Source organism: Hemitrygon akajei, unplaced genomic scaffold (genome assembly GCF_048418815.1).
Source record: "Hemitrygon akajei unplaced genomic scaffold, sHemAka1.3 Scf000148, whole genome shotgun sequence".
NCBI classification, from domain to species: Eukaryota; Metazoa; Chordata; class Chondrichthyes; order Myliobatiformes; family Dasyatidae; genus Hemitrygon; species Hemitrygon akajei.
Genome location: NW_027332034.1, coordinates 119,248 through 263,426, shown reverse-complemented (window position 1 = coordinate 263,426; position 144,179 = coordinate 119,248). Strand labels below are relative to the sequence as shown.

The 144,179-nt window shown below is 47.1% G+C and overlaps 3 protein-coding genes across 4 annotated transcripts; all 3 read right to left on the bottom strand.

Annotated features, from left to right (window-relative positions):
* Window positions 1-27,793: 27,793 nt before the first annotated feature.
* Window positions 27,794-75,567, bottom strand: LOC140723928 (NACHT, LRR and PYD domains-containing protein 3-like). Of its 2 annotated transcripts, XM_073038470.1 has the most exons (10): window positions 75,409-75,567; window positions 51,282-51,378; window positions 48,623-48,789; window positions 46,275-46,446; window positions 46,113-46,178; window positions 37,143-38,880; window positions 35,928-36,014; window positions 35,602-35,772; window positions 28,691-28,858; window positions 27,794-28,528 (listed from the first exon to the last, which is right to left on the bottom strand). In XM_073038470.1, the coding sequence occupies exons 2-10, from the start codon at window positions 51,289-51,291 to the stop codon at window positions 28,441-28,443; spliced, it is 2,667 nt and encodes an 888-aa protein (XP_072894571.1). In that variant the 5' UTR covers window positions 51,292-51,378; window positions 75,409-75,567; the 3' UTR covers window positions 27,794-28,440. The 2 variants fall into 2 exon arrangements, with proteins under 2 accessions (XP_072894571.1, XP_072894572.1); XM_073038471.1 differs by lacking the exon at window positions 51,282-51,378.
* A 24,877-nt stretch (window positions 75,568-100,444) lies between these two features.
* LOC140723929 (NLR family CARD domain-containing protein 3-like) lies at window positions 100,445-107,150 on the bottom strand. The gene is made up of 4 exons (XM_073038472.1): window positions 106,207-107,150; window positions 105,016-105,102; window positions 101,367-101,534; window positions 100,445-101,202 (listed from the first exon to the last, which is right to left on the bottom strand). Exons 1-4 carry the CDS (start codon window positions 107,073-107,075, stop codon window positions 101,115-101,117), a joined length of 1,212 nt encoding a protein of 403 aa, XP_072894573.1. The 5' UTR covers window positions 107,076-107,150; the 3' UTR covers window positions 100,445-101,114.
* Window positions 107,151-114,087: 6,937 nt separating this feature from the next.
* On the bottom strand, window positions 114,088-136,902 carry LOC140723935 (uncharacterized). Its single transcript, XM_073038481.1, has 6 exons — window positions 136,838-136,902; window positions 127,796-127,923; window positions 127,517-127,672; window positions 115,337-115,503; window positions 114,288-114,459; window positions 114,088-114,187 (listed from the first exon to the last, which is right to left on the bottom strand). Exons 1-6 carry the CDS (start codon window positions 136,900-136,902, stop codon window positions 114,129-114,131), a joined length of 747 nt encoding a protein of 248 aa, XP_072894582.1. The 3' UTR covers window positions 114,088-114,128.
* Window positions 136,903-144,179: the final 7,277 nt, after the last annotated feature.

Below are 144,179 nucleotides of genomic sequence, written 5' to 3'. Positions count from 1 at the left end.
AAGGGTGACAGGCAGGAGGCAGCATGTGATAATACAAGGGCCTTTTCTGGTTTGCTATCGGCAAGTAGAGGGGCTCTTCAGAGGGTCATTATTGGGACCACTGTTATTCACGTTGTTTGTCAAAGATGATGGAATTGATGGCTTTGTGGTAAAGTTTGCGGATGATATGAAGATAGTTGGAATGGTAAGTCGTGCTGACGAAGCAATACGATTGCAGAAGGACTTTAAAAAATTGGAAGAATGGGCAAACAATTGGCAGTTGGAATACAGTGTTGGGAAATATATGAGAATGCATTTTGGTAAAAGGAACAATAGTGCAGACTATTATCTAAATGGGGAGAAATTTCAAACGTCATAATCGCAACGGGACTTATGAGTCCTCCTGCAATCGCATTGTTTCCTCTGTACGACTGACCCGTCCACCCAGCAAGACTCCCACACGGTGAACTTACAGGCTGAGTCTGTGGTAAGGAAGGAAAATCCAATGTTCTATTTATTTCCAGGAGTACATAATATGAAAACAAGGAGATATTGATGACACTTAGAAGACACTTGTTAGGCGGCACGTGGAGCATTGTCAACCGTTCTGGTCACCATATCTCAGAAAGGATGTGTTGTCAATGGGGAGGGTCAGGGCGAGCTTCCCGAGGAATGAGGGGGCTCGAACATGAGGAGCAGCTCGCAGATTTAGGCCATTACTCACTGAAATTTCGAAGAATGCGTGGGGATATCATTAAAACCTACCGGATGTTGAAAGAACTAGATAGGGTGGATTTGGGAAAGATTTCCCTCTGATGGACTTTTCCAAAACTAGAGGGCAATGCCTCAAAAATGAGGGGAGACCCCCTTTAGAACAGAGGTAAGGAGGATTTATTTTAGCCACAGAGCAAAATCATCTGGATTCCTGAGGTGCAGGCCAAGTCCGCATCTGTATTTAAGGAGGAAGCTGATTGTTCTCTGATCAGTCAGGGCACCAAATGATAGGAGGAGAAGTCAACTGTATGAGGTTAAGTGGGGCCCTAGATCAGCCACTATGGAATGTCAGAGTAGGTTGGATGGGTTAAATGGCCTAATTCTGTTCCCATGTCTTGTGGTCTTAAATGAGCTTACAGTCGATTTGGATCTGCGGGCATATCTGGGTCTGAAAACTGGATTTGGAGTTGGGAAAAGTGAAGGGTCTGAGGGCAGAGAGTTTTTACTGATCAGCAGTGGAGCGGTAAGGAATCTGTGTAATAGAATATTTTGGTTGTTATATTTATGATCTCACAGATCGTTACTGTGAAGAGGGGATTGTTGAGGAGGAGAGTGAGCAGGGAAGATACCCGGAGATGAGCAAGTCGGACAAGGTATCGGGAAAGTGACGTTGATGTGGTTTCCTGCGTCAAGGGTATAAGCAACCTTTGCAAGTGAGGAGTTTGCGTGTAGATGCAGCTTCCCTGGAGGTGGAGGAAAGAGGACACACCAACAGGTGGAACCAGCTGTGGGAAAACATGGTTTGCTGGTCTGAGAGCGACCTTAATATACCATAACCACGCAGAATCAGAAACCCATACTGAGGGGATTTGAAATGTCAGAAGCAGGGGTGATGTGATCACATGTGCAGAGGGCAGGGTTTCTGTCTCCATCAGAACGGAGTTACAAGTTACAATGTGCAGGGATGAAAGCACAGCGCTGGGGGTCCTGATTTTATCACTGATTCTGACACAGTGATGTGGTTAATTTTCCTGTAAGGAAGAAACATTAATTGAAGACATATAAAGTGCATCAATTTATCGGTATTTAACAGAAGTTACCAATCTCTAGGTTATCTTGACAGAAACAGATATTCGCAGTGGCGAGAAAGCGAAACAGACTGGTTTATTTCAGGTTGGAGGGCGGTGTGGAGTTTTGAAATAAATGCCTTTCGGTGGCACCATGGTTAATTTAGCATGTCCGGAGTGGTGGATCACATAGCACGGAATCAGACCTTTGGCCAGCCATACCTGTTTTGACCATCCACTCACTGTCTACACTGGTCCCATTTATCAGCACTTGGTTCATAGCCGACTGCATCTCGGCAGTTTCTATGCTCATCCATTTCGTAAAAGTCTGCCTCCACCACCACCTCTACTTTCTGAGTGAAAAATCTCTTCTCTGCTTGACCCGTTCATTGATTCTATACTTGTTACTATTGCATAGGTTTGCTGAGTATGTCCGCAGGAAAACGAATCTCAGAGTTGGATGTGTTACCATACAGGTACTCTGATAATAATATTTACTTCTAACTTTGACCATCGCTCCTAATTTACTTGAGAATGTTTCGGGCATGGGTAGCAAGTTCGCAGAAAGTAAGATCAAACACTTTGTGAAAGATGGCAAGTATAAACTCTACCTTTTGTTTCCCTCTCTGCACTCGGCCGCTTCTCCCCTTACTTCCTTCCCTCTCCGACCCATCTTCCCTTTCACCCCCTCATTCGACGCGTTATCTGTGAAAGGCGATGTATCTGAGGGGAATCTGAAGGGGAATTCTCCACTCAGAGGTTGGTGAGAGTGTGGAATGAGCTGCCAGTGGAAGTGGTGGATGCGGGTTCGATTTAGACACTAAAGATGAATGTGGGTAAGAGGTGTATGGATAAGGACATGGACAAGAGTTTTATGCAAGCTATGGTGCCGGGTATTGGAACTAGGCAGTAGAAACAAGAAAAAAGTTCGGCATTGACTAGAAGGGCCGAATGGCCTGTTTCAGTTTCGGTGTGCTCCGCGACGCTAATAATATTCTGATTTTCCTGCTACCTGTCCTACACCCCTCCCGCGGCGCTCCACCCTCCCCAATCTCATCATCCTTTCAATCCCGGCAGATTTACAAAGACACAAGAGGTGTTGCAGATACTAAAAGTCCAGAGCGAATCACAGAATGATATGTACATTAGCACACACAGTAGGCGTTTCGCATCAAGATCCCTTTTCATGACCGGAAAGGGAGCGGGAAAGACTGGAGAGGACGAGTTACAAGCTCGCTCTCCTCTCAACATTGACTCTTCAGTACGGTCTGGCTCTCTGGAAACAGATATGTGCCTACGACGTCTGCATAGTTCTCTATGTTTGAAGTAAATAGGCAACTCCACGTTTGGCTGTCGGGTGTGGGGGCTGGTATCGACACCGCTAGCCTCAACGAAGATCTTTAAATAGAAACGCAGAAAATGATCGAAGTGTTAAATGAAATCATCTCATCTGCATTTACTCCTAAGACCGACATAGTTTGTGAGTTCACGGGAGAGGACTGTGCTACCTGAGGCATATCAACATTAGAATGGATGAAGTGTTGGAGTTTTTCATGACTGCCCTCAGATCCTCGCCATCCTTATCCCAGGATATTATGGGAAGGAAGAGCACAGAATGTTGTGACGTTGGCAGAGATCTTTGTGCCTTCCTTATCAAAAAGTATCAAACCGAAATTCCAGGAGATAGCTAAGTTGTGCGGTAATATATGGGATGCTGAGACAAGCTAGGGATTCTCTGGGAGAATTCTCTGGGATTCTCTGGGAGATGAGATTTACACGGTGGCGAGTCAGCTAATGGATGGGTTTCAGACTGGCAGAATTTACCTGCAGAGACAAATTGTGTCGCCGGCAGGGTGTCAGTTTGACCGAGTGGACAAATAAGGGACAGGTGGAATACAATTTATGACCGTGTGGGGTATGCAATATGGTGACATCGATTAAAATCGAGAGAAGTTACCAACAGAGAAGAAAATTCAGAAATAAAAGATGTATATAGAGTTATGAGTCATTGTCTGGATTCCATGAAGGCTAACTTGCAGGTGAATTCGATGGTAACGTAGGCAAATTCAATGCTGACATTCATTTCAACGGGGGTCGAATTTAATGTGACAGAAGGTGCGGTGCACAAGCCATTGGATGTAGCGAAGCAAATGGTTGAAACGTTCTTGACTGGTGTCGGGGTTAATGGCTTCCAATAACAAGAAGGATATTGTGGTTGTGCAGGAGAACACACGACAAAGAAAGGCTGAAGAGTTCCCTGGAATGAATAGCCCAATCCCGCTCCTGTGTCCTGTCGACTTGACAGTCACCTCATGCTAAATGACCGTATGGCTTAACCATCGGGCCTTCGCATAAAATCTTACTTAAGTGGCTATGGACTGCTTCTACAGTCGGTGTTCGTTCAGATTCTTTGTTAGCTCCTATATATATATATATTTAAAAAACAAAGAAATGAGAAATAACGGCGCCTACCTCACAACGAGGGAGCTAGGGCTTTACTGTTTGGAGAGAAGGAGGATGAGAGGAGACATGATAGAGGTGCACAAGATATTAAGAGGAATAGACAGAGTGCACAGCCAGCGCCTTTTCCCCAGGGCACCACTGCTCAGTACAAGAGGACACGGCTTTAAGTTAAGGGTAGGGAAGTTCAATGGGGATATTAGAGGAAGGTTTTTCACTCAGAGAGTGGTTGGTGCGTGGAATGCACTGCCTGAGTCAATGGTGGAGGCAGATACACTAGTGAAGTTTAAGAGACTGCTAGACAGGTATATGGAGTAATTTAAGTTGGGGGTTATATGTGAGGCAGGGTTTGAGGGTCAGCACAACAGTGTTGGCCGAAGGGCCTGTAATGTGCTGTACTATTCTATGTTCTATGTCGCGGAAGCTACCTTGTTAAATAGACTTTCTGCAGAGAATAATTGGACCTTGTGCAGGCAAAACTATCAAAAAGTTGATACCAACTCATTGGAGTTGAAGGTAAGAGCTCTGTAAAAGTGAATGCAGTCTGGTCACAGCACGCTGAAGAACGTTCCGATGTTGGCTGTAATCAGCTAAATTAACTTGTAAAGCTGCCTACTCAAACCGAGCAGGAAACAGGGACGACCTGCTCTCCGCAGCACGCAGTGTGAATTCCGCCAGTTATCCTTGTGATCTCAATATTTTCCCGAGGAAATCCGTTTCCTCTTTGTTACCGAGAAGGAACGGCTTTCAGGTCTCCTGACCAATGAACAATCGCACTAGAGTGCGGGATTCATTGTGAAAATGGGGTGTGGGGGTCAGGAGAGAGGGCATATCGTGAGAAGGTAAACAATTGAAATGTAGGGTGAAAGGAGATGGAGGTCGCGGGCTGCGGGTGCTGAAGGATCTGTTTCCAAGCTGTGTCTCTATCCGGCTCTAAACCAAATTTTATCCTCGCCTCTGCCACGTTTCCTGATGACCGCCATTTCTGTTGTGTCCAAATGGAAAACACTGCGACAGCCTCTGAGAAGATCTCAGATATTTAGTTTATTAATTAGTTGAATAGTTGAAGTGAGCGGATATTTCGCTGCGCTGATGAACTGCTCTCTGAACTTGGACTGAGATACCCCATAAATAAACGTGTTTGTGCAGCAACTTAATATCATCAGCATGTCTCCGGTGTGTTGAAATATGTATTCCGAATCGATGTAATTATTTGGATCAACACTCACCGACCACAGGATGATGAAGCTTTCGGAGACGGTGAGAAGTAAGATCACAGACCTCCTCCTGCTCTCCATCTCCGGGTCACTGCGGTTCTCCGTCTGCCTCTGACCCCTCAGCCCCTTACGGACGCGACTAGTGACTAAAATGTGTCTGAATGTCAGAGCGTTCAACAGCAGTGTTAACACGAACGGGAGTAATGGCGTTGGAACGGTAGAAAACCAGTCATATCCCACCCACCCGGGATCCGTATAGTAACCCAGAAATCCATGGATGCCCGTGGACAAGATCAACAACAACAATCATGAAACCGAAAGGCGAGCCTGAGATTGTTTCACAACAACATTCACTGACTTCTCCAATCGTCATTTCTTCATCTTTGAGATGTTGCAATTTTGTGTCAAGCTATCCATACCTCATCACAATTGGGAGTTTACTTGAATGACATCATGTTTATTTTAACCCCAGCTTTTGCAAAATACCTCAGCCTTGTGTGACATTAAATAGTTCGTGTGATGGAGCGAGTATAAATGAAAGAGCGTGGAGATCCGTCAGCTCAGAGTTTCTCCAGCGAGATCGCGGACAGCTAGAAGACAGGGTGAATCTCAAACAGCATGCGTGAAACCTTTTACCGTGTGAGGAAGATATGGTACTTGGTCATTGCCGTGATCGGTGTTCCTGGTAAGAACACAAGCAAATTAACATTTTAAGTTTTGTGTGCGCGGTCCGTGGACTCGTTCAGTGACCGACAGCGCTGTGATGTCGGAGTGTCAGAGAGTGCGGTGTTCACATTGCGACCAATCTCTGCGTTCGTTCAGAAGTTCCCTTCCTTTTTAATTCATGGCTTCTGCTGGAAGTAAACCGGCAGCTGAAGCGGCCGTAGAGAGGAAGATCGGGTAGATGGATTCATGTTGTAGATTCATAGCAGGCAGTTGTGATTTATCAATGCAAAGTCGCTGTCAAGTAAACCCCGATAATCCAGCGCGCTCGCCACCTTTACGGCTATTTGGTTTAATACCGTTTCATTAGAGCAACGTGCTTCAAATTCAAAATTCAACGTATTGTGCTCTGATTAGAGAAATACCTGCAAATTTGAAGGGAACGCGGGAAGCGAATGGACTGTGAGATTCAAGGGAGAGTGGTCGATTGCATTTGTAAGTCAGACTCCGAATATAAGTCAAGTAAGGACCTGTGTGCGTGTTTTGTACCAGGGTTTATTACCACGCCCTGTTATCCGTGAAGTGAAGCAGGAGTTAAGAGCAAGCCCAGCGGTGTCCGTTAGCGGTCAGATGGGGTAAGGTGCACGCGATACTCCGCTCTTGTACAATGTGCTTCGGAACATTTAGAATAATGCTGAAGTAATTCGGAGCGGCCCCAAAGGAGACAGATCTTTTGGAGTACCGACACTGTCTTTGAGGATATAAGCACTAGCGCGCTAAATACTTTAAAGTTCAGCGGGTCAAGCATAAACCTCAAAAACGAAAATTGAAACTTTCTGATCGGATTCGTTGAGAGCGTGTGACGGAACCCCGGCCATGGGTAGTTGTGGAATTTAAAAGAAGCCATCCAAGCGGAGGTGCAGGGGTGGGGGGGAGCGGAGGTGTCTCCGGGTGATAAACGGGGAGTCAAGAAGGAGACGCAGGCATTGGAACGGTGGAAATGAATTTGCTTTGAACTTTGTAGATGGACAGAGGTGGAGGGAGCGGGACTTCGCTGCACAGTGAGAGTGCCAGGACATAGGTGACAGGAACTCGGTAATCAGCATCGCTGAGAAAGTTGCCGAGGTACCCAGGTTTTACACATCAGTCCAAAACCTGACGGGGGGAGATTTATATTGATCTCTCTCAAGCGCTCTCGGCGATCCGTTGATAACGCCTCCTTCCCAAACCCTGTTCCTTTTCCAGTATCGAATACCTTCTCCGTTCACCCCGCATGCATTCGTGAGAGGGATCTGAGATTCCCGCATTACTCCTTTTAAACCCCCAGAAATGAGTTGTCTGCACAGTTTTATTGTTCTCAATTTCCAGCTTGTCTCTGCCCTGAGACCCACTGATCGGTGAGACAGTAATTGACTCATTCTGTTTGCTGTTCCCCCAGTGAATTTAGTGGCGATTGTGATCCTGTCCCGGGGAAAGTGCGGCCTCTCCACCTGCACCACTCGCTACCTGGTGGCCATGGGAACGGCGGATCTACTAACCATCATCTTTCAGGTCATATTGTGGCGGGTCAGTTATTATTACTTCCCCGGGACTTTCCTGGACATCACCCCCGTGTGCAGTGTGATCTCTGTCCTGGGAAAGGCAGCCACTGACTGCTCTGTCTGGTTCACCGTCATGTTTTCATTTGATCGGTTTGTCGCCATCTGTTGTCAGAAGCGGAAAGCGAAGTATTGCACCGGGAAAACTGCGGCTGTGGTTCTAACAACAACCGGCGTTCTGTTTTGTGTTAAAAATGTGCCCATCTTCTTCATATATCACTCTGTGAAAGTGATTGACAATCTACCCCGGGACTGTTTTATAAAGCCGGGCTACTATACGGATCCCGGGTGGGTGGGATATGACTGGTTTGCCACAGTTCTAACGCCATTACTCCCTTTCCTGTTAATACTACTCTTCAACGCTCTGACAGTCAGACATATTTTGGTGACAAGTCGCGCCCGTAAGGGGCTGAGGGGTCAGAACAAGGCGGAGAACCGCAGTGACCCGGGGATGGAGAGCAGGAGGAGGTCTGTGATCTTACTTCGCACCATCTCTGGAAGCTTCATCATCCTGTGGTCGGTGTATGTTGCCGATTTCCTTTATTACACGATTTCCGGATTGGATCAGAATAATTACAACGATTCGGAATACATATTTCAACACACCGGATACATGCTGATGGTATTAAGTTGCTGCACAAACACGTTTATTTATGGGGTAACTCAGTCCAAGTTCAGAGAGCAGTTCATCAGCGCCGCGAAATATTCGCTCGCATCAATTATTCAAATAATTAATAAACAGAATATCTCAGTTCTTCTCAGAGGCGGTCTCACAGTTTTCCATCATATTACCACCGAACGGGCAGTCGTCAGAGAACGTGGCAGAGGCGAGGATAAACTTGGTTAGAGCCCGAGAGAGAAACAGCTCAGGAACAGATCCTTCAGCACCCGCAGCGGACAATCTATTTCTCAAGGTAGCTTCCCGACATTGTGAAGTAGATGCTTGTATTCCTCATTTCCCTGGGTATTTTATCGGAGGTTAACATTGAATTTTGACGAACACCAACTGTAGAAGCGTTCATATGCACATCAGTAAACTTCAGGCGGAGGCCTGGTGGTTAATTCAAATGGTTATATGGGATGACCTGACGATCAAATCAACAAGACACACGAGCAGAACTGGGCTCTTCATTCCACCGAGTTCCTCAGCCTTTCTTTGTCCTTTGTTCTGCTCCACAACCACAATATCCTTCTTTATCCCGAAAGCCGTTAACCCCCCACACCAATCAGGAACATTTCAAGCTTTTGCGTCACTACATCCAATGGCTTACGCTGTACCATTTCTGTGGCATCAAATTCGACTCCCCTTGAAATGAATGCCAGCATTGCATTTGCCTTCGTTACTGTCGAATTAACTCACAAGTTAGCCTTCAAGGAATCCAGTCAAAGACTCTTAAGTCCACATACATCTCTTATTTCCGAATTTTCTTCTCAGTTGGAAACTTCTCTGAACTTTAGTCGATCGTTCCAAAGTGCATACCCCACATCTCCATAAGTTCCATTCCTCCTGCCCCTTCTTTCCCACTCGGTCAAACTGACGCCCTACCGGAGACACTACTTGCCTCTGCAGCTAAATTCTGCCCATCTGAATCCCATCCATTAACTGACTCTCCACCGTTGTAAATCTCATCTACCACTCAGTCCCTGTCTGGTCTCAGTTTCCCATATAAAGGTACAACATTAGCTGTCTCCTGGCATTTCAAGTCATTGCTTCTTGATAAGGCAGACGCAAAGATCTCTGCCAAGGTGGCAACATCCTGCGCTCTTCTTTCTCATAATATCCTGGGATAAGGATGGCGAGGATCTGGGGGCATTCATGAAGAACTCCAGCACTTCATCCATTCTAACGTTGATATGCCTCAGACAGCACAGTTTCCTCCGGGGAACTCACAAACTATGTCCGTCTCAGGAGTAACTGTAGAAGAGATGTATTAATTTAACACTTCGATCATTTTTAGTGATTCTATACATTGATCTTCCTTAAGGCTAACGCTGTCTATTCCGCACCTACAGCCTACAGCCAAGCATGAAGACAAATCAGTTGTCTATGTACCCCAAGTATACAGTACTATGCAAACGTCATAGCCACATATATGTATCTAGAGTGTCAGAGACCTTCACAACGTGCGGAGTTGTCAACTTTGAGAGGAAAGCGAGTTTGTAACGCGTCATCTCCAGTCTTTCCCGCTGCGTGTCCAGTCCCGATGAAGGATCTCGGCCCGAAACGTCTGCTGTGTGTAGAAATGCACATACCATTGTGTGCATCGCTCTAGATTTCCAGCATCTGCAATACCTCTTGGTCTTTGTACATCTGTCGGGGTCAAAGGAGGATGGGAATCGGGAGGGTGGAGCGCAGCAGGAGGGGTGTAGGGCTGGTGGCAGGAAATCAGAATATTATTAGGCACACAGAGCACACCGGCACTGAAATAGGCCATTCGGCTCATCTAGTCTAACTTCCGTTAATGCCCCTCCTCCCCTTCTTACCCCATCCCTGACATATTTAGTTGTTTGCGTTTTTTTCTCTCTCTCTGCGTATCACTCTGCCTGTTCTCTATCTCCCTCGGGTGCTCCCCTCCCCTTTCTTTCTTTCTTTCTTTCTTTCTTTCTCCCTAGGCCTCCCGTCCCATGATCCTTTCCCTTCTCTAGCTCTGTATCACTGTTGCCAATAACCTTTCCAGCTCTCAGCTTCATCCCACCCCCTCCATTCTTCTCCTATCATTTCGTATTTCCCCCTCCCCCACTACTTTCAAATCTCAGTATTTTTCCTTTCAGTTAGTCCTGATGAAGGGTCTCGGCCCGAAACGTCGACAGTGCTTCTCCCTATAGATGCTGCCTGGCCTGCTGCGTTCCACCAGCATTTTGTATGTGTTGCTTGAATTTCCAGCATCTGCAGATTTCCTCGCGTCTGAACTTTTATTTGGTTTCTGCTGCCTCGGCTCTTTAGTGCCTAAATCAGACTGGCATCTACCACTACCGTGGGCAGCTCATTCCACACCCCACCGACCCCTGAGTGAAGAGTTCCCCTTCAAATTCCCCTAAACTCTATGACCTTTCAAACTTAACCAATGAGTACAATGAGGGAGGAGAGGGAAGGTAGTAAGGGGAAGGGAGGCCGAATGCAGAAAGAGAAACAAAGGGGAATGTTTATACTTACTGCCTTTAAAAAAAGTGTTTGATCTCACTTGCTGCAAACTTGCTAACTGTACCCTGTACCTTCTCAAGCAAAATATTGATCTACATGACAAGTAGCAATAGTCAAAGTAAATTTTATTATAAGAGTACATACATGACACACCGAGATTTATTGTCCTGCAGGCATATACTCAACAGGTCTTTAGAATAGTAACAATAACGGGATCGATGAAAGATCAAGTAGTGCATAGAAGAGATTTTTCACTCAAATGTAGTTAAACTCTGGATCATTCTGCCCAAGGTGGTCGTAGAGGCAGGTCCCTTCACAGCATTAACGCAGTGGATGAGCATTGAGACTGCCGAATGCTGATAAATGGGACGAGTCCAGACAGTGAGTGGATGGTCAGAAAAGGTATGACCAGCGGTGTGTGATTCACCACTCCGGATGTGCTCAATTAACAATGGTGGCGCTGAAAGTCATTGGTTTCAAAACTCCACACCCCTCTCCAGCCTGAAATAAACCGGAGTGCACCCCTTTGTCGCCACTACGAATATCTGTTTCTGTCAAGGTAACCTAGAGCTTGGTCACTTCTGCTCACAACTGACAATTGATGCAGTTTACATATCTTCAAATAATGCTGCATTCTTACAGAAAAAATTAAGCATCTCTAAACTAATTTGTAAGGGGGACGGGACCGGGAGCGATAGAGCAGTGGAAGAAGTGCATGGAGTAAAGTCAGATCTAACATATAGAGAGGCTTTGAGGAAAGAGAAGCAGAATAAAGGGTGTAAAGGTAGGAAGGTAGAAGGGCTAAAGTGTGTGTACTTCAATGCAAGAAGCATCAGTAACAAAGGTGATGAACTGAGAGCTTGGATACATACATGGACTCATGATGTAGGGGCCATTACAGAGACTTGGCTGGCACCAGGGCAGGAATGGATTCTCAATATTCCTGGATTTCAGTGCTTTAAAGGGGATAGAGAGGGGGGAAAGGGGAGGAGGGGTGACATTACTGCTCATACCAATATAACTTCCAATATAACTCGGAGTCCTGCCATGTGCAGAAGTTCGCTGATGACACGGCCATAGTGGGGTGTGTCAGGAATGGACAGGAGGAGGAGTATAGGAAACTGATACAGGACTTTGTGAGATGGTGCAACTCAAACTACCTGCGTCTCAATATCACCAAGATCAAGGAGATGGTGGTGGACTTTAGGAGATCTAGGCCTCATATGGAGCCAGTGATCATTAATGGAGAATGTGTGGAGCAGGTTAAGACCTACAAGTATCTGGGAGTACAGTTAGACAAGAAGCTAGACTGGACTGCCAACACAGATGCCTTGTGCAGGAAGGCACAGAGTCGACTGTACTTCCTAAGAAGGTTGGCGTCATTCAATGTCTGTAGTGAGATGCTGAAGATGTTCTATAGGTCAGTTGTGGAGAGCGCCCTCTTCTTTGTGGTGGCGTGTTGGGGAGGAAGCATTAAGAAGAGGGACGCCTCACGTCTTAATAAGCTGGTAAGGAAGGCGGGCTCTGTCGTGGGCAAAGTACTGGAGAGTTTAACATCGGTAGCTGAGCGAAGGGCGCTGAGTAGGCTACGGTCAATTATGGATAACTCTGAACATCCTCTACATAGCACCATCCAGAGACAGAGAAGCAGTTTCAGCGACAGGTTACTATCGATGCAATGCTCCTCAGACAGGATGAAGAGGTCAATACTCCCCAATGCCATTAGGCTTTACAATTCTACCGCCAGGACTTAAGAACTTTTTAAAAGCTATTATTAATGCTTTTTGAGATAGTGATTTAGATGCATATCATATTTTTTTTACTGAGTTAAGTATTGTATGTAAGTAGTTTTGCTACAACAAGTGTATGGGACATTGGAAAAAAAAGTTGAATTTCCCCATGGGGATGAATAAAGTATCTATCTATCTATCTATCTATCTATCTATCTATCTATCTATCTATCTATCTATCTATCTATCTATCTATCTATCTATCTATCTATCTATCTATCATACCCGGAGATTGCAGGATGACGTCATTCACCCGACACATTGACCTGGGGAATGAGAACTCCGTCACCGATGGGAGATGGATATACAGCGTCACGAGTCTGACTGTGAGCAGGTTTGTGCTTCGTTAGGGGGCTGCTCTGTTAATGAACCGGAGTACTGAAATGAACGGATATTTCACCGCGCTTTTCACCTGCTCTCGGAATCTGGACTGAGTGGCGGCGTAAATGAATGTGTTCGTAGAGCAGCTGAAATTCCTTAGCAAATAGCCGGCATAGGCGGAAATAATTTCCGAGTCATTCCCCTGTGTTCCTATCCCCGTGATGATAGTTGTAGATAAATTCTGTAACATTCGTCAGCCACTGGAGGATGAAGCTGCCGGAGAGGGTGAAGAGCAAATCCACAGACCCTCTTCCGGCTCTCCATCTCCCGGTCACTGCTGTTTCCCCCCTGGCTCTGACCCCTCAGCCCCTTGCGGACCCGACTGGCCACTAAAATGTGACTGACTGTCAGAGCGGTGAACAGCAGAATTACACCGAATGGGAGGAACGGAGTCAAAACGATGTCAAACCAGTCATACGCCACTCACGCCGGTTCAGTGTAGTAACTTGGCTTCGGATAACAGAACCATGGTACATTGTGAATGATCTCTCTGTAAGTGAAGTGGAGTGGGCCGTTTTTCAGATGGAACAGACCGCTAGATGGCGCTAGAACCACGGCCGCCGTTCTCCCCGTGCAGTACTTTGTTTTCAGTTTCTGACAGCAAATGGCAACAAACCGATCGAAGGTGAAAGTGACGGTGAACCAGACGGAACAGTTCACGGCAATGCGGGACAGGACACGGAGAACAGTGCACACAGAGGTGACGTTCAGGAAACAAACGGGAAAATAATGAAAATTGAGTTGATATAAAAACGACCTCAGTGATAATTAAAAACACAAAATGCTGACAGAACTCAGCAGGCCAGACAGCATCTATGGGAGGAGGTAGTGACGACGTATCGGGCCGAAACCCTTCATCAGGATGTTTCCTCCCATAGATCCTGTCTGACCTGCTGAGTTCTGCCAACATTTTGTGTTTTTATTTATTTCCAGCATCTGCAGATTCACTCGTGTTGCCTGAGTGATAATGAGCAGTAGATCCGCCGCTGCCATGGCAACCAGTTACCTAGTGGTGCAGGTAGAGAGGCCGCACTTTCCCCGGGACAAGATTACAATCGCCACTAAATTCACTGGAGAAAGAGAACGGAATGACATGAACATTATGATTCGTAGTCAGGAACCCCCAACTTAATTGCCCTCCACTACCCATCAAGGGTAAGGTTGAGTTATTGTTAACCTCAGATTCACTGCTATCGGATTCCAATGATTCTCCACTCACGAGCGGTAAAGAATTTCGCCTGATATCCGTTGTGAACAGTGTATTCATTTTTCTGAAATTTTGTCTCATCGGCCTCGACTGGACGGTACAGGATACATATTCCCTGCACCCAGACTGTCAATCATAGAATCATAGAAATCTACAGCGCATTACAGGCCCTTTGGCCCACGATGTTGTGCTGACCATGTAAACTCAGATGGAGATTATCTGCAATATTTGCAAATCATTCATCTTGCTCAGTGTGAATGAATGCACAAGTCATTGTTTGAATGAAGCAGCTTCGCGACGGAGCGTCCAGTCCACGTGATCCAATCCCCGTCACAGTACAGCCACGTCAGAAACCAAGATGGTGAACGTTCCTCTATTGCGAGTAGGTATTTCTTAAGCAAGGAACACAGGTTGCACGCGATACAATTTTCGCCTCATAATGTCGAGACGAAGTTGGAGTAGGAAAACATGACTCTGACAGGAGGATAAACATTGCTTGCTGAGAATATCAACTGACCATCTCTGAATTTAACTGGTTGCCCTATTTACACGTGAACAGTGAAGAGCATTCCAGGCGACCTGAGAATTGGCACTCCAGAAATCTCCAAAATAATATGCAAATCGCAATTTTGGAAGCACTTCGTTTTTAATTTTCCCCATACATTACACGTTATTTTTTAATTGCCATGAATTTTCACACACATTGAGATTCACTCAAAGAGACTGGATCATCCCGGTGTCCTCATAATTCTTCACATCGCCCAATTTCACCTCACCGGGTATAACAAACCCCGTCCTCGTTATTCTCCACAACACCCAATTTCACATCGCCGGGAATGTCAGAGAAAAATATAGCCCGTCTTCATAATTCCCCACATCGCCCAATTTCACCTCACCGGGTATAATAAATCCCGCTCTCATAATTCCCCACAACGCCCAATTTCACCACGCCGGGAACGCCAAATAAATATATCCCTTCCTCATAATTCCCCACATCGCCATATTTCACCTCGCCGGGAACGGCGGTAAAAATAAAACCCGTCCACATAATTCTCACATCACCCAATTTCGCCAGGAAAAAAAAGTTTGGCCATTGCGGACCACAGGCTGGAGGTGAACTGGGCGCCTCTGTCGGAGGTAATGTGGGCCGGTACACCAAAGCGAGATACCTAGGTGGCGAACAGTGCCCGTGCGCAAGATTCAGAGGTGGTGTCGGTGAGCGGGATCGCCTCTGACCATCTTGTGAACCGGTCCACGATAGTGAGGAGGTGCCGCGCTCCGCGCGACACTGGCAGGGGACCCACAATATCCACATGAATGTGGTCGAAACGCCGGTGGGTGGGGTGGAACTGCTGCGGCAGAGCTTTGCTGTGCCGCTGCACCTTGGCAGTTTGGCAGTGCATGCACGGTTTGGCCCATTGACTGACCAGCTTGCGTAATCCGTGCCAAACGAACCTGTTGGAGACCATCCGGACGGTAGTGCGGATGGAGGGGTGCGCTGCGTTATGAATGGAGTCGAAAACGCGCCGCCGCCAGGCTGCCGGGACGACGGGGCGGGGCTGGCCGGTGGTGACGTCACAGAGTAGGGTCCTCTCACCTGGGCCTACGGGGAGGTCCTGGAGCTGCAAACCGGGGACTGCGGTTCTGTAACTTGGGATCTCCTCGTCTGCCTGCTGCGCCTCCGCCAAGGCTTCATAGTCTACCCCTTGGGACAGGGTGTGAAAGGTATGGCGGGAGAGGGCGTCCGCCACGACATTGTCCTTTCCCGAGACATGCCGGACATCCGTCGTGTATTCGGAGATGTAGGACAGATGGCGCTGCTGGCGGCACGACCAGGGGTCAGATGCTTTCGTGAACGCAAAGGTAAGCTGTTTGTGGTCCGTGAACGCGGTGAAGGGCCTACCTTCCAAGAAGTACCTGAAATGCCGGATTGCCAGGTATAGCGCCAACAGCTCCCGGTCGAAAGCAATGTATTTGAGCTCGGGTGGCCGCAGGTGTTTGCTGAAAAACGCCAGGGGTTGCCAGCGACCCTCGATGAGCTGCTCCAGTACCCCACCGACTGCCGTGTTGGATGCGTCCACTGTGAGGGCTGTAGGAACGTCCATTCTGGGGTGCACTAGCATCGCGGCGTTTGCCAAGGCTTCTTTGGTTTTAATGAAAGCGGCGGCGGACTCCTCGTCCCACGGAATGTCCTTGCTCTTACCCGACATCAGGGTGAACAGGGGCCACATGATTCGGGCAGCTGAAGGTTGGAAGCGGTGGTAGAAATTTACCATACCCACGAATTCCTGAAGGCCTTTGATTGCGTTGGGTCGGGGGAAATGGCGGACTGCGTCTACCTTAGCGGGCAGAGGGGTTGCCCCGTCTTTAGTAATCCTGTGGCCCAGGAAGTCGATGGTGTCGAGCTCGAACTGGCATTTGGCCGGGTTGATTGTCAGGCCGTATTCACTCAGTCGGGCGTAGAGTTGTCGGAGGTGGGACAGATGCTCCTGACGACTGCTGCTTGCTATGAGGATGTCGTCCAAATAGATGAAAGCGAAGACCAGGTCGCGTCCCAGCGCGTCCATTAACCGCTGAAACGTCTGTGCGGCATTCTTCAGGCCGAACGGCATGCGGAGGAACTCGAAAAGGCCGAACGGGGTGATGAGAGCCGTTTTGGGGACGGCGTCCGGATGCATCGGGATTTGATGGTATCCCCGGACGAGGTCTACCTTGGAGAAGATCCGTGCACCGTGAAGGTTTGCTGCAAAGTCCTGAATGTGCGGCCAGGGTAGCGGTCCGGTGTTGTAGCCTCGTTCAGCCTGCGGCAGTCGTCGCATGGTCTCCAGCCCCCTGTCGCTTTGGGCACCATGTGCAGGGGGGAGGCCCATGGGCTGTTGGACCGCCGTATGATCCCGAATTCCTCCATCCTCTTGAACTCCTCCTTCGCCAGTCGGAGCTTGTCCGGGGGAAGCCTTCGAGCACGGGCGTGGAGTGGTGGTCCCTGTGTCGGGATGTGGTGCTGTACGCCGTGTCGGGGCATGGCTGCCGTGAACTGCGGTGCCAGAACCGATGGGAAATCCGCCAGGACTCTGGTGAAGTTGTTGTCGGTCAGCGTGATGGAGTCGAGGTGTGGGGCTAGCAACTGGGTTTCACCCAGGGAGAACGTCTGAAAGGTCTCGGCGTGCACCAGTCTCTGCCTCGGAAGGGCGACCAGTAGGCTGTGAGACCGCAAAAAATCCGCACCCAGAAGCGGTTGGGCTACGGCGGCCAGTGTGAAGTCCCACGTGAACTGGCTGGAGCCGAACCATAGCTGCACCTGACGGGTGCCATAAGTCCTTATTGTGCTGCCGCTCGCGGCCCTCGGGGGGACCCGGCGCCCTGCTGCGGGTGTCGTAACTCGTCGGAGGTAAGACGCTGATCTCGGCACCGGTGTCGACCAAAAAACAGCGTGCCGACCGCTTGTCCCACACATACAGGATGCTATCCCGATGGCCAGCCGCCGTAGCCATCAGCGGCGGCTGGCCCTGGCGTTTCCCGGGAACTTGCAGAGCGGGCTTCCGCGCCCCACCGCTGGTGGTAGAAGCACCATTGTTCGTTGGTCTCCTCACCCTTGCCTCTGGGGCTCGCGGGCTCTGCTGCCGGACCTGGTCTGGTTTGCTGCTGGGAGCGTGGCCTGGTGATCTGTGCGACGGCCGCACCACTCTCCTTCTTGGCTTTCCACAGCAAGTCCGCCCGGGCTGCCACCTTCCGGGGTTCGCTGAAATCCGCGTCGGACAGCAGCAGGCGTATGTCCTCGGGCAGCTGCTCCAGGAATGCCTGCTCAAACATGAGGCAGGGCTTGTGTCCTCCGGCCAGAGACAACATCTCATTCATCAAAGCCGATGGCGGTCTGTCTCCCAAACCATCCAGGTGCAGTAAGCGGGCAGCCCGCTCGCGCAGTGAGAGTCCGAAAGTCCTTATGAGCCGGGCTTTGAATTCCGTGTACTTGCCGTCCGCTGGGGGAGACTGTATGAACTCCTCAACCTGGGCCGCTGTGTCACCACTTAGTAGTAACGTGTGTCCTCCGAGGTTATCTGCCGAATGTGGAATTGGGCTTCTGCTTGCTGGAACCATAGGTGAGGTCGCAGCGTCCAGAAGCTTGGGAGTTTCAACGAAACTGCATGAACAGATGCGGCGTCGTTCATCTTCACGTCACGTAGTCGATGAACTGCAGTTACAAAAGAGATTTTATTCGAACTTCGCGGCCTCGCTTTAAAGCCTTCCTGATCCCGCCCTCCCCGGGCGGGGATGCTATAGGGGGCATGTATTCACAGTCCTGTCCCGCGCACGGGCTTTTCCCCTTGCTGGTGAAGCAGACGTGGCGCCCTTTTGCCGGCGCGCTGGCTATTTGTGAGCCGGTTGGAGTGCGCTAGGAAGTGGGTCGCCACAGTACATTGATAATGATCTTCTCTGTAAGTGAAGTAGAGTGGGCCGTTTTTCCAGACAGAACAGACCGCTAGATGGCGCTAGAACCACGGCCGCCGTTCTCCCCGTGCAGTACTTTGTTTTCAGTTTCTGACAGCAAATGGCAACAAACCGATCGAAGGTGAAAGTGACGGTGAACCAGACGGAACAGTTCACGGCAATGCGGGACAGGACACGGAGAACAGTGCACACAGAGGTGACGTTCAGGAAACAAACGGGAAAATAATGATAATTGAGTTGATACAAAACGACCTCAGTGATAATGACCAGTAGATCCGCCGCTGCCATGGCCACCAGGTACCGCGTGGTGCAGAAGGAGAGGCCGCACTTTCCCCGGGACAGGATGACAATCGCCACTAAATTCACTGGAGAAATAAAACGGAATGTCATAAACATTATGATTCGCAATTAGGCACATCCAACTCAATCGCCCTCCACTATCTATCACGGGTAAGGTTGAGTTACTGTTAACCTCAGATTCACTGCTGTCGGATTCCAATGATTCGCCATTCACGAGCGGTAAAGAATTTCATCTGATAACCGTCGTGGGCACTGTATTCATTCTTCTGAAATTTTGCCTCATAGGCCTCGACTGCACAGTACAGATACATATTCCCTGCACCCAGACTGTCAATCACAGAAATCTACAGCGCATTACAGGCCCTTCGGCCCACAATGTTGTGCCGACCATGTAATCTCAGATAGAGATTATCTGCAATGTTTGAAAATCATTCATCTTGCTCAGTGTGAATGAATGCACAGGTCATTGTTTGAATGAAGCAGCTTCGTGACGGAGCGTCCAGTCCACGTGATCCAATCCCCGTCACAGTACAGCCACGTCAGAAGCCAAGATGGTGAACATTCTTCTATTGCGAGTAGGTATTTCTTAAGCAAGGAGCACAAGTTGCACTCCATACAACAATTTTTGCCTCATAATGTCGAGACAAAGTTGGATTAGGAAAACATGACTCTGACAGAGGGGTAAATGTTACTTACTGAGAATATCAACTGACCATTTCTGACTTGAACTGGTTGCCCTATTTACACGTGAACAGTGAACAGTGTTCCAGGCGACCTGAGAATTGGCTCACGAGAAATTTCCAATATATTATGCAAATCGCTATTTTGGTAGCACTTCGCTTTTAATTTTCCCCAGTCATTACATTTATCCACGTTATTTATTTAATTGCCATGAATTTTCGCACACATCGAGATTCATTAAATGGCACTGAATCATCCCGGCGTCCTCACAATTCTCCACATCGCCCAATTTCACCTCGCTGGGAACGTCAGGAAAAAAAAAGATATTCTGTGTTCCTAATTCCTCACAACGCCCAAAATCACCTATATAACCACATAACCATATAACAATTACAGTACGGAAACAGGCCATCTCGGCCCTTCTACTCCGTGCCGAAAGCTTACTCTCACCTAGTCCTACCGACCTGCATTCAGCCCATAACCCTCCATTCCTTTCCTGTCCATATACCTATCCAATTTTACTTTAAATGACAATATCGAACCTGTCTCTACCACTTCTACTGGAAGCTCGTTTCACACAGCTACCACTCTCTGAGTAAAGAAGTTCACCCTCGTGTTACCCCTAAACTTTTGCCCCCTAACTCTCAACTTATGTCCTCTTGTTTGAATCTCCCCTACTCTCAATGGATAAAGCCTATCCACGTCAACTCTATCTATCCCCCTCATAATTTTAAATACCTTTATCAAGTCCCCACTCAACCTTCTACGTTCCAAAGAATAAAGACCTAACTTGTTTAACCTTTCTCTGTAACTTAGGTGCTGAAGCCCAGGTAACATTCTAGTAAATCGTCTTTGTACTCTCTCTATTTTGTTGACATCTTTCCTATAATTCGGTGACCAGAACTGTGCACAATACTCCAAATTTGGCCTCACCAATGCCAATGTCCATTTAGGAATCGGATGGCAGAGGGAAGAAGCTGCTCCTGAATCTCTGAGTGTGTGTCTTCAGGCTTCTGTACCTCCTACCTGATGGTAACAGTGAGAAAAGGGCATGTCCTGGGTGCTGGGGGTCCTTAATACTGGACGCTGCCTTTCTGAGACACCGCTCCCCGAAGATTTCCTGGGTAATTTGCAGGCTAATACACAAGATGGAGCCGACTAAATTCACAACACTCTGCAGCTTCTTTCGGTCCTGTGCAGAATCCCTTCCCCCCAATGCCAGACCGTGATGCAGGTGTCAGAACGCATCAGTACTCGCCGCTCTCCCATTCCAGTTTCTTTCTCCATCTGTCCCACTCTCTGCGTCTCCTCCGTCTCCATTTCCACCTCTTTCTCTCACCTCTTGCTCTGTCTCTCCTTCTCTGCTTTCTCTTCTCTGACTCCCTCTCTCTCTTTCCATTTTCTTCTTTCTCTCTGTTTTCCCCTCTCTCGCTCACCTCTCTCACTTTCCACTTTCTCTCTGACTCTCACCCTCTCCCTTTTCTCTCTCCCTCTCCCTGTCTCTCTGTCCTCGCTCTGTCTATCCTCCTCTCTCTTTCCTCTCTCATTTCCCTCTCATATCTTCTCCCTCGTCCCTTCTCTCTATCCCTCCTCCCTCTTACATTCCACTTTCACTCACCTCCATTTCCACCTTCCTTCTGCCCTTCTCCCATTCCAATTCCCCACATCCCCTAACCCCTCCCCTTTTGACTTTCTCCCTCTCTCCATTACTCTCTCTGTCTATCGCCTCTGTCTCTCATCTCTCTCTCTCACGCACATACCTTTCTCTCTCTCTGTCACCATCTCCACCCTCTAGTTCTCCCCCTCTCTCTATCCCGCCTCCCTCTCTTTCTACTTTCTGTCTCTCTCTCGATCTCTGCCCTTGCACCTTCTTCCTTTCGACCACCCTCTCTACCCACTCTCCCTTTCCACTTTCTCCCTCTCTCCATCCCCCACTCTGTCTCTACCCCATCCTCCCTTCCTTCTCTATCTCTCCCCGTCCCTCTCTCTCTCCTCTCACTCGCCCCCTCCACAATTCTCTATCTCTCCTCCACTCCTTTAAACCTTCTTTCTTCCTCGCTCACTTTCTCTCCCCCTCTCTCCCTCCCCTCCCTTGTCTCTCCCTCCCTCTCTCTCAGACCCCGCTCCTACACATTTCTCTCTTACTCCCCTCGCTCCTCCCCCTCCTTCCACATCCTCCCATCTCTGGCTTGCCCCCTCTTCCTCTCCTCCCTTTCGACATTCTTTCTCAGCCCCAACCCCAACAGGGAGCGAGCCATCCCTCAAGCCCCCAAACACAGAGATATCTACTCGGTCTTCATCCGCTCCCGCGGTGACATCCTCTCATCGCGGTAGTGCTCCCTCTCTCCACGCCTCTATCTCTTCTGCCAAGCTCCCTCCGAACCATCCCTCCCTTCTGTTATAGGGTCCCCTCTCTCCGCTCCTACTCCTCCCTCCCTCGACCTCTTCCTCTGGCAGCTCCTTCCATAGACGGGCAACCCTCTGGGTGAAAAGTTATTAAATTTCCTTTCCTCTCTCACCTTAAATTTGTGCCCTCTGGATCCTGATTCCCCGACCCTGTAGAAGCAGTTTGTGTTCATTCACCCAATCCGTACCCCTCGTGGTTTTACATACCTCTGTAAGGTCACCCCTACTCTCCAGGGAATGAAGTCCCTACCTGCCCGCCCTCTCTCCGTAACTCAGTCCCTCGAGTCCCGGAGATCCTCGTAACTCTCCCTCTGCGTTCTGTCAAGCTCAGTGTTATCTTTCCGAAAGGAGGGCGGCCAAACCCGAGCGCTGGTACTCCCAGTGCGGCGGCCTCGCCGACAACATGTACAATCGCGGCCTGAGATCCCGTCTCCTGGACGCGTCCCAAACGCCGCCTTCACCGCCCCGTTTACCTGTACATGGTTTCAGAGAAACAAATAGCAGAACTCGATGCGTCCCGTTAATCGAAAGCTACAATTCTGAGACAGAGATAACACAGATTTCTCTCCACTGACCCAACCCTCCACTTCAAAACACATTTCCCTCTCCCACACTCACCCCTCTTCTCCCAACGCTCCTTTTCCGTTTCCACGGTCTCTACCCACACCTTTCAACCCTATACCCCAAACGCTCCCCTTCCTCTTTCTTACTGGCCATCTCTCCCTCCCCCTCTTACTATCTTTTTCTCTTTCCCTCCTTCCTCTTTCTCCCTCTCTTTCCCTCCATCGGAATTCCCCCTCCTCTCACACTCTCTCTCCCCCTCTCCGTCCCTCACCCCTCTGTTTCCCCTCACTCGGAATTCCCCCACCTCTCGCTCACACTCTCAACTCGCCCCTTCTCTTCCACAATCTCCCCTCTCTGTCCGTTACCTCTCCTCCCTCTCTGCTCACCTTTATCTTTCATCTCCCTTTACCCCTCTCCGTCTCTCACCCTCTCACCACACTTTCCCACTCTCACCACTCTCCCACTCTCCGTTCAACCCTTTCTCCCACTCTTTCTCACCCCTCTCCCCTTCTCTGTCTCACACACCTCCCCATCTCTATCCCCTCTCGTTCTCTCTCTCCCCTCCTGTTTTCCACGTTCCTCTCCGAGGTCTCTCATCTCCTGCCTCTCACGTCCCCCCCCCACACACACCTTTCCCTGCTCCCTGTATTCCACTACAGTCTCTTCCTTCTTTGTCTCACCTCTCTCACACCTATCTCTCTCTCACACGAATCTCCCCTCTATCGCTGCGCTTCTCTACGCCCATCTCACTCCCACCCCTCCCCATTCTTCCTCAGCCATGCCCACTTTCTCTTCCTCCCGCCTCTGCCTCCGACCTCGCCTACCCCACACTTCCAGACCCAACTCTCCGCTCTCCCTCTCCTCCTTTCTGTCTCTCACCTCTCACTCTCCCTCTCCATCTTCCGCCCTTTCTCTCTTCCCCCCTCTCCCTCCATCTCTCTCTCTCTCTTTTGTGATGGGTACCATGGGTAACCGCTCTCCCAGCATCGCCGAATGAGTCGCACCTTTTTCCTCACCGTCCGTCTACTGTTCATTCAATCCCAACTTCCCATCCTTCCTCTCCTTTCCTTTGCTTCTCGCTCTCACAATTCTCCAGTTAACCGCCTGCCGACAGCCATTTTGTGACAATGTGAGACACTCGCTCCCACTTGGTCCACCACGAAGTGTGTCACTCCCTCACACTCACCATCTTGTCACTCTCCTTCCCATCCCATCACTCGCAAACCCCTTCCCTCCCTCCCCTTGCTTTCCTCTCCGCATCACCTCGATACTCTGCATCTTCTGCTGGTTGGCCGCTATTTTGCAATGCCAATTTTCGCCTCTCCTCATCGCCCCCTCTCTCTATGTTACCCAGTGAGTCACTCCCCCACACTCCCCATCCTGTTCCTCCCCACCCTGCCCAATCAGCGCCCTCCCTCCCCTTCCCATTACTTCCCCTCCCTTCAAGTTCAATCACTTCCTCTCCCTCCCCGTCCCATTATTCGCGCTCCCTTCCTGTCGTTTCACTCCTCCTTACCCTGTCTTTATCTTGTCTATGTCGGCCACCAGTTTGTGACAGGAACTTCTGCCCCTCCGCTTTCCGTCCCCTATTGAGTCAGTGACTTCGCCACGCTCACCGTCTCATCAGTCCACTCCTCGTCCCGTCACTCCTCTTCCTCCCAAACCCCTCCCCTCTCCTCCCCAAAACCCACATGTATTTGTGTGAATATCTGAGATATATACATTAGTTTATTCAATGACAACATCATTAGAATTAAAACATATATACAATACGCAAAACTACATAATACACTAATTAAAATACTGTTATTACAATCAATAACTCCCGATCCCGGGATTGTATCCATGGGCACCGCATGTTACTTCGCCATAGATTCTGTGTGTGACCGTGGCCATTGTAAGCCAGTGTCTCACTCTGTCCCGGGCGCCCACATTAACTAAGAATTCGCCCATTTTTCGCCATAACTCCCTCCCCGATGATAATTTTCAATCAGTGCGTCACCCCCACCCTGTCGGTCATTTTAACTCTGCCTGTCTCTCCCACTCTCTTGTCAGTGTATCACTCCCTCCCTGTCGGCCACGAGAAACAAGGTGACCACGGACATCTTAATTCCGCCCATCGCCCCCTCCCTGGCGCCCATTGTCACTCAGCCCATCACTTTCTCCCCGGAGACCATTTTCAGTCAACCTTTCACTCCCTCCCTAGCGACCATTCTAAATCCTTCTGTCGTTCCCTCCCTATTCACCATTTTCAATCAGGAGCCCCTCGCAGAACAGACACTCTCGACCACCCTCCACTCGATGGCGCAGACTGTTTATCACAAATAATAAATATATCGCAAACAATAGAGACCGATCTGACATCCTCATCTCCGGATCCTGTGCGTCATCACTCCGAGTGTCGTGGAGAGAGGAGGATACAGACACCAGGAAACGTGTGCGGTGATATTCCCGGTGTCGATACAGAGACCCGACACCGTGTGCGGTAAAACTCTCAGTGTGAAGACAGAGATCGGGAACCGTGCCTGGCAAAATTCCCAGTTTGGAATAAGGAGACCGGGAACCGTGCCCTGTATAACCTCCTGTGTGTTATGTGGACACCGGAAACAGGGCACAATGATCATCCGGCGTGGGGACACGGAAACCATAAACCTGTCACACACGCACCCCCCACCCCCTGCCAAGTTCAGGAAGGCGTTCCTTCAGTCCGATCATATCACGGTCTCCGCCAGGAGATAGAACCTCATCAGTTTTACAAAGTCGTCAACATCCACACGACCCCCGGCTTTCCTTGTAACTAATGAACCATTGGCGTTCTCGTCAGATTCCCTAAACGCAGCTCTGAGTTCTGTCAAACACGGAATTCAGTCATCGCCGCCAATTTCCAGGTTCACAGACTTGCTGGAAATGAACTGGAAGGGGACCCATTGGGAGGCAGATGGTGCGAGTGAATGGGAAGGGGTGGGATCCGTTGGGATTTCAGACGATAGGAGTGAATGGGAAGTCGTACACACGGTGGGGGTAAATTGGAAGGGGCGGGTCCCCATTGGCAGAAAAACAGTGGGAGTGAATGCGAAGGGGCGGGACTCACTGGGACGCAAACTGTGGGCGTGAATGGGAAGGGGTGGCGCCCATTGGAAGTTCGGATGATAGGAGTGAATGAGAAGCAGTGCAGGGGATAAATGGTAAGGGGCGTGCCCCCACTGGCAGGCCAACTGTGGGGGTGAATGGGAAGAGGTGGGGTCCGTTGGAAGTTTGGACGATGCAAGCGAATGGGAAGGGGTGCGTCACGTTAGGAATGCGCATGAGTGGAGTGAATGGGAAGGGGTGTGTCATTGGGAGTGCGGATGGAGGGAATGAATGGGAAAGATTGGCATTTGATTGGGATCGCGGACCGTGGGAGAGGACGAGAAGGGTTGGAGACCCGTTTTGTAAAATTATCCACAACTTCGATTTCATCCTGGGCTACTTCTCGACCCTAGAAGACAAATGTGATTGTTAACTGCTATGGTTATGATTCCGATCTGTACTCCCCTGCCCGTTTGTGCCCCCTCCCACCCTCTCCTCTGTGCTCACTGCATCCCTCCCCGTCTCTGTGACCTCTTCTACATATATTCATTTAGTGTGTGTTTGTGTGTGTGTGTGTGTGGTTCTCTGTGCTACAGTTTCAAGGTGAACACAATGAGAGTCTCCTCTGTAATCTGTTTCAACTCGAGAACTCAGTTGATATATCTCACACTAAAGACCTTCCCCTCCCTCCGTGTCTGTTCCCAGGAGTGTGTGATAGGACGGTGTAGGGGGAGCTTCATTCGGTGTCTGATGCCGGGTGTGTATGATGGGATGTTCTGGAGGGAACATCACACTGTGTCTTACCCCGGGAGTGTGTGATGGGACGGTGTGGAGGGAGATTCACCTTCTGTCTGACCCCGGGAGTGTGAGATGGGACGGTGTGGAGGGAGCTTCACTCTGTGTCTGACCCCGGGAGTGTGTGATGGGATGGTGTGGAGGGAGCTTCTCTCTGTGATTGACCCCGGGTGTGTGTGATGGGACAGTGCGGAGGAAGCTTCTCTCTGTATTATAGGAAAGATGTCAACAAAATAGAGAGAGTACAGAGAAGATTTACTACAGTGTTACCTGGGTTTCAGCACCTAAGTTACAGAGAAAGGCTGAACAAGTTGGTCTTTATTGTTTGGAGCGTAGAAGGTTGAGGGGGACTTGATAGAGGTATTTAAAATTATGAGGGGGATAGATATAGTTGACGTGGATAGGCTTTTCCACTGAGAGTAGGGGAGATTCAAACGAGAGGACATGATTTGAGAGTTAGGGGGCAAAAGTTTAAGGGTAACATGAGAGGAGATTTCTTTACTCAGAGAGTGGTAGCTGTGTGGAATGTGCTTCCAGTAGAAGTGGTAGAGGCAGGTTCGGTATTGTAATATAAAGTAAAATTGGATACGTATATAGACAGGAAAGGAATGGGGGGTTATGGCCTGAGTGCGGGTCAGTGGGATTCGGCACGGACTAGAAGGATCGAGATGGCCTGTTTCCGTGCTGTAAGTTTTATATTGTTATCTGTATATATGACCCCGGGAGTGTGTGATGGGATGGTGTGGAGGGAGATTCACTCTCTGTCTGACCCCGGGAGTGTGTGATGGGATGGTGTGGAAGGAGCTTCACTCTGTGTCTGACCCCGGGAGTGTGTGATTTGACTGTGCGGAGGGAGATTCACTCTGTGTCTGAGACAAGGAGTTTGTGTTGGGACAGTGTGGAGGGAGCTTCACACTGTGTCTGTCCCCGGGAGTGTGTGATGGGACGGTGCGGAGGGAGCTTCACACTGTGTCTGTCCCCCGGGAGTGTGTGATGTGACTGTGTGGAGGAAGCTTCACTCTGTGCTTTACGCCGGTTTTCTATCCCCATCCCTCTCGTACTCGGGACCTCAGTAGACTCACGGCGATTTTATCTGCGGGGAGGGGTGGGGGAGCAGGAGGAGGACAGTTAGCCAGGAAGGGGATTGTGTGGAGATGAGATCCTGGGCACCCAGACTCTGTCAGTCCGACCTCCCTCAGCCTGGAGCTGAGACGCTACTGTGTCAGTGTGAGGAGCTCCGACCCACTGTTGCAGTGCACAGGGTGCGGGGGGCAGCAGAAACCTCAAATAAAACTCGAGTCCGGCACCAGGACAGGAAGTTACAGCGGTTTATTGATTTCATCATGACAAATGTAAATTAAACAATGTGTGAGCTGCTGACGTGCGGGAGTAAATAAGCTGCTCCCGACTCACTCACAGTCACACACAATTAACCGACCAGCGACAACGAGTGACCGGTTGAATAATCAGTCCCGTTTCTCACTGTCACTCTGCATCGGGGAACCGATGATTATGAAATCACACTACAGGGCCATGTCCGAGATCGCTGCAGATCCAGGGTCACTGCCGAGGTATTTGTCAATTTAACTGACTGCCGAATGCACCGTCCTCAGCAAAGGGAACGGAAGGATTCTCTCCCCGGATAATCCCGCTCCAACACACTGGTGTCTCAGACTGTGTCCCGGCCCCCGGGCTCTGCCTGTCTGTAGAATTCCCTGGGGTCTCAAGAGAAGGAGTCTCGAGCACGAACGTCCGGCGGAAGCAGCGCCGCCGGACAGGAGGCGGAAATACATCACTCACAGGAGCTAGTTGCGTTAGAAGCGTTGAAAATTACACACAGAGCACGGCTATTAAAGGGGAGGGCGGAAGTTAAAGGGGAGGGCGGGGAGTTAAAGGGGAGGGCGGGGAATCGGCCAAAATGTTCCCACCCCGCGTGTGGGGATGTTCACACTTTCAGATGTTCACAGATCCACTGTCAGTTCGGGTCTGGGTTCCTGCAGAGATCTCAGTTCCTTCTCCCCGGTCCCACTGAACCGATTCTCCCCCAGCCTGAAACAGATGGGAGAATAAAGATGAAATAAACAGATTACACAACAGTGTCAGGAACAGGGGACCGGGGTTAATGTTTCAACAACACTCAGACAAAAATCACCAGAAAACCCGCGGATCCGCTGATATTTTATCACATTGAACATTCACGCAAACACTCACTGGATCAGCTTCAGACTCGGGAGGGTCAGTATGAGACGGCGGAGAGTGGGGACAGATCGGTCTGTCAGCGAGTTTAATTCCAGGTCCAGCACCGTCAGTGATCGATTTTTACTGAGAGCGGAGACGAGATCCTCGACACCAGAATCTGTGAGACCGACATCCCCCAGCCTGAAAATGAGAGAGTGTGAGGGTGAAGGACACAGAGAGACAGGAGACGGTACAAATCCCCAGTGTTTATCAGTAACACAATTACTGATCACATTAATGTTCAGTGTCAGACACACAGTGACTGTAAACTGTTACGAAAACCCCGTAACCAGGTAACTTACCAGCAAAGATAGATGGATCAGCTGAGTCGGATGCTACTATTTTCAAACGTTTTATTCAACAAGGGCACAAACGTATGGTTAATACAAAACATTCAGATCATACACGTCGTCAAAACTCAATCTAAAACACCGGTGTAACCATAATCAATCAGACATAAGCTCTACAGTTGTCTAGGGGGTAATACTGAGTCCAACGGAAGTATAAAGAGTCACTCAGAAGTTTGCAGGCATTTCCTTTCTGGGAACCCGCTGGGGTTTTTACGTTGTAGAGAGAAAGAGATGTTTTAGAAAAGATGAACACTTGCCCGTCGTCTTGGCAGAGCAAATCCTTGGAATCAGGGGAGCAGACTTCCCCGTTGTTATTTAAAAGCAGTCTTTCGTTGGTTTTAGCCACAGATTCAAATTCGGAATCTAACGCACGTGGCTTCCTTCAAAATGGCGTCCCGCTCCCACGGGAATCGATATCGTGTTTCCTTGGTGTCTCCTGGGTGCGTCTGAGGGTTCTCCCCCCCTCAAACCCGCCTTTATACTTCTTCACGGGATCGCAGGTGTCAATCAAGTTGCAGGTAATGCGATCTCTCTCTCAGCCAGCCCACTTTGCCCGAGGGCTTTTCACGTGGTCTCCATGAGACAATAGTCAATGTCACCTTCATTCTGCTTCTTGGGAGAACATGGTCTCTCTCTCTTTTTGGGTCAGTTGACCCCCCCCCCCCCCTTAACTAGGGTTCTTGTGATTCTCACAAAGGAGGGGGCCAACGGCATAACACCTCCCCCCATAACGGGTTTTTAACCAGCGGTTAAAAACAGGTTGGTACAGGATTTTTTTTTAAATCTACATACTACACAAGCTTTTCTCTTCACAGAGTACTACTGTTATACATTCAAGTCAGGATCTAAAGAGGTAACAAGTACAGTGCCCCTTTTCTTTAATACCTTACCCTACCGTGCCATACATCGTATATTTAATTCAGCACCTGGATAAACAATCCGCTAGCACATTATCACTCCCCTTTATGTGCTGGATCTTAATATCAAATTCCTGCAGCATCAGACTCCAGCTTAATAACCTTCTGTTTTTATTTTTCATATTGTCCAAGAATACCAGCGGGTTGTGATCGGTATAGACCACTAGCGGTCTTTGCGCCGGACAAATGTACACTTCGAAATGTTGTATCGCTAACACAAGCGCTAACAATTCCTTTTCCACGGTAGAGTAATTCCTCTGGTGTCTATTGAACTTCCGAGAGAAATATGCTACCGGGTGCTCCACTCCATCCCCCGCTTGCTGCAATAGGACTGCTCCTGCCGCCTCGTCGCTGGCGTCCGTGGCCAAGGAGAAGGGGGTTAACAGATCGGGCGCTTTTAACACCGGGTCATGGCACAGTACGGCTTTTAACTTTTCAAAGGCATTCTGACAAGAATGACCCCACTCAAATTTTTCCTCCTTCTGCAGTAATTTTGTAAGGGGGAGCGCAATGTCCGCGAAATTTTTACAGAATTTCCGATAGTATCCCACCATGCCCAGAAACCTCCTCAGGGCCCTTTTATTGTAGGGTACAGGGACCTCAGAAATAGCCCGGACCTTCGCCTGCACAGGGGCCAACTGCCCGTCTCCCACGACATACCCCAGATAGGTGATCGTGGCATGACCAAACTCACTCTTGGCGAGGTTTACTGTAAGGTGGGCTGCCGACATTCGGGTAAACAAACTTTCTACAGCCCCCAGATGCTCCTCCCAGGTGTCATTCCAAACTACCACATCGTCAAGATAAGCCTTGGTGTGGGTTAACCCCTTTATCACAGCGTCTATCATCCGCTGAAATGTCCCTGGGGCATTTTTCATCCCAAACGGCATAACGTTGCACTCGTACAACCCGGACGGGGTGACAAAGGCTGAAATCTCTCGAGCCCTGTCCGTTAAAGGAACGCACCAGTACCCCTTTAGCAAGTCAATTTTTGTGATGTACCTTGCCTTCCCCAGTTGATCAATGCAATCATCCACCCGGGGAAGAGGGTAAGCATCGGTCTGGGTAACCGCGTTGACCTTCCGATAATCGGTACAGAATCTTATGGTCCCGTCCGGCTTTGGGACAACCACGCAAGGAGAAGCCCACGCGGAAGAGGATTCGCAGATTATCCCAGCAGCTAGCATATGTTCAATCTCCTTCTCTACCAGCTGGCTCTTTTCAGGATTCATCCGATAAGGGGCTTGTTTAATAGGTTGGGTTGAGGTAGCTATCACATCATGTTGCGTTCCCTTACACCTTCGGGGGACATCTGGGCATAAGTCTGCATGCCGGTTAACGAGCTGTATTACCTGCTCCCGCTGTTCAGGCTTTAAGTGGCCAACTTTACCCGCAAGATTCGCCAATACGACAGAGTTCTCTAATCTGGTAGGGACTATACCTATCTTGTCGAACCGTTCTGGTTCCTCCTTACCATCCCCCTCTACCTCATCGGCTTTCATGGCCGCGCCAACAACCGTGGGGGTGGGTTCGTGATACCCTTTTATCATGTTCACGTGAACTAACTGGGTCGGCTTTCGCCGGTCGGGGGTTTCGATCACGTAATTCAGCGAGTCTATTTTCTTACGCACTGTATATGGTCCTTGAAACCTCGCCCCCAGGGGGTGAGTAGCTACCGGGAATAGGACCAGGACCCGGTCGCCCACGTGAAACTCTCGTTCTCTCGCTCTCCGGTTATACCACTGACCCATTTTTTCCTGAGAGGCTTTAAGGTTTTCGTTTGCCAAGGCGCATACTTGACGCAGCCTTTCCCGGAATTTCAGCACATAGTCGACCACACTGACTTGGGCGGTCGGGTTAGACCATTTTTCTTTCAGTAGGGTTAGGGGTCCCCTGGGCCTGTGACCGAAAACCAGCTCGAACGGACTGAACCCCAGGGAGCACTGCACTGTATCTCGTACGGCAAATAACAAAAGGGGTAAAGCCTCATCCCAGTCTCGAACGTTCTCCTGGCAATAAGCTTTAAGCATGGTCTTTAGGGTAGCGTGGAACCTTTCCAACGCTCCCTGTGACTCCGGGTGGTACGCAGAGGCCATAATCTGCTTCACCCCTAGCTGGGTCATCATCTGCCGAAATGCGCTCGACGTGAATGTACTTCCCTGGTCTGATTGTATCTCCTTGGGTAGCCCCACGGTGGTAAAGAATTTGATAAGGGCCTTCACCACCGCAGAGGTCCTAATACTACCCAGAGGCACGGCCTCGGGAAATCGTGTAGCGGCACACATCAGGGTCATGATATACTGCCGCCCACTCGCAGTTTTAGGTAAGGGTCCCACAAAATCCACAATGACTCGGGAGAAAGGCTCCTCACATGCGGGAATAGGTCGGAGGGGGGCCTTAGGGATAACTTGATTCGGCTTACCCACCACCTGGCAGGTATGACATCTTTTACAATACTCAGTAACATCTTTTCTCAGATTGGGCCAATAGAACTCTCTCTGAACCCACTCCACGGTCTTCTTTATTCCTAATTGCCCGCCTAAAGGTCCCTTATGGGCTAAGTCAAGAATGTCGTCCCGATATACTTTCGGGACTACTATCTGATGTAGCACCGCCCAGTCCTCATCGGCCTGCACCGCAGGGGGTCTCCACTTCCTCATCAACACCCCCTCCTGGAGATAATAACCCTCTGGCTCTGCCTCCAGTTCAGTCTCAGAGAGAACCGACTCTCTCAAGGCTACCAGCTCCTCGTCACCATTCTGTTCCCGTACAAACTCTCTTCTGGCTAAGGACCGGTCTACCTCTTCCCGATTTCCCACTCGGTCCTCCCTACTCTCCGTTTTCCTTTCCTCGGACTCTCGTTGGTACAGAGTCGGTAAAAAAGTTTCGGCCAAATCAAAACTGGCCAGATTCCACCCGCTCTCGGTCTCAGCGGCCCTTTTCGACATGCTGCGAGTGACCGCACATGCGGGATAGAATTTTTTTTATGAGGGAGGGTCTTCAACTCTCACGGGCTGGGTGGTCAGCTTCACGGCGGCACCCATCTTCCCACCCGCTAGGTCGTTACCCAGAAGGACGTCCACTCCTTCTCCCGGCAACTCCGGCAGGACCCCCAGATCTACTGGTCCCGACACCAACTCACAATCTAGAAGGACCCTATGCAAAGGCACGACCTCGGTTCGGTTCCCGATACCTGTCAGGGCTACCTCCCCCGTGCGAGGGCCGAATTTTAACACATTACGGCTAATTAACGATAGTTCCGCCCCCGTGTCTCTCCAAATTCGTACGGGAATTGGGGGGTCCCCTTCCTTCAAAGCTACGGTTCCTTCGGACCTAAATGTCTCCCGCCCCTCCTGTATTCCATCTGTCTGGGGCCTGCTTGTCGATTTTCGGATCGACGCAACACAGCCTATGGAAATAGCTGCTTTCCCTCGTTCCGACTCCTTCCTCGGAGCAGGGCATTTTGATGCAATATGTCCCACCTTTCCACAATTAAAATCTCCAGGTCTCCTGTCTGTTATCCTCACTTTTTGTGCTAGCTCCCGGCGGAGTTTCTCCCTTAGCCGGCGGACTTTCCCTACCATTCCGACGGTCTCTCAGGTAACTTTTTGGCGAGGAAAACTTTGTCTTGTGGGTTAGGGCATATTCATCTGCGACCCTAGCCATCTCTGAGATGGACTGATTCGTCCTCTCATTTAAATACATTCGGATCTCTTCCGGAACGCAACCTTTAAATTCCTCAATCAAAACTAACTCCCTGAGACGCCCATATTTCTCGGCCACCTTTTCAGCTGTGCACCAACGGTCCAAGAGCACGCCCTTCTCATGGGCTAGCTCGGTATACGTTTGATTCCACCCTCTTCTTAAATTTCGGAACCTTTGTCTATACGCCTCAGGTACTAACTCGTAACCTCGGAGAATGGCCTCCTTTACTTGAGCATAATTTCCGTCCCTTTCTGGGGGCAGCGCGGTATATACCCGCTGTGCTTTTCCTCGTAACACACTTTGTAACAACGCCACCCACTGCTCTCTGGGCCACTGCTGATTCCCTGCCACCTTTTCAAAAAGCAAGAAATAACTATCAACATCCGTCTCCTCGAACGGGGGGACCAACCTCAACACCCGACTAATATCAAACCCCTCCTGTCTCTCTTCCCCTTGAGTTCTTCGCTCTTGCTTTCGCCTGTCCAGCTCCAATTCATGGCTCCTTTGTTTCTCTTTCTCTTCTGCTTCTACTTCTAGCTGCTTTAGCTGGAGCTCACGATCCCGTTCTATCTCTAATTCCTTTAGTTTGAACACATGCTCTCTTTCCACAGCCCTTTCCTTCTCAGCTCTCTCGGCTTCTTTTTCCCTCTCAGCTCTCTCTCTCTCTGCAGCCTTCTCAGCTGCTTCTACTTCTAGCTGCTTTACTTTAAGCTCATGTTCCAGCCTTGCTTTCCCCAACTCTGCCTGATCTGTCCCTCTCGCTAATCTCCTTTCGGGAATATTTTCCAAATCCTCAGCTGCAAACACCTTCTTCCCAACGTAATGCTGTTGTATGACCCTTCGCACTTCCTGCTTTTTCATTGCTGGCTTCACCGCTGTGAGGTCTAATGCCTGCGCCAAATTTACCAAGTCTGATTTTGTAGCCTTCCTTAGCGCCTCTACCGTCGGGTTTCTCCTAAATTCCTCCACATCCATCTTTGCTGGTTTCCCGTCTGGCTACGTGCGTAACCAGATTTAAGTTTGGACTTACAGCCCGATTCACTGACCCTCCCGTTTGGTTTCAAATCCCGGACGAGCCCCCACTTGTTACGAAAACCCCGTAACCAGGTAACTTACCAGCAAAGATAGATGGATCAGCTGAGTCGGATGCTACTATTTTCAAACGTTTTATTCAACAAGGGCACAAACGTATGGTTAATACAAAACATTCAGATCATACACGTCGTCAAAACTCAATCTAAAACACCGGTGTAACCATAATCAATTAGAAATAAGCTCTACAGTTGTCTAGGGGGTAATACTGAGTCCAACGGAAGTATAAAGAGTCACTCAGAAGTTTGCAGGCTTTTCCTTTCTGGGAACCCGCTGGGGTTTTTACGTTGTAGAGAGAAAGAGATGATTTAGAAAAGATGAACACTTGCCCGTCGTCTTGGCAGAGCAAATCCTTGGAATCAGGGGAGCAGACTTCCCCGTTGTTATTTAAAAGCAGTCTTTCATTGGTTTTAGCCACAGATTCAAATTCGGAATCTAACGCACGTGGCTTCCTTCAAAATGGCGTCCCGCTCCCACGGGAATCGATATCGTGTTTCCTTGGTGTCTCCTGGGTGCGTCTGAGGGTTCTCCCCCCCCTCAGACCCGCCTTTATACTTCTTCACTGGATCGCAGGTGTCAATCAAGTTGCAGGTAATGCGATCTCTCGCTCAACCAGCCGACTTTGCCCGAGGGCTTTTCACGTGGTCTCCATGAGACAATAGTCAATGTCACCTTCATTCTGCTTCTTGGGAGAACATGGTCTCTCTCTCTTTTTGGGTCAGTTGACCCCCCCCCCCCCTTAACTAGGGTTCTTGTGATTCTCACAAAGGAGGGGGACAACGGCATAACAAAACACAATCTCCCACAGTCTGGTACTTACTCCAGTTTCTGTATTTTACACTCCGGGTTCCTCAGAGCCGCAGACACCGATTTCACTCCTGAATCTCCCAGTTTATTGTTATTCAGACTCAGCTCCGTCAGTGATGGGTTTGTACTGAGAGCGGAGACGAGATCCTCGACACCAGAATCTGTGAGACCGACATAATTCAGCCTGGAGATGAGAGAGAGTGAGGGTGAAGGACACAAAGAGACAGGAGACGGTATAAATCCCCAGTGTTTATCAGTAACACAATTACTGATCACATTAATGTTCAGTGTCAGACACCCAGTGACTGTAAACACAATCTCCCACAGTCTGGTACTTACCAGAGTTTCTGTATTTTACACTCCGGGTTCCTCAGAGCCGCAGACACCAGTTTCACTCCTGAATCTCCCAGTTCATTCCTCCCAAGTCTAAACACAAACAGACAAGTTAATGAAAAAAGTAGTTGAAACCGTGGGCCTGAGGGAATTTCTCTTACTCGAATATTTCAGAAAACATTAAGCCCTTCAGTAAATCACTGATCTGAGTTCCCATCACTGTCAATGTGCCTCACTGACCAGCTCCAGCGTATTCACCAAATGACGGTGTTACCCTGTGATCTCCACATATTTTGTCCCATTCCCCGATGGAGAGAAAAGTGTTCCTGACGTGAGTGGGAAGATTTTTGATTGAGAAAGAGTCGAGGCGAGATGGTGGAAGGTCGTGGAAGGGGAAATGGGGAAGAGAGATCCCACAGGGTAAAGGTGGCAGAGAAGTGTGATCCAACCTCAGGAAGGAGAATGTGGAAGAGATATCCCACAGGAGGAAGGGAGATAGGGAAGAGAGATCCCATAGGAGGAAGGCAGTTGGGAAAGATTGATCCCACAGGAGGAAGGGGGATGGGGAAGAGAAATCCCACAGGAGGAAGGGAGATGGGGAGGAGCATTCTGACAGCAGAAGGGGGGTAGGGAAGAGAGATCGCACAGGAGCGAAGGGTGCTGAGGTAGGTCGTTTGTGAGCGGAAGATCTGAATTAGTGACCATATTCGGGAGAACATTTGCGGGCGTGTCGTGCATATTTTCCCACAGGTGGACTGATGGTGACAGTCACAAATGTGGCAGAGCAGAGGAAGGACAATCTCACAGAGGTAACACTCTCACTCTCACTGGGGCAGTCTGCTAACAGTCTCTTATCTCTCACCGGGAAGGAGGTGTGAATCTCTGACCCACCTGCTGCAGTCAGTGTCGGTCTGGGTGTCAGTAACAGTGAGAAGGAACATTGTCAATGGACGTGTCACAGGCAGCGAGAAACACGGCCATTCCTGTGATTTACTACCATTAAACCAATGGTCGTTGTTCACTGATCTGATGAAGTCTCCAACATCCCTTCACTAGGATCCACAGAACCCTCCCGTCCTTGGGGAATTACTGACCGATCCCCTGGCCATTTGTCACAATTCTTCACAATCTGATTTACTACAGTTTAACCCAAATTCCTTTACATTGAAGCAACACAATGAGACAGTTTCACAGTTCAGAGTGAGAGATAAATCAAGTTACCCCAACTCCTGGCACTTGTGCAGCCCGGGTCCCAGCCGCTGGATTCCTTCACATTCAATGTTGCAGACAGCCAGGTCGAGGTGTTTAATTGTATCACAGAGTCCGATGACATGAGACAGGACCGTGCAGTCAATCGGGGTCAGTGTCCTTCCACTGAATGAAAGTGTTTCCACAGATCCCAGTGAGGCCTGAGCCAGTCCACGATTCTGAGACTCAAACAGGTAGTGCAATGTGTTCAGGAGGCTCCTTTTACCAGCTTCACTCCATGTGTTTCCACTCTGGCGTTTAACCTCCTCCTTCACCCAGTCAATCACCCGGCAGGTTGTTTGATGAGGAAATGGACCCAGAAACTCCTCCAGGCCCCGAGCTGTCATTGGAGAGGAGAGACCAGCAACAAAACGGAGAAATACCTCAAATCGCCCATCTGTCGTGTTGTGGGCTTCAGTGAGGAATTTCAGGATATCCCCGGGATGTGGATTCAGGAATTGTGCGACTGCAGCTACAAACTCTTGGATGGTGAGGTGTGGGAATGCGTACACCACACACTGGACAGAATCCTGTCTCTCCAAAAGCTCCATCAGGAACCCGGACAGGAACTGGGAAGGCTGCAGATTGTAGTTGATCAAATCTCCATCTGTAAACACGATCTTCTTATCGAACACTCCTCTGAAGGCCATCTGACCAACCCTGAGTAACACATCACGGGGGCTCTCGATCTCACGGCCATGGTTTTTCAGGATGTTGTAAATATGGTAGGAGTACAGTTGGGTGATGGTCTTGGGAACTCGCTGTGGGTCCCTGACTCTTTGTGTGAAGAAGGGGCCCAGTGCCAGAGCGAGGATCCAGCAGTAGGAGGGGTTGTAGCTCATGGTGTACAGGATCTCGTTCTCCTTCACGTGTTTGAAAACAGCTGCTGCTACCGTCTGATCTTTAAAATGCCTGAAGAAATATTCCTTCCGTTTCTCACCAACAAATCCCAGGATTTCAGCCCAGACACTGATCTCTGCCTTTTCCAATAAATGTAACGCAGTGGGGCGGGTTGTCACCAGCACTGAACACCCTGGGAGCAGCTTGTGCTGGATTAAACTGTACACAATGTCAGACACCTTGCACTTGAATCCAGGATCTGTGCATGTGGACTGAGGTTCTGTGGCTCTCCGACTGTCAGCAAAATCAATTGCGTCATTGAATTCATCCAAGCCATCAAATATAAATAGCATTACCTCTGGATTTTTCCACAGTGTTTCCAGAAGATTCCTCAGGTAAGGATAAAAAAATAGCACCAGGTTCGAAAGGTTGATTATACAATCAATGGTGTTTAAATCTCGGAATTTGAAACTGAAGACAAACTGGAACTGTTGGTATAATTTCCCCGTGGCCCAGTCATAAACCATCTTTTGTACCATTGTTGTTTTCCCGATTCCCGGGACTCCAGCCACTGCTGCTGAACACCGAGATTTGTAGTTACTCCCGGAAAAGCTGCTCTGGAACAATTGTTCAGTCCGGATTTTTTCCAGCTCTTCCCGGAGATGTTTCTCTCTCCACTCCTCGTGGTCTCTGCCTCTTGCCAGCAGCTCATGTTCCACCAGTCTCCGATCTCGAACAGTAGAAATGACCGTGAGCTCAGCGTATCGATCAACCAGTTGGAAAACCTTCACCTTCTCCGTCATCAGGATTGTGTTCACTCTCAGTGTTTCAGTTTGTGCCCGCAGAGTCTCCTTGTGTTTTTGTTGAACATCTTTGATGGGAACAGAGAACATTGTCAAAATGTTAAATGGCTCAACTGACAAAGAACTTTATAACTGCATTTCTACATTCAGTGATTGAGATTACATGGATTAATTTTATACTTCCAAAGATATTAGGATAAAATAAAATTCTGTTCACAGACACCGGAATTGACAATGATGAAAGTCCCAGAAAATGTCCAATCCTCATATTCTGACACTAATGACTTGTGAAGGTAAACATTCCCCTGATATCCTATTGCAATCCTGACTGCACTACGTTACAACAACATTTCACTATGTTTAAAGAACCCCTTGCATTCTTAACAGACGATGTTAATGTTGATCTGGTGTGGACATACGGAGAGCAGGACACTGCATTTTGGCAAAGCTGTACACTGGGGAGTCACAGGTGTCCACTGCTCTTGCATCAAAACAGGAGCAGAATATGCGGGAAATACTCAAATCAGGCAGCATCTGGGGGAGAATCACAGTGAATTTGCGGATCGAGAACCCATCGGAATGACAAGAAAGAAAATGGGTAGTTTTCAATCGCAGTAATGGAGGGTTGGTGGAAAGGTGAAATCTCTGTTAATGGAAGAAGCCAGAAGCGTCTGTCTCAGTGATGTACATCGTGTTTGTGGGAAAGGATGGTGAAGTCTTGGCAACTGCTACTCCTCAGTCTTGTTGTGGGGGTGTGGGGCGCTCTCTTATGAGGCCTCCGTCTGTCAGAGTCGACCATGGATGTCCCGCCCCTACAACCCGGGACACTACGTAATGGAGAGGAAGCTTTGCCGATGTAGCAAGCTCCCTCTCTCCATGCATCTGATGTACACAAAGGAACGGATGAGACTGACACAGCTTGGGACCAGAGGTGTCGCAGGATATGCCAGTCTGCGTTGGACTCCATTTAAGATCGCCTTAGGGCCTCCCGGTCAAGAATTTTCCCACTGGGTTTTCTCCCAAAGTCTTCCCCATGAGGGGTACATTTGCAAGGCAGTGGAGTTTTGAGATCAGAGTTTTCCTGCTCCTGGGTGAGCTGCCAATCACAGCCGATGAGCCCCATCTGTCCAAAGCGACTGGTTGTAAGGCACCAGTTACCCGCCTCTGCCCCTTCTCCTGTCAGAAGGAACGCTTCCACCGGGCATAGTGACTAAACCACACGTGAAGACCTGGAGCTGGACTTGAATGTCAGAGGCTATTTGAGTCGCACGCCACTGGGAGCATTTAATAGGTCTTGGGAGCTTATCCCCTCTACCACCTCCCGGGTATGACAATCTTAAGCAACCAAGGGGCGCTGTATTATTGACAACAATGAATCGATAAATTGGTTTATTAATGTCACATGCACCACGGAAAATGGAAAACTTTTCTGCATGTGATCCAAATAGATCATTACATCACATTGGTGCAATGAGGTCGTAAAATGAAAAATGGAACAGAATAGTTCAGGGAAACAGTGTTACAGTTGCTGAGAAAATGCAGTGCAGGCAGTACAAAAGGTAGGAGGCCAAAGGATCATTGGAAGATCAGGGTTTTGTCTTTTGGAACTATGCTCCTAAACTGTAAAATTCAAAACCTAACATTACAGTACTGTACAGGTCTGAGGTGTATATTAGGACTGACAACATTTTGTCTTTTATTTTCTAGTTCGCACTTTATCCCGTTGTGATGTGGTTTGAACAACATCGTCTGGATTATTACTATTGTTATTTTCTTAGCCTAAACTGCTAAAACTTGAAGTACGGGCACAGCCAAGCACACTCATGTCTGAATTGATAGGGAATTTCAGACTGTTCTCGTGGTGTATAGTATTGTATGTTTTCGAAGATTTACAGAAATATTGCCATGTGGGCCTAATTTATTAATACTATTATGTAAAGCCTTTGGGGTGATACCAGTTATCCATATTACGATTCGGATATTGAATACCCTGTTCGTGTTCCATAGTCTTTCATTTTCCCCTTTAGTTCAGCATGTTTCTGGTGATTTTCACTAACTCATTTCTGTAAGTTATGTGTGGTTGGAATGGCTATATATATTTGAAAGTTTTTTTTTCCTTGCTTATTCTGTAAAATTATATCCGAGCGGTTATCATGGATTATCCTATCTGAAATAATGATCGGTCACAAATGATATGAAGGACTCTAACTCTAAAAGTGGAGCAGGCTTGTACTTATAGCAAGTTATGGTGTTCTTCGTCAGTTGTAGTTTAAGCAAGATTTTTGTAAATGTTGTCCACCACTTGATTGTGCCTGTGCAAGTAATGAGATTCAGTTAAACTGCTGCAGGATCCTGGAAAGTGTTGGATTGTTTCTGGTTTCTCTTGTAATTTTCAGCATTTATCGTCTTGGACCTATAGGTCTTTTATTCTGTATTATTGATAACTACATGTGTTAACAACCTTGTCCTGTATTGCTACAATGATCCCTTCGGTTTCTGGGAAAAGGTCTCCAACTCTGACCCAGGGGCTCGATGCTTCCTTGTCGAAATCTAGTGCGCTCAGATCATGTGGATGTCTTCCGTGGGGAGTCAGACTCTTCCATTGGTTAACGTTTTCTACTATTATGATACTTTCTTCATTTTTATGGGTTATACTTTCATTTCCGTTCAGTGATGTGTACCCTTCATCAGAATTGCATAAGCGTGTATGGGGTGCTGAATCCTCCTTGTGTTGTTGCAAATATATCCTCAGAGCTTATTGTGGATTTCAGAAAAGGCAAGATGAGGGAACACAACACACCCATCCTCATAGAGGGATCTGATGTGGAAAGAGTGAGCAATTTCAAATTCCTGGTTGTCAATGTCTCCGAGTATCTAACCTGGACCCAATATATCGATAAAACTAAAAAGAAGGCACAACAGTGGCTATATTTCTTCAGGAGTTTCCAACATCACTCGAATATTTCTGCACATGTAACTTGGAGAGCATTGTGACTGGCTGCCTCACTGTCTGGTTCATGGGGACTACTGCACAGGATCGGAGTAAAGCGCACACTCAACGATTCAGAAGAACTTCTCCTCTGCCATGCAGTTTCTGAATAGACATTGAACCCCTCGATAGTGCCTCATTAATCTTTTATTTTTTTCATTTCTATTTCTGCACAGCTTATTTAATTTAATATTTCATATAATCACGCAGACATGCATAGCTCTATATGCTCAACTTCCAGGCCCTGAAGCCATTTTACTGCTCAGCCAGCTCCACTGGACATGCCTCGTGTCTCGCATGGACAGCTCCAGGATACCGAAAGCAGTACTCCACGGAGAACTCTCTCAGGGCAAGAGAGATCGTGGTGCCCCGCGCAAGAGGTACAAGGACCAAATTAAGCAGCAGCTCTCTCAGGCAAATATGGAGGTCAATGAGGGGCAGCCGCTGATCCACGGAAAAGCCAGGAATTTTGAGGAACCCAGAAGACCGACTGCTGAAAATAAGAGAAGATGCAGGAAGGATCCAACTACCCAAGTGCCCATATCCGCGTTGTCCCTGTGTCCCAACTGCTCCCAGGTCCACAGATCCAGAATTGGCCCCTACATTCACCAACAATTGTGCCGTCGCTCCAGCATCATACCGACGTCCTTTCAGACCTGATGTTACTTTAATTTAATTTTCTAATTTTATTCTGAGACACAAATTTTGATTAGATCACATGGATAACAGAGCGACTCTCTTCCATTGCCAGATCTGCAACAATACACAGATCACCCAAAAACAAACCTTCACGAAGATCTGCTGGTTAAATTACGCGATCTCATCTTGCAGAGGGGATTGGGCCTACAGCCCTGGGAGTCGCCTGATGCTGGTGGCCGGAGGTGGGGACGTCGTAAGCGATGTGCGAGGAAGCGGAAACAAGGCAAGCGGGCACGGGTCCGTGCCAGGCAAAAAGCGAACCCTAGCCGGCCGGCTCTCCCGTCCATTCTGCTCTCCAGTGTCCATTCCCTGGAAAATAAATTGGACTACATCCGACTCCAAAGGAATAATCGCCGGGATACAGAGTCTGAAGTGCGTATGTTTTCGCAGACACATGGCTCACTGATGGAATTCCGGACGCCGCTGTTCAGCTGGATGGACTCGCCTTGTTTCAAGCAAACAGGGAAGCAGTTCTTTCCGGTAAACTCACGATGGAGGCTTGTGTGTTTAAATCAATACAGAATGGTGCAAGAACTCTGTGCTGGTTTCCAGACACTGCTCATCGTTAGTGGAGTTTGTGACTGTTCGATGCAGACCATTTTATTTGCCACGGGAATTCACCTCTGTCCTTATATTCGGTGTGTACATTCCCCCAGCGCTAATGCTAAGGAGGCGCTCTGTGAACTGTACGGGGCTATTAGCGAACTGCAGAACGCACACCCTGATGGGCTGTTTATTGTCGTCGGAGATTTTAACCACGCGAACCTCAAGTCAGTGCTCCCCAAATTCCATCAGTATGTGGACTTTGCAACACGTTGGACCTGGTTTACACAGGGGCAGAGCACTGCCCCCACCTCGGTTACACAGACCACATCTCTGTTATGCTAATGCCAGCATATAGACCGTTTGTCAAGCGCTCCAGACCAGTTCAGAAGCAGGTGAAAACCTGGCCAGCAGGAGCCATCTCTGCTCTTCAAGACTGCTTTGAGCACACTGACTGGCACATGTTCAGAGAGGCTGCAACCGATGGCGACTCTACCAACTTAGAGGAGTACACAGCATCAGTGACTAGCTACATCAGCAAGTGCATTGATGATGTTACTCTGTCCAAGACTATCACTATATGTGCCAACCAGAAGTCGTGGATGGCCGCGGAGGTGCGTGCCCTGCTGAGGACCAGCGACTCCGCCTTCAGAGCAGGCGACAAGGCAACCCTAACAACAGCAAAAGACCAAACTGTCTCGGGCCATCAACTACAGGACAACATCGCCTGACTATGCGGGCGATGCTTCCCTCCCAGGCACGCTGAATAACTTGCATGCTAGATTTGTGGCGGAAAATGATGTGGCGGCGAGGACATCCACCCCTCCTCCAAATGACCAGGTGCTGTGTCTCACCGTGGCCGATGTGAGAAGAACCCTGCGCAGGGTCAACCCAAGGAAGGTTGCAGAACCAGACAATATTCCTGGCAGAGTGCTTAGAGAATGTGGAGACCAGCTGGCAGATGTTCTTACTGACATCTACAACATTTCCCTGAGCAGCGCTACCGTTCCAACATGCTTCAAGGCCGCCACCATCATCCCCCTGCTAAAGAAATCTTCAGTGTCCCGCCTAAATGACTACCGTCCCTTTGCACTCACATCCAACATCATGAGGTGTTTCGAGAGGCTCGTCATGAGGCATATCAAGACCCTGCTGCCCCCCTCACTGGACCCCCTGCAGTTTGCGTACCGTCCCAACCGCTCAACAGACTACGCCATTGCCACCAACATCCACCTGGCCCTAACCCACCTGGACAAAAAGGACATGTACGTTCGAATGCTGTTCATAGATTTCAGTTCAGCATTCAACACAATCATCCCTCAGAAACTGATTGGAAGATGACCCTACTGGGCCTGAACACCTCCCTCTGCAACTGGATCCTATACTTCCTGACTGGGAGACCTCAGTCAGTCCGGATCGGGAGCAGCATCTCCAACTCCATCACACTGAGCACGGGGGCTCCCCAGGGCTGTGTGCTCAGTCCACTGCTGTTCACTCTGCTGACCCACGACTGTGCTGCAACACACAGCTCGAACCATATAATCAAGTTCGCCGATGACACAACCGTGGTGTGTCTCATCAGCAAGAACGACGAGTCAGCTTACAGAGAGGAGGTGCAGCGGCTAACGGACTGGTGCAGAGCCAACAACCTGTCTCTGAATGTGAACAAAACAAAAGAGATGGTTGTTGACTTCAGGAGGGCACGGAGCGACCACTCCCCGCTGAACATCGACGGCTCCTAGGTAGAGATCGTTAAGAGCACCGAATTTCTTGGTGTCCGGCTGGCGGAGAATCTCACCTGGTCCCTCAACACCAGCTCCATAGCAAAGAAAGCCCAGCAGCGTCTCTACTTGCTGCGAAGGCTGAGGAAAGTCCATCTCTCACCCCCCATCCTCATCACATTCTACAGGGGTTGTATTGAGAGCACCTGAGCAGCTGCATCACTGCCTGGTTCGGAAATTGCACCATCTCGGATCGCAAGACCTTACAGCGGATAGTGAGGTCAGCTGAGAAGATCATCGGGGTCTCTCTTCTCGCTATTACGGACATTTACACTACACACTGCATCCGCAAAGCAAACAGCATTATGGAGGACCCCACGCACCCCTCATACAAACTCTTCTCCCTCCTGCCGTCAGGGAAAAGGCTCCGAAGCATTCGGGCTCTCATGACCAGACTATGTAATAGTTTCTTTCCCCCAAGCTATCAGATTCCTCAATACCCAGAGACTGGACTGACACCAACTTACTGCTCTCTACTGTGCCTATTGTCTTGTCTAAAAAAAAGTGACTTGACTTGACATAGGACATAGGAATTCTGCCCTCCTGATCTTCGCAAGGAAAGAAACATTCATCCATACCGCAAGCGCACGCAACACACACACACACACACACACACACACACACACACACACACACACACACACACACACACACACACACACACACACACACACACACACACACACACACACACACACACACACACACACACACAAAAATATAAGACAGGATACCAAAGTTCTTTTTTTTCTTTCCCAGATACGTGAAGAGTAAAAAAAGGGAGGAGGGTGGATATCGGACGCTGAAACATTATGTTGTAGATTTAATAACGGGAGAAAAGGAAATGCGAGACAAACTCTGTGGAAGTCACTGGCTGAATTCCAAAATGTAAAAAGCATCAGCGGACAGAATTGAGTGCAGCTGCTATTACGAAGAAGAAAGTGCTTTAAAATCTGAAAGGTCTGAAGATAGAAAAGTCACTTCGACTGGGTCATACGGTGCATCAGGAGCGTGCCTGGGTTGTGTGAGAATTCCCAGTGCAGTAGGAACGCGAGTGAGGGGTTCAGCAGACCCAACAGCTGGATTAATACATTTAAAGCTGAAACAACTGGATTAACAGCTGGAAAAATACATTTTAAAATACTCAGGCTGCAACGACTGATCATCTGAATTTTAACCTGAAACCAGAGATCAGCGAATGATTAATGGTGAATTTTCATTCCTAGATTCTGCCAAGTCACAGTCTAACATTTGGGATGTGATTTGAACTCTGCATTTTATCACTCACCTATCAGTTCAGTGGGTAACTCAGATAACCCTTGGGCGATGTTCATGTATTCCTGTGGATCAGGACCTGTTTAAATAAACAAAGTTTATGAAAACAGAACTAAAATAATTAAAACTATTTATTTCAATGTGCCTTTGTGTTCAGATCGTGTTTTTAACATACCGAGCTCCTGTATTTCCCTCAGTATTCTGTCCAACTTCGGTAACTCAGTCCTCCATGTCACAAAGGATTCCCACATCGCCCTCCGGGCCCGGGAGCCTTTGCCATTCACCAAACTGAGGAAGAGTCTGGAACTCTCTGTCCGATTTCCCTTCTCTGTCAGTTCAGTAACTTTCTATAAAAAGGAAACAATATATTTATTGTGGAGCAGACAGACAGACATGGAGAATGTGGAGGAAAATGTCTGTTCATGGCCCCAGTAGCTTCAGAACAGATGCAGTCACTGGGCTGCTGCCTCATCCTCCCTGGGTTCAGTCATTAACAGAGAAACAGTAACTGAAGGAAATTCTAAATCAATAGTGTGAAAGAGTAAGGATTTACTGACTGTGCAGTATATTAAAGGTGATTAATTCACTTGTCCGTCAATGTGCAACATTACGTCAAAAAATGTGACAAGAAGAGCGGAAGAGAGGGGTGAGCGAGAGAGGAAAGAAATGCATGGTGGGCATCACTGAATCATGGCTGAAAGATCATATTTTGGTGCTTATCCAAGGATAAATATTTAATGGAAAGGACAAGCAGGTGGGTTAGAGGGTTGGGTTGACTCTGTTGTCATGGAAAAATGAAATGTCCTTATAAAGAGTTGATATCGGATTGGATGATGTAGATGTTAAGAAACTGCATAGGAAAAATGACCCTGATGGAAATTATATACAGGCCCCTTAACAATAACCAGGATGTGGGCTGCAAATTCCAGTGGGAGAGAGAAGAGGCATGTAAAGAGGTCAATGTTAAAATAGTCATGGGGAAATTCAACATGGAGGCAGCTTTGGAAAATCAGGTCAGTGCTTAATCCCAAGTGAGAAAATTTATAGACTGCCTATGAGAGAAGCTTTTGAGAGAAGCCTATGGTTGAGCCTACCGTAAGAAAGGCGGATCTGGATTTTGTGTTCTGTATTGCACCAGGTTTGATTGGGGAGCTTAAGTTAAATAAACCCTTAAGAGGCAGTGATCATCAAATAGCAGAACTCACACTGCAGTTTGAGAGGGAGAAGGTAAAGTTAGATGTATCAGTATTACAGTGGAATAAAGGAATTACAGATGCATAAGAGAGGAGCTGGGCAAAAGTAAATCGGAAGAAGACACTAGCAGAGACAACAGCAAAGCAGGAATAGATGATCATTCTGGGAGCGATTCGGAAAGCGCAGGTAGAGGTAGATAACCCCAAAGATGAAAAATTATACCAGAGGGAGGATGATCAACCATGGCAGACGAAGAAATCAATGCAGCACAAAAGCAAAGGAGAGGGCATAGAATATAGCTGGAGGACTGGGAAGCTTTCACTAACCAGCAGAAACAACTAAAAAGCTGTAAGTAGAGGAAATATGAAATATGAAGTTAGGCTAGCGAATAATGTGAAATAGCTCACCAAAAGGTCTGTCTGATATATAATGTACGGTATATATATATCCAATTAGGACAAACTGTTGATTAGAAAGGGTGCGGAGGAGATTTAAAAGGATGACCGAGTTAGGAAGCATGCCATGAGAATAGGTTGAGTAAACTCAGCCTTTTCTCCTTGGACTGACGGAGGGTGAGATGTGACCTGATAGAGGTGTACAAGATGATGAGAGGCATTGATCTTGTGGATAGTCAGAGGCTTTTTCTCGGGGCTGAAATGGTTGCCACAAGAGGACACAGGTTTAAGGTGCTGGGGAGTAGGTACAGAGGAGATGTCAAGGGTAAGTCTTTTACTCAGAGAGTGGTGAGTGCGTGGATGGGCTGCCGGCAATGGTGGTGGAGGTGGATCCAATAGGGTCTTTCAAGAGACTTTTGGATATATACATAGAGCTTAGAAAAATAGAGGGCTATAGGTAAGCCTAGTAATTTCTAAGGTAGGGACATGTTCGGCACAACCCAGTGGGCTGAAGGGCCTGTATTGTGCTGTAGCTTTTCTATGTTTCCTCCCCTCAAGTACTGCAGTAAAACCAGTTGGCCCAATTTATAATCTGACAGTTTAATATTTATCCTGGGTTAGTGAGCTCAGTTGAACTTGACTGACGGCCCTGATAATTAGTTTTGGACTGAATGCTTGCTCAACAGTCAAAATGTGCAGCCACTGCTCTAATATCACACTGATAAATACAGCAGGTGTGAGAGGAAAAGGTGACGCTGAACCTGTAGTTCCCAGTGTTCCCCATCTTAACAGCTGAAACCAGATCTGCTGGAGACAAGTCAGAGATCAAAGTCTCCATTGCTGTGTAGAATTCCTAGAACGTGCAGGAGATGAATATTGATCACTATTCCCTCTGATACCAGCAGTTCAGTGAGAATACCCTAAATACACTCACCTCATTTTCTTCTCTACTGAAATGCCCCTCCTTTGTCAACATCCAACCGAGTCTTTCAACCTTTTCTTCAATCGCTTGTTTGAGTCTGTCTCTGTAGAACTTTGTCAGTTGGTACAGTCGATACTCCTCCCCCTCTGCCAGGAGGTCGGAGATTGTAAACTCTGACTCTGTGAATATAAAAAGAATATGTAGACACGAACTCAAATCTCTCTTGGCTCCAACGCTGTCACTCAAATCAACAAGAAAATAAAGTCTTGAGCCTCAGAGTTCACCTGCCTTCAGCTGGAAAGATGGATTTTGTCCTAATCTCCAGCACTGGCCTTAAAACCGACCCAACAATGTTCTGGGCATTACGTTACCAGAAGGACCTCATTTAATATAAACCATCCTGGCAAATACACTTTCCTTAATTCATATCCTTGAAATACTCTCTTCATCTGGAATGTAGCATTTCCTCCAATGCACAGCCTGGAAATCATCAGAGCAGGTAGTACATTTCCTATAGTTTGGTAACGGCTGACCACTACACCACATGTACCACACCCACACATTCCCCCCCTCGACTGACCAACCCTCCAACAAGGAATCACATTTTCCATTCTCCCTACCACATTCTTTGAAATCATCCTCCTTGTTGGGGACTTGTCAATTCCATGTTCAATGAGCTTCCGAGCTACCAGGCAGTCGCCTCACTTGTGTCGGTTCCAGGGTCCTGATCGGTGTCTCTGACGTCACTGTCTCTGGGCTGACAGACAGTCGCCTCACTAGTGCTAGTTCCAGGGTCTTGATGAGTGTCTCTGACGTCACTGTCTCTGGGCTGAATTTGCTCCTCCTCCTCTGCGGCTGGACCACATTCCATTGGGACGTTGCTCTCAATCTGACCCTGCTTTGGTACCTTGCTTCCCGTGTCCCGATCATCTTCCCTCGATGATCCGCCTGGTAAAAACCTCTTCAGTCGTTTCCATTTCCCACCCGAAATAAATTACGGATTTCAGGTTATGCTACAGTGATTTAGAGCTGAGCAGAACTGATTGAGACTGGGTGGGTGCAATGGAGCCGAGGCTCTAGCTGACCAGATTTGGAGAGGGACTGCTAGTGAACGTCAACCGCACTTCCTGTCAGGTGACCATCCCGATGAGCCGGTGAGTGGACACATCCACTCCCAGAAAAAGAACTGTAATAGCACCTGTCACACGATGTCCAGTCCCCTGGGTCGCAGACAGACCATTACCTTGACATCTATGCTGCCCTGTCCCCTGGTTCCCATCTTATCCCCTGCATGGTGATCGCTTGTGCAGATCATTGTCAGAGTCTCACTTGGAGAGCTTTGTGTGTAGTTGCGGTTGCTAATCAGCTGATTCAGCTGGAAAGAGTGTAGTGGAGAATGACCAGCATGTCACTGGACTAGGGTGTTGGGTTTTCTGTTATGTGGTTAAGCTGGGAAAGTTTGTCCTGAAGTATGGGAGCTGGAAGGGTGACCTTACACACGTACATAAAATAATCAGGGGCATAGATAGGGTAGATGGTCACAGTCTTTTTCCCAGGTTAGCGGAGTCTAAGACTTGAGGGCAGAAATTTAAAAGGGACCGAAGTGGCATTCTTTCACGTGGCGGGTGATGGGTAGAAATTGCATGCAGTCAGAGGAGGCTGCAAACACAAATAAAATTACAAAGTTTAGAAGGTATGGGCAGGAAAAAAGGATGGAAGAAGTCTATAAAGGAAATTTAGAAAAAGCTGTGCGAAAATGGAGCAAGCTCAATAGACATTTAGATCAGCATGAATTAGTTGGGCCGAAGGGCATGTTTCCAGGCTATAATCTCTGTTTTATTCCATCTGGGATTACAGAGTTGAGCACAATCACAATTCCTACAGGAGCCAGCGACAGATGGTCATTGGTTATACCGGGTTTCCCATCAGAGATCCTGGGAATTTTAAATCCTGGTAGCAGATCATCTCAATAGGGAAATATCGAGAACTCACATTCACCATTTTTCCACAGCCCAGACATGGATTCGGGTATTAAAACACCAAGCAAACCGCATATTTATCTACAATGAGCTGTCATCTGATCCTCAACCATTTCCAATGCAATGGCGATGTTCTCAGCTCGTCTGCAGAAAGCAGATTTCAGAAACTCCCCTCATCTCCTTTCCGCAGTAGAGGAGAAAACCAGGAGGGAGTTGGAAGCTACCGTTCCAAAACCTGAAATGCTCTGTTAGCACACAATCTCTGAATTCCTGGAAATGCTCCTTCCATCTGGCGTTGAGATTTATAAATGGAATTTGGAGACGTCTTACACACCAGGGCCTGTCTAGAGGTGAAACAGACCCTGACCCTGGACACTTACACAACCCACAAGACAGTTGTCACATCCCTGTCTGTGTTTCACACACATCCACCTGATTCAGGGGTCATTTGATACTTTCATTCAGGTGAAGCTTTGCATGGTGAGCGCAGTGATTCGACCATTACCAGTGTCAGGTCCCTGCAATGGAACTGTCAGATTGATCTATTACTCAAGGCCGCTTTGCCAGTGGGATCAATAACCGTGCATGATGAAAGATTTGTGTAGCCAGTTAACATCTGTGTTAGATTCTTCATTGTAATAGTGTGCGCCAGCAGTACAGATGTTTAATTATAAAGATCCGAGTGATCATACCTGTAGCCATTATAACTGTGACGGACGATTGTTGCTTGTCGTCATTTTGTTTACAATTTGGTCCCGGTACAGGGAAGCGCCACCTGCTGGTGATGCCCTAAATTACAGACAAGCGGACAGTGAGTCAGAGTAAGAACGTTTACTTTGTAAATATGCCAGTACGTCCATCCCCTGTATCAGAGCAGCAGTTGGCTTAGGGACAAAACATTCCCTGTTAGTATCAACTCCCACACCATGTCTGTATGTCTGTCCGGTGCATCTACTGTTAGAATTACAGAGCACAGATACAGACCTTTCAGCCCATCGAGACAATGCTGACCACAGTGCTCACCGAGATGGTCCCAATTTCCTGTGACGGCCCATTTTCCCGCGCCCTCTTCACTCCATCCACAAATCCAAACTGCTTCTGGAATTATACAATTGTGCCTACCTCATCCACTTCCTCTGGCAGGTCCCTCCACATAATCACCAACCTCCGCTGCTCGTGTTGGTTTTGGAATCTATTTACCATTCCTCTGCCCGTTTAGATCCCCGTATAATCTACGATACTCTTCACCATAAAGAGCATCTACTAATTTTGTACGAAATTTTGAGCGACAACGGACCTGGGTCAGTGTGCTTAACCTGTGTGGTTAGTTCAGTCTGAGATGTGGCATAAATTGACATTTTTTGTCACCAATGGGAGCTAAATAACTCATATGCATCCTAACGGCCGCACAAGGTTTCCCAAATGGTCCCAGCGTGAGCCCGGGAGCGCGAGGGTAACGAGCTCAGCGAGAGGGCGCATGTCGGGCAGTGGGCGGGGCGGGGCCATGAGCTGGTGCGCGAGAGACCAGGGGAGCCTGCATCAGGATTAACAGAGAACGGGGAGCGTGTCTCTCAGTCAGATACTGTACTGTCCAGCTCACCGAGTTAGTCATAAATCCGACTCCCGAAAACAGCTGGGACACATACATAACGCAGAAAGCTGGATGTAAATATTTAATGTTTGATTTCAGTTCAAATATATAAATAAAATCCTATCTCCATTCGCATGCAGTCTTTATACCAATTTACATTAATTAAGTTGTCAGAGCTTTTCTAGTCAACATACCAACACGCAGAACTGGACCACACTGGCCCTGGAAACTCTGGTGCAGATCATGAAATCATGGCTGATCAGATCTAAAATTTCATTACGTATTCCCCCATGTCCATCCGTGTAACACTTCAACCCCGCTGTTTATCAAGAATCCCGTGCTTAAACAGAATTACAGTCTTTGCTTCCACTGGCGATTGAGAGGAAGAGTTCAAATTGCTCACAATCAACACAGGAACAATAGACGTGTTCGTCTGAAATAAGGAACTCTGAAAAGGGAACAGATGTTTACAGTACAGATCCCGCACCCTTGCTTTGAAACAGGTGCCATTGTTCTAGAGCTGATCTTAATCTTTACTTAACCTGTGGAAAATGTAAATCATGTAAGCAGGAACCAGTTGGAATACAAAAGACACCAGAACCAGAAGTGGCTTAAAAACAGAAATCTTTCCTTGATCGCTGATCCAATGCACAGACAACTGGTTGTTTGGAAATAAAGTTCCGAAATAAATATCAGAAGCTGAATTATTGTCACCTTAATTCCTGAAGAATATTCTGACAGTCTGGATACTGTGTGTCGTTTCTTACAAGTAACTCCGCCCACTGCCCCACGCGGATCTCTCGTAACCATGACAACACACACAATAATGGAGGAACTCAGCAGGTCAGGCAGTATCTGGACGGGTGTAAAATGTCGATGTTATGGACCGAGTCCCTTCATCAGGACTGGAATGGAAAGGGGAGCAGGGCAGCTGATTGACTGATTTGCAAGTAGCTGGTTGTTGTTCTGTGAGATTCGGTGCTCGGGGTCTGCGTGCAAGCGGCTGCCTGTCCGTCACATTCCACAGAACAGGGAGCGGCCGTTCCGCTGAAATCAAATCCAAACCGGTTCGACAAAACACTGTCATTCAAATGTGAAGAATGTTGCGAATGGCACGAACTGGTTTATTTAAAGGAATCGTAAACATAAAAAAAACTGCAGATGATGAGACTTGAGGTAAAAATAACTGGTAACAATTCGGGACCTTAGGTCATGTTCTTTACCTTACGTTAAAGGTTCAATCACTCTACCTTGCGGCAGAAATGGTTAAATGCAATATTAACATGAATTTGTTCACATCCGAATGACAGTGATTTGCCGAACGGTTTCCATTTGATTTCAGCAGAAATGCCACTCATTGTTGTGAGGAAAATCGCGTGGCAGTTTGAAATGACGTCAAAACGCTGCTGGACTATTGTGAATAATTCAACATTTGATATTTAACAAAAATTACCTGTTAAACGAAAAGACCGGGATGGAATGACAAAAGAATGTTAGATGGCCAGAGAGGAGATAAATTTGGTGAAGCCGGAAAAGGAAACGTCTGTAAAGCTTCAGAAGTGAGGGTCCAACAAAACGCAAAAGGAGTATAAAAAAGCAAGAAATTAAACAAGAAAGAGAATTGCGAAAGCCAAGAGGGATCATGATCAATTCTTGGCAAGTTAGATTAAGGTGAATCCTAAGGCATTCGACATATATGTCAGGAGCAGGAGGATAACTAGAAAGAGAATCGGAATGCGTTCTCTTCAATAAACAACTCGAATCACATCAGGCAGGAACCATCCCGAACATTCACAAAACTGTGTTATATTACAGCAAAGAACACCTACAGACAAGTTTTTCAGGAAATTATCTCTAGTTTTGCAGATGACCTAAAGCATCCTAGCGCCTATTTTTAAAAAAACAGAAAGCAAAGCAACTTTGTTTCACAAAATGGAGGACGCAAAGCAGTTCCACAAAATGGCAGCCTCCATCTCAAGCACCTGGCAGTAGCAAAGACAATTGATCTGACTGCTTCCAATGTCCTTGACCCATTCAAGTTCCACATTTTCTTTCAGACTTTAAATACACCATGGCTAAAGAAGTGACAAAAGTGAGTTGAATTGTTCAAATTGCAGGTTCAATGGTTAAAATAATACGTCCCATTTATCACCGACATTCTGCATTTATTATAAAATTACAGTGCAGCAGCATGTACCAACATCTCTCAGATCCAGAGTCAACTGCTGGGATATTTGTCAAATCAACATTATACAGACAGGAGTAAACAGTCCAGTTACACCGACCTCATAACGTGTCTGAATGGGTTCTCGCCCTGGATAAACTCACCTCTACCTCTAACCTCTCTGCACCCATGACTGCGGCTGGGCACAGTTCAAACACTATCTATAAATTTACCGACATAGCTATCGTTGACAGAATTTTAGACGGTGATAAGAAGGCGAACAGGAGCAAATATATCACCTAGTTGAATGGTGTTGCAGCAACAAACTTACATTCAACGTCGGTAAGACCAATTGAGGACTTCTAAACGGGTAGGACAAGGGCACACATCCACACACAAACATCGTCGAGGGGTCAGCGGTGGAAATAGTGAGCAACTTCATGTTCCTGGGTGTCAATATCTCTGAAGATGTATCCTTATATAGAAGGCACGGAAGCGGTTATATGTCAATAGATTTCTATAGTTGTGCCGTGAAAATCATTGTAACCCGCTGCATAATTGTCTAGTAGGGAAGGGTGTTGGAGGGGAGGGTGGAGGCACTCCAAAGGATTGAAAGACTCTGAAGAAAGTTGAGAATTCAGTCAGCTCCATCATAGGTAGTAGTCATGGAGCGATGCCTCAACACTGCGGCATCAATCATCAGCTTCACGAAGGAGATGCCTCCTCCTCATGGGCATCACCAGGAAGGTGGTGGAGGAGATTGAGGGCACACATTCAACGAGTCAGGACCAGCTTCATTCCCTCTGCCATCCGATTTCTGAATTGACATTGAACCCATGAAACATTCACTTATTACATTGTGCAATAGTTATTTAATTTAACTTTTATAGTAGCGCATGCTTATAGTAATACGGATTTTTTTCTATTATTATGTATCGGATTATACTCCTGCCGCAAAGACAACAACGCTTGCGACATGTGACCGGGTAGAGGGGCTCTTCCTGTGGTCTTCCATGTTCCCCAACAGCAAACTGCACAAATGGAGGGACAGGGATCACATCCCCATCTCCCGGTCCCAATAACAGACGGAGGCCGTCGTGGAACAGGAATGCTACTGTTCCGCTCAGCAGTGATGTGAAACCGCCTTTTTTGTTTCACCTTTCAGAGAGCCGCACACTGGACACTGCCGATTTTGGGCTGCGCTCACAGGGACATCTGAGGCTTTCTGAAGCAGATTTGCCCCCACTGCCCTGAGAGGACACTTGCGGTGTTGCCGGTGCTGCAGCAGCCCCGGGCCCCGGGGGCATCAGGTCCTGGACTTAGACTCTGGGCATTGTGGAGCAGTGTAACTCCACAAGGTCTTCCCCCATTTCAGAACGTTCATGGTTTGTTTGTCTTCGGAGCAGTAAAAGTAAAATCATTGCTTGTTGTCTATTCATTTATTTTTTAAAATATTTTACATATAATTTCAGATGTTAACAACCTGCCTGCAGATTAATGCTGTGACAGATGAAAATCCTCATTGCATCGTCTGAGAGCAGTTGGGGCGGGAACAAGGATGAACTCACCGGCATCAAACTGCATCTCCCCTTCCCCATCTCGCAGAAATTCTCCGAACACCGTCACTGCCAGCCTCTGTCCGAGCCCAGGTGCACACCATCCCCACACTGGGTCGCAGGTGTTGGGCTTGATAATGGATTCTTCCCAATGGACTGGAAGCATCCGACTAAGCTGTGAGATCGGAGATAAAGCCCAGCTCGGGTGCCGCCCCCTGTGCACAGAGCATCAGTCCGATTTACTCAAATGCCATCAGTAAATTTGCTGATGAACAACTATTATCGGCAGAAGTTCGGATGGTGTCAGCAATCTTTGAGTCATGGACAGAGGCATCCCCCTCTTCCTTGGGAGTGCACGGCATATAGGCAGGGACTGAATGGTCCCAGCCCTGATTCCCTGGCAGGGCAGCGGTTCGGAAAAGTCACATGACAGAAAGAGCGGGGGGGGGGGGGGGGGGGGTGTTAATATGTTGGTTTGGGAAAGATAGATACAGATTGACGGACAAAAGGAAAAAACAATCTCGTTGAGCCAAGTCGCAACTAGCCATTCTGTATGCGCCCATTCTTCTAATACCACACCATCTGGTCCAGATGATTTGTCTACCTTCGAACTTTTCAGATTTCTAAGAACCCTCTCCCTTGTGATAGTAACTTTACACACTTCAGGACCCCTGACACCTAGAACTTCCACCACACTGCTGGAGTTTCTCTCGGTGAAGATTGTTACTAAATACTTAACACAGTTCGTCCGCCGGTTCCTTGTCCCCCATTGCTACCTCTCCAGCATCGTTTTCCAACCGTCCGTTATCCAATCTTGCTTCTCTTTCACAGTTTATGCAACTAAACAAACTTTCGATATCCTCTTTAATATTATTAAGATGCTTTAACTTTGTAAGCCTCTAACTTTCCACTCATGTTGGTCTACTATATGTCCTTTCTTTGTCATTTATGTTGACTTTGACATCCGTTGTTAGCATGTTTGTGTCATCCTGCCTTTCGAATAATTCGTTCTCTTGGCGATGCATATATCTTACTCTGCGTTCATTCCTGCCAGTGTTCATTTTCAATCAATTCTGGCCAACTGCTCTCTCAAGCCTCTGTAAATACTTTACTCCACTTTGATAATGATACATCTGAATTTAGCTCATCCTTCTCAAATTTCAGGGTGAATTGGACCATATTGTGATCGCTTTTCCCTAAGGTTTCTTTTACCTTAAGCTCTCTAATCATTTCTGGTTCATTGCGCAGCACCCAGTCCAGAATATCTGATCCCCTAGTTAATCAGCCACGAGCTTCTCAGTGAAGCTATCTCATCGGCATTCTAGATACTCACCATCTTGGAATCCCGCACCAACCTGATTTTCTTCATCTACCTGCATATCGAAATCCCCCATGACTATTGTAATATTGCCCTTTTGGCATGTATTTTCTAACTCCCGTTGTAACTTGGAGACCACATCCTTACTAAAAACTGGAAGTCTGTATAATCTCCCGTCATGTTGTTTGTATTTTCCCTTGCAGATCTATAGTTCAATCCACAATCATTCCACACCTACCCACCCTATGTGAATAGATATCATTTTTACAAACAGAGCAACGCACCCTCTCTGCATCTTTGCCTCCTTTCGATGTAATGTGTATCCTTGGAAAATAATTTCCCAGCAATATGTTTTCAGCCATAATTCACTGATGCCAAAAACATCAGGCCTGCCAATCTGCAACTGTGTTTTCAGTTCATCTACCTTATTCCATACAGCGAAAGCATTCAAATATAACACCTTCTATCCTCTTTTCATCCTTTTCAAACTTGGCCATTTTTTTACTCGTCGCACCATACTCTGCCTTCTGGTCCCTCAGTTTGTCTGAAGTCTTACCAACAACTGCCTTTGTACAAAATGTTCGGGCACCTTGGCTCCCATCATCCGACAAGTCTAGTTTAAATGACCATTAACAAAAATTAACAAACCTTCACACTAGGAAGGAAGGACTTAGCCAGAATACAAACAGGTTCAGTAGTGGAGGGGAGGGAGGACTAGCTAGAAGATGAAAGGTCAAGCAGGGTGAGTGGGTAGGGTAAAGTGCAGAAGAAAGAGTAATCTGATAGGAGAGGAGATTCGACCATGAGAGAAAGTGAAAAGAGTGGTGATAGGTAGGTTGGAAAACAAGTTAAGCGCTCAGGTTGGGGAACAGAAGAGGGAAGTGGAAGGGAAATAAAATTACCGGCAGGACAAATCAATACCCATGCCATTAGGTTGGGTACTACATCTCCAGGACGACCTCAGACTAATAACAAGAGCCTTGAGTGAGTCCAATAAATTGGGTTCAGGCCTTTTGCAAGGACATCCTGTACAGAAAGAGGCTCTTCAGCTCACAGAGCCGACACTGCCTCGCAAACGCCAACTAAGACCGGTCCGATAATGTTCATCGTTTGTCTTCCAGACGTTCCCGCAACTCCCCCGATCTAAACCCACTTCCGCACAATTAACCATCTACAGTGGCCAATTAACCAATCAAACCTGCAGCTCTAATGAAGAGTCTCGAGCCGAAATATCTACTCTTTATTCCTCTCCACCAATGCTTCCTCGCGAGGTGAGTTATCTAGCATTCTGTGCATGCTACTCTGAAGCAAACCTGAATGCTTTTAGCACGAGAGGAAAACTAAATAACCAGTTGGAGTCCATGTGGTCATAGGGAGACCATGCAGACTCCATAATGGTCAGGTTTGAACTCGGTCACTAGAACTGACTCTGGTCCTTCGTCAAACCGTGCCCAGGAGCACGCCGCTCCCACCCCTCCTTAGGCTTCTCCCTCAGCCTGACCAAGCCCTCGGTTGTTCTGGTGCAACCACTGATGTGGCTCCAGCCGACCTATGTCCCACTGTGATGCGTGTCTCTCGAAGGTCGCCCAGCACCGCCTCTTCCTCAGTCCAGCTCACATTTCACACCTCCCACTCATGCCCTCTGTTCTCCACACACTCTACTCTCTGTGCCTGACACTTCCCTAAGTCTCCTTCATCCGCCATCTCTGTGTTCACTAATCTGGATAAATAACGTACAAAGCAATTTTTGTTTTACATCCCAACCTAGCCTCACCGTTTCCTCCCAGTGTAATCTCTTCAGCCTCTTAACACGCCCTCCAGAATAATCCTCTCAGAGGTTAATGATTGCATTTCCAGCTGTGTCCACTCCTCAGTCTTCAAGCCCGAAATTCTCTGCTGAACCCTCTATGCCTTCCCATCTCCCTCTACTCCCTAATGTTGTTTTAGCAAACTGAGTCACTGACATTTCTGACCTCCAGTTCTATTACTGTGTATGCCGATGCAAAATTTGATTCATAATGTTCCCGAAGTCCCTACAATACTCCCCCACCCCCATTCAAATACAGGCTGCCTCCGCTCGTCGACAGAAATAATAAATAACATCTACTTCCTCTTACCATACACAGCACGCACTTTGCCCCTACAAGACATTACTCGCACAGAAAACCCAGGGTCAATAGCAGAACCCAATGTTCAGCCTGGTATATTCCGGAAATGAATGATTGGAATTAAATCAGTGTGAAATTACGCACTGGATCAATAATATATCACTCCGTCACTGAAACTCAGCAGGCAGAGGTGAGATTGCCCTCACTGGGACTCCACGAACATGGTGATCTCCCTCACTGAGCCCCTAGACAGAGGTGAGGAATCTCTCTCTCTCTCTCTCTCTCTCTCTCTCTCTCTCTCTCTCTCTCTCTCTCTCTCTCTCTCTCTCACACACACACACACACACACACACACACACACACACACACACACACACACACACACACACTCTCTCCCCCACCCTCCCTGTACCCCTCCACCACTCTTTCTACAACACACACAATTCATTTCACTTCATCACGCACACAGAGCACAAGACAGATTTCGAGGTTCGACCAGGATCGGGGATGTCTACTCACGTGTAACTATCGATGAGGTGTTGGTGAGTGAACTGGAGGGAGATGGTACCACCTACGACCTCCTCAATCCCTGCTGTGAGTGTTGACAGGCTCAGGGACAGCTCAACGACTACCTTCCGCATCGGCTTCTCGAAGCAATGAAACTAGAGCTGGGCAGTGCAACAGTTGATGTATGTTTTGGAAAAGCATGCAAATCAATCAAACATAAAGAGCCTCCTGTTCCCAGTCAGTGAATTTCCTCCATCAACCATGGTTTGGGTGACGGGTCAGGACTCAGCAGGGGGACAAGAATAGATACATGTGCTAGAAACATAGAAAACCGACAGCACAATCCAGGCCCTTCGACCCACAATGCTGTGCCGACCATGAGTTTACCTTAGAAATTACCTAGACTTCCCCATAGCCCTCTGTTTGTCTAAGCTCCATGTACCTATCCAGGAGACCCTGTAGTTTCCGCCTCCACCACCGCCGCTGGCAGCCCATGACACGCACTCACCACTCTCTGCATTAAAAAAAACTCAACCCCGACAGCTCCACTATACGTACTGCCAATAACCTGATCTTACGTAACTGCTAAAACTACATCATAGAAGAAAACATCTCTGCTTTCTTTCAATCTATTTGATGAGTTTTCTACCTGCACACATGACTTTGAAATTAGATTCACTAACATATTTACTACTTCAACAGAACATCCCAATTCCTGTGCTCAAAGCCCTGATATATGAAGGCCAATGTGCCTAACGCTCTCTTTTCAACCGCATCTACCCGTGACGCTGCTTTCAAGGAAGCATGGCTCTGTATTTTCAGTTTCCGTGGTTCTAATGTGAGCTCTAACTTTCACTATGCAAGCCTTATCCTGATTTGTCCTCCCAAATTCAACATCTCACCCCCATCTGCAGTAAGCTCTATCTACCCGCTCTCAGATTATTTGCTCAGGTGGGCCAAATCGTGATGCAAGCATTGATAGCCTTACTTGTAATCGGCGGTAATGTTGTTGATCTGGTTTACCACATTATAATGTTATAATGACGACAAAGAACGGACGCAGCACTGATCCCTGTGAAACCACGAGTCACAGGCCTCCAGCTAGAAAGAAAACCAACTCACTACTATTCTCTGGTCTCTCCCTCTCAATCAATATCGAACCCAAGCACATTAACCTTCTGACCTGCCTCCCACGTGGAAATTTGTCTAAAACCCTGTTGCCGTCCATTTAAACAGTACCCACCACTTTTCCTTCATCAACCTCTTGATTAGCTACTCAGAAAACCCAATGAGTTTCCTTGGCCATGGCCTGTCCTTCACAAAGCAATGGTGACTATCTTTATTCAGCCTTCTTTATGCAAATAATTATATATCCCGTCCTTTGAAATACCATCTAATAATTAAGCCACCACTGATTTTGTGCCCTCCGGGCTATAATTTTCTGGCTTTTTCATCGTCTTTATTGAAGAACGGAACAGCGCTAGCCATCCTCCAGTCCTCTGGCACCACACGCTGGACTAAAGCTTTTTGAAATAACTCTAACAGGATCCCTGCAATTTCTACACGAGCGTAGCACAAAGGCTCGGTGGACATCTTGTCAGGCCATGGGGATTTATCGATCTTAATTTGTATCAAAACAGCTGTCACCTCCTCCTGCATAATCTGGATATGGTCCATGATCTCACTACTCTTATGAATCAGTTCTATGTAGTTTGTGTCTGTGTACGACTTCATTCATTGGGGACCACGTTGATCTTCAGGAATATCAGCTTTTGCTCTCACTCGCTCTCCTTTTGTTCTTAATATATCTATAGAAACCATTGGAATTCCGTTTTACCTCATCTGACAGGGAAACCTCCTGTCCCCTTTTAGCTCTCCTGATTTCCCTGTTCAGTATTTCCTGAATATCTTATACTCCGCAAGCACCCCATTTGATAGTAATGTTCAGTAACTTGATAGTAATTTAAATTAAGAGTAACAGCAATGGCACACATTGTCCATCATGAAGAAAGCAAGGCTGCACTTCTACTGTCTTGGAAGTCAGCAAAGGTTCGGCAGGTCATCTAAATTTTTGATAAACCTGGATGTGTGGTGGAGAGTTTATTGATTGGTAGTATCGCGGCCTAGTACAGAAACACAAATGCCTACAAAAACGTAGTGGATACAGCCCAGTCCTCCCCACTATTGAGCCTACCTACCGGTATATGCAAACACTGTCACAGGAAAGCAACAGCTATGATCAGAAACAGAATATTCAGTCCCACAAGCTTCCCTCTCCCTTTCGCCTTTCCCTCCCCCATTCTCTCTGTACCGCCTATCACCGCCCTATTCCAGGAACTCCTCTCATTTCAGTCTTTGTATGAATTTGCATCCGTGGCTTTCAACCCGTCATACCTGTTTGAGTGACGCGAATAGTTCTTTGTTCTCAATCTGTGTGCTTTCAGTTGCTATAATTTCCTGTAATTTGAGTCCCTCTCTTCATAAAGAGTGGAATGACATTTCCACTCTTCTGAAACCATTCCAGAATCTCATCTTTGATGAAAGATCACTACTAATGCTGGTACAATCATTTCAGATACTTTCAGCTACCCAAGCATCTTCTAGTTAGTAGTTTCAATAACAGGCACTTCTGCCGTGACACTCAAAATTCTTGTATTCTGGTGTTGTTTTCACTGTGAAGACCAACACAAAATACTTTTTAAAAAGTATTATCCGCCCTTTTTTTACTCCCGATTACTTCCTCTCGAGCGGCATTTTCCGCTCTTGCCTCTATTTTACTCTTCGTATATCTGAAAAGGTTTTTGTTATTTTATTTTATATTACTGGTTAATTAACCTTCATGTTTTATCCTTCCTCCTCTTTGTTTTTATTGGCCTCGGTTCGTTTTTAAAACTTAAAAAACAAAATTCTGAGGCTGGATAATTATTCCCTTTGTGATTACCATACTAACATTCCTCAAGTGCAATCATTACCTCACATAATCACCTAATTTGGTGATGTTGAAAATTAGAGGATATCCTGTTTTCAAGGTATTCATCAGAATAAATATCTACTTGCAAGGTAATGTCTCCAAATCTGGTACATTTTCAACAGAAATTAAGTAAAACTATCTTTCAAGGCGTTAATAGAGAAACACAAATCAACGGAAAGGTACAAGACCACATCGAAGGCAACAAACGAAGCTTGGAACACAGTGCTGTCCATTGTGAAACTACACAGGCTAGGCCAGGCCGCCCACCGAATTTAGTCACTGAAGAAGAACTGGAATTGCAAGAGAGGTTACTGTCAGGCCACCACTCAGTCAGAGCCTACTGCAGAAATCACTGGCTGCAAATGGAAATGAAGTTCATGGCTCCACAATCTCTGAGGCGTTCCTCAAAAGGGGTACTTGTAGAAGAAACCTTGACCAAAAAAATGTATCCTTGCCCGTAAATACTTTGCGAAGTGTCACTTAAAAGAAACCGCGGAGACATGGAACAAGATCTTGCACTCAACACCAAGTATCGTAAATCTAATACTGCGTATTTCTATATCATTCTGTGGGGATGATTTTCAGTAGGGATCGAAAATCAGGTGAAGATCCATGGGAATATTAAGGCTGCTAAACAGAGTGATCCTGGATAAAAACCTACTAGCCTCTGCCAGAAAACTTAAATTGGGGATGAATTTCTTATTTAAGCAGGACAACCATCCAAAGCGGAGTGGCTTCAAATAAAGTAAATTGATGTCCTTGATTTGTCCAGTCAGAGTTCAGACCTTAAACGATTCACACATCTCTGGCAAGATCTCGAGATTGCTGTCTACTGCTGCGCTCCTACTGGCCTGCCACAACTTAAGCAATTCTGCATGGACGAATGTGCAAATCTTGCTCCATTACATTGTGCAAAGCCAAAAAAGACTCATCTAAAACGTCTTCTGGCTGTAATATCTGTGCGAGGTTGTTCAACTAAGTACTGACCATGGGCAATGAATTTTTGAGCTGTTTATATTTACGTTTTTGAATGCTAAGGTTTCATGATTTACAATTTTAGAAATATAAAAACATAGAAAACATACAGCTTAATACAGGCTTTTCAGCCCACAAAGCTGTGCCGAACATATCCTTACCTTAGAACTACCTATCCTTACGCATTGTCCTCTCTTTTTCTAAGCTCTGTGTAGCCATCCAGGACTCTCTTAAAAGACCCTATCGTATCCGCCGCCTCCACCACCGCCGCCAGCAGCCCATCCACGCACTCACCACTCTCTGCATAAAAAACGTACCCCTTATATCTCATCTGTACCTACATCGAAGTACCTTAAAACTGTGCCCTCGCGTGCTAGCCATTTCAGCCCTGGGGAAAAGCCTCTGACTATCCACATGATCAATGCCTGTCATCATCTTGTACACCTCTATCAGGTCACCTCTTACGCCTCGTTGCTCCATGGAGAAAAGGCCGATTTCACTCAATCTGTTCTCATAAGGCATGCTTCCCAATCCAGGCAACATCCTCGTAAATCTTCTCTGCACCCTTTGCATGGTTTCCACATCCTTCCTGTAGTGAAGCGACCAGAATTGAGCGCAGTAGTCTAAGTGGGATCTGACCAGGGTCCTATGTAGCGGGAACATTACATCTCTGCACTTAAACTCAATCCCACGATCGATGAAGGCTAATGCACTGTATGCCTTCTTAACCACAGTTTCAACATGAGTAGCAGCTTGGAGTGTCGTATGGACTCGGACCCAAAGATCCCTCTGATCCTCCCCACTGACAAGAGTCTTACTATTAATGCTATGTTTTGCCATCATATTTGACCTACCAAAATGGAAAACCTCACACTTATCTGGGTTGAACTCCATCTGCCACCTCTCAGCCCCGCTCTGCATCCTATTAAAGTCCCGTTGTAATCGCTGACAGCCCTCCACGACACCCCCAGACTTCGAGTGATCAGCAAATTTACTAACCCATCCCTCCTATTCCTCATCCAGGTGATTTATAAAAATCACGAAGAGAAAGGATCCCAGAACAGATCCCTGAGGAACTCCACTGGTCACCGACCTCCATGCAGAATATGACCCGTCTACAGCCACACTTTGCCTTCTGTGCGCAAGCCAGTTCTGAATCCACAAAGCAATGTCCCCTTGGATCCCATGCCTTCTTACTTTCTCAATGAGCCTTGCAGGGTGTACCTTATCAAATGCCTTGCTGAAATCCATATACTCTAACATCTACTGCTCTTCCTTCATCAATGTGTTCATCAAAAAATTCAATCAGGCTTGTAAGGCACGACCTACCTTTCGGAAGGTCATGTTGTCTCTTCCGAATCATATTATCCCTCTCTATATTTTCCCTGTATTTCTTTTTTTTTGTGGGGTGGGGGAGGGCGGTGGTGGTGGTTCTAGCGTGAAAAGAAGAGCATGTAATTTTCAGTTAAATTGATTAATATCGCTGTTGCAGTGCTCATTTATCTGAAGAAAAGGTTCGGGTCTGAATACATTTACAAGGCACTATAAATAGATAGATAAATACTTTATATGATGCTCAGAACACGAGATGTAGAGTCCTTGAATGTGAGTACATAGGTTGTGGAGCCCTTAGTCGTGAGGTGAGTGAAGTTACCCACGCTGGTTCAGCAGCCTGATGGTTGAATGGTAAAAGCTGTTCTTGACCTGCTGACGAACATGCACATCTGCCCAATTGCAGTAGTGAGAAGTCAGCAAGGTCTGGATGGTGGGTTCCTTGATAATGGATGCTGCTTTCTTCAGCCAGTGCTCCTTGCAGATGGTCTCAATGGCAGGGAGGCCTACCACATTTTATAGGCCTTTTCATTCTTGGGAACCGGTGTCGGACTGGTACAGACCAACTGGTGAGTTGGGCATTGGGGAATGCAGTAGAACTGAATGATCTAGGAATAATGGTGCATAGTTCCCTGAAGGTGGAATCTCATGTGGACAGGGTGGTGAAGAAAACTTTTGGTATGCTGGCCTTTGTAAATCAGAGCATTGAGTATAGGAGTTGGGATGTAATGTTAAAATTGTACAAGGCATTGGTAAGGCTGAATTTGTAGTATTGTGTACAGTTCTGGTCACTGAATTATAGGAATGGTATCAACAAAACAGAGAGAGTACAGAGAAGATTTAGTAGAACTTTACGTGTGTTTCAGCACCTAAGTTACAGGGAAAGGCTGAACAAGTTAGGTCTTCTTTGGAGCGTAGAAGGTTGAGGGGGAACTTGAGAGAGTTACTTAAAATAATGAGGGGGATAGATCGAGTTGACGTGGACAGGCTTTTTTCCATTGAGAGTAGGGGAGATTCAAACAAGAGGACATGAGTTGAGAGTTAGGGGGCAAAATTTTAAGTGGAACACGAGGGGGAATTTCTTTACTCAGAGAGTGGGAGCTGTATGGAATGAGCTTCCAGTAGAAGTGGTAGAGGCAGGTACTGTATTGTCATTTAAAGTGAAATTGGATAGGTATATGGACAGGAAAGGAATGGAGGCTTATGGGCTGAGTGCAGGCCAGTGAGACTAGGTGAGTGTAAGCGTCGGAACGGACTAGAAGAGCCAAGATGGCCTGTTTCCGTACTGTAATTGTTATATGGTCATATGGGGCCGAGGATTGTCCACCTGCTCCTAGTGTGCTGTATTCTTGTATAATGAGATAGAAATAGCACTAGGGCAGGATATCCTGCTTTCATTCCATGCACTTATCGAAAGACTAAGTGAGCACAAAAAGCTGCCTCCGGGGGAACGTGGAGACAATGATGTAGGATTATCATAGTGTCCGTGTCAATGGTGTTAGATGGTCGGCGCGTACTCTGTGGGCCAATACAACTGCTTCTGTGTTGTATGACGCTGTGGAGCCTCTCTCCCTTCCTCTCTCACTTCTGTCTTTAATTTTCTCGCTCTCCTCATCCCCTCATCACCAAACTGTAGAAATACCTTGTATTTCGACCTGCGATTTTTTTGCTACTACCCATGTCTATGATGTGAAAACTCTCAGTTCTCCGTCTGTTTAGATCTGGTGGCAAACAGGAGAAGAGAACAGGACAGAGTTAATTTGGAGGGGAGTTGCAATTAGATATGTAATGTCCACAGAAGTGGATGAATAATGTGGAATGTTTTGCAGAGAAACAGAATATTCAGCCCAAGAAACTTCCCTCTCCCTCTCTCCCTCCCGCACTCACACTCCTCTCCCCCCTCTCACCTTCCCCCTCCTCTCCCATCTATTTCTGTACCGCCTCTCAGCACCCTATTCCAGGAACTGCTCTCACCTCTCATGGGGTGAATTTGCATCTATGGCTGTCAACACTAGATACCTGCGTGAATAAAATCAGCAGTCCATTGTCCTCAATCTCTGTGTTTCCTGTTGCAAATGTGGTGTCAGAATGAGACAGGATTAAACCCCGTAGTGGCTGCATAACTCCAGTCGCTGCAGACTTCGGAGTAAATTATTTTGTCAGAATCTGCAAAACTTATCACTTGGAACAACAGCTCATCTATAAATATACACAATGACTTGAACTACACAACAATCTTCAATGAATTCCAATGACCGCTCTCTTGCAAAATAACATCCTCTTCATCTCTATTCTGAGGTCGTCACACTCAGTCCTCAGTCTCCAGGACAGGAAACCTTCCTCTCAACGTTCACTCTTTGCAGGTTTCATGCAGATCCTCCTCATTCTTGTAAAGGCCAGCAAGTGTAGGCCCAGAACCATCAAATACTCCTCATACGTTAGTCCATTCAATCACAGGATCATTCCCGTGAACCTCCTCTGGACTCTCTGCATGCCAGTACATCCTTTCTTCAAAAAAACAACAGAGAACATAGAATAGTACAGCACAGTACAGGCCCTTCGGCCAACAATGTTGTGCCGACTCTTAAACTGTGCCTCCCATATAACCCCCACCATAAATTCCTCCATATACCTAGTAGGCTCTTAAATTTCACTAGTGTATCTGCCTCCATCACTGACTCAGTCAGTGCATTCCACGCACCAACCACTCTCTGATTGAAAAACTTTCCTCTAACAACCCCCTGGAACTTCCCACTCCTTTCCTTAAAGCCATGTCCTCTTGTACTGAGCAGTGGAGCCCTGGGGGAGAGGCGCTGGCTATCCACTCTATCTATTCATCTTAATATCTTGTATACCTCTATCATGGCTCCTCTCATCCTCCTTCTCTCCAAAAAGTAAAGCCCTAGCTCCCTTAACCTCCGATTATAATGCATACTGTCTAAACCAGGCAGCATCCTGGTAAATCTCCTCTGTACCCTTTCCAATGGATCCACATCCTTCCTATAGTGAGTCGACCAGAACTGGACACAGTACTCCAAATGTGGCCTAAACTGAGTTTTATAGAGCTGCATTATTACCCCGCGACTCCTAAACACTATCCCTCGAGTTATGAAAGCTACCACTTCATAAACTTTCTTAACTACCCTAGCTACCTGTGAGGAAACTTTCAGAGATCTGCGGACATGTACCCCCTGATCCGTCTGCTCCTCCACACTACCAAGAATCCTGCCATTTACATTGTACTCTGCCTTGGAGTTTGTCCTTCCAAAGCGTACCACCTCACACTTCTCTGGGTTGAACTCCATCTGCCACTTCTCAGCCCACTTCTGCATCCTATCAATGTCTCTCTGCAATCTTCGACAATATTGTACACCGTCCACAACACCAACCTTTGTATCGTCTGCAAACTTGCCAACCCACCCTGCTATCCCCACATCCAGGTCATTATTAAAAATCACGAAAGGCAGAGGTCCCAGAACCGATCCGTGTGGGACACCTCTCGCCACAACCTGCCAATCCGAATGTACTCCCTCCACCACGACACTTTGCTTTCAGCAAGCAAGCCAATTCTGTATCCACCTGGCCAAACTTCCATGGTCCCATGCCTTCTGACTTTCTGAATAAGCCTACTGTGTGGATCCTTGTCAAATGTCTTGCTAAAATCCATGTAGATCACATCCACTGCACTACCCTCATCTATATCTATTAAAGAACTCTATCTGGCTCGTTAGACACGATCTGCCCACAAAGCAATGCTGAATGACCCTGATCAGACCATGATTCTCTAAAGGCCTATAGATCCTATCTCTAAGAATCTTTTCCAACAGCTTTTTCACCACAGACGTCAGGCTCTCTGCTCTATAATTACCCGGACTGTCTCTACTACTTTTTGAACAATGGGACAAACTTCGCCTCCCTACAATCCTCCTGTATTATTCTCGTGAACAACGAGGACAATAAAAATCCTAGCTAGTGGCTCAGCAATCTCTTCCCTTGCCTCGTGGAACAGCCTAGGGAATGTTCCGTCAGTCCCCGGGGACTTATCCATCCTAATGTACTTTAACAACTCCAACACCTCCTCTCCCTTAATATCAACATGCTCCAGAACATCAGCCTCACTCATATTGTCCTCACCGTCATCAAGTTCCCTCTCATTGGTGAATACCGAAGAGAAGTATTCATTGAGGACTTCGCTCACTTCCACAACCTCCAGGCACATCTTCCCACCTTTATCTCTAATAGGTCCTATCTTCACTCCTGTCATCATTTGGTTCTTAACATAATTGAAGAATGCTTTTTGGTTTTCCTTTACTCTACTCCCAAGGCCTGCTCATGTCCCCTTCTTGCTCTCTTCAGCCCCTTAAGCTCCTTTCTTGAAACCCTATATTCCTCAATAGCCCAATCTGAACCTTCCTCCCTGAACCTCATGTATGCTGCCTTCTTCAAGCTGACTAGATTTTCCACTTCACTTGTCACCCATGGTTCCTTCACCCTACCATTCTTTATCTTCTTCAGCAGGACAAATTAATCCCTAACATCCTGCAAGAGATCCACAAACATCGACCACATCTCCATAGTACATTTCCCTGCAAAAACCTCATCCCAATTCACACCTGCAAGTTCTAGCCTTATAGCCTCATAATTTGCCCTTCCCCAATTAAACATTTTCCTGTCCTCTCTGATTCTATCCTTTTCCATGATAATGTTAAAGGCCAGTGGCGATACAGGCGAGGACGCAGACTAGGTTGCAGGCAAGGCTTCAGAAGAAAGGGAAGGGAAAGGAACAGTCCAGCGGTGATCACTGTCCCCTAGATGCTCACCCATTGAGAGATCTGTGACCTGACCCGATTCGTTACCTAATACTAGATCTAGTATGGCATTCCCCCTAGTCAGCCTGTCAACATACTGTGACAGAAATCCGTCCTGGACACACTTAACAAACTCTGCACCGTCTAAAGCATTGGAACTAATCAGGTGCCAACCAATATTCGCCAATAATATTCGCCCGGCGAGTCTTATAATCAATACAATTTACTTTTGACCTCCCTCCCTGCCCACTGCACCTCAGTCCCTCACCATTTAAACACACTGTTTCTGTTTCTCCTGGGTGATCTCACGTTTCCCACATTGGGCTCCAGCTGACCTGTTGTTCCTACTCTCTCCTTTTGCTTCCGTTACGCTAAAAATTCTCGACAACAGACACAGAACATAGAACAGTACAGCACAGGAACAGGCCCTTCAGCCCACAAAGCTGTGCCAACAAAGTAAATTTGTTATTCAAAATGTTCACCAATCAAATCCCTTCTGCCTACAAAATGTCCATATTATTCTATTTTCCTCACATTCCTGTGCCTATCGAAATGTCTCTGAAAAGTCCCCAATATGTTTGCTTCTACCACCACCCCAGGCAGCACATTCCAGCGACCTACCGCTCTCTGTGCAAGAAACACTTGCCCCTCACATCTCCTTTAAAATTTCCCCTCTCACCTTAAATGCATGGCCACTGGTGTTAAACATTTCTACCATTGTAAAAAGATATTCTCTGTCGACTCTACCTATGTCTCTCATGATCTTTATAATCTCACACCAGCCTGCACCAGTCGAGAGAAAACAATCAACTTTGTCCAGCCCCTCGTTATAGCTCATGCCCTCTAATCCAGGCAGTATCCTGGTAAACCTCTTTAGCGCCCTCTCCAAAGCCCCGACATCCTTCCAAGAATTGGGCGATCAGAACTGTATGAAACACTCTAGATGTGGTCTAACTCGAGTTTTATAGAGCTGCAACACAACTTCCCGATTTTTGAACTCAATACCTCGAATGATAAAGTTAAACATGCAATTTGCCTTCTTAACCACCTGATCAGTCTGTGTAGTCACTTTCAGAGAGCTATGCGCTTGGACTCTAAGATCCCAGTACTCATTGACACTGTTAAGGGTCTTGCATTTACATTCAACCTACTGAGATGCCAAGATGATCGTCACTAATCAAATCTCACTGAGATTTCTCAGGTCCTGTTGAATTTATTGCCAAGTGCACAAGTACGGGAAGGTACAGGTAAAGAGAAACACTGACTTGCAGCAGCATCTGATAATACATGGAGCATAAATTATGCAATTATACAATTCTGTGTCACTAGCAATGTAGGAATCTGGTATGATGTCATTAAAGATATATAAATATACATTTTGTGCCAATAACAGACTTGGAAATGTTGAATTTCCTCTCTCAGCCAAATTGTTGACACAGTTTTGGAAACAGCTGGGCTCCAACCAGTCCCTACAACACCCACTGGGACATCTTGAAGGCCCACGAAGATCTGGTTATTCCTTCTCTTTAAACATATGGACAACAGGAACAGGAACAGGCCACTCGGCCATTCTATCTCGTCCTGTCTTTCAATAAGACACTGGGCCAGTCCATCCTTTCCCCCTCCACAACACTCCAATAACCACATTTCCCGGACCATTGGTCCCGCTTGTAGGTCAACAGTCTGCCGGTGTTTACCCCAAAGTGGTGAATCCCTCCGATCGCCACCACTGTGGATTTCCACAGATGAGTCCCATCTGTCCCCACCGGGACAAACATCCTGTCCGCTCCTTCTCACACCATCTTCATCCTTTCAATAAAATACCCCTTCTCTCCCTCCTTCTTCTGCTGGGTTTCCAACCTCCCCAGGGAGCCAGCATCAGGCCCACGGGCCGAGCGGTCTCCTCCTACCTCTCAGCGATACATCAAACTCCGGCCGCAGGAGACGCTTCACAAACGTTCCCAACTTCCTTTGGAGGAAAATTAAAAGAAGTCAAAAATCGGGACATTCACTATGAGATTTGTTCCGCTTTGATGGGCAGTCGGTGGCGGGAGGGGACGTTGGTCAGCGGGGATAATGACCTCTTGGCTGGTCCGCCTCCGCTATTGGGTCTAACCAGTGACTGACATCTCTTCGCATCAATCGGGATAACACGGCTTGTAAATACTCTGTTGAGAGCGCCAGTGGAGGAGAGGTGATGTGATTAGTACTTCAGCCATTAACCCGTCTCAGCACGAGCTGGGCAGCGGGTGTATGACGTAAAATACCGCACACGTGACGTCAGGTCCCGGTGTGGGGGTTGGGCGGCCCTTGCTTTAAAATACCTGAATGGACATTTAACTTGATTTCCGAGGGAAAACAAAATCAATCATGGGAACCACTCGGCTGCGCCGTGTTACTGTTGAGTGGGCAGCGTGATGTTTGTCTCGAGCTGGGTCAAAGAATCCCAAAATTTTGGGGAGGATTTTCTATATAAACATATAACAATTACAGCACGCAAACAGGCCATCTCGTCTCTTCTAGTCCATGCCGAATCATTACTCTCACCTAGGCCCACCAACCTGCACTCAGCCTATAACCCTCCATTCCTCTCCTGTCCGTATACCTATCCAATTTTTCTTTAAATGACAATATCGAACCTGACTCCACCAGTTCTACCGGAATCTCGGTCCACACAGCCACCACTCTGAGTAAAGAAGTTCCCCCTCGTGTTACCCCAAAACTTTTGCCCCCTAACTCTCAACTCATGTCCTCTTGTTCGAATAGGCTGATCCTGTTTCCCATTGTTTTAATTGGTGCAGTGTCTCGTTGTTCAGTATTTTGAAAAGCAGATGTTTTACTAATGCAAACCAGAAATGCCAGCCGGGTCTATACATAGAGTATTAGTCAACAGAAGAACTCTTGGTCCTGCAGTCCTTGTAAACTAAACACCCTGACAATGTGGACCATAGGTACTCCTTCCTCTAAAAGCCGGGGTATCATTCAGTCAGTTGATCGCTGAGAGGAATTATGCTTTTGATTGTTATTTTTTCCCAGAGTTGCATGGATGGAGTTGATGTAAGTGTTGGGAGTGTCCTCTCCGTTGTCCCTCCAGCTTCCGACCAATGGTGGCGATGTGGGGACACAGAAGACTGGAGGGGTTCCGCAGGGATCTCTTGTTATTTCCCCCAGGAATATTCTGACAGTGTGGGTATGATTTCAATATCCATCGTTCCTTTTAACTAATTTCAATTAATGTCAGCTGATTCTGCACTCTGTCCCACACGCGGTCCCTCGCCCTTTCGCAGCCAGGGTAATACATAAATTGCGAGAAGAACTCTGCAGTCCTGGCAACATCCGTGGATGGAAATAAATAGTCAACGTATCGGGTTGAAAAACTTCATCAGTACTGGAAAGGAAGGGGGAAGGGCCAGATGCTTAATTGATTAGGGAACCATGGGGTGGTCTGAGGGACCCGCGTCTGTGTTTCAGCAGCTGCCTGTCCGCGCTCATACCTCACACAGTAGTGGCCTTTCTGATGAAATTGAATCCAATTTATCCGACAATTTACTCTCATTAGGGAATGAGCAAAGTCGCTTTAACCCTTTATCCTGCTGGGAATCCGATATAGCCTAGAACTTCATATAGGAGACACCATTTACATCTGATGCTCTAACCGTTCGGTGCGGTCCCGGGTAACCACAGACTGACTTCCCGGGTGAGCGGAAATGGACCTGGACTTGGACCTGGGTGCTTAAACTGCGCGGACAGTTCAGCCTGAGATGAAGCCTAAATTGACATTTTCCGGCACCAATGTAGCTAAATAACTCGCACGTCATTTGAGGATAGTTGTCTGGCAGATGACGGTTTCCCACATGGTCTCAGCGTGAGCCGGGGAGCGCAAGAGTAACAAGCACCGTGAGAGAGCTCATCGGGCAGTGGGCGAGGTGGGGCGGAGCTGGAGCACGAGATCCCCAGGGAGTTTGCAGCGAGATTGACAGGAAGCGTGACTCTCGGTCCGACACCGTGCTGTCCACCACTCCCAGTTAGTTAAAATTTCAACCCGCTAACGCAGCTGGGGCGCATAAATAACGCACAAAGCTGGACGTAAATAATTAATGTTTTCAGTTCAAATACATAAATAAAATCCTATCTCCCTTCACATGCAGTCATTATACTAGCTTACATTAATTAAATTGTCAGAGCTTTTCTAGTCAACATACCGACATGCATAACTTGACCACACGGCCCGTCGAAACTGCTGCAGATCATGAAATCATGGCTGATCAGATGTAAAATTTAATTATGTATTCCCCCATGCCCATCCCTGTAACACTTCTAACCCACTGTTTATCAAGAATCCCGTGCTTAAACAGAATCACAATCTTTGCTTCCACTGGTCATTGAGAAGAAGAGTTCAAATTACTCACAATCAACACAGGACCAATGGATGTAGTTGTCTGAAATAAGAAATTCTGAAAAGAGAACAGACGTTTGCTGTACAGATCCCGCACCCTTGCTTTGAAACAGGTGGCCATTGTTCTAGAGCTGTTATTAGTCTTTACTAAACCTGTGGAAAATGTAAATCATGCCAGCAGGAAACAGTTGGAACACAAAAAGCACCACAGCCAGAAGTGGCTTAAAAAAACAAATACCTCCTTGATCGCTGATCCAAAGCACAGACAACTGGTTGTCTGGAAATAAAGATCCGAAATAAATATAAGAAGCTGAAATATTCTCACCTTAAATCTCCAATACAAATGGCCCCACCCACTGCCACACACGGATCTCTCGTAACCATGGCAACGCACACAGTGCTGGAGGAACTCAACAGGTCAGGCAGCTGTATGGATGAATGTAAACAGGCGAGGTTGCGTATCGAGTCCCTTCTTCAGGACTGGACTGGAAAGGGGAGGAGGGCAGATGATTGACTGATTTGGAAGGTGCGGCTTGTTGTTCGGTGAGACTCGGTGCTCAGGGTCTGCGTGCAAGCAGCTGCCTGTCCGGGCACATTCCACAGAACAGGGAGCGGCCGTTCCGCTGAAATCAAATCCAAACCGGTTCGACAAGACACTGTTGTTCAAATGTGAAGGAAGTTTAATATTGTATTTAACCCTTTCTGCTATATGGCGCGATGTAAAGAACGTCACTTGTAGCCTCCAACTGATTTTATTTTTTCCATAGATGATGCCTGGCCTGCAGAGATCCTCCAGCATTTAGTGCCTGTTGCTCGGATTTCCATCATTTACTGAATTTCTCTTGTTTGAGAGAGATCGGTGACGGGTCACTGCCCCGTGGGATATTTCACTTCTTACTACCGGGGTGAAAGATGCCTTCTGCTCCCACTCAGTAGTAACCACTCCCGTTTCTCTTAATCGATTTGGACAGTAATTGACTCTTTTACATGAACATGTCAGGATGCACTGCTCCCGATTCACTCTCGATCCCGAACAACGCCAACACTCGCTGTAAACGCTGAATAGTTGTGCAGAATCATAGACAACACTTACCTCTGATGTTGTAACCGGACGGCGTTCAGTGTGGTCCCGGGAAATCACAGTCTGACTTCCCGGGTGATCGACAATGGTCCCGCACCGGTGTGCTCACCCTGTACGGAGAGTTGAGTCTGAGCTGCTGCTCCCCGAGGCCACTCGGCTGTGATGTGTCCGTCGCTCATTACAGATGGACAGGGCCGGGTGAGCCGGGGTAGAGCGGGACTCGCCGCGGTCCGGGTCACACTAACTCTCACCGGCTCAGGACGGGTCTGACAGCGGGAGGGGCCGGGAGTGGGGTCAATGTAGCAACCCTAAAGAGGAAAACAAACAGGCTGCGTTAACCTTTCTGTCCGGATTTCCGTGTGGATCTCTCCTTTTTCTTTCATCGCAACCAGTGGGGCGGAGTCTCTCTGTTTAACTTAGCGAATCCCAGGCTGCGGATTTGATCCAGCCCGGGTTCTGGGAGGGTCCGTGTGGTAACAGGCCTGTGCGGCGTAGGTACAGTTTCAGCTCAAACGTCCCTCACCTGTTCAGGTACAGGGAGCCGCCTTTCTGTTGAAATTAATCCAAACACCTTCGACTATATATATTCACTCTGAACTGTAATAAATCTGGTCAAAGATTTCCTCAGTGCCTCTCGATTCAGGGGAATTTATCAACATTCATTTATTAACTCTACACTGGCAGTTTATTGCATTTCGATCCGAAACCCCCCCTTGCCCACGGTTAACAGCGGGTTCCGTTTCAGAAACAGTGGTTATTGACTCATACCCTACCGGAAATACTTGTGGAATTGATTTGTGGCCATTCCAAATAGCCAGAAGTTTTGCCGGGGGGGGGGGGGGGTCTCATGGCCTGATTTATTTAAAAGATCCTTGAAGAATATTTTCAAGCCAACTGCATATGATTCGAGTCCAAGATAAACATAAGGGGCAGGAAACTCGCGGCAAACAGGGCAGCAACTGTCATAAGGGGACAGGAGGCTGGACCCAAGTGCAGGACGCAGGTACTGATGCACTAGGGGCAGGACGGGAACAACGAAACGAGAGACAAGACATGGAGACCCTGGTGTGCGTGAGGGACGTGACGTTCAAGGTGATGCTGGGGTTCCGAGAGAGTCTTAGAATTCAGGCAGGCAGGAGGATCCCAGAGATCAGACAGGCAGGAGGATCCCAGAGTTCCGGCAGGCAGGAGGATCCCAGAGTTCAGGCAGGCAGGAGGATCCCAGAGTTCAGACAGGCAGGAGGATCTCAGAGTTCAGACAGGCAGGAGGATCCCAGAGTTCAGACAGGCAGGAGGATCTCAGAGTTCAGACAGGCAGGAGGATCTCAGAGTTCCGGCAGGCAAGGAGGATCCTGGAGTTAAGGCAAAGCAAGATCTTAGATGGGCATCAGGTGCGCCTCCTTGAGCCCCAACAAGCCACGGTGATCCACAGTGATCCACTACTTGGGCTCAAGGGTGAAAGGAGGGACGGTTACAAGACACGGAGTCCGGGTCCGTGGACCGGATCAATACCCGGATTGCGGGCTCCGGACCGGACCATAACCACAACTGCAGCTGGTGATGTTGCGCGTTCAAGACCCTAGGTAATTTTCTTTAAATCATGTTAGAGATTATCTCGCCTTTCCCTGCAGTAGAAAGGGTTAAGTACAATATTGAAGTGACTTTCTTTGCGCCTACATGAGAATGTGTTTTTTCGGAACCGGTTGGATTTGATTTCTGCAGAAGGGCCGCTCCCTGTTCTGAGTAATGTGCGCGAACAGGCAGCTGCTCACACACAGTCCCTGAGCCGTGAGTTTCACAGAATAACAATATGCAACTTCCAAATCAATCCATAATCTGTCCTCTTCCTCCTTCATTTCCAATTTCCCTGATGGGTCTCTGCTTAAAGCATCGAAATTATTCAGTTCCATAGATGCTGATCCCTACACTCCCAGTCTTGGCTTTATTTCCAAACTTGCTGATCCAGCTGACCACACTATCATCCAGATTGTTGGTTTTGATGACAAAGAACAACCGAGCCGGCACTGATCCCTGCAGCACTCCACAGTTCACAGGCCTCCAGTCAGAGAGGTGACCATCTACTACCACATCGCAGCTTCTCCCATCAAACGAAGGTCTAGTTCAAATTACTTCCTTATTTGGAATGTCGAGCAACTGAATCTTTTTGACTAAGCTCCCAAGTGGAACCTTGGCAAATGCCTTGCTAAAATCCACATAGGCAACATCCACTGTGTTGTCTTTTATAAGAACGCTGAGACATGACTTACCTGGCACAACGCCGTGCTGACCATCCTGAATCAGTCAATGTCTATCCAAATAGTCATATATCTGATCCCTCAGAATAGCTTCCAATATCTTTCCCACTACTTATATCAGGATTCCCGGCCTCTGATGTCCTGGTTGATTTTTGGAGGTTTTCTGATACAGAGGAACAACATTATCTATCTTCCAATCCTCCGCTACCTCGCGTGTTGCTATGGATGATTTAACTATCTCTACTCGGACCCTGCAATTTCTGCACTTGCCTCCACACCATCCAAGGGAGGACCTTGTCAGGTCCTGGAGATTTATCGTCCCTAATGTGCTTTAAGACAGTAAATAACTCCTCTCTAATCTGTATAGGGTCCGTTATTACATCGAGTCATTTTACAGTATGGACGTCCCAGTCCATGTGAGAGAAGATAAAATCAACTACCATCACAAATTATGTTTCTTGCAACAGTCTGCAACCTCTCTGCAGATGCTCCGCTAAATCCCACAGACTGTTGGGTCGTCTGTAATATAGCCCCATTAATGTGGTCGTATCTTTCTGATACCTCAGTTCTGCCCATAAAGCCTCACTAGACAGGTTCTCCAGTCTTTCCTGACTGAGCACTGTCGGGACAGTTTCCAGCAGTACTAACCCTCCTGGGACACCCCTACGCCATTTAATTCCACATGGACTGTCGTATTTAAAACAATGGAAACCCAGAGCAGTCAGTCCTGCCCCTCCTGCAACCACGTCTCACGAATGGCTGGGAATGTCATAATTCCATAATTCCATTTGTTGATCCATGCCCTGAGCACATCTGCCTTTCCTTCAATACTTCGTACATTGAAACATCTGCATCTCCGAACATCAGCCGCATCATGGTCAGGCTGCAATTCCCGACTTAGCCTGCGGTCCTAACAACATCTATTTGAGAAACTTGGATAAGTACATGGATGGTAGGGGATGGCGAGCAGGTGAATGGGGCTCGGCAGATTAACAATTCGACGAGGAGACCGGGAACGGTGCAGAGCTAAACGCCCGGTGTTGGATATGTTTATTAGGGATCATGCACGGTAAAACTTCCGGTATGGGATATGGTGATTGATAATGGTGCTTAATGAGACACAGAGACTGGGAATCGTGTCTGGTAATACTCCCCATCTGGGTTACGGAGATTGTGAACCGTACTTGGTACACCCGCTCTGGGTTGGAGACGGGGATCAGTGTGCGGCAAAACTTCCCGTGTGGAATCGTGAGACAGGGAACCGTAACCTCACTGTGGATTTGTTCAGTGACTGCTGATAGACCATGGCTAACATTCTTGCCTCTGTGAATGAATAAATAGTTTGTCTAATAAGTCTGACCAGTCTCAGTCCCTTTCTCACTCATCCATGTCTCTTTCACTCTGGTCTCTTCTCTATTCCTCCCCCTCTTCCCTCTTAACTCACCACCATTCACCCTCACCCCTCCTTTCTGAACACCCTCTCGTACTCACCTTGCTCTCTGCACCACACACCTTCATTCCTGCTCCAAACTTTCTCCCTCACCCCTCTCTTATTGACGGCATTCTCACTCACCCATTTTTCCTCGCCGCCCATCCCAGTCACCCTTCATCTTCACTGCATAGTCCACACCGCAGGCCCTTGTCACCCATTTTACTCATCCCTCTCTCCTCGCCTCCCCTATCACTCAGCCCTCATGCTCACTGCCCTGTCGGTCAATAATACCACCACATCCTCACGTACTAAACACTCCTCCCTCAACCTCTCTCACCAAACAATCTCAGCCCCTCTCCCTCACTCAAACGTCACTCCGTCTCCACTCCTATCCCTCACACTTTCCCTTGAGCTCACACATCCCTCCCCTCAATCTCCTCCTCTCTCTCCCTTTTTTCAGTCTCCAAACCTCTCTACCCCTCTCACTCAACCACTCACCAACCGTCCCACTCCATTTCTCTCCCTCTATCTCTCCCCCTCTCCAGCTCTCTCTCCCGTCTGTTTATCACCTTCTCCCTCACCTTTTCTCTCTAACCCTTCCCCCTCTGCGATTATCTCTCCCTGCTGTCTCCCCTTACACTCACCTTCATCTTCAGCTTCCTGTTGATCCTGTCCACCCCTCACTCTGTTCCTGCTCCTCACCCTCACCTCAACTGCATTTAAAAGATTCGAGGAATCTGTAACTGGGAACGATGTAGGTTCCAGTTCTAAGGTAATGTTCTTCATATTAAGGAAAGTCGCAATTGGGAGTGCCATGGACTGATTTATTTAAAAGAACTTTGAAGACTATTTTTAACCCAACTGCAGATGATAAGAGTCTGAGGTAAACACAAGATGCTGGGAGCTTGCAGCAAACAGGGTAACGTTGCAGGTTCGAGACCCTAGGTAATTTTCTTTAAATCATGATAAAGACTCTATCACTCTACCCTGCAGCTGAAATGGTTAAAAGCAATATTAAAGTGACTTTGTTTACACCCGAAGGACAGCGAATTGTCAAACCGATTAGATTTGATTTCAGCAGTAAGGCCTCTCCCTATTCTGCGGAATGCGTACGACAGGCTGTGAATTGTCAAACTGATTAGATCTGATTTCAGCAGAAAGGCCGCTCCCTGTTCTGAGAAATGCGCCCGGACAGGCTGCTGCTTACACACAGACCCTGAGCTCAGAGTCAAACAGAACAACAACCCGCATCTTCCAAATCAATGATCTGACCTCTTCCTCATTCCTTTCCCATTCCACCGAGGTGTCACGGCCTGAAACATCGATTAATGATACAGTTCCATAGATGCTGCCCGACCTTCTGAGTTCGTCCAGAACCTTGTGTGTTTCCATGGTTACGAAAGATCGGCAGGAGGAAGAGCACGGGGCATTGGGTAGGGTCAGAGTGAAACGACTTTAAACTTATCTACACCTTTGGCATATTCTTGGGGAATAAACTTGTGAATAATTCAACTTTTGATATTTATTTTGGATTATTATTTAATCAACCGCTGTCTGGATCGGAGATCAAGGAGACATAGAGTAAAAGAAAAGTGCAGCACAGAAACAGGTCCTTCGGCCGAGGAACTTAAACTGCCTAATCTCATCAGCCTGACCGGGAACATCGCCCACCATACCCCTAACATCCAAATGATTAATGCATCAACCTGCACCGGGGTCATAGCCCACTAAGCCTAGACCATCGAAATAATTAGTCCCATCGACCTGCGCTGGGGCCATAGTCCACCATACCCCTACCATCCAAATAATTAATCCCATCGACCTGCGCTGGGGCATGACCCAGTATGCTCCTATCGTCCAAATAATTAATCCCATCGACCTTCGCTGTGGTCATATCCCACCATACACCCATGATCCAAATGATTAATTTCATCTACCTATACCAGGGAAATAACCCACCATACACCGACCATCCAACTGATTAACCCCCGCGACCCGCACTGCGGACATAGCCCACCATACCCTTAACGTCCAAACGATCTTTGAAACAGTGACACCGTTTTCTCATGCACTACTTTTGTTGGCCGCTCATTCCATGACCCTCTGAGCGAAGAAGTTTCCGCTCACGTTCCTTTTAAACTTTTGATCTTTCACCCTTCACCCATAACCTCTGGTTGCAGTCCCACTCACCTTCAGTAAAAAAAAACTTGCTTGCACTTACCCTGTCTATACCCCCCATAATTTTGTATACCTTGGTAAAATCTCTCAATCTTCCAACTTGTTCAATCTGTCCTTATAACTCTGGTCTTCCTGACCCAGCAACAGTATTCCGACAAACTTACTCATATCTTTGATGCAGGTAGATAAACAAATCTGCACACTGTACTTCAAATTCCGCCTCAGCAATGTCTTGTAAAACTTCAGTGTAACATTCCTTCTCCTCTACTCAGTATGTAGATTTATGAATGCCAATGTCGGAAAATGTTTCCTTTACGACTCTATCTAACAGTCACGCTAATTTCAAAGCATTATGTACCTGTAAACCCAAATGCGTTCGTTCTCCCAAACTCCTCAGTGCCCGATCAATCACTGCTTAAGTCCCATCCTGGCTGGTCCTGCCGAACTGCAACACCTGGCATTTATCTGCGTTAAATTGGGTATGACGTTTTTAGCCCATTTTTGCAGCTCGTCCAAATCATGATGAACTTCCTCACTGTCCAGTACACCCCCAATCTTGGCGCTATCTGCAAATTTGCTGATCCAGTTAACCACATTATCATCCAGATTGTTGACAAAGAACAACCGAGCCGGCACTGATCCCTGCAGCACTCCACTGTTCACAGGCCTCCAGTCAGAGAGGTGACCATCTACTACCACATCGCAGCTTCTCCCACCAAACCAGTGTCTTATACAGTTTATTGATCCCGAGCGACTGAACCTTCTTGACGAGCCTCCCACGTGGCAAATACCATGTTAAACTCAATGCAGACTATATCCACTGCCTTGTCTTCATCAACTTTCCCGGTAACGTCATAGAAGCATAGAAGTCCTACAGCCCAATACAGGCTGTTCAGCCCACTGCGCTGTGCCGAACATGTCATTACCTTAGAATTTACCTAGGGCTAAGCATAGCCCTCTATTTTTCTAGCTCTATATACCTATCTAGGATTCTCCTAAACTAACCTATCGTATCCGTCTCCACCATTGTCGCCGGCAACCCATTCCATGCACTCACCTCTCTTTACGTAAAACACTTACCCTTGACATATTCTCTGTACCTACTTCCAAGCACTTTAAAACTGGGACCTCTCATGTTAGCTACTTCAACCCTTGGAAAAAGCCTCAGACTATCCACACGACTTCTCATCCTCCGTCGGTACAAGTAGAAAATGCAGAGTTCACTCAACCTATTCTCATAATGAATGCGCTCCAAACTAGTCAACGTCCTTCTAAATCTCCTCTACACCCTTTCCATGGATTCCACATTCTTCCTGAAGTGAGGCGACCAGAACTGAGTACAGTACTCCAAGTAGGGTATGTCCAGAGTCCTATATAGCTGCAACATTACCTCTCGGCTCTTAAACTCAATCCCACAATTTATGAAGGCCCATGAACCGTACGCCTTCTTAACCACAGAGTCAACCTGTGCAGTGCTTTGAGTGTCCTATCGACTCGTGGCCAAAAGTCCCTCTGATCCTCCACACTGCCAAGAGTTTTATCATTAATAATATATTCTGCCATCCTATTTGACCTACCAAAATAAACCACCTCACTAATCTGGGTTGAACTCCTTTTGTCATTTTCAGTCCAGTTTTGCATTCTATCAATGTCCCGCTGTAACCTCTGACAGCCCTGCACGCTATCCACAACACCTCCAACCTTTGTGTCATCAGAAAATTTACTAACCCATCCCTCCACTTCCTCATCAAGGTAATTTATAAAAATCACGAAGAGTAGAGTTTCCAGAAAGATTCCTGAGGTACGACACTGGTCAACGACTTCCATGCAAAATATGACCAAACTACAACCACTCTTTGCCTTCTGTGGGCAATCTAATACTTGAACCACAAACAAATGTCCCCTTGGATCCCATGCCTCCTTACTTACTCAATAAGCCTTACATGGGGTAGTTTACCAAATGCCTTTCTAAACTCCATATACACTACTTCTACTGCTCTACCTTCATCAATTTGTTTGGTCACATCCTCCAAAAAATCAATCCGGTTCGTCAGGCACGACCTGCCTTTGACAAAGCCATGCTGACTATTCCTAAAAATAATATACAGCTCCAAATGTTCATAAATCCTGCCCCTCAGGATCTTTTGCATCAAGTTACCAACCACTGACGTAAGCCTCAGTGGTCTATAATTTCCTGGGCTACCTTCACTCTCTTTCATGAAAAGGGGAACAACACCCGTAACCCTTCAGTATCCTGGAAATTCTCCCATCCCCATTGATGATGCAAAAGTCATCGCCAGAGACTCCCCAAACTCCTCCCTCGCCTCCCAGAGTAGCCTGGGGTACATTTCATTCGATCCCGGTGTCGTATCCAACTTGATGTTCTCCAAAAGCTCCAGCACGTCCTCTTTCTTAATATCTATACGCTCAAGCTTTTCAGCCCGCTGCAAGTCAGCCTTACAATCGTCAAGATCCTTCTCCGAAGTGAATACTGAAGTAAAGTATTCATTAAGTACCTCTGCTTTCTCCTCCAGTTCCATACACACTTTCTCACTGTCACACTTGATTGGTCCTATTATCTCTCTTCTTATCCTCTAGCTCTTCACATATTTGTAGAATGCCTTGGGGTTCTCCTCAATCCTCTCCGCCAAGGCCTTCTCAATGCCCCTTCTGGCTCTCCTAATTTCTTTCTCAAGCTCCTTCCTACTAATCTTATCTTTTAGATCTCTATCATTACCTAGTTTTTTTAATGTTTCGTAAGCTCTTCTTTTCTTCTTGACTGGATTTACAACAGACTTTGTACACCACGGTTCCTGTACCGTACCATCCTTTCCCTGTCTCATTGGAACTTACCCATGCAGAACTCCACGCAAAATCCCCTGAACATTTGCCACATTTCTGCCGTACATTTCCCCGAGAACATCTGTTCCCAATTTAAGCCTCCAAGTACCTGCCTGATGGCCTCATATTTTCCCTTACTCCAATTAAACGCTTTCCTAACTTGTCCGTTACTATCCCTCACCAATGCTATGGCAAAGGAGATAGAATTGTGATAACTATCTCCACAATGCCCTGCCACTGAGATATCGGACACTTAACCAGGTTCATTTCCAAATATCAGATCAAGTACAGCCTCTCCTCACGTAGACTTATCTATATATTGTGTCAAGAAACCTTCCTGAACACACTTAACGAACTCCATCCCATCTAAACCCCTTGCTCTAAGGAGATGCCAATTGATATTTGGGAAATTAAAATCTCCCATCACGACAACTCTGTTATTATTACACCTTTCCAGGATCGTTTTCCTTGTCTGCTTCTCGATATCCCTGTTACTATTGGGCAGCCTATACAAAACATCCAGTAAAGTTATTGACCCCTTCCTGTTCCTAATCTCCACCCACAGAGAGTCCCTTCTTTGTGGTGGCGTGTTGGGGAGGAAGCATTAAGAAGAGGGACGCCTCACGTCTCAATAAGCTGGTAAGGAAGGCGGGCTCTGTCGTGGGCAAAGTACTGGAGAGTTTAACATCGGTAGCTGAGCGAAGGGCGCTGAGTAGGCTACGGTCAATTATGGATAACTCTGAACATGCTCTACATAGCACCATCCAGAGACAGAGAAGCAGTTTCAGTGACAGGTTACTATCGATGCAATGCTCCTCAGACAGGATGAAGAGGTCAATACTCCCCAATGCCATTAGGCTTTACAATTCTACCTCCAGGACTTAAGAACTTTTTAAAAGCTATTAATGCTTTTTGAGACGGTGATTTAGATGCATATCATATTTTTTACTGAGTTAAGTATTGTATGTAATTAGCTTTGCTACAGCAAGTGTATGGGACATTGGAAAAAAAAAGTTGAATTTCCCCATGGGGATGAATAAAGTATCTATCTATCTAGACAATCCCTCCATGGCGTCCACATTTTCTGCAGCCGTGACAATATCTCTGATCAAAAGTGCCATTCCCCCACCTCTTTTGACTCAATCCCTGTCCTTTCTGAAGCATCTGAAAAAGTAACCATTCCTGTCCCTGAGCCATCCAATTCTCTGTAATGGCCACCACATCATATCTTCAAGTACTGATCAACGCTCTAAGCTCATCCACTTTGCTCACAACACTCGTTGCGTTAAAATAGACACATCTCAAACCTTCGGTCTGAGTGCGTCCCTTCTCTATCACCTGCCTATCCTCCCCCATACACTGTCTCCTAGCTTTCTCTATTCATGAACAAGCCGCCTTTTCCTCAGTCTCTTTAGTTCGGTTCCCACCCTCAGCCATTCTATTTGAACTCTCCCCAATAGCCTTAGCAAACCTCCCCGCCAGGATATTTGTCCCCCGAGATTCAAGTGCAACCCGTCCTTTTTGTACAGGTCACACCTGCCCCAAAAGAGGTCCTGATGATCCAGAAATCTGAATCCCTGCCCCCTGCACCAATCCCTCAGCCAGGCATTTATCCTCCACCTCTCTCTATTCCTGTACTAACTGTTACATTACTGCCTTTGAGGTCCTGCTTCTCAACTTTCTTCCTAATTCCCTGTAATATGTTTTCATTACTTCCTCCCTTGTCCTACCTATATCGTACCGCAACCTCTGGCTGTTCTCCTTCCCACTGCAGGATATCGTGCTTGCAATCAGAAACATCCCGGACCCTGGCTCCTGGCAGGCAAACAACCATCCGTGTTTCTTTCCTGCATCCACGGAATAGCCTGTCTGACCCCTTATCTATAAAGTCCTCTGTCATTGCTGCCATCCTCTTCCTTGCCTTACTCTTTTGCACCACAGGGCCAGACTCTGTGCCGGAGGCACTGCCACTGTTGCTTCCCCCAGGTAGACCGTTGCCTCAATAGTACTCAAACAGGTGTTCTTGTTGTTAATAGGGTCAGCCATTGGGGTACTATCTAGTCTCTGACTCTTGCCCTTCCTTCTCCTGACTCTTACCCAATTGTCTATTTCCCTAGGCCCCGCTGTAACTATCTGCCTATCGCTCCTCACTCTCCCTGACCAGATGAAGGTCATCGAGCTGCATCTCCATTTCTCTAACGCGGTCCCTAAGGAGCTGCAGCTCGACGCACCGGGTGCAGATGTGGCTGTCCAAGAGGCTGGGAGTCTCCAGGACTTCTCACCTCTGACAGCCAGCACAGACCAGCGGCCTCACACACATACTTCCTGTCTCTAATTCTACACAGGCAACCTACCTCGCATCGACCTGTTATCACCTGAGACCCGGTGTGCCAAAGCCTTCTTACTTTGTCTCCTTCTACTCCATCGCCCTCTCTGTAAACCTTATGCTTTTAAACTCTCCTCGCTGTTCTAACTGGCTGACGTCCATCTATAAGGTTGTTGAGACATGACCAACCACGCACGACGCCATGCTGCCTATCCTTAATGTCTATCAAAATATTCATATATCCAGTCCTTAGAATAGCTTCCACTAATTTTCCTACTACTGATATCAGGCTCACCTGCCTATAAATTACTGGCACATTTCTACACTTGCCTCCACACAGACCGAGGAAGGACCTTGGCAGGTTCTGGAGATTTATCCTCCCTAATGTGTTTGAAGACAGAAACCACCTCCCCTTCTCTAATCTATATAGCATCCAGGACTTCTTTACTTATACATATTCTGTACGTGTCTCTTGAGTAAATACAGATGCAGAAAATCCATTTCAGAACCCCTTCATCTCTTTTGATTCCACACAGGTATTACTGTGTGATCTTCCAGAGGACCAATGTTATCCCTTGCAATCCTTTTGCTCTTATCTGTGAAATCTGTAAACATTGGCCTTCATCTCATGCATTCCTTTAGCAGTCCTGATTTCCGAAGTGTTCTCTCGCATTTCCTATGCTCAATAAGTACCTCATTTGTCCTCACCTGCCCATAACTACTATGGAACTCCTTTTATCTCTTAACCAGAGCCTCAACATCTCTCACAAACAAGGTTCCCTCAACCAGTTATCCTTGCCTTTTGTTCTGACAGGCACATACGTAATTTATGCTCTAAAAACTTAACTTGCGAATGCCTCCCGTTTACTCATACAATTTTGCTGGTAAGCAGCCTATCCCATTCCACACTTGCCAGGCCATTTCTGATAACCTTTCTGATTTCCTTTCTCTGAATTTGAATCTCAACCCATGGAGTAAAGATACCCTGTTCCATATTTCCGTTGAATCTGGTGGCATTCTGATCAGTAGATGCTACCCTGTCTCATTCCCTGATAGGAGATCTAGTATCGCATGCTCTGTCGCTGCATTCTCAATGTACTGATCAAGTGGTCTTTACTGAACACATTTGACAAACTCTATCCCATGAAGCACTTTGTGCAGTATGGCTGTCTCAGTCAATATTTTTAAAATTTAAAATTATCTACCATCACAGAATTATGTTTCTTGCAACAGTCTGCAATCTCTCTGTAGATTTGTTCCTCTATATCCCACGGCCTGTTGCGTGATCTGTAATATAGCCCCATTAACGTGATTATATTTTTTCTTATTCCTTATACTACCCATAAAGTCTCACTAGACAAGTTCTCCAGCCTGTCCTGACTGAGCACTGCCGGGACATTTTCCCTGACTAGTAACTGCACACCTCCCCCTTTAATCCATCCCAATCTGTAACGTCTAAATCAGTGGAACCCCAGTATATTGAGCTGCCAGTCCTGCGCCTCCTGCAACCTGTTGTCCATACCTCTCCTGTCTCCATACCTCTCACCCATCACTTTCACCCCTCCTGTCTCAGCACTACCTGATGCTCATCACACATTTTCCCACCTTCTACGACAAACGTCAGCCCTCTCTCACTCACGTTATTCTCACTCTCCCATCCTTCCTCACCATCGAACAGTCACCCTGGTTGCTCACTGCATATTCCCCACACCCCTCTCTCCTTGCCGCCCATCTCACTCATTCTTCTCTCCTATGCTTCCAAGTCATTCACCCTGGTTGTTCACTGCATATTCCCCACACCCCTCTCTCCTTGCCGCCCATCTCACTCATTCTTCTCTCCTATGCCTCCCAGTCATTCACCCTGGTTGTTCACTGCATATTCCCCACACCCCTCTCTCCTTGCCGCCCATCTCACTCATTCTTCTCTCCTATGCTTCCCAGTCATTCACCCTCGTTGTTCACTGCACCCCACTCTCACCCATCCCACTTGCCCCATCATGAACACCCCTCCTTCCTCACCCCTCTATCTCACCCTGCCCTCCTCGCAGCCCTCCCCATTCTCGTCTCTCGCACTGTGCCGAAACTGCTCGCACTCCCCCTCTACTTCTATCAACCACAACCTCACCATCTCCCTCCACTCTCTCCCATCTGCCCCCTTCTTCCTACCTTTCTCTCTCCTATCCTATCCACCACTTTACCCGTGACCCAGCCTTTTACCATCTCTTCCCACCTCTGTCTCCTCCAATCATTCACCCTCACTTTCAGCTTCCCCCTCTACAACTTCTGCACCCCCGCCCTGCCCCTTCCCATCCCCTTGATCACCTGTTCACTCCGATCCTTCCCGTCATCGTCACCCTTACACCAACTGTAACTGGGAACGTTGCAGGTTCCATGCCCGAGGTAATGTTCTTTATATTAGGGAATGCCGCAGTTGGGAATGCCACGGACTGATTAATTTAAAGGAATCGGGGGAAAATAATTTTTCTTTATGTGTTAAATGTACTTGTCATGTTAAAATCTCTATCGCTGTACCCTGTAACAGGGATTGTTAGATGCAATATTAAAGTGACTTTGTGACTTTGGGTGAATCATTTCCTTGTGATTGCAGCAGAAAGGCTGTTCTTTGTTCTGAGCAATGTACACGGACAGGTCCCGAGGAATGTGTACAGGCAGGTCCCGAGGAATGTGTACAGGCAGGTCCTGAGCATCAAGTCTCACAAAACAACAACCCGCATCTTCCGAATCAAACAATGATTAGAGCAATGACGTGATATTTCCCCTGACTAGTAACGCCCCTACCCTCTGTAATCCCCCTCCCCCTCTGTAACCCCCTCCCCTCTATAATCCCCTCCCCTCTATAACCCCCTCCCCTCTATAATCCACTCCCCTCTATAATCCCCCCCTCTATAATCCCCTCCCCTCTATAACCCCCTCCCCTCTATAACCCCCTCCCCTCTGTAATCCCCTCCCCTCTATAATCCCCACCGCTCTATAATCCCCTCCCCTCTATAATCCCCCCCTCTATAATCCCCTCCCCTCTATAACCCAATCCCCTCTATAATCCACTCCCCTCTATAATCCCCCCCTCTATAATCCCCTCCCCTCTATAACCCCCTCCCCTCTATAATCCCCTCCCCTCTATAACCCCCTCCCTTCTATAATCCCCTCCCCTCTATAACCCCCTCCCCTCTATAACCCCCTCCCATCTATAATCCCTCCCCCTCTATAATCCCCTCCCCTCTATAACCCCCTCCCCTCTATAACCCCCTCCCCTCTGTAATCCCCTCCCCTCTATAATCCCCTCCGCTCTATAATCCCCTCCCCTCTATAATCCCCCCTCTATAATCTCCTCCCCTCTATAACCCAATCCCCTCTATAATCCCCTCCCCTCTATAATCCCCTCCCCTCTATAACCCCCTCCCCTCTATAATCCCCTCCCCTCTATAATCCCCTCCCCTCTGTAATCCCCTCCCCTCTATAATCCACTCCCCTCTATAACCCCCTCCCCTCTGTAATCCCCTCCCCTCTATAACCCCCTCCCCTCTATAACCCCCTCCCCCTCTATAATCCCCTCCCCTCTATAACCCCCTCCCCTCTATAATCCACTCCCCTCTATAATCCCCTCCGCTCTGTAATCCCCTCCCCTCTATAACCCCCTCCCCTCAATAATCCCCTCCCCTCTATAACCCCCTCCCCTCTATAACCCCCTCCCCTCTGTAATCCCCTCCCCTCTATAATCCCCTCCGCACTATAATCCCCTCCCCTCTATAATCCCCTCCCCTCTATAACCCCCTCCCCTCTATAATCCCCTCCCCTCTATAACCCCCTCCCCTCTATAATCCCCTCCCCTCTATAATCCCCTCCCCTCTATAACCCCATCCGCTCTATAATCCCCTCCCCTCTATAACCCACTCCGCTCTATAATCCCCTCCCCTCTATAATCCCCTCCCCCTCTATAACCCCCTCCCCTCTATAATCCCCTCCCCTCTATAACCCCCTCCCCTCTATAATCCCCTACCCTCTATAACCCCCTCCTCTCTATAACCCCCTCCGCTCTATAATCCCCTCCCCTCTATAATCCCCTCCCCCTCTATAACCCCCTCCCCTCTATAATCCCCTCCCCTCTATAATCCCCTCCCCCTCTATAACCCCCTCCCCTCTATAACCCCCTCCCCTCTGTAATCCCCTCCCCTCTATAACCCCCTCCCCTCTATAACCCCCTCCCCCTCTATAATCCCCTCCCCTCTATAACCCCCTCCCCTCTATAATCCACTCCCCTCTATAATCCCCTCCCCTCTGTAATCCCCTCCCCTCTATAACCCCCTCCCCCTCTATAATCCCCTCCCCTCTAACCCCCTCCCATCTATAATCCCTCCCCCTCTATAATCCCCTCCCCTCTATAACCCCCTCCCCTCTATAACCCCCTCCCCTCTGTAATCCCCTCCCCTCTATAATCCCCTCCGCACTATAATCCCCTCCCCTCTATAATCCCCCCCTCTATAATCCCCTCCCCTCTATAACCCCCTCCCCTCTATAATCCCCTCCCCTCTATAACCCCCTCCCCTCTATAATCCCCTCCCCTCTATAATCCCCTCCCCTCTATAACCCCCTCCGCTCTATAATCCCCTCCCCTCTATAACCCACTCCGCTCTATAATCCCCTCCCCTCTATAATCCCCTCCCCCTCTATAACCCCCTCCCCTCTATAATCCCCTCCCCTCTATAACCCCCTCCCCTCTATAATCCCCTCCCCTCTATAACCCCCTCCTCTCTATAACCCCCTCCGCTCTATAATCCCCTCCCCTCTATAATCCCCTCCCCCTCTATAACCCCCTCCCCTCTATAATCCCCTCCCCTCTATAATCCCCTCCCCCTCTATAACCCCCTCCGCTCTATAATCCCCTCCCCTCTATAATCCCCTCCCCTCTATAACCCCCTCCGCTCTATAATCCCCTCCCCTCTATAATCCCCTCCCCTCTGTAATCTCCTCCCCTCTATAATCCCCTCCCCTCTATAACCCCCTCCCCTCTATAATCCCCTCCCCTCTGTAATCCCCTCCCCTCTATAATCCCCTCCCCTCTGTAATCCCCTCCCCTCTATAATCCCCTCCCCTCTGTCGGGCCTAAAACAATGGAACTCCGGAATATTGAACTGCCAGTCGAGCCCCTTCTGCAACCAAGCATCAGTAATAGCTGCAATATCTTAATTCCATGTGTTAATCCATAAACGGAATTCATCTGCCTTTGCTACGTCACGCGTTGAAAAAATATGCAGCTCAGGATATTAGTCGCACCAATCTCATCTGTTTCATTCCTGACTTTGCCTGAGGCCATAACAACATGTCTCCAGAATCCCCCCATTATCTGATCTGGCACTCTGGTCCCCATCCCCCGAAGCTCTCGTTTAACCCCCGACACCCATTGTAGCACGAGCAAACGCATTCCTTCTAGAGTTTATTCCCACCTCCCTGTTCGGCGGCAAACCGACTCTTCTGTGCAATTCCCAGCTTCCCTGCCGCGAGCCGATGCTTTACGTACTCAGTCGGCGAACCTGAGTGAGCTACGTCTTCTCACACTTCGGATTCCGATTGGCCGCTGTTCAAAAAGCGGTACAAATTCCCAGTGTTCATCAGTAACACAATTACTGATCACATTAATGTTCAGTGTCAGACACCCAGTGACTGTAAGCACAATCTCCCACAGTCTGGTACTTACCGCAGTTTCTGTATTTTACACTCCGGGTTCCTCAGAGCCACAGACACCAGTTTCACTCCTGAATCTCTCAGTCTATTACCACCCAGGTACAGTTCCGTCAGTGATCAGTTTGTACTGAGAATGGAGACGAGATCCTCGGCACGGGAATCTGTGAGACTAACCACACTCAGCCTGGAGATGAGAGAGGGTGAGGGTGGAAGACACAAAGAGACAGGAGACGGTACAAATCCCCAGTGTTTATCAGTAACACAATTACTGATCAGATTAATGTTCAGTGTCAGACACACTGTGACTGTAAACACAATCTCCCACATCTGGTACTTACCACAGTTTCTGTATTTTACACTCCGGGTTCCTCATTAACCCAGACTCGGGTTCCATCTGAAGCATCCACGTCATTCCAGCCAAGTCTAAACAAACAGAATAAAAAGAGAAACAAAGCGATTCAAACCCTGGGTCCGGAGGAGTTTCTCTGCCATAGGTAATTTAGGATCTGCACTGTAGTGTAGCAGTGAGCATTCCGCTATCAAAGCACCAACGACCGGGTTCCATTCCCGAGACTGTCTGTTTGTCCATTCTGCCCGTGACTGTGTGTGTTTTCTCCGGGTGCTCCAGTTTCCTCCCACTTCCCGTAGGTGTACGGTTCCGTAGGTTAATTGGTCATATTGGTGTAATTGGATGGCAAGAAATTGCTGGGTCCGTAGATCCTGTTCTTCCTTATCTTTACAATAAAATAAAGTAAAATTCACGAAGCATCAAACCTTCCGGAACTGTCAGTCTGTCAATGCCCCTCACACCCCAGCTCCAGTGTGCTTGGTAAACTGATTCCCCAAAGGAGGGAATTATTCCTGACATGAGAGGGTCAGCGGGGACTAGGGGGATGGACGCAAGAAAGTCCCTCAGAGGGTGAGATATGGGTGGGAAATAACCCACAGGAGTTACGGGGATAATTCACACAGGAGAGGGATGGACAACAGGGATTCCACAGGAGGGGGTGATGGGGAAGAGAGATCCCCACAGGAGGGAGAGGATTGAGAAAATGGAACGGGTTGGGGTTGTGAATCGCAGAGGGAGGGGTGGTTGAAATGAGGCCGACAGTGGAGAGAGACAAGAAATCCGGATGGCTGGCGTGGCGGGAATGACAAGAGTCTTGCAGGAGAGAGTGATGATAGTAACTCACGGTGGCAGGAAGGGGAATGGGGTGGGCAGAATGCCACAGATGTACCCCTCTCCCTCTCCTGGCCCTGAACAGAAAGAGGTTGTGAAGCTCTGACACAGCGACTGTTGCAGTTAGGAACAAGGTCCATGTCATAGGCACCGAAAAACACGGCCATTCCTGTGATTGACGGCCATTAAACCAATGGCCATTGTTCACTGATCTGATGATTACTCCAACACATATATGTCAAACTCAAGGCCCGCGGGCCAAATCCGGCCCGCGGTGGAATTATCTTTGGCCCGCGAGATAATATCTAATTACTATTCATGCTGGCCCCAGTAATCGAAGCGCCTATGGCGTATGATATGGCTAATTCAGTTTATTCAGGTACCAGGTTTTCAGGGGTTTTAGTGTTTATTCGGCTGTCTTGCTCGGCAGTCTTCTTCATAAGAAACGGAATTTGTAAAGTGAAACACTTTGTAGTTATAGCAGAGACGGAGACACATGAGAGCAGGCTGAAAAAACGGAGGCAACGAAAGCTGCGTTCGCACGCGTCCGACTGATCCGGCCCGCATGAAGCTGCATTTTGCTCAATCCCGCCCGTGACCTAAAATGAGTTTGACACCCCTGCACAAGCTCCTTCAACATGACTCTAGGTTTCGAAACGCCGACTGTTTACTCTTTTCCCTGATGCCGTCTGGCCTGTCTGGGTTCCTCCAGCATTTTATGTATATTACTGATGTTCAGCATCTGCAGATTTTAATGAGCAAGCACGAGGAAATCTGCAGATGTTGGAAATTCAAACAACACACACAAAATGCTGGTGGAACACAGCAGACACAGTCCTGACGAAGGGTCTCGGACCGAAACGTCGACAGTGCTTCCCCCTATAGATGCTGACTGGCCTGCAGTGTTCCACCAGCATTTTATGTGTGTTATCTGCAGATTTTCTCTTGTTTGCGATTCCACCTTGTATTCTTTGGTAGCCTCCAACATGAATGCATGAAGTTAATTCCTCCTCCGGGTAAACAAATTTCGCTCTATTCCCGTCACTGTCTTTTTGCCTCTTCTCACCTACCTGTATCTTCCCTCAGGGCCCCGCCTCCTTACACTTTGGTCCAGCTGGAGGCAAGCCCCACCTGCTGGTGACATTCTGAATTACACACAACAAGCAGACACCGAGTCCGATTGTCTCTTATTGGTGAGTCAGCGATAGCACGATTACTTTGCAAACATGACAGTATTTTCATCCTCTGTATCGGAGCAGCAGTCGCCGTAGGGAGCAAACATTCCCCATTACCATCAACGTCTAAACCATGGCTTCATGCCTGTCCACTGATATCTGTTGCATCCCAATGATAGAGTCACAGACCATGCATACAGTCCCTTCTGCCCAGTGGGACTATGCTGACCACAGTGACCACCATGATGCTCCAAATTTCCCGTGATAGTCCCAAATCGCTCCGGGCCCCGAGCCTCTATGCACCAATCTAAACTGCTTCTTGAATAATACTGCATTAAATAATGTCCCTCTGTTATTCCTCTGGCAGCTCACTACACATATTGTACAAGCTCTGCTTGAAAAAGTGGTGGATCACATACCTTTTAAATATTCCCCTCTCACCATAAATCTTATTCTCTAGTTTTGTGCTCCACCTCCAAAAAGGAAGCCCACCTAGAGGCCTGGCGCCTAATCAAGTTCACTGCCTAGTGCTAGGCACACTACGGCATCTCATCCAGCTGGCCCATCCACATAGTATGTCAGGAATTCTTCCGGGACTCGCATTGCGTGCTGCCCAGTTTCCTGAAGCATTTTTTAATAAAGAGGTGGGAATCACACTAGGGAAATTGAAATCGTCAACTATAACAATCAAGTTATATTTTCACCTTTCCAGAAGTTACCAGCTTCTCATCTCCTCATTGTCCTAATGCCATTAGTGGGAGGAGAGGCTACCGAATACTTCCAGGGCGATTACACCTTTCCTGCCGTTACACTAATCCTGTTGAAGGGATTCGGTCTGAAACGTCAACTACTTTTTTTGCAATCGTTGCTGCATGACTTGCTGAGTTCCTCCAGCATTTTGTGTGTGTTACACGTTTCCTGTTTCTGACATTCACCTACACTGAATCTGTGTCTGCTACTCCTTGTCCCGGTGAACACTGGGGTGGAGAGTTGCGATAGAACACTCCCAGTGTGATTATTTCCTTACTGTTTCCGACTTTTACTCATAAAATACGGTGTAAACATGTATCATCTATCTACTGAACATTGTACTAAGTTACTGCTATTCTTCATACTTACTGTATTGACGTGAACACATTTCAAAGCATCCAATTGACTACATGATGCCCTGTCCACAGCTTATCCTGACACAGTCTCTCTGAATGTTATGTCTACACTTATATCAACTGCTCCATCACTTGACCTAACACGCAGCTTCCATCCCTCATATCAGCCGAGTTTAAACAGACACCAGCAACTCCAGCAGACCTGCCTGCAAGGTATATCCCGTTCCCTTTGTACACGTTGAAATGGGAACAGAGCTTCCTTCCAATTCCCACTTCTCCTTAATCACAGGGTCAAAGAATCTGACAATTCAATTCATAGAAAATACCTAACGATACCTGACGTATATAAATGTAAATTACTGGTTGGTATTTGCTCATTAGGACTCACAGAAATGCTACGTTGGGACATGTCGCTTCAAGAGGGCTTGTTCTCAGCAGAGGCTGCACAACAATACACTCGAGTGTCAGTATATCATTGCAGCTTGTAATGGCCAGAAAATCAATCAAATACTGCTGTTGTACATGGTAATTTCACAATTGCACAGGTGGGACCTGTACCAAACCCGAGGGGGGCCTACATTCTCGTGGGCATATTTATTAGAGCTGTTGGGAGACATTCGTGGCTTAAAGAAGCCCGTAGTTGGAAGATAAATATCAAAGGATAAACATTTTTTTTCGAAAGAACAGACAGGAAGGCACAGGCTGTGGTGTGTCTCTATCGGTAAGAGCGAATTTATTGAATGGCTACGAGATGGCTCTTTAGAGCAGCTTGTGCTTGAGCCCACTCGGGGAAAGGCTATCTTAGACTGGGTCTTGAGTAATAATCCAGATATTACTAGGAAGCTTAACGTAAATTAACCCTTAGGAGGCTGTGGGCATAATATGATCGAATTCATACTGCAGTTGGAGAGGGTGAAGCATAACTCGCATGTATCAGCGTCGTACTGGAACAAAGGGAATTACTGAGGCATGAGAGGGGAGCTTGCCCAGCTGGACTCGAGGAGGATACTGACAGGATGACGGCAGAGAAGAAATGGCTGAGGCTTCTGAGAATAGTTCAGAAGGCGCAGGATTATTATTCCCTACAAAGGAGCAAATTCTCAAATGGCAGGCGTAGGCAACCATGGCTGACAAAGGAAGTTAAAAACTGCATAAAAGCCAAGGAAAGGGCAAATAAGGAAGCAAGCTGAGTAGGAAGATGGATGATTGGAAAGCTTTTAAAATCCAACAAAAGGCAACTAAAAACAGCTATAAAAATAGAAAAGATGAACTATGAGGGCAGACTAGACAATAATATAAAGTAGGATAACAAAAGTATGATTGGAGGGTTGCGGATGTTGTTCCCTCATTCAAAAAAGGGAATTGAGATAGCCCAGGAAATTATAGACCAGCGAGTCTTAATTCTGTGGTTGGTAAGTTGATGCAGAAGATCCTGAGAAGTTAGGATTTATGAACATCTGGAGAGGCATAATATGATTAGGAATAGTCAGCATGGCTTTGTCAAAGGCAAGTCGTGCCTGACTGATTTTTTTGAGAATATGACTAAACACATTGGCGAAGGTAAAGCGGTAGATGTAGTGTATATGGATTTCAGTGAGGCAGTTGATAAGGTACCCCATGCAAGGGTAATTGAGAAAGTAAGAGGGCAATGGGTCCAAGGGGACATTGCTTTGTGGTTTGTGGATCCAGAACTGTCTTACCCACAAGGAATGGTTGTAGACACGGAGCCTGGACTTGGACTTGGACACGGGACGACAAAACCAAACAACTATCTTGGCTCGGAGGTAGCAGCAAAACGGCCTGCAGTACTCAGCTGGACACAAGAGGACAAGAACAAACAACAACAGACAATTCGTATCTTTATTCAGAGTGGCGGTAAACGGCCGACAACTCAGCTGGCCAGGGGAGCAACAGAATTCTCAAAGCAACCCGGGCACCGAAGCAACTTACAGTCCACTATTCTCGGCGTCTTGGAAGACGGTCCAAATTCCTGGCGGCCGGAACGAGCATTGCCACACAACCCCGGAGACGCACCCGCAGCGAGTAGATGTGAGCCATAGTTTCTATGCTGCCGGTTCGAAAGAGGATCAGGTACCCCAATCAAGGAGCCCAGTGGAACGCGGGGGAAAGGAAATTAACTGAAATGAGTGGATCGTGACAACTTCCTGCTCTGGGAGAAAGGACAGTTGATTTACTGAATTGAAATATTCCTGAATAATTTTGAACAATTTAGCAAGGTATTTGGCAGGGTCTCACATGGGAGATTAGTTAAGAAGGTTCAGAGGCTTGGCATTCGAGGTGATGTGTTAAACTGGCTTTGACATCGGCTTCTCGGGAGAAGCCAGTAAGAGGTAGAAAATGGACTGATCATCACCAGTGAGCAGTCGGGTGCCGCGGGGATCGGCGCTGGGTCCATTTTTGCGTAACGTCTATGTCAGCGAACTGAATGATAAAATTACTGCAATGTTTGTTTTTGGTTTTGCGAGAGGTAACTTACATCTTGGACTGTACTCATCGGTTTAGAATAACAGTGGTCAGAGAATTTCTTGTGAAAATAACTCACAGAAGTTGGCCACTCTGCCCATCCAGACTGCTGCCCCACACAGTGAGATCATGACTTTTGTTCCGCAGTGCCGCCCGCCGCTTTCTGTAACTGGTCACCTATTCCCCACCCCCCCCCCCCACCCCACTGTTTACTACGTATCGAGGCCCTGAACAGAATTGAGGACTTTGCTTCTGCAGGACATTGAGGAAATCAGCTTGAAACGCCCACAATGAACACATTCGCAAAGAGAAAACAACACGAATTCATCTGAAATGACAAGACTTGGAAACGGAACTCCTGCTGCCAAAACAGTCCGCGTGCTTTGAAATCGTAAACCCTGGTCTGAGAACTGTATTTTTTAAATCTCGACGAGCTCAGTAGTTCAGATGAAAACTGCAGGATCAATATTACCACCACCGCCAGAGGAGGGTTATATGTCAAAACACAGATAACGCGCTAATCGGAAATAAAGATCGGAAATAAATATCAGAAGCTGAATTAGTCTCACCTCAATTATCCTAGAATGTTCTGTCTCGGTCTGGATATATTTTCAGGTCGCTTTCTTCCACCTTCATACAGACAATCAGACGAGGATCATTCAGTACATATGGGGAGGGGCCGGGTTGCTGTTCTGTGAGACTCACAGCGCGGTTTTCTGCGGCCTGTCCACAGGACGGATAGCGACACGCAGGCATTCCTCAGAGCAGGGAGTGTCTTTTCTGCTGAAACCAAATCCAAATGGTTCGACATTCCGCGCTCGCATTCAACTATGAACAAAGTTTTCCCAATACTGTTTTTAAGTACTTCTGTTACAGGGAATAAACTATAAAAAGAATGATATAGAAAAGCAGGTTCTCCAGTGTCTGCAATCTGAATGTCCACTTGCTACAATTGCTATCAGACTTTATTAGTTTCCAGTATTTTAATTTTACCTCAAACTCCCATCATCTGTTGTTTTAATGTGCGTTTTTGGGCAACTTAATTCAAGAAATCGATCTGTGATATGTGGCATTCTGAACGGCAACGTTCCGAATAGTCCCTCAGTTATTCTGAATAGTTTCTGTGCTTGTGCGTGTGTGTGTCTGTGTGTGTGTGTGTGTGTAAGATCAAGAGAGAGAGATCAGAGGCGGAAATGCTCCATCCCTGATTCATTTATTTACTTCCCCCTCCCCTTTTTGTTCTCTCTCTGCCCATCACTCTGCCTGTTCTCCATCTCCATCTGGTGCTGCCCTCCCCCTTTCTTTCTCCCTAGGCCTCCCGTCCCTTGATTCTTTCCCTTCTCCAGCTCTGTATCTCTTTTCCCAATCAACTTTCCGGCTCTCAGCTTCACCCCACCCCCTCCGGTCTTCTCCTATCATTTTGCATTTCCCCCTCCCCCTCCTACTTTCAAATATCTTGCTATCTTTTCTTTCAGTTAGTCCTGATGAAGGGTCTCGGCCAGAAACGTCGACAGTGCTTCTTCCTATAGACGCTGCCTGACCTGCTGTGTTCCACTTTGTGTGTGTTGCTTGAATTCCAGCATCTGCGGATTTCCTCGGGTGTGGATAGAGATGCATTGTTTAAAACGGAGATGATGAGGAACGTCTTTAGCCGGAGGGAGAGTCACTCTGTGTCTGACCCCGGGAGTGTGTGATGGGACGGTGCGGAGTGAGTTTCACACTGTGTGTGACTCCCGGCCTGTGTCATGGGACAGTGTGGAGGGAGATTCACTCTGTGTCTGACTCAGGGAGTTTGTGTTGGGACGGTGTGGAGGGAGCTTCACTCTGTGTCTGACCCCGGGAGTGTGTGATGGGACGGTGTGGAGGGAGATTCACTCTGTGCCTGACTCAGGGAGTTTGTGTTGGGACGGTGTGGAGGGAGCTTCACTCTGTGTCTGAACCCGGGAGTGTGTGATGGGACGGTGTGGAGGGAGATTCACTCTGTGTCTGACCCCGGGTGTGTGTGATGGGACGGTGTGGAGGGAGATTCACTCTGTGTCTGACCCCGGGAGTGTGTGATGGGACGGTGTGGAGGGAAATTCACTCTGTGGTGACGCCGGTTTTCCATTCCCCATCCCTCTCGTACTTCGGACCTCAGTGGACTCACGTCGATTTTATCTGTCTGCGGGGAGCAGGAGCGCGTTAGTTAGCCAGAAAGGGGGTTGGGTGGAGATGAGATCCTGGACACCCAGACTCTGCCAATCCGACCTGCCTCAGCCTGGAGCTGAGACGCTGCTGTGTCAGTGTGAGGAGCTCCGACCCACTGTTGCAGTGCACAGGGTGCGGGGGGCAGCAGAAACCTCAAATAAAACTCGAGTCCGACACCAGGACAGGAAGTTACAGCGGTTTATTGATTTCATCATGACAAATGTAAATTAAACAATGTGTGAGCTGCCGACGTGCGGGAATAAATAAGCTGCTCCCGACTCACTCACAGTCACACACAATTAACTGACCGGCGACAACGAGAGACCGGTTGAATAATCAGTCCCGTTTCTCACCGTCACTCTGCATCGGGGAACCGATGATTATAAAATCACACTTCAGGGCCGTGTCCGGGATCGCTGCAGATCCAGGGTCACTGCCGAGGGATTTGTCCATTTAACATCATTATATCGGCCAGGCTGCCGAATGCACGGTCCTCAGCAAAGGGAGGAAAAGGATTCTCTCCCGGGATATACCCACCCGGGACACTGGTATCCCAGACTGAGCCCCGAACCCCGGGCTCTTCCTGTCTGGGTAATTCTCCAGGGTGTCACGTGGGAGTCTCGCATACGCACATCCTGCGGAAGCTGACCCGCCGGACAACAGGTGGAAATACGTCACTGCGGGAATGCTTCCCATGTCACGCAGCTCGAGACCTGTGACAGTTCCTTTAAAACCATTGGGAATTACAACTGGCGCGCGGCCATTAAAGGTAAGGTCGGGAGTTGCAGGGCAGGGCGGGGAATCGGCCAAGATGTCCCCATCCCGCGGGCGGGGATGTTCACACATTCAGATGTTCACAGATACACTGTCAGTCCGGGTCTGGGTTCCTGCAGAGATCTCAGTTCCTTCCTCCCGGTCTCACTGAACCGATTCCCGTACAGCCTGAAACAGATGGGAGAATAAAGATGAAATAAACAGATTACACAACAGTGTCAGTAACAGGGGACCGGGGTTAATGTTTCAACAACACTCACAGACAAATATCACCAGAAAACCCGCGGATCCGCTGATATTTTATCACATTGAACATCAACGCAAACACTCACAGGATCAGCTCGAGACTCGGGAGGGTCAGTATGAGGCGGCGGAGAGCGGGGACAGATCGGTCTGTCAGCGAGTTTAATCCCAGGTCCAGCCCCGTCAGTGATGGGTTTGTACTGAGAGCGGAGACGAGATCCTCGACACCAGAATCTGTGAGACCGACACTGTCCAGCCTGGAGATGAGAGAGAGTGAGGGTGAAGGACACAGAGAGACAGGAGACGGTACAAATCCCCAGTGTTTATCAGTAACACAATTACTGATTTTTTTCTTCAGCACGACTGCGCAAGTCGGCCAGTGAGAACAGCGAGAAGAGTTTAAAAGGAAGACAGATTTACAGAGCGAGCGTCAGAGGAACGGGAGACAGAGTAGGAAGGCTTTGGCTCAACGGGGCTTCGGCGATAAAGGGTCGAGGCGAGGTAGGTTATCTGTTTACAATACAGACAGAGAGTATGTGTGTGAGGCTGGTTTTCTGTGCTCGGTGTCAGATGTGGGAGATCCTGGAGACTCCCAGCCTCCTGGACGGCAACATCTGCACCCGGTGTGTCGAGCTGCAGCTCCTTAGGGACCGAGTTAGGGAACTGGAGATGCAGCTCGATGACCTTCGTCTGGTCAGGGAGAGCGAGGAGGTGATAGAGAGGAGTTACAGGCAGTTGATCACACCGGGGCCACGGGAGACTGAAGAAGTGAGTCACAGTCAGGAGAGGGAAAGGAAAGAATTAGGTACTAGAGAGTACCCCTGTGGCTGTACCCCTTGACGATAAGTACCCCTGTTCAAGTACCGCTGGAGGGGGGTGTGGACAGCCTACCTGGTGGAGGCAACAGTGGCCTTCTGGCTCAGAAGGGCAGCGAAAGGAAGAGGAAGGCCGACTCTGATGAGACGGAGGAAAGGGAGGTAGGGTCACAAATGGAGACAATTTGGAGATAGTACGAGAGGGCGGATAGGAAGGTGATAGAGAAGGGACCCACTCAGTCCGATTGTTTGAGATGTGTCTATTTTAATGCGATGAGTATCATGAATGAAGCGGGTGAACTTAGATAATGGATCAACACTTGGAGCTATGATACAGAGACTAGGATGTTTCGGGGGCAGGAATGGCTACTTTGAGGGCCAGTCTTTAATTGTTTCAGAAAGGACAGGGAGGGAGGAAAAAAGAGGTGAGACTAAGGCACTGTTGATCAGAGATAGTGTCACGGCTGCAGAAAAGGAGGAAATCATGGAGGGATTGTCTGTGGAGTCTCTGTGGGTGGAAGTTAGGAAAAGGAAGGGGTCAATAACTCTACTGGGTGTTTTGTATAGACCACCCAACAGTTACAGGGACATCGAGGAGCAGGTGGGGAGACAGATTCTGGAAAGCAGTAATAATAAAAGGTTGTTGAAGTGGGAGGTTTTAATTTCCCAGATATTGATTGGCATGTCCCTAGAGTGAAGGGTGTCGACAGGGTGGAGTTTATTAGGTGTGTTCAGGAGGGTTTCTTGACACAATATGTAGATAAGCCTACAAGAGGAGAGGCTGTACTTGATCTGGTATTGGGAAATGAACCTGGCCAGGTGTCAGGTCTCTCAGAGGGAGAGCATTTTGGAGATAGTGATCACAATTCTATCTCTTTTACCACAGCAGTAGAAAGGGATAGGAACAGACAAGTTAGGGAAACCTTTAATTGGAGTAAGGGGAACTATGAGCCTATCAGGCTGGAACTTGTAAGCATAAATTGGAAACAGATGTCCTCAGGGAAACGGACAAGGAAATGTAGAAAATGTTCAGGGGATATTTGCGTGGGGTTCTGAGGAGGTACGTTCCAATGAGACATGGAAAGGATGGTCGGGTACAAGATCTGTGGTGCACAAAGGCTGTTGTAAATCTAGTGAAGAAGAAAGGAAGAGCTTCCGAAAGGTTAATAAACTAGGTAATGATATGAATCTGGAAGTTTATAAGGCTAGCAGGAAATAGCTAAAGAATGGAATTAGGAGAACTAGAAAGGGCCATGAGAAGGCCTTGACGGACAGGATTAAGGAAAACCCCAAGGCATTCTGCAAGTATGTGAAGAGCAAGAGGATAAGCCGTCAGATAATAGGACCAAACAAGTGTGACAATGGAAAAGTGTGTACGGAACCGGAGGAAATTAATGAATCAGTTGCTTCAGCATTCATGACGGAAGAGGATCTTGGCGATTGTAGGGATGACTTGCAGTGGACTGAAAAGCTTGAGAATGTAGATAGCAAGAAAGAAACTGCGGCATTTGGAAAGCATCAAGTTGGATAAGTCACAGGGCCATGAAGGGATGTACCCCAGGCTAATGTGGGAAGCGAGGAGGAGATTGCTGAGCCTCTGGCAATGATCTTTGCATCATCACTGACGATGGGAGAGGTAGAGGAGGATTGGAGGGTTGCTGATGTTGTTTCCTTATTCAAGAAAGGGAGTAGGGATAGCAAAGGAAATTTTAGGCTAGTGAGTGTTACTTCAGTGGTTGGTAAGTTGGTGGAGAAGATCCTGAGAGTTAGGGTTTATGAACATCTGGAGAGACAAAATATGATTAGGAGTAGTCAGCATGGGTTTGTCAAAGGCAGGTCATGCTGTACGAGCATTATTGAATTTTTCGAGGATGTGACAAAGCACATTGATGAACTTTGAACAGTTGATGTAGTGTATATGGATTTCAGCAAGGCATGTGATAAGGTACCCCATGCAAGGCTTATTAAGTAAGTAAGGAGACATGGGATCCAAGGGGACATTGCTTTATGGAACCAGAACTGGCTTGCCCAAAGAAGGCAAAGAGTAGTTGTAGACGGGTCATGTTCTGCATGGAGGCCGGCGACCAGTGGTGTGCCTTGGGGATCTGTTCTGGGACCCTGCTCTTTGTGATTTCCATAAATGACCTGGATGAGGAAGTGGAGGGATGGGTCAGTAAATTTGCAGATGACACTAAGGTGTTGTGGATAGTGTGGAGGGCTGTCAGAGGTTACAACGGGACATTGATCGGATGCAAAACTGGGCTGAGAAGTGGCAGATGGAGTTCAACCCAGATAAGTGTGAGGTGGTTCATTTTGGTAGGTCAAATGTGATGACGAAATATGGTATTAATGGTAAGACTCTTGGCAGTGTGGAGGATTGTGGGGATCTTGGGCTCTGAGTCCGTAGGTCACCCAAAGCTGCTCCGCATATCGAAAGCTATGCATTCTATGCATATGCTATGCTAAGAAGGCTTATGGTGTATTGGCCTTTATCAACCATGGGATTCAGAAGGCATTGATCATGCGGATAGTCAGAGGCTTTACCCCAGGGTTGAAATAGCTAGCACGAGAGGGCATATTTTTAAGGTGCTTGGAAGTAGGTACAGAGGAGATGTCAGGGGTAAGTTTTTACACAGAGAGTGGTGAATGCATGGAATGGGCTGTCGGCAGCAGTGGTGGAGGTGGAAACCATAGGGTCTTTAAGAGACTCCTGGATGGCTACGTGGAGCTCAGAAAAATAGAGGGCTACGGGTAAAGCCAATGTAGTTCTAAGGCAGGGACATGTTCGGCGCAGCTTTGTGGGCTGAAAGACCTGTATTGTGCTGTATGTTTTCTTTGTTTCTTTGTTTCTACTGATCACATTAATGTTCAGTGTCAGACACCCAGTGACTGTATACACAATCTCCCACAGTCCGGTACTTACCGCAGTTTCTGTATTTTACACTCCGGGTTCCTCAGAGCCGCAGACACAAGTTTCACTCCTGAATCTCCCAGTTTATTATCACTCAGTCTAAGACAAACAGACAGATTGATGAACAAAGTGATTCAAACCGTGGGTCTGAGGGAATTTCTCTCACTCGGATATTTCTGGAAACATTAAACCCTTCAGTAAATCACTGATCGGAGTTCCCATCACTGTCAATGTCCCTCACTGCCCAGCTCCAGGGTATTCACCGAATGTCAGTACTTTAGTCTGTCGGTGTGACTCTGTAAACTCCACATATTCTGTCTCATTCCCCGATGGTTATAAAAGTGTTCCTGATGTGAGAGCGTCAGGAGGGGCAGGGATGAAGGATGGGAGAAAGACCCACAGTGAGGAAGATTTGTGAAAGTGTCCATGGGAGACGGTGGAAGAGACCCCACCTGAGGAAAATGGATATAAAGACAGAACCTGCGATAGGAAGGAGTTGGGGAAGAGAAATCCCTCAGGAGGAAAGAGATAATGATGAGAGATACCACAGGAGGAAGGGGAATGGGGATGAGCAGTCCCATAGCAGTACACCGATGGGAAAAGATAACCCCACAAGATGAGATGATCCAGAAATAGACTGTACGGGAGGGGTGGAACTGAACTGAGACCCACAGTTGGGAGAGGAGTTGCACCCATGGGGTCTGGGTATCTGGTAGTGAACACAGTCACACAGGTGGACTGATGGTGATAGTCACACACGCGGAAGGGCTGCGGAGGACAACCTCACAATGGTATTTCTTGTCTTCTCACTGGGACAGTCTGCTGACGGTCTCTTGTCCCTCACCGGGAAGGGGGTGTGAATCTCTGACCCACCTGCTGCAGTCAGTGTCGGTGTGGGTGTCAGTAACAGTGAGAAGGAACATTGTCAATGGACGTGTCACATGCAGCGAGAAACACGGCCATTCCTATGATTTACTACCATTAAACCAATGGTCGTTGTTCACTGATCTGATGAAATCTCCAACATCCCTTCACAAGGAACCACAGAACCCTCCCATCCTTGGAGAATTACTGACCTATCCCCTGGTCATTTGTCACAGTTCTTCACAATCTGATTTACTACAAGTTTACCGAAATTCCTTTACATTGAAACAGCACAATGGAACAGTTTCACAGTTCAGAGTGAGAGATAAATCAAGTTACCTCAACTCCTGGCACTTGTGCAGCCCGGGTCCCAGCCGCTGGATTCCTTCACACTGAATGTGGCAGTTCCATAGGTCGAGCTGTTTTATTGTATCACAGTGTCCGATGACATGAGACAGGACCGCGCAGTCAATCGGGGACAGTGTCATTTCACAAAATGAAAGTTTTTCCACAGATCCCAGAGCGGCCTGAGACAGTCCATGATTCTGAGACTCAAACAAGTAGTGTAATGTGTTCAGGAGGCTCCTTCTACCAGCTTCACTCTCTGTGTTTCCACTCTGGCGTTTAACCTCCTCCTTCACCCAGTCAATCACCCGGCAGGTTGTTTGATGAGGAAATGGACCCAGAAACTCCTCCAGACCCCGAGCTGTCATTGGGAAGGAGAGACCAGCAACAAAACGGAGAAATACCTCAAATCGCCCATCTGTCGTGTTGTGGACTTCAGTGAGGAATTTCAGGATATCCCCGGGATGGAGAGTCAGGAATTGTGCGACTGCAGCTACAAACTCTTGGATGGTGAGGTGTGGGAATGTGTACACCACACACCGGGAAGAATCCTCTCTCTCCAAAAGCTCCATCAGGAACCCGGACAGGAACTGGGAAGGCTGCAGATTGTAGTTGATCAAATCTCCATCTGTAAACACAATCTTCCTCTCAGACACTCCTCTGAAGGCCATCTGACCAACCCTGAGTAACACATCACGGGGGTTCTCAATCTCACGGCCGTGGTTTTTCAGGATGTTGTAAATATAGTAGGAGTACAGTTGGGTGATAGTCTTGGGGACTCTCTGCGGGTCCCTGACTCTTTGTGTGAAGAAGGGGCCCAGTGCCAGAGCGAGGATCCAGCAGTAGGAGGGGTTGTAGCTCATGGTGTACAGGATATCGTTCTCCTTCACGTGTTTGAAAACAGCTTCCGCCACGGTTTGATCTACAAAATGTTTGATGAAATAGTTCTTCCGTTCCTCACCAGAAAATCCCAGGATTTCAGCATGGATACCAATCTCAGCCTTTTCCAATAAATGCAACTCCGGCCACTGCTGCCGAACTCCCAGATTTGGATTTACTCCGGGAAAAGCAGCTCTGGAATAACTGATCCGTCCGGATTTTTTCCAGCTTTCCACGGAGATGGTTCTGTCTCCACTCCTCGTGGTCTCTGCCTCTTGCCAGCAGCTCATGTTCCACCAGTCTCCGATCTCGAACAGTAGAAATGACCGTGAGCTCAGCGTATCGTTCAACCAGCTGGAAAACCTTCACCTTCTCCCTCATCAGGATCGTGTTCACTCTCAGTGTTTCAGTTTGTGCCCACAGAGTCTCCTTGTGTTTCTTTTGAACATCTTCCATGGGAACAGACAGTGGACAAAGTGTTAGATGCCTCAACGCTGAACTCAGTATTTAAGCGTTAGCACAGAGCTATTGCATTGATTGGATTCACCAATGAACGTTCGTACAGTAAAGTAAATTCGATTAACTGACCGTTGACTGAAGAGAGGCCTGTTCCAGATAAACACCAGATCATTACATTTCCACATTAATTGTGCTGTGAAGGTGAGTATTTCCCTGGTGGTTTACTGACCCCTGACTGTCCCGTATTGGACAAACCCTCTCATTACAGTCACAGATATCATTGCTCCTGAGGAAGAATCCTCAGTGCTGATGTGGCATATGGAGATAGAGATGAAGGCAGTGGGCATTCTGTCAAAGGAACAGGTCGGGGAATCACAACTCCCCATCCCCTCTCACCATCACTGAATCAAAATGCAAAGAAGCAGCTTTGCTGATCAGAACATGCAATGTGGGTGAGTGGGTGTGGTGGAATCTCAAAGTGTGTTCAAAACCTGTCAGAGGTGTGTGGGGCTTTGCACTGTGTTCGGCCTCTGCCAGGGATGTATGGGGATGGCGCAGTGTGTCAGGAACCTGTCAGGTGTGTCATGTCTCGCAGTGCGTCAGTAACCTGTCAGAAGTGTGTGGGGTCTCACACTGTTTCAGGATCATACCAGGTGTGTGTGGGGTCTCAGTGTTTCAGGAGCCTGTCAGGCGTGTGTGGGGTCTCACAGTGTGTCAGGACCCTGTCAGGAATGTGAGGAGTCTCGTAGTGTGTCAGGAACCTGTTTAGGAGTGTGAGGTTCTCAGCGTGTGTCAGTATCCGGTTAGGAGTGTGGGATCTCACATCCTGTCAGCACCGTGCCAGGGGTGTGTGGTGTCTCACAGTTTGTCAGGATCCTGCCGGGAGTGTATGCGGTCTCAGGGTTTGTCAATTGATAATAGACAATATGTGCAGGTTTAGGCAATTCAGCCTTTTGAGCCAGCACCGCCATTCAATGTGATCATGGCTGATCATCCACAAACAGTACCCCGTTCTTGTCATCTCCATATCCCTTGACATCGCAATCTTTAAGAGTTCTATCTAACTCCTTCTTGAAAGACTCCAGAGAATTGGTCTCCACTGCCTTCTGAAGCAGAACATTCCATAGATCCACAACTCTCTGGGTGAAAAAGTTTTTCCTGAACTCCGTTCTAAATGACCTACCTCTTATTGTTAGCTGTGGCCTCTTGTTCTGGACTTGGGAACATGTTTCCTGTCTCTTGCGTGTCCAATCCCTTAAAAATCTTATATGTTTCAATCAGATCCCCTCGCATCCTTCTAAATTCCAGTGTATCAGGACCCTATTAGGTGGGTGTGGGATCTCATGGTGTATCAGGAACCTGTCAGGTGTGTCCAGTGTCTCATAGTGTGTCGGGACACTGTCAGGTGTGTGTGAGGTCTCACAGTGTTTCAGGACCCTGTCAGGGGTGTCTGGTGTCTCACAGTGTGTCGGGACCATGTCAGAGGTGTGTGGTTTCTCACAGTGTGTCGGGACGTTGTGTGGGATGTGTGGGGTCTCACAGTGTGTCAAGACCCTGCCTGGGTTGTGTGGCGTCTCACAGTGTGTCAGGACCCTGCCAAAGTTGTGTGGGGTCTCACAGTGTGTTAGGACCCTGCCACGGGTTTGTGGGGTCTCACGGTGTATCGGGACACAGGCAAAGGTGTGTGGGGTCTAAAAGTGTGTTGGAACCGTGTCTGGGGTGTGTATGGTCTCACAGTGTGTCAGGACGCTGTCAGGGCTCTGTGGGGTCCCACAGTGTATTAGGACACCGTCAGGGGCGTACGGGGTCTCACAGATTGTCAGCGCCCTGCTAGGCATCTGTGAGCTCTCACAGTGTGTCAGGACCCTGCCAAAGTTCTGTGGGGTCTCACAGTGTGTTAGGACCCTGCCACGGGTTTGTGGGGTCTCACGGTGTATCGGGACACAGGCAAAGGTGTGTGGGGTCTAAAAGTGTGTTGGAACCGTGTCTGGGGTGTGTATGGTCTCACAGTGTGTCAGGACGCTGTCAGGGCTCTGTGGGGTCTCACAGTGTGTCAGGACCCTGCCAGGTTTGTATGGGGTCCCACAGTGTATTAGGACACCGTCAGGGGCGTACGGGGTCTCACAGATTGTCAGCGCCCTGCTAGGCATCTGTGAGCTCTCACAGTGTGTCAGGACCCTGTCAGGAATGTGTGGAGTCTTGTAGTGTGTCAGGAACCTGTTTAGGATTGTGAGGCGTCTCAACGTTTGTCAGAATCCGGTTAGGAGTGTGGGGTCTCAAGTCCTGTCAGGACCGTGCCAGGGTTGTGTGGGTTCTCACACTGTTTCAGGATCATACCAGGTGTGTGTGGGGTCTCAGTATTTCAGGACCCTGTCAGGCGTGTGTGGTGTCTCACAGTGTGTCAGGATCCTGCCAGGAGTGTATGGGGTCTCACGGTTTGTCAATTGATAATAGACAATAGTGCAGGTGTAGGCAATTCAGCCTTTTGAGCCAGCACTGCCATTCAATGTGATCATTGCTGATCATCCACAATCAGTACCCCGTTCCTGCCTTCTCCCCATATCCCTTGACTCCGCAATCTTTAAGAGTTCTATCTAACTCCTTCTTTAAAGCATCCAGAGAATTGGTCTCCACTGCCTTCTGAAGCAAAGCATTCCATAGATCCACAACTCTCTGGGTGAAAAAGTTTTTCCCTGAACTCCGTTCTAAATGACCTACCCCTTTTTGTTAGCTGTGGCCTCTTGTTCTGGACTCGGGAACATGTTTCCTGTCTCTAGCGTGTCCAATCCCTTAAAAATCTTATATATTTCAATCAGATCCCCTCCCATCCTTCTAAATTCCAGTGTATCAGGACCCTATCAGGTGTGTGTGGGATCTCATTGTTTATCCGGAACCTGTCATGGGAGTGTCGCGTCTGACAGTGTATCAGGACCCTGTCAGGGGTGTCTAGTGTCTCACAGCGTGTCAGAACGATGTCAGGGGTGTGTAGAGTCTCGTAGTGTGTCAGGAACCTGTAAGGATGTGTGGGATCTCACAGTGCATCGGGAACCCGTCGGTCGTTTGGGATCTCACAGATTGTCAGGATCCTATCAGGGCTGTGTAGCGTCTGACACTGTGTCTGGAACCTTTGAGGTGTTTGTGAAATCTCATAGTTTTTCAGGACCGTGCCAGGCGTGTGTGTGGTCTCACAGTGTTTCATGAACCCCGTCAGGTGTGTGTGGGGTCTCACAGTGTGTCAGGACCCTGTCAGGGGTGTGTGGGGTCTCACAGTGTGACAGACCCTGTCAGGGGTGTGTGGGGTCTCACAGTGTGTCAGGACCCTGTCAGGGGTGTGTGGGGTCTCACAGTGTGTCAGAACCCTGTCAGGTGTGTGTGGGGTCTCACAGTGTGTCAGGACCCTGTCAGGGGTGTGTGGGCCTCACAGTGTGTCAGGACCCTGTCAGGGGTGTGTGGGGTCTCACCGTGTGTCAGGACCCTGCCAGGGTTGTGTGGGGTCTCATAGTGTGTCAGGACCCTGTCAGGGGTGTGTGGGGTCTCACAGTTCGTCGGGACACTGCCAGGGGTGTGTGGGGTCTCACTGTGTGTCAATAGATAATAGACAGTATGTGCAGGAGTAGGCCATTTGGCCCTTCGAGCCAGCATCGCCATCCAATGTGATCATGGCTGATCATCCACAATCTATACCCCGTTCTTGCCTTTTCCCCATATCCCTTGACTCTGCTATCCTTAGGAGCTCTACCGAACTCTTTCTTGAAAGCATCCAGAGAATTGGTCTCCACTGCCTTCTGAAGCAGAGCATTCCATAGATCCACAACTATCTGGGTGAAAAAGTTGTTCCTGAACTCCGTTCTAAATGGCCTACCCCTTATTGTTAGCTGTGGCCTCTTGTTCTGGGCTCCCCCAACATTGAGAACATTTTTCCTGCCTCTAGCGTGTCGAATCCCTTAATAATGATATATGTTTCAATCAAATCCCCTCTCATGCTTCTAAATTCCAGTGAATCAGGACCCTGTCAGGCGTGTGTGGGGCATCGCAATGTGTCAGCACCTATACCGGGGTGGGTGTGGTGTCTCACAGTGTGTCAGGACCCTGTCAGGGGTGTGTCGGGTCTCACAGTGTGTCGGGAACCTCTCAGGTGTGTGTGGGGCCTCCCAATGTGTCAGGACCCTGCCAGGGGTGTTTGGGGTCCCACTGTGTTACAGAACCCTGTCAGGGGTGTCTGGTGTCTCACAGTGTGTTGGGACACTGTCAGCGAGTGTGTGGGGTCTCGCAGAGTGTTAGAACCTGTCGGGTGTGTGGGGTCTCAGAGTGTGTCTGGGCACTGTCAGGTATGTGTGGTGTCTCGCAGTATGTCAGATGCCTCTCAGGAGTGTGTGGGTTTTCACAGTGTGTCAGGACCCTGTCAGGGGTGTTTGGTGTGTGGGGTCTCACTGTTTGTCACGACCATGTCAGGGTTGTGTGAGATCTCACAGTGTGTCAGGAGTCAGTCAGATGTGTGTGGGGTCCCACAGTGTGTCTGTGTCAGTGGTGGAGGCTAAAACATTAGGGGTATTTAAGAGTCTCTTGGACAGGCACATGGATGAAAGAAACATGGAGGGTTACGGGGTAGTGTGCGTTCAGAACTTTTTTTAAGGATTATATGGGTCAGCACAACATGGAAGGCTGAAGGGCCTGTACTGTGCAGTAGTGTTCTATGGTTCTATGTTCTATGTTCTATGGTGTGTGGGGTCTCAGTGTGACAGGACCCTGTCAGGGATGTGTGGAGTCTCACAGTGTGTCTGGACCCTGTCAGGGGTGTGTGAGGTCTCACAGTGTGTCAGGACCCTGTCAGGGATGTGTGGAGTCTCACAGTGTGTCAGGACCCTGTCAGGGGCGTGTGGGGTCTCAGTGTGACAGGACCCTCTCAGGGGTGTGTGGGGTCTCACAATGTGAAAAGACCCTGCCAGGGGTGTGTGGTGTCTCACAGTGTGACAGGACCCTGTCAGGGGTGTGTGGTGTCTCACAGTGTGACAGGACCCTGTCAGGGATGTGTGGGGTCTCACAGTGTGTCAGGACCCTGTCAGGGGAGTGTGGGGTCTCACAATGTGAAAAGACCCTGCCAGGGGTGTGTGGGGTCTCAGTGTGTCAGGACCCTGTCAGGGGTGTGTGGGCTCTTACAGTGTGTCAGGACCCTGTCAGGTGTGTGTGGGCTCTTACAGTGTGTCAGGAAGCTATCAGGAGTGTGGAGGGTCTCACTGTGTGTTAGGAACTTGCCAGGGTTATGAGGGGTCTCACAATGTGTCAGGACCTGGCAGGGAATGCGTGGGCTCTCCAGACAACGTATTCGTTTGAAACGGGGAGCGTAGGAAAACATTGATTGTTGTAATGTTTACTTTAGAGAATGTGACAGTGGAAGAAACAATTTTCTTCAATAATCAGGGAGAGAGTCTGTTCTGTATTCAGAAATAGATGTGGGAATTTTACTGTCGTGACTGTTTCCTCGGCAAACAGCATGAAGAGCAGTGAAGAATAAGTTTGCAGGGAAATTGTTGAGAATTGCCAAATCCTTAGTGCAGGGAATAAGAAGGGTTTCATTGTCGGAATGTGGACTGGAAAAGCAGTAACACAGGTGACAGAAACGTGAGCAGTTTGAAAACTTCCTTTGGTACCTCTTGAAAATTAACATCTTTTGGAATTTATTCTTGGAAATGAGACAGGCTGATTGAGGGTGTTAGCCAAGATTCCTTATATTTCTGTTCAAGGGTTTCGAGTTATCTGTTAAAGCATGGAGTACTGTAAGATTAATAATTTTTACGATTATCTGTCTTTCCTACGCGCTCTCCTCTGTTAAATGTGCAGTTGGGTGATCCAACTCAGCCTGCGATGATGGAACCTTACAGTCTCTTGAGCCCATGTACTGCCCTGGGCTCCATTTTCACCGACACAAAGTGCTTACGGATGTAGAGAGTTTCTTATCCAGACGGTCACAATTTAATTAATTGCAATATTACTTATAGATATTTTCAGTACTTTCCACCATTTTGCCGCAAGCTTACAAAACTTGATTTCTCTGTCCTAAATCCCATCTCCCACTCTTCCACAGTGTCCATCACACAACACAGACACACATAAATTTCAGCTTCTGTGGAGTGAGCTGAGGATTTTATCCCCCATCACACCCTCACTAACACTGTCTCCTAATGGAATTCCCAGAATTATTGAGTGGGAAATTAAACTGGATAACTTTAGCAGTGTTTGCAGTAAGAGGGTGTTGGGTGATTGTAGGGAAATTATTTCACCTTTCGGAGTAAGACACTTCCGATTGTTTTGCTCCTCAGATTGCCCTCTTCTCCATTCTGACCCGGGTGGAGGGATGTGTAGTTGCGGGACACAAAGAGGAGTGATCCCTTTCAACAAACTCACCAACTCTCTGCGTGCTTCCTCATAATGTCCTGTGAAAACTCTCCCTCCAGCAAACATTTTTTCCATGTATCACTGTGCGCTGTGTCATGGTGGAACATTTACTTGATCAAGTTCCCGTGGCTCAACAACGACATGGCCCTACATAATATCAACCTTCGGTGGAAGCAGTGGTTTCTTCACTTACCTTTCAGCTCACTGGGAATCTCCGGTATGGGTTGATGGACCGGAACACAACCTGTTCAGAGTTTAAATAATTTCACAAGTTTCAATTCCACAAATTATAAGTACGTAATGTTTGTATTCCAAAATTAAATTAATCTCTGATACTATCTCACCATGTTCCTGTATTTCTTTCAGTATTTTGTCCAACTTTGGGACACCAATCCGCATTTTCACAAAGGTTTCCCACATCACCCTCCGGGCGCGGGAGCCTTTCTCCATCACCAGGCTCAGGAGGAGTTTAGAACTGTCCGCCCGCTCTCCCTTATCAGCGAGATCGGAGATTTTCTGTGAAGAGTAACAGTGAACATATTGGGGACTGACAGATTCACACAGAGAATGAGAAGTAAATGATGTGCTCTGTAACGGGATCACACTGAGCAGTCACCCGGACGGGTGCTGATCCTGTCTGGACATGGACTGTACATTCTGAGTGCAGAGCACACGGAGGGACATTCACCGTGAACCTGGTCCACCAGTCAATGAGATCCTGGCTGGTCTGTGACCGCTTCATTAACGTGGCTCCAAATCCATAAATAATTCCTCACCGGATTTGACCATGTAAAACAGAAATCAGAAAATAACGATCACAGATGAAGAAAGAAGTCGGGAGGGTTTTTATAACAGAGTGAGCAGTCACAGGGAAGTTGCAGAAAAGATGATGTGATTCATCTCCTCAGTCCGCCAGTGTCCAACATGACAGCGGATTACTGGCTGACACCTGATGCCTTTCCTTTGCCTTTTCCAGTGGAGGTTTATTCAGTGATTACACATTACAACATGGCAGTATTCCCCGATCCACACTGTTTGCAGTTATAGATTGTAACAGAATGATCTCCACCCAGAACAGAACACACTCGAGCTCCTGAGGCACCCACTGATAATGCCCCGGTTCTCACTGACATCCTGTCATCACGCTGCACGGTCTTTTCAAAATGAAAATTCCTACCATATTTAAATGTTACCTGCTCCCCTCGCTCTGAGCATTGAGCCGCCACTGGAGTATTTACACCTCGTTCAATCATTGCTTCAGATTCACAGTTTTAAGAATTATATATATTTATTTCTGATTTGTTTTATGCTTTATTATCCGATGAGTGAGAATTCCGACACCTATCAGTCCTGTGATGTGTGAAAATTCAAACCCATTCTCCCTCCCACTCACCCGATGTTCCTCTCCGCTGAACTGATTCTCGGCCGTTAACGCCAGGCTCACTCCGTGCACCCCTCTTTCCATCGCCTGCTCCAGCCTGGCCCGGTAGAAGTCCGTCAACTGCAGCAGCTGGAAATCGTCCCAGTTTGCCAGGAGCTCGGTGATCACTGAGCCCGGACCTGTGAAGGGAAATTAGGAGCATTAAAGAAATTACAACACCATACTGGGCAGTAACCTTTTCTCTGGAACCTAAAGATCACAACAAAACACACTCCGGAATATATATATGGGAGCTGGGGGGGGGGGGGGGTGGAGAGAACGGATTTGGGCAGGAGGGTGGGGGGCGCCGCGCACGTAGGAGGAGTTATAGATCCATCTGTTGAAGGCTGCTCTTTCGTGTCCCCAGGAATATACCTCTCTGTTTGGAAAGGACTCGGCTTACTCCTGAGAATATAGTAACCCATCACCATCACTCTCCTGGTACTGCCGATCACCACCGCTTTGCTCTGGGATACTGTCTGCCTACCTGGTCAACCCCTTCCTCAGCAAATCTCTGGGATTTCTCACAAAATGCTGCAAGTACTCAGCATGTCAGGCAGCATCTATGAAGGAGAATAAACAATCAATATTTTGGGCCAAGGACCTTCATCGAACTGGAAGTGAGGGGACAGTCATTCTAGATATTGCCTCATTACTTTCTATTGCATGTGGTCCTGATCTAAAACGTCGACTGTTTATTCCTGTCCATGGATGCTGCCTGACCTGCTGAATTCTGCCAATATTTTGTGTGTCTTTATGTTGCCCAAAACTTTCAGCATCTGCAGAATGTCTTGTCTTCTGGGGTAACTCGCTATTTTAATGTGCATCACAATCTGTTAGAGGAGCAGGAGCAGACGGTAACTGTACTCCTTCCACGTGTGACTGTGTTTCCCCAGAGATGTTAACTCTCTCTCTCATCTCTCTGCTCAGTTCTCACAAATACTTTGTGAATTGCCTATATTGCATTAAACCCAGGCGCAGAATCCGCAGAGTATTTATAAATTAAAATAATTCGCCAACATACCCGTGTCCTTTCTCAATGTTGTCGTCACTGGAGCTCCTCCACTGCTCGAACCTTGACCCATTTTGGGGACACGTGTGATCAGTTTTTACTGTTCTGAAACAAAACCAAACAACAACAGGATGGTCAGACATTAATTAAAGGAGAATACTGTTTTGTTTTTAAACTGAGGCAAGCACTTCCAAACATCTTGGGCCGATCCACTGAAGCCTTGACATGGCCTGATCCACCTGTGCCCATCCACCCACAGTCACACAATGTCCATTTTCGATCTCTCCATGGATTGTACACTGGGCCAGGATTCTGCAGGGTATCTACTCGCTGTATTGCAGGCAATTCCCTTTTTGGAACCAATCTTGTGTCCTGTACTAGGAGTGTTGCGTCTACAGAATGCCGAGGCAGATTGAGTAGACAGCGCCCACTGCCATGGTCCTCCTACCACTGGTGGCGCTGTGGTGAGTAATGGACAAGTGTTACAGCAGTGTGGGGTGAAACATTTCTGCTGACTATGAGACTTCTATTCCTCTCGTCACTAGATTATACAGATTTCTCAGCCACACATGATTCTCACTGTCTCCTTTCAGGTTATCATTGCCTGGCCTTGACACCTATGGCAGTATAGGATTTGAGTCTATAGAGAGACAGTCTGACATCCTGAACAATGCAATGTCACCTGTAGCATCGTGACATCTTGTCCTCAACCACTATAGTTTTACCAGCAGGAATTTAAGACCATTATTAGCACCAAAACTCAGTTAAGATTTCTTTCTTATATCACCTGGCTATTATCAGATAGTTAGTTATATGACACAATGTCAAACACAATGTCAACATGCCATACATCCAGAACAAGTTGGGAAAAATCATTAAAATAAACAAAATAACATGCTGGAGTTATTCAACAAGACAGAGAGTATGTTAATATTTCAGGTGGAAGATCCTGTATCAGAGCTGAGCCTGTGTGTAGGAGCCATGTATCTGTTCTCTATCAGGATTGTATTCTGCGTTGTGTATTTATGATGTTTTTATGGTAACTAGTTGCATCAGTGGGAGTGTGGTACGCGCAAAGGGAGTCAGTTATATATTTGTGCTTTGTTCCATGCAGTGCACAGCCCCAATGCCCTTCCTTTGGACAAGATTGGTGGCGTGGAGAGGGGAGACTTGCAGCTTGGGCAACTGCCGGTGTTCCATTAAAAAAAAACTTGCCCAGGCTTGCGCCCTGGAAACTTTCCAAGGTGCAAATCAATGGTCTATCGATACTAACGGAGGCCTACTACACTACCCAGCTGGGGACTGACGGATGTCATATATTTTGTTATCCACTCAAATACGCTGAACTTAAACTTGGGTACAGATCAGTTTCATTGCTTTAAGATTGTATGTTTACTGATTGCTAATAAAGGATCGAATACTTATCACTGACATTTGTAACAATCATTATTGGATTTCAGGGCACGTCATGTAAGTAGAACAAACCTGGGGGTGGGGGTGGGGGGAGTGTCTCCAGCAGTGGCAAATTAGCTTGGTTACATTTCACCGCTACATTCTCAACAGATGTGTCTCAACCTGCCGATCATTGAAATATTCTGAGATACTGAGTATTTTGCTTCAGTATTCACTGGTGAAAAGGACCTTGGCAATTGTGGGGATGACTTACCGCAGACTGAAACATATGAGTGTATGGACTTTAAGAAAGAGCATGCACTGGATCTTTTGAGAGGTTTTAAGTTAGATAAGTCGCCGGGACTGAACGAGATATACCCCATGCTCCTTTATGAATCGAGGGAGGAGATTGCTAATCCCCTGACGATGATCTTCACATCATCAATGAGGTGGGGAGATGTACCAGAGGATTGGAAGTTTGCAAATGTTGTTCCCTTGTTTAAGAAAGAGAGTAGATAACTGAGGAAATTATAGACCAGTAAGCATTTGGAGAGACGTAATCTGATTAGGGATAGTCAGCACGGCTTTGCCGACGGCAGGTCACGCCTTATGAACCTGATTGAATTCTTTTGAGGATGTAACAAAACACGTTGATAAAGGTAGAGCAGTGGAAGTACTGTATATGGATTTCAGTAAGAGGTTAGCTAAGGTTCCCCATGGAAAGCTCATTCAGAAAATAATGAGGGATGGGATCCAAGGAGACCTTGCTTTGTGGATCCAGAATTGGCATGCCCACAGAAGGCAAAGGGCGGTTGTAGATGTTTCGTATTCTGCATGGATGATGATGACCGATAGTGTTCCGTTGGGTCTGTTCTGGGACCCCTTCCCTTTGTGATTTTTACAACTGTCCCGGATGAGGAAGGTGAAGGATGGGTTAGTAAGTTTGCTGAAGACACAAAAGTTGGGAGTGTTGTGGATCGTCTGCAGGGTTGTCAGATGTTACAGTGCAACATCGATAGGGTGCGGAACTGGGCAGAGAAGCGGCAGATGGAGTTCAATACCGATAAGTGTGAAGCGGTTCATTTCGGTCAAATTTCAAGATAATATAATATTAATGGTAATACTCTTGTCAATCTGGAGGATCAGTGAGATCTTGGGGTTAGTGTCGATAGAACACTCAAAGCTGCTGCACATGTAGACAGTGTTGATAAGAAAGCATGTGGTGTGTTGACATTTATCAGCCATGGGATTGAATTCAAGAGCATGAGTTAATGTTACAGCTATACAAGACCTTGATTAGAACCTGCTTGGGGGTACTGTGTTCAGTTCTGGTTTCCTCACTACAGGAAACGATATGGCTGCTATAGAGGAAGCACAGAGGAGATTTACAAGGACTTGCTTTGGATCCAGAATAACAACTATTTTGTTCTCCTTTACACTTGTAAACAATCTTGAACCCTGGCGATAATAACACGACCAACCACATTACCTATGCTCCCTCTTGATTTCATAAACTCCAACAATGTCACCCTCATTCTCCTCTGGAATAAAGATCCAGATCGGCTAACCTCTTCCTATGACTCGGCACTCTAATCCAGGCAACATCTTCAGCAATCTCGTCTGCACCCTATCCAACTTGATAGTATCTTTCCTACAGCAGGGTCAACACAACTGTACAGAATACTCTGTGTAGCCACACCAACAATATAATGCCCATAATCCAGAACTCAATGCCCTAACTGATGAAGGCCAGCATGATTAAAGCCTTCTTTTCCACCCTCTATACTTGCCCGACCACTTTCAGTGACTGTACTCTTGTACTCCCAGGTCGCTCTGTTCCGCAACACTCTGTGCCCTCCCATTCACTACACCAGTCCCACCTAGTTTGACTGTCCAAAATGCACCATCGCTCACTTGTCCAAGTTGAAAACCATTTGCCATTACTCAGTCCCATCTCCATAACTGACCAAGATGTCTTTGATATTCATTGTCACCTGTTGCCTTATAAGCAATTCTCCCGAATTTAGTCTCCCTGTATGCACATGACTGTGTCGCCACCCACAGCTCAAATCTGCTAATTAAGTTTGTCGACGACACCACATAGATTGGCCTCCTCTCAAGCAATAATGAGGTGGCCTGCAGGGAAGAGGTCATCTCTCTGAGACAGTGGTGGCAAAGTAACAACCTTCCTCTCAATGTCGCAAAAACAAAGGAGCTGGTTGTGGATTACAGGAGGAATGGAGACGGGCTAACCCCTATTGACACCAATGGATCTGGGGTTGAGAGGGTGAACAGTTTTAAGTTGCTCGGCATTCACATCACCGAGGATCTCACGTGGTCTGTACACACCAGCTGTGAGGTGAAAAAGGCACAAAAACACGTCTTTCACCTCAGACGGTTGAGAAAGTTCGGTATCGGCCCCCAAATCCTAAGAACTTTCTACAGGGGCACAACTGAGAGCATCCTGACAGGCCGCATCACTATCTGGTATGGGAACTTCACTTCCTTCAATTGCAGGACTCTGCAGAGAATGGTGCGGACAGCCCGGCGTATCTGTAGTTGTGAACTTCCCATGATTCAGGACATTTACAAGGACAAGTGTGTAGAAAGGGCCCGAAGGATCATTGGGGACCAGAGTCTCCCCAACCACAATCCATTCCAGCTGGTACCATCCGGGAAACGGTACCGCAGCATAAAAGCCAGGACCAACAGGCTCCGGAACAGCTTCTTCCACCAGGCCATGAGACTAGTTAACTCACGCTCAATTGAGTGTACTCTATATTATATGGACTGTTCAATATATTATAATTTATTATGAATTACTTTCCTTGCACATTTTGACCGAGACGTAACGTAAAGATTTTTACTCCATATGTATGTGAAGGATTTAAGAAATCAATTCAACTTAATTCAATTCAAACTTGCTCACCGTGCCATGTACATTCATATACAAATCAATGCCATGAACAGTGAATTACAGAGGTCTCGACACTGACACACACATCCCACATATCACAGGGCTCCATTCGCTAAAACCATCTTTAATCATCTCCCTGTTTCTTGTTCTCGAGCCCGGTGTGAATCCACCTCGCCAGCTCCCCGTGACTCCCACGTGACCGAGCCTTCCCGATCAGCTGACATGTGGGATCTTGTTACAGACTTTACCAAAGTTCAGATGAACAACATCACTGCCCAACTTCACCCAACTCCCTAGTTAACTCTTAAATAAACTCCAAAATACGACTGATATGATGTCCCAGTGGGCAGTTTAGACGGTGATCTTCCGATAACCAATGTCCAACATCCCGGGATTTCAGCTTCACTGCAGACTGAGAAAATTCCGATCCCAGCTGTCGAATTACCAACCTGGACTGAAGCCCGTATACTGCCGGTTCCATATCATCAGAGACACCAGCCCAATATTATCACCCATACAAAGACGCCTTGGTGCCGGCAATTTGCCGTGGAGTTCCTGCCATTTCCGATTCACAAACTAAGGTGGAATTGGAACCTAATGACCCTCTGCCGGGGCCGGTGCTCAGGCTGGTTCCCCGGTCTGTATAGAGGATGCGGATACACTTCAGCCTGACCCCAGCAGCTAAACTGAGCACATTTGATCACAATCTTCCTGCTATGTGGGATCTTGCCCAGCACAACTGGCTGCCATGTTTCCTGCAATGTAGCAGGAACAAAATGTAAAATTATAAAGTAGAAAATGCTGGGAACTCAGTTCATCAGACTACATCTGCGAAAAGAGAAATGGTGGAAGACCCAGTTCCAGAACTGAGACTGTCCAAGATGCTGCCGATCTGCTAAGCGTTTCCAGTATTTTCTGCTCTTCACTTTAAATTTCCTGCAACTGTAGTATTTCTCCCTCTTCATTTTAATACACAGATAGTAACTGATTGCTACCCTAGACTGTAAATACCATCCCACCCCAACAAGTTTGCTAGTTCTCAGTTCATTCTGACCCTGGTGTAATACATCCCACACAGTCAATGCTCACGGCATCCTTTCCTCCCACTATCACTCTGTTACATTTGCTCCCGAGGCCACTGTCTCTACGCTGAGAGGTGGTGACCACAGAGCGATAAAAACTGCAACACTTGCTGCAGCTCTGACGGGCCGTTACCCTGGAAACAGAGGAAGTGGCTCACCGAAAATAACCGAGAAAGGAAATAAAAAACTCAACATCAGATGCTATGAGTCCCATTATGATGAAGATTAACACTGTAGCCATTTCGTAACGGTTAAACTAAATTTGAAATGGCTGCTTTTACCCGGCCACGTGTTGTGTTCAATTACACCTCTGGTATTTCTAGCTAGCGAAAAACCAATTTTGGAAAAGATGCAAAAGAAAACTTCACAATGAAGGAAAGGTTTGAAAGAGAGATTGTTGAAATATATCATTGCAGCAATGGGGTACAGGCTGGACAGAGGCTGAACAAGATGGTTGATATATATCGTTGAGGTGATGGGATACAGACTGCACAGAGGTTGAAATATATCAGTGAGGTGGTGGGATACAGGCTGGACAGAGGTTGAACAAGATGATTGATATATATCATTGAGGTGGTGGGATACAGGCTGGACAGAGGTTGAACAAGATGATTGATATATATCATTGAGGTGGTGGGATACAGGCTGGACAGAGGTTGAACAAGATGGTTGATATATATCATTGAGGTGGTGGGATACAGGCTGGACAGAGGTTGAACAAGATGGTTGATATATATCATTGAGGTGGTGGGATACAGACTGGACAGAGGTTGAACAAGATGGTTGATATATATCATTGAGGTGGTGGGATACAGACTGGACAGAGATTGAACAAGATGGTTGATATATATCACTGAGTTGGTGGAACAGAGGCTGGACAGAGTTTGAACAAGATGGGCAGGTGATGAGCAGATGGAGCCAGTTGGGAGAAGGGGATGAAGGACGATCTCTGATGGTCCTGAAATAATAATACGCACTAGTACATAACAGATTCCAATATAACAAAACCAGAACAAACAATAAGAACTTTGGTATGTGCCCTTTTCTACTCTACACACTTTATCAATGCACCGCAGAAAGTATCCCATCCCGAAACTTCACATCTTCATACAGCTACTGCTCTTCATTTAACTGAATGAAATAGTGGAGAACTGTGGACACAGCTGAGTACATCATAGAAACCAACCTCCCCTCCATGGACTTTGTCTACACTTCCCACTGCCTCAGTAAAGTAGCCAACATAATGAAAGATCCTCAGAACTGTTTCACTTCTGATACTCCCATCGGGTCGAAGATAAAATAAAACAGAGTCATACCACCAGGCTCAAGGACGGTGTCCATTCTGCTGTTAGAAGCGAACAGCGTGATGAGTGGACTCCTGACCTCACAGTCTAAATCGATGTGACCTTGCACCACATATCTACCTGCACTGCACTTTCTCTGTAACTAGAATGATTTGTTACACCTGGCACCTGCCAGCCTTCTCCTTCCCACCATTCCCCACCTTCTTGATAGGGCCCCTGCCCCTCCTTCTTCAGTCCTGACAAATGGTCTCGGCCCGAATCGTTGACTGTTCATTTCCACGGATGCTACCCGACTTGCTGAGTTCCTCCAGCGTGTTGTACGTGTTGCTCTGACCCCAGCATCTGCAGAGTATTTTCTGTTTATGATGACGGCTGCTCTCCTATCTCAGCCACATGTTTCTCATCAATTCATTCGCTCTGCTGATCTCTGTTTCCCTCCAGGAAACAGGCTGATGAATCTCTGAAATAAACACTCTCTAACCACTTTGCTAATCCTCTATAGAATTAAATTCCATCTTCTGCTGCCCTGTGTTGCCCAGACCACTCATGTTCCACCCCGTTACTATTTGCAACTTCCCACCTCCGCCATTACCTGAATCCACCTCCCACTCCCTAGTTCTTGCCCCGTCCCCAACCCTCACTTGTTTTCTCTGACTTTTTCCCGTCTGCTCTCAGTCCAGAGGGAGGGTCTCAGACCAGAATGTTGACGGTCCATTTCCCTCCACAGATGCTGCCCGACCCACTGAGTTCCTCCAGCAGTTTGTTCTTTGGTGTGTCTAACCCGTGTTAGTATGATGAGCGGGATTTTACACCATATTCCAGGTACAATCTCAACAAACCCCAAATATTCAGCACTGCTTGGAGCTCTGGTGGTCTGTTACCCTGGTGATGTAGGAAGCAGAACTAACTGGAAAAGGAAATAAGGAACTCAACTTCACATGCTCTGAACTTCATTGTGAAAAAGATGAATACTGAGCTCTCAGCCATTTTGTACTGGGGAAGCTAAAATTCCAGTGGCTGTTTTAACCCTGTCTCGAGGTGCATCCAGTAAATCTGTTGGTAGTTCCATCTCTACAGAACTTCCAGCAGTGCAGAAGCTGATCCAAAATCAAACACGTTGTTGGATGTGGCCTATCTGTTCCAAATGTCAACTGTGGGATATTTACAAAGGGCATCACACAATGCATTGTTGTGATAACCGTGAAGTTCCCTCCTTTGTTAAGTGGTTAAAATTTTCATCATATTCCTGTGTCTGCAAATATCTTCTAATTGCGATCAACCCCAGGCATTGATATAGGTGGACTTCAGATACTGCTATTGGACAGAATGATGAAAGGGAATTTCCTCAGATATAATTGAATGGATTGAGATTGTGACCTCAGGTTCCAGACTCCCCTACTGTTGAAAACATCTTGTCGCCATCGACTCTGTCCAGAACATAGGATTTCACTGAGGTTCCTGTTCCCATAGTCACCATCCCTCCATCGATAATAGGAGCAGAGACATATCCAACTTCCGTTAATTCCCCTCCTCCCCTTCTTACTCCATCCCTGATATATAGATTTTCACCCCTCCCTTTTTTTTTCTTTCTGTCTCTGCCCATCACTCTGCCTGTTCTCCACCTCCTCCTGGTGCTCCTGTACCGCTTCCTTTCTCCCTAGGCCTCCCGTCCCATGATCCTTTCCCTTCTCTAGCTCTGTATCCCTTTTGCCAATCACCTTTCTGGCTCTCAGCTTCACCCCACCCCCTCCGGTCTTCTCCTATCATTTCGCTTTTCCTCTCCCCCTCCTACTTTCAAATCTCTTACTATCTTTCCTTTCAGTTAGTCCTGACGAAGGGTCTCGGCCCGAAACGCAGCCAGCTCTTCTCCCTATAGATGCTGTCTGTCCTGCTGCGTTCCACCAGCATTTTGTGTGTGTTGCTTGAATTTCCAGCATCTGCAGATTTCCTTGTGTATTCCTCATACATAAAAAATTTCAATCCAGAATCACCCTTGTGAACTTTGTGAACAACAACTGTAGTGAACACATTCTCACGAATAGCAGACAATGTGGTAACAGGATAAATTATTGGGAAAACCTGTTATTTCCTCCCCGCCCCGCTAACAGTTACAAAATAACATCTGGCGTTCAGCGTGCTCATCTACGCATGAAGCCGTAAGAGATGGGAGAGAACTTCAATGACATCTCAGTGCCTGTGTTTACTTGGGAGACAGATAGAGACTATAGAAATGACAAAAGCCAGTCAGGGCACGGATTGTGTACGGATTACACAACAGGAGTTTACTGCCTTGAGGAGAATTAGGATGGATAAATCCCCAGGGCCTGACAAGGTCTCCCTCGGACCCTGTGGCAGGCCGGTGCAGGAAGGCTGGCAGACACGGATGTAGCTGTCATTTAAGGAACTGAGTTACACGGGCAGGTTGAACAGATTAGAAATTGCTCACCTGGAGCACAGGAGAATCAGGAGAGATGCTCGCAGGGGTTCTGAACCACTTTTTGCTATGCTGAACTGTGGGGCCTGTGGACCCCAAGTTGGGAACCCCTCCTAGAGAATACAAGACCTATAATGGTATAAATCGGGATGGGTGGGGGCATGGATTTGGGCCGAAAATTCAAATATTTAAGGGGAATTTGAGGGGGAGCGTCACTGAGAGGCAGTGATCACGGAGCGATAAAGATCTGTAACAATCCTTGCAGCTCTGGTGGTTTGTTACCCTGGAAACGGAGGAAGTAGCTCACTAAATTTAACCAAAAAAGGTAATAACATACTCAACATCAAATGTTGTCTGTTTCATCATGACAAAGATTAACACTGCAGCCATTTTGTAACGGTGAAACAAAAATCGTAAAGGCAGCTTTTACCCTGCAACGTGTTGTATTCAATTTAACCTCTGGTAGCTCTAGCTAATAAAAAAGAAACCTGGAATAGGTGCAAGACAAAACTTCACAATTAAGACAATGTTTAGTAGCGAGATTGCTGATATATATCATTAAAGTGGTGGGACGCAAGCTGGACAGATGTTGAACAAGATGGGCAGGGAATAAGCAGATAAAACCGGGAGTGAGATGGAATCAAGGAGAATGTCTGATGGTCCTCAAGCAATACACAGATGCAGTAATAATAGTACACTGATAGATAACAGATTTCAATTTAACAAAGCCAGAACAATCAATAAAAAATGTGGTTATATGTCCTTTTCCACTCTACAAGCTTTATCAATGCTCCACAGAAAGTATCCCATCGCGATGCTTCACATCTTCATACGGCCTTTGCACTTCGTTTAAATGAATGAAATAACAGAGAACAGTGGGCACATCATAGAAACCAGCCTCCCCTCCATGGACTCTGTCTATACGCCCTGCTGCCTCAGTAAAGCAGCCAACATAATGGAAAATCCCCTTCACTTCTCAGTCTCCGATTGGGTCGAAAATAAAATAAAACAGAAACGTAACACCAGGCTCAAGGACAGTTTCCGTTCTGCTGTTATAAGCGAACTGAATGTTCCCCAGTGTGATGAGATGGACTGCTGACCTCACAGTCTAACTAGATGTGACTTTGCACCATATATCTACTTGGACTCTACTTTCTCTGTGACCATAATGAATTGTTACACTCTGTTATTGTTTTAACTTTTATCACCTCGATGTACTGTTGTAATGCTTGATCTATGTGGGTGATGGCAAAGACAGGATTTTCACTGTACCTCGGTTCATGTATAAAAACAGATTCTCCATTTCAATCGTGTGGGAATATTAGACAGCCTGGGTTGCTCCTTTGGAAATTCCGGAGGGGGTGTACACATTTCCGAGAAACACAGATAAATGAAAAAGACTTAATTCTTGCATTAATACGGTCATATGATAGGAAACATTGGCTGCATGTCGGCAAGTCGTAGCAATGGAAGGAAGATGGAAAGACATTTCCCAATTCCCCGGCAGGAAGTGAGAGATCTGGATCTCACTGTCCTGACTGAACGGAAGAAAGATGAAACTACCAATACACGTGGAGCAGTGTCCCGAGGGTGCGATTACTCTGTTTAACCCTCTCTGTCTGCAAGAACACATAAAGGCCGAATGGCCGCTTTCAGTGTGCTGTAAAACCATTATCGACCCCAGGCATCGATCCAGGTGAAGTTTGGATCCGATACCGGGCCGCGTGATGGAGGTGAAGTTCCCCAGGAACAACTGAACGGATGGATTTAGTCCGGGCATCACCACCTCATCCCGCTCCTGTGACCCGAGCAACAGAGGCTGAGCGGCGGCTCATCTCTCAGGCGGTTCGGTGCGAAGGTCCCACAACCCGGACCAACCTCAGCAGGCTGTGTCCAGGATGCGGGACGCGGCCGCCCGTTCGGGGACGTTAACGGGACTCACTGAACAACATCAGGTCTCCCCCCAGAAATTGTCGGTCCGGTTCCCTCTCAGGACCGGTCTCAATACTCACCGATGGGAACTTGATCAATTTCCCCCGCAGACAGTGATCCGACCCCCGGCTCCCCGCCAATGATCTGTTTCGACACAGAAAGGAAAGAAAACCCCCGCCCATCCGGGGACCGTGTGAGCGGGGGCGGGGCCTCGAAAAGCCGCTGCTGCTGCAGATCTGCGTTTGAAATGGGAGGGAGAAGTGGATCACGTGACGGGGGAGTTAATGCAATCCCTACATTCATTAGTTATCTCTTTATTGCAACATGAACGTCATATATTCCACACAGTGAATACTCACGGCGTCCGGGCATCCACACCAGCTCCTGAGGCCACTGAGGGGCGGTGATCAGAGAGCGATAAAAACGTTCAATACTCCTTAGCTCTTCTGGGCTGTTAACCTGGTGATGGAGAAATGGCTCAGCAGAACTAAATGAAAATAGGAAATAAGGAACAACCTCACACACTTTGAGTTTCATTGTGACAAAGATGAATACTGAGCTCTCAGGCATTTTGTAATGTGGAAGCTGAAATTCTAATGGTTGTTTTAACCCTGTCTAGAGGTGCCTCCAGTAAATCTGTTAGTAGTTTCATCTCTACAGAACTTCCAGCAGTGCAGAAGCTGTTCCAAAATCAAAACACATTGTTGAATGCGGCCTGTCCGTTTCAAATGTCAACTGTAGGATATTTACAAAGGATATCACACAATACATTGTGGCGATAACCATTAAGTGTCCTTCATTGTTCAATTAAGTGGTCAAAAATTCCATTATATTCTTGTGTCTGCGAATAAACTATAACTACGCTCAAACCCCTGCACTGATACAGGTGATATTCAGATCCTGTTCCTGGACCGAAGGATGGAAGAGAAGATCCCCAGATATAATTAAATAGATTGAGATTGTGATCTCAGATCCTGGGCTCTCCTACTGCTGGAAACATCTTGTCCCTATCACTCTATCCAGTCCTCAGGATTTCATTGACATTTCTGTTCCAAGTCACCACCCCTCCATTGAGAATAGGCCCAGACACACCAAATGCCCTTTATACATAAAACATTTCATTCCAGAATAATTCTTGTGAAATTTGTAAACAATAACAGTCATGAGCACATTTCCAGAATAATAGACAAGTTGGTGACAGGATAATTTATTGTGAGAAACTGTGCTTTCCTTACTGCCCTGTGAACAGTCACAACATATCTCCCGATGTTCAATGTGCCTATCTATGCATGGAGCCGAAAGAGATGGGAGAGATTTTCTTCAAATTCTGTGTGCCTGTGTTTCCTTGGGAGACAGGAAGGGACTGTGGAAATGACGAAAGCCGGCCAGGTCATGGATTGTGCACGGATTACACAACAAGTGCTTGCTGTCTCGAGGTGAATTTGGATGGATAAACCCCCGGAACAGGGTAGAGACTGCTGGAGCCCTGTCGGACACGGATGATGCTGGTATTTAAGGAGTAGAGTTACAGGGGTAGGTTGAAAAGGTGAGAAGCTGATTCCCCGAAGCACAGGAGAATGAGGGGAGAAGCTAGCAGGAGTTCCCAAACTTTTTAAGACCGTGGACCCCTACCAGACTGGCGGGACTATGGACCTCAGGTTGGGAACCTCTGCTAGAGGTAAACAAAACTATAATGGTAGAAATAGCGTGAATAGGTTTCGCCCCAAATGTTCGGTGTGCTCATGGGGTTAGGGCAAAAAGTGGAATATTTAAGGGGAATCGGACTAGAAACTATCTCACTCAGAGGGTGACACGAATGCGGATGCCGGTATCAAATGTGGTATATAGGAGAAGTTTGTATGGTTACATGGATGAGGGAGGTATTGAGGGATATGGTCTGGGTGCAAGTGGGTGGGTCCAGGCAGAGGAAGGCACAGACTAGATGGACCGAAAGCCCTGTTTCTGTGCTGTAAGATAGAGAATTTAAATTGAACGTCCTACATAAGTCTATTTCCTAGGAGACTAAATCATTTCAACGTAAGTTCTAAAAAGCTGCAAATACAAGAAACACTCTGGAGATAAAGAATATCTGTGGAGAGGAACAAAGTTAATGCTTCAGCTCCAACCCCCTGTGTCGGAATGGCTTCAAGCAATTTCTGACCTGATTTCAGGTCTCTAACAATATGAATGTTCCTTTAATTTCTAGCTGCTGACAGACAGGCGACAGCAGCGGGAATTTCCAAACACGGTGGGAATACTGATCCCCGGGTAGATAACCAACGATACAAATACTGCGCAGTTCGTTCCAGACACTCACTCGCTCTGTGTATTGAGATTAAATCGCAGGTCTCTCTGATCTCTCTGCTCCATTGTATCTGTGTCCTCTGGCTTCGGACTCCCCAACCCTGGGGAACAAGCCTTCATATATTTGACTGGGCATCAACGGCATTACAGACTACGTCAGGTACGTAACGCACTCTGAACAATGCTTCGAGGCACCCAACACAATCCAGCCACGAAAGCTACCCCATCCTACGTTTGAATAGATTGTAATAGGTACATTTAATATTAGGGAAATGTATACGATATACATCCTGAAATTATTTTTCTTCGCAAAAATCCATGAAAACAGAGGAGTGCCCTAAAGAATGAATGACAGTTAAATGTTAGAACCCAAAAAATCCCCCCAAGCTCCTCTCCCATGCGTAAGCAGCAGCAAAGCAACATCCCCCCCGCACCTGCAAACAAAAAACATCTGGAACCCCCACCGAACACTCAAGCGTGCAGCAATGCATCAATAAAAACACAGATTTGCAGTACCATCTAAATAAACCCCTGTGCAACTGGGTGTTGGACTACTGAAACAACCGGCTTCAGAAAGTCAGGATGTAGAACACTCCTCACTCCCAGTCATCCTCAACACGGACTGTGTGCTGAGCCCATTGCTGTACACTCTGTTCACACATGACCGCACGGCCAAACACCCGGGGAATCACATTGTCAAGTTCGACAAAGACACGACAGTTGTGGGGTCCATCACATATCAATGAGATGACATATAGAGAGAAGGGCTCAAGGCCGGGTACACCCCAACCCACAAACTCACCCCACCACACCCTCATTACCACGAGTTTAACATTTCCTGGCACTCACCATATGTACAGATACTCCTGTGCCTAACGTCACTTTATGGACATATCACCAATGTTTTAAGCTATGACATTTTTTTTTAATAATTCTGATATTTATCTCTTTGTGATTTTTGTTCCTGCATGTGATCCACAGCACCAATGATTTATGTTCCCCTTAATTTGTCGATTTGTGGAGTTTGTTGCAACAGATGGTTATTGAGACTGTCATTGGGTATATTCACGGCAGTGGTTAATATATTATTGATCGCTAAGTATTGATCATTTTTGTTAGCCAGAGCTACTAGACGATTAATTAAAAGTTGCACGTCAAAAGCAGACTTCACAATTTTAGATTCTTCATTTCAAAATGGCTGCAGTGTTAAACTTTATCATAATTAAACTCACAGCATACGATGTTGAGTTTGTTATTTCCCTTTTCGGTTATTTTTGGTGAGCCACTTCCTCTGTTTCCAGGGTAACAGCCCACTAGAGCTGCAAGAAGAGTTGCACATTTTTTATCGCTCTGTGTTCACTGCCTCTCAGGGTAGGGAGAGTGGCCTCGGGAGTAAATACAGCAGCATGATAGTGTGAGGAAAGGATGCTGTGAGCATTGGCTGTATGGAATGAACTGAGAACACAAAAGCATAGAAACATAGAGAACCTACAGCACAATGCACAGACCCTTCGGCCAACAGTGCTGTCCCAAACATGAACATACTTTAGAGATTTCCTAGGGTTACCAGCCCTCTATTCTTCTAAGCTTCACATACCTATCCAAAAGTCTCTTAAAAGACGGTACTGTATCCGCCTCCACCACCGCCGCCGGCAGCCCATTCCTCGCACTCACCACTGTCTGCGTAAAAGAAACTTAGCCCTGACATCGCCTCTGTACCTACTTACAAGCATTTTAAAACTGTGCCCTGGGAAAAAGCCTCTGACAATCCACAGGATCAATGCCTCTCATCATCTAATACACCTCTATCAGGTCACCTCTCATCCTCCATTTCAAGAAGAAAAGAACAAGTTCACCCAACCTATTCCCATAAGGGTTGCTCCCAATCCAGAAAAATCCTTGTAAATCTCTTTTGCACCCTTTCTATGTTTTCCACATCCTTTTTGTAGTGAGGTGACCAGAACTCAGCACAGTACTCCAAGTGGGGTCTGACCTGGATGCTGTATAGCTGTAACATTACCTCTTGGGTCTTGAACTCAATCCCACGATTGATGAAGTTCAACACACCACATGCCTTCTGAACCACAGAGTCAACCTGCGCAGCAGTTTTGAGTGTCCTATGGACTCGGATCCCAAGATCCCTCTGATCCTCCACACTGCCATGAGACGCAATTAATTCTATATTCTGCCGTCATATTTGATCTACCAAATGAACCACTTCACACTTATCTGGGTTGACCTCCGTCTGCCACTTCTCAGCCCAGTTTTGAATCCTATCAATATCCCACTGTAAACATGGACAGCCCTCCACACTATCCACAACACCCCCGACCTTTGTATCATCATCAAATTTACTAACCCATCCCTTCACTTCCTCATCCAGGTCATCTATAAACATTACGAAGAGAAATGGTGCCAGAACAGATCCTTGAGGCACAGCACTGGTCACCGACCTCCATGCAGAATATGACCCGTCTACAACAACACTTTGCCTTCTATTGGCAAGCCAGTTCTGGATCCAGAAAGCAATGACCCCTCGGACCTCGTGCCTCCTTACTTTCTTAATAAGCCTTGCATGGTGTACCTTATCAAATGCCTTGCTGAAATGCATATACATTACATCTGCTACTCTTCCTTCATCAATGCGTTTCATCACATCCTCAAAAAATTCAATCAGGCTCGTAAGGCACGACCTGCCTTTGACTAACCCATGCGGACTATTCCTTATCATATTATGCCACTCCAAATGCCCATAAATCCTGCCTCTCAGGATCTTCCCGATCAATTTACCAAACTCTGAAGCAAGGCTCGTTGGTGTATAATTTCCTGGGCGATCTCTACTGCCTTTATTGAATAAAGGAACAACATCCGCAACCCTCCAATCAGTTAATATCTTTGCATTAAAAATAAGACAAACTGCTACTGCAGGAAATTTAAAGTAAAAAGGGAGAATGCTGGAGACATTCAGCAGATCGGCAGGATCTCGGACAGTCCCAGTTCTGAAACTGGGTCTTCCACCATTTCTCCTTCACGGATGTACACTGATGTACTGAGTTCCCAGCATTTTCTATTTTATAATTTTACATTGTGTTTCTGCTACCCTGAGGGAAACATCGCAGCCAACTGTGCTAGGCAAGATCCCACAGTGCAAGAAGACAGTGATCAAAGATAGTTTAGCTGCTGGAGACAAGCCGAAGTGTATCCGTATCCTCTCACAATCTACAGCCCGGTAAACCAGCCTGAACAACAACGCAGGCAGAAGATACTGAGGGTCTCCTCTCACCTTAGTTTGTGAACCGAAAATGGCAGGAACACAACGTCAAATGGCCAGCAACAAAGTATCTGTGACTGGGTTATAATGTAGGGATGGAGTCTCTAAGAACATGCAACCTACAGTATATGGACTTCGATCCAGGCTGGTAATTCTACAGCTCGGGTTGGAATTTCCTCAATCTGCAGTGAAGCTGAGGTCTCGGGTGGTTAGACATTGGTTATGGGGAAATCACCGACCGCAATTCCCAGTGGGATATTATACCTCTCAAATATTTTGGGACATCATACCTCACAAATATTCTGGAGATGTCCGAAAAGGTAACGATGGCGATAGATGACGTAGGGCAGAGATTTTGTCTAAGCGGACTTTGGTGAAGCCTCTAACAAGATCCTGCGTGGCAGCTCATCTGGACGGTTCGGTCACGTGAGATTCACGGGGAGCTTGCGAGGTGGTTTCACACCGGGTTCAATGACAGGAAGCAGAGGGAGATGACTGAAATTGGATTTAGCGAATGGAGGCCTGTGACGAGTGGGATGTGCGTGTCAGTTTTGGGACCTCTGTATTTCATTATTCATGCCATTGATTTGACATGAATACCTGGCACCGTTAGCAAGTTTGTTTTTCATATTGCAACAGGTTACAAATAATTTCAAGGGGCCCTTGGGTCAGTTATTGAGATGGGCTGAGAAATGGCAAATGGTTTCAACTTGGACAAGTGAGAGATGGTGATTTTTGGCAGTCAAACCAGGATGGGACTGGTATAGTGAATGGGAGGTCATGGAGTGCTGTGGAACAGTGCGATCTGGGAGTACAGGAGTACAGTTCACTTAAAGTGGACGGGCAAGTATCGAGGGTGGAAAAGAAGGATTTAATCATGCTGGCCTTCATCAGTTAGGCATTGAGTTCTCGATTATGGACATTGTATTGTAGTTATATAAATTGTTGGTAAGACTACACCGAAAATTAAATATGTGTTTTCTTTTCATACTATCGTAGGAAAGCCATTATCAGGGCGCAGAAGAGTTTGTTTAAGATGCTGCCTGGATTAGAGGGCCGAGTTATAGGGAGTGGTTGGCCGAGCTGGATCTTTATTCCACAGGAGAATGGCGGTAACATTATCGGAGTTTATAAAATCAGGAGGGTGTACAGATAATGTGGGTGGTCGTGGTATTCTCCCCAGGGTTCAATACACAGGATTGTTTAATGTCAATCCAGTGAACTGTTGTAAAGGGGAACATAAATCATTGTTGCTGTGGATCTCATGCAGGAACAAAAATCGCAGAGATAAATATCAGCATTATATAAAAACATCTCATAGCTTAAAACATTGGTGATATGTCCATAAAGTGACGTTAGGCACAGGAGTATCTGTACATATGGTGGGTGCCAGGAAATGTTACACTCGTGGTAATGAGGGTGTGGTGGGGTGAGTTTGTGGGTTGGGGTGTACCCGGCCTTGAGCCCTTCTCTCTCTATGTCATCTCATTGATATGTGATGGACCCCACAACTGTCGTGTCGCTGGCGAACTTGACAATGTGATTCCCCGGGTGTTTGGCCGTGCGGTCATGTGTGAACAGAGTGTACAGCAATGGGCTCAGCACACAGCCTGTGTTGAGGATGATTGGGAGTGAGGAGCAGTTCTACATCCTGACTTTCTGAAGCCGGATGGTTCAGTAGTCCAACACCCAGTTGCACAGGGCTGTATTTAGATGGTAGAGTTGGAATTTGGTACAGAGCGGTTCTGTCAGTAAGAATATTGGTGAGTAACCAATGCGGCAGGATTGGAGTTATTGATGTGTGTCATTCCCGGCCGTTTCACTCTCTTTGTGATGATTGGTGGCAGTTCCACCCGGCGGTAGTCGTTTTATTCTGAAGCTGTAGAGTTCTTTGGTGCAGGGATGATGCTGGCCGATGTGAAGCCTGCATTAGTGAAGTGTTGACGATGGCCGTGAAGTCATCAGTGAGCTGGTGCCCACACTGACGGAGCACTCGGCCTGGGATGTTTCTGCCCCGGCAGCCTCACAGGGGTTGGATCTCGGCAGAGTCTGTTCATTGTTGTTACAGAGAGTGGCTGCTCACCTGTCAAATTATGACACCTTTTTCCCTTATTTGGAGGGGGGAGAGGTGGGAGAGAGAGGGGGAGAAAGAGAGGGGGAGGGAGAGAGGGGAAGGGAGAGCGAGAGAGGGAGGGAGAGAGAGAGTGTGTCAGAATGAGACAGAGGTGAGAGAGAGGGAGAGAGACAGGGTGCAAGAGAGAGAGAGGGAGAGAGAGAAAGAGAGAGAGGCGGAGAGAGGGAAAGAGAGGAGAAGAGAGTGTGAGAGCGAGGGTGAGAGAGAGAGGGTGAGAGAGAGTGACACACACACTGTGGTATTTCGAATTATTAGGTGAACGAGTAGTCTTTGGGGTTCTGCAAGTCTGTGTCTTTACTGATGCTTTGCTGCGCGCTTGATTGTTCGATGGGGTTTGCCGATGCTTTTTTTTTGCTCGGGGGGAAGTGGTTGTTGCTTTGCTGCTGCTTACGCATGGGAGGGGGAGCTTGGGGGGTGGGATTTGAGGTTCTAACATTTAACTGTCATTCATTCTTCAGGGCACTCCTCTGTTTTCATGGATGTTTGCGAAGAAAGATAATTTCAGGATGTATATTTTATACACTTCTTTGATATTAAGTGTACCTATTGCAATCTATTCAAACGTAGGAGCGGGTAGCTTTCGTGGCTGGTTTGTCTTGGGTTCCTCGAAGCACGGGGGGCCGGGGAGGTGGTATCACTGGTACAGTCAAAGCTTTTTTTTCTAACGTAGTCTGTATTGCCTTTGATGTCCAGTCAATATATATCAAGGATTGTGTCTCGGGGTTGGGGAGTCCAAACCCAAAGAGCACAGATACAATGGAGCGGAGAGGCCAGAGAGACCTGAGGGGTAATCTCAAGACACAGAACGAGTGAGTGTCTGGAACGAACTGTTCAGTGTTTGCATTCTTATTTATCTACCCTGGGTTCAGTATTCTCTCCGTGTTTGGAAATCCCCACTCACTGTCGTCTGTCTGTGAGCAGCTGGAAATTAAAGAAACCTTCAAGTTGATTTGATTTGAAATCAAATCAGAAAATGTTTGAAACCATTCCGACATAGGGGGGTTGGAGCATTAACTTTGTTCCTCTCCACTGATATTCTTTATCTGTAGAGTGTTCCTTGAGCTTGCAGGATTTTCGAACATTAAGTTGAAATGATTTAGTCTCCTGGTAAATAGACGTGTCGGACATTCAATTTAAATTCGCCATTTCACAGCACCGAAACAGGGCTTTCGGCCCATCTAGACTGTGCCTTCCTCTGCCTGATCCCATCCACATGCACCCAGACCATATCCCTGAACACCGCCCTCATCCATGCACCCATACAAACTTCTCCTATTTGCATTTGAAACCTGCATCCGCATTCATGTCACCCTCTGAGTGAAATTGTTCCTACTCCGATTCCCGTTTAATATTTCACTTTTTGCCCCAAACCCATGACCACACTGAACATGAGGGGCAAAACCCTACCTGCATTCACCCTATTTCTACCATCATAGTTGTCTTTACCTCTAGCCGGGGTTCCCAACCTGGGGCCCACAAACCCTCCAGTTAATGGTAGGGATCCATGACAAACAAAAAATTTGGGAACCCCTGCTAGTATCTCCCCTCATTCTCCTGTGTTTCAGGGAATCAATTTCTAACCTGTTCAACCGACCCCTGTAACTCTACTCCTTAAATACCAGCAACATCCGTGTCCGGCAGGGCTCCTGCAGCCTCTACCCTATTCATGGGGATTTATCCAACCTAATTTACCTCAAGACAGCAAGCACCTGTTGTGTAATCCGTACACAATCCATGATCTGGCCGGCTTTCGTCATTTCCACTGTCTCTTCCTGTCTCCCAAGGAAACACAGGCACACAGAATTTGTTGAAAATCTCTCCCATCTCTTTCGGCTCCATGCATAGATTGGCACACTGAACATCGGGAGATATCTTGTGACCGTTAACAGGGCAGTAAGGAAAGCACAGTTTCTCTCAATAAATTATCCTGCCACCAATTCGTGGAAATGTGCTCATTACAGTTGTTGTTTACAAATTTCACAAGGGTGATTATGGAATGAAAAGTTTTATGTATGACGGGCATTTTGTGTCTCTGGGCCTGTTCTCATGGAGGGGTGGTGACTCTGGGAACAGAAATGTCAATGAAATCCTGAGTGCTGGATATAGTGATAGGACAAGATGTTTTAAACAGGAGAGGAGTCTAGGATCTAAGATCACACTCTCAATGTATTCAGTTGTATATAGGGACATTATCTTCCATAGTTCTGGCCAGTAACAGGATCTGAATATCACCTGTATGAATACCTAGTGTTGATCGTAGTTATAGGTTAATTGCAGGCACAAGAATATAATGGCATTTTAACTACTTAATTGAATAAATAAGGACCCTTAATGGTTATCTCCACAATGCATTGTGTGAGGCCCTTTGTAAATATCCTATATTTCACATTTGGAACAGACATTTCGAATCCAACAATGTGTTTTGAGTTTGTAACAGCTTCGGCACTGCTGTAAGTTCTGTAGAGATTAAACTACTAACAGATTTAATGGAGGCACCTCGAGACAGGGTTAAAACAGCCATTAGAATTGTAGTTTCCCAATTACAAAATGGCTGACAGCTCAGCATTCATCTTTGTCACAATGAAACTCAGAGCATGTGAGTTTGTTCCTTATTTCCTATTTTCAGTTAGTTCTGCTGAGCCACTTCCTCCATCACCAGGGTAACAGCCCAGCAGAGCTACAGAGTGTTGAACATTTTTATCGCTCTCTGGTCACCGCCCCTCAGTGGCCTCAGGAGCCGGAGTGGAGGCCCGGATGCCTTGAGCATCCACTGTATGGAATATGTGATGCTTATGTTGTAATAAAAAGATAACTAATAAATGTAGGGAATGCATTCATGCAAATCTGTTTAGGACGTCACAAACAGGGGTCAACAGGGATCACTCCCTCCACAATCCCCTTGTTCATTCACCCCTCCTCACTAATTTTCCTCCAGATACTTATCCCTACATACGGCCTAAGTGCTACACCTACCCGTACACCCCCTCCCTCAGCTCCATTCAGACTCAAAACAGTCCTTCCAGGTGAGGCAACACTTCACTGCGAATCTACTGAGGTCATCTGTTGTGTCCGGTGCTCCCGATGCGGCCTGCTTTACATTGGTGAGACCCGCCATCAATTGGGAGACCGTTTTGTCGAGCATCTCTGTATCATCTGCCACAAGGGGGACTTCGCAGTGGCCAAACATTTCAATTCTGATTCCCATTCCGACGTCTCGATCAATGGCCTCCTCGTGTGCCAAGATGAGACCACCCAGAGGGTGGAGGAGCAACACCTTATATTCCATCCGGGTACCCTCCAACCTGATTGAATGGATATTGAGTTCTCCTTCCACTAAACAAATCCCCCCCCCTTCTCTATTACCCACTCTGAACTTTCATTTCTGCTCACCAGTCTATTACTTCCCCCCGGGTCTCCTCTTTCCCTTTGTCCTATTGACAATGCTCCAATTCTTTCATCTCCTGCCCTTGACCCGCTCATGACTTGACTTCACCTATCAGCTTCCAGTTCGCCATTTTCCCTTCCCCGACCTTTATATTCAGATCACTTCTCCACCCCCCCCCCCCCCATCCCTCAGTAATGAAAAAGGCTCGTGGTCCAAAATGTGGACTATTTACTCTTCCCCATAGATACTGCCTGTTGTGCTGAGTTCCTCCAGCATTCTCTGTGTGTTGCCTTGGATTTCCAGCCTTTGCAAGCTTTCTACTGTTTAAGTATGATAAATACCGTAACAATTATTTGGGTTTTATTGAGATTGTACCTGGAATATGGTGTAAAATCCCGCTCCCCATACTAACACGGGTTACACAGACCAAAGAACAAACTGCCCGAGGAACTCAGTGGGTCGGGCAGCATCTGTGGAGGGAAATGGACCGTCAACACTTCAGGCCGAGACCCTCCCACTGGACTGAGAGTGGACGGGAAATAGTCAGAGAAAAGAGGTGAGGGGTGGGGATGGGGCAAGAACTGGGGAGTGAGAGGTGGATCCAGGTGAGGGGGAGGTGGGAAAATGAAAATAGTGACAGAGGGTGGGAGGTGAGTGGTGGGCAACACGGGGCTGCAGAAATGGAATTTAATTCCATGGAGTATTAACAAAAAGGTTATAGAGTATATGGTTTAGAGATTTACCACACTGATTCCTGGAGGACGACGAAGTTTCACTGGTCGTCTTCACTTAAAACAGAGGGCGGCAGATGTGTGGGGACCGAGGGGATTGAGGAAATGAGGACCGGGCAGAAACATGTGGCTGAAATGGGAGAGCAGGTTCCATCTTGTTGATGGTTAGAGGGGCTGAATGGCTTTCTCCTGCTGTTTCTCACTTGATGTTTCAGTGATTCTGTCCAGTGAGGCTGGAGGAATGTGAATAATATTATTACTTATAAAGATAGAAGTGATTTGAATGAAACCTTTTCGGGTCTGACTTGTGTATCGGATCGGGATGGGAATCGAACCCGTAACTCCGAGATCCGAGAGGTGGAGCAATGGGGACGCCAAAGGTACCGAGGGAAAAATAAAAAATGTAGCTGGTGTAAATATGAAATAACGTGTAAAATGCGTTATAGGTATGGTTAAAATGCGGTGGGTCGGGCAGTGTGTGAGGGGCGAGGAGCAGAGTCATCGGTTCAGACGGGAGACCCTCCACCCGACAAGTTTCTCGCTCCCATTTCAAACGCAGATCAGCAGCATCCGCTGTTTACGCTTCCGAGGCCCCGCCCCCGCTCTCACAGTCTCCGGATGGGCGGGGTTTTATTTCCGTTCTCTGTTGAAGTGGATCGTTGGCGTGGAGCCGGTGGACTGATCGCTGTCTGCGGGGCAAATTGATCAAGTTCCCATCGGTCAATATTGTGGCGGGTCACTCGGGGTGAACGCGACCGACGATTTCCCATCGGTGAGTACTGAAGCCGATCCCAGGGGAGGGAAACCTGATGTTGTGCAGAGAGTCCCGTTAACTTCCTCGAAATGGCGGCCTCGTCCCGCTTCCTGGACACAACCTGCCGGGGTCGGTCCGGGTTATGGGACATTCGCACCGAAACGACTGAGATGAGCCGCCGCTCAGCCCCTGGTGTTCTGGTCCCAGGAGCGGGATGAGGTGGTGATGCCGAGACTGAACCCATCCATTAAGACGTACCTGGTGAACTTTACCTCCATCACCCGGCCCGGTATCGGATCCAAACTTCACCTGGATCGACGCCTGGGGTCGATAATTGTTTTACATATTTCCAGCACACTGGAAGCGGCCGTTCAGCCCGTTGTGTTCTTGCAGACTCGAGGGTTAAGCAGAGTAATCGCACCCTCGGGAGACTCCTCCACGTGTATGAGTAGTTTCATCTTTCCCCGTTCAGACAGGACAGTGAGATCCAGATCTCTCACGTCTGATCCAGGTCTCTATTCATTGGAGCGTAGAAGGTTGAGGGGGGATTTGATCGAGGTATTTAAAATGTTGAGAGGGATAGATAGAGTTGACGTGAATAGGCTGTTTCCATTGAGAGTAGGGGAGATTCAAACGAGAGGACATGATTTGAGAGTTAGGGGGCAAAAGTTTAAGGGAAACACGAGGGGGTATTTCTTTACTCAGAGAGTGATAGCTGTGTGGAATGAGCTTCCTGTAGAAGTAGTAGAGGCCAGATCAGTTGTGTCATTTAAGGTAAAATTGGATAGGTATATGGATAGGAAAGGAGTGGAGGGTTATGGGCTGAGTGCGGGTAGGTGGGACTAGGTGAGATTAAGAGTTCGGCACGGACTAGGAGGGCCGGAATGGCCTGTTTCCGTGCTGTGATTGTTATATGGTTATATATATGGTTATATGGTCCTCTCGGGGGACTGGGAAGTTAAATTCCTTCTTCTTTCCATTGCTACGACTTGCCGAAATGCTGACAGTGTTTCCCGATGTCTGGCCCTATTAATGCGAGAGTTAAGTCTAGTTCATGTTTGCCCAGCCTGTATCCCAATGCGGCAATGATATATTTCAGCAATCTCTCTTCTAAACTTTGTCTTCCTTGTGAAGTTTTGTATTGCACCTTTCTATTTATTTATTTGTTTGTTTGTTTGTTTGCTTATTAATTTATTTAATTAGTTAGTTAGTTAGCTAGTTAGTTAATTAGTTAGTTATTGTTCGCTAGGAATACCAAAGGTTTAGTTGGACACAACACGTGGCAGGGTAAAAGCAACCATTTCAATTTTTGATTCACCGTTACAAAATGGCTGCAGTGTTAATCTTTGTCATAATGGAACTCATACCATCTGATGTTCAGTTTGTTATTTCCTTTTTCGGTTATTTTCAGTGAGCTACTTCCTCTGTTTCCAGGGTAACGGCCCGTCAGAGCTGCAGCAAGTGTTGCAGTTTTTATCGCTCTGTGGTCACCGCCTCTCAGCGTAGAGACAGTGGCCTCGGGAGCAAATTACCAGAGTGATAGTGGGAGGAAAGGATGCTGTGAGCATTGACTGTGTGGGATGTATTACACCAGGGTCAGAATGAACTCTGAATTAACAAATTGTTTGGGGTGGGGTGGCATTTACAGTCTAGGGTGGCAATCAGTTACTATCTGTGCGTTAAAATGAAAATGGAGAAAATACTACAGTTGCAGGAAATTTAAAGTAAGGAGGTGAAAATACTGGAGACGCTCAGCAGATCGGCAGCATCTTGGACATTCTCTGTTCTGGAACTGGGTCTTCCACCATTTGTCCTTTCAGAGATGTAGTCTGATGTACTGAGCTCCCAGCATTTTCTACTTTATAATTTTACATTTTGTTCCTGCTACACTGCAGGAAACATGGCAGCCAGCTGTGCTGGGCAAGATCCCACACTGCAGGTAGATTGTGATCAAATGTGCTCGGTTTAGCTGCTGGGATCAGGTTGAAGTGTATCCGCATCCTCTTTTCAGACAGGGGAAACGGCCTGAGCACCAGCTTCGGCAGAGGGTCATTAGCTTCCAATTCCACTTTAGTTTGTGAATCGGATCTGGCAGAAACTCCACAGCAAATTGCCGGCACCAAGGCGTCTTTGTATGGGTGATAATATTGGGCTGGTGACTCTGATGATATGGAACTGGCAGTATACGGGCTTCAGTCCAGGTTGGTAATTCGACAGATGTGATCGGAATTTTCTCAGTCTGCAGTGAAGCTGAAATCCCGGGCGGTCGGGCATTGGTTATGGGGAAATCACCGTCTACACTGTCCAATAGGATATCATATCTGTCAAGTATTTTGGAGATTAGTTAAGAATGAACTAAGGCATATTGCATTTTTTTTTTGAGAAAGATAGACCGGCATGGATTAGAATAGAACTAGATAAAATAGGAGAAAATACACCAGAAGATTTTATATATAAATGGGAATCTAAATGGATACGGGAAAAGAAAGAATCTCCTATATTAAAACATTTGATTGACTTATGGAATAAGATAAATGTTGATGATGAGACAAAGAAATCTTTATTAGCAAAGAGATCTTTAATTCAAAATAGACTTATTCCTTTTACAATGGATAATCAACTTTTATATATTGGTTTCAAAAGGGATTAGATATATAGGAGATTGTTTTGAAGGAGGTATATTAATGTCATTTGATCAATTAAAGAATAAATATAAAGTATCAAACAACACTCTTTTTTGTTACTTCCAATTAAGGGTTTATTTAAGAGAAAAATTAGGTCAAACAATGTTATTGCCGAAATCTAATGAAATAGAAACTTTAATTCAAAAAGGACAAACTAAAAAAATTATTTCTTGTATGTATAGCTTGATTCAAAAACAGGCATTTAAACAAGGAGTCCATAAGTCAAGACAAAAATGGGAAATTGACTTGAATATTAAAATTGAAGAAACAAATTGGTCAAGACTATGTCTTGATAGTATGACAAATACAATAAATGTCCGGTTAAGATTAGTGCAATATAATTTTTTACATCAATTATATATTACACCACAAAAAATAAATAAATTAAACCCAAATTTATCTGATCAGTGTTTCCGATGTAACCAAGAAATCGGTACTTTTTTACATTCTACTTGGTTTTGTTTTAAAATTCAACCTTTTTGGACAAATTTAAGAGTTTTATTGGAACAAATTATTGGAACAGAGCTTCCACATAATCCAATATTATTTTTATTAGGCGATATTGAAGGGATAAAATCGAAACCCAAATTGAATATATATTAGAAAGAATTCATAAAAATTGCACTGGCTGTAGCCAAAAAGGCTATTGCAGTTACTTGGAAATCGGATTCATACTTAAGTATAGAAATTTCCAGCTGTATTCCACTTGAAAAAAATACTTATAATTTAAGAGATAAATATGAAACATTTCTGAAAATTTGGCGCCCTTATTTACAAAAGACAGGATTAAATATATAGGTGCTCCGAAGATAAAATAATTGGTTATTTGGGGAAATAAATAAATATATATACTAAAGTTATTACCAACTCCATGGAGCATGTGGGGATCTTCCGATATCCAGGCACTCTTTCTTTCTTTCTTTCTTTTTCTTTTTTTTTCTATAGGGATGTTAGGGGGAGGGGCTAAGGGGAGGGGGGAAGGGTATATATTTTTTTTCTTTCTGTAATCATTTGAAAACTCAATAAAATTTTTTTTTAAAAAGAATGAACTAGGGCGTTAGGTGAAGTTGGGCAGTGACGTTGTTCATCTGAACTTTGGTAAAGTCTGTAACAAGTTCCCGCATGGCAGCTGATCGGGGAGGTTCGGTCACGTGGGATTCACAGGGAGCTGGCGAGGTGGATTCACACTGGGCTCGAGAACAAGAAGGAGAGGGGGATGAATGTAGATGGTTCTAGCGAATGGAGGCCTGTGACGAGTGGGATATGAGTGTCAGTGTTGAGAGCTCTGTAATTTATTATTCATGCCATTGATTTGTATATGAATGTACATGGCTACACAGAGTATTATGTCCCGTTGTGTTCACCCTACTGTAGTAAATATATTATCAAGCTGGAGAGGGTGCAGAACAGATTGCTGAAGATGTTGCCTGAACTAGAGGGCCGAGTCATAGGAAGCTTTTGGCCGAGCTGGGTCTTCATT

What these genes read in the sequence shown, in the direction of transcription:
- LOC140723929 (XM_073038472.1), bottom strand. Translation starts at nt 107,075, where the DNA reads ATGAGCTACAACCCCTCCTACTGCTGGATCCTCGCTCTGGCACTGGGC. An exon ending in CACAAGTGCCAGGAGTTGAG is followed by an intron (nt 105,103 to 106,206) that starts GTAACTTGATTT and finishes TGTTTGTCTTAG; the next exon opens with ACTGAGTGATAATAAACTGG. An exon ending in TGTAAAATACAGAAACTGCG is followed by an intron (nt 101,535 to 105,015) that starts GTAAGTACCGGA and finishes TCTCATCTCCAG; the next exon opens with GCTGGACAGTGTCGGTCTCA.
- LOC140723928 (XM_073038470.1), bottom strand. An exon ending in GAGGGAAATACAGGAGCTCG is followed by an intron (nt 46,179 to 46,274) that starts GTATGTTAAAAA and finishes TTATTTAAACAG; the next exon opens with GTCCTGATCCACAGGAATAC. An exon ending in CACAAGTGCCAGGAGTTGGG is followed by an intron (nt 36,015 to 37,142) that starts GTAACTTGATTT and finishes GTTTGTGTTTAG; the next exon opens with ACTTGGGAGGAATGAACTGG.
- LOC140723935 (XM_073038481.1), bottom strand. Translation starts at nt 136,902, where the DNA reads ATGACGAAAGCCGGCCAGATCATGGATTGTGTACGGATTACACAACAG. An exon ending in CAGGTGCTTGCTGTCTTGAG is followed by an intron (nt 127,924 to 136,837) that starts GTAAATTAGGTT and finishes ATTTTCATTTAG; the next exon opens with TTCTGCTGAGCCATTTCTCC. An exon ending in GGTGTGGATGCCCGGACGCC is followed by an intron (nt 127,673 to 127,795) that starts GTGAGTATTCAC and finishes TTTCAAACGCAG; the next exon opens with ATCTGCAGCAGCAGCGGCTT.